The 144,179-nt window shown below is 49.3% G+C and overlaps 1 protein-coding gene across 1 annotated transcript; it reads left to right on the top strand.

The window, feature by feature from the left end:
• The first annotated feature begins 34,955 nt into the window (after positions 1-34,955).
• On the top strand, positions 34,956-136,143 carry LYPLAL1 (lysophospholipase like 1). The gene is made up of 5 exons (XM_075337983.1): positions 34,956-35,065; positions 97,813-97,912; positions 121,718-121,887; positions 132,748-132,863; positions 135,760-136,143. The coding sequence occupies exons 1-5, from the start codon at positions 34,957-34,959 to the stop codon at positions 135,994-135,996; spliced, it is 732 nt and encodes a 243-aa protein (XP_075194098.1). The 5' UTR covers position 34,956; the 3' UTR covers positions 135,997-136,143.
• Positions 136,144-144,179: the final 8,036 nt, after the last annotated feature.

Raw genomic sequence — 144,179 nt, 5'->3', positions numbered from 1 at the left:
TGTGTGTCTCTCCCAGTAATATAGGCTGGATGTGAGGTCTGTGTGTCTCTCCCAGTAATACAGGCTGGATGTGAGTTCTGTGTGTCTCTCCCAGCAATACAGGCTGGATGTGAGGTCTGTGTGTCTCTCCCAGTAATATAGACTGGATGTGAGGTCTGTGTGTCTCTCCCAGTAATATAGGCTGGATGTGATCTCTGTGTGTCTCTCCCAGTAATATAGGCTGGATGTGAGGTCTATGCGTCTCTCCCAGTAATATAGGCTGGACGTGAGGTCTGTATGTCTCTCCCAGTAATATAGGCTGGATGTGAGCTCTGTATGTCTCTCCCAGTAATACAGGCTGGATGTGAGGTCTATGTGTCTCTCCCAGTAATATAGGCTGGATGTGAGGTCTATGTGTCTCTCTCAGTAATATAGGCTGGATGTGAGGTCTGTGTGTCTCTCCCAGTAATATAGGCAGGATGTGAGCTCTGTGTGTCTCTCCCAGTAATATAGGGTGGATGTGAGCTCTGTGTGTCTCTCCCAGTAATATAGGGTGGATGTGAGCTCTGTGTGTCTCTCCCAGTAATATAGGCTGGATGTGAGCTCTATGTGTCTCTCTCAGTAATATAGGGTGGATGTGAGCTCTGTGTGTCTCTCCCAGTAATATAGGCTGGATGTAGGGTCTGTGTGTCTCTCCCAGTAATATAGGCTGGATGTGAGCTCTGTGTGTCTCTCTCAGTCATATAGGAAAAATAAAAATAGAAGGTCAAAAGGAGGCACTGTGTACCAATACAAACCGGGGTTTTATTCCAAAATTGGACAAATAAAACATGTATAAGAACTCAATGCGTTTCTGAGACCCACAATGCAAATGTCCCCTTCCCTGTCCCCTTCCATATATACACATATGCACCAACCAATTATACATTAATTGGATCAGACCATTATATGTAAATATCTATAGACATTATCACAATCAATGGATATGAAACATAAAAGATAAATAAATGAATGGATCAATAAATAACATCCTATAAAATGTAAAATTACAAACCAACTCAAGGAATAAATAAACTGAATAACGTGAGGCAATTAACCAGAGTATTAACTAATGTTCTCAACGCATCCATTAAGACCCTCAGGAATTAAAGTTCCCAACTTAAAAATCCAAAAATATTCCCTCTTAATAAGTTTACCATATCTATCATTAATGTCATCAGGAATTTGTTCTAAAATAATAAGCTTTAGATCCTCTGTTTTGTTTTTTTTTTATCTCTTACAGGAGTGTCTCTCCCAGTAATATAGTCTGGATGTGAGCTCTATGTGTCTCTACCAGTAATATAGTCTGGATGTGAGGTCTGTGTGTCTCCCAGTAATATAGGCTGGATGTGAGGTCTATGTGTCTCTCCCAGTAATATAGGCTGGATGTGAGCTCTGTGTGTCTCTCCCAGTAATATAGGCTGGATGTGAGCTCTGTGTGTCTCTCCCAGTAATATGGGCTGGATGGGAGCTCTCTGTGTCTCTCCCAGTAATATAGGCTGGATGTGGGGTCTGTGTGTCTCTCCCAGTAATATAGACTGGATGTGAGCTCTGTGTGTCTCTCCCAGTAATATAGGCTGGATGTGAGGTCTGTGTGTCTCTACCAGTAATATAGGCTGGATGTGAGGTCTGTGCGTCTCTCCCAGTAATACAGGCTGGATGTGAGGTCTGTGTGTCTCTCCCACTAATATAGTCTGGATGTGAGCTCTATGTGTCTCTCCCAGTAATATAGGCTGGATGTGAGCTCTGTGTGTCTCTTCTAGTAATATAGGTTGGATGTGAGCTCTGTATGTCTCTCCCAGTAATGTAGGCTGGATGTGAGGTATGTGTGTCTCTCCCAGTAATAAAGGCTGGATGTGAGCTCTGTGTGTCTCTCCCAGTAATATAGTCTGGATGTGAGCTCTATGTGTCTCTCCCAGTAATATAGGCTGGATGTGAGGTCTATGTGTCTCTCCCAGTAATATAGGCTGGATGTGAGCTCTGTGTGTCTCTCCCACTAATATAGGCTGGATGTGAGCTCTGTGTGTCTCTCCCAGTAAATATAGGCTGGATGTGAGGTCTGTGTGTCTCCCACTAATATAGTCTGGATGTGAGCTCTATGTGTCTCTCCCAGTAATATAGGCTGGATGTGAGCTCTGTGTGTCTCTTCTAGTAATATAGGTTGGATGTGAGCTCTGTATGTCTCTCCCAGTAATGTAGGCTGGATGTGAGGTATGTGTGTCTCTCCCAGTAATAAAGGCTGGATGTGAGCTCTGTGTGTCTCTCCCAGCAATATGGGCTGGATGGGAGCTCTCTGTGTCTCTCCCAGTAATATAGGCTGGATGTGGGGTCTGTGTGTCTCTCCCAGTAATATAGACTGGATGTGAGCTCTGTGCGTCTCTCCCAGTAATATAGGCTGGATGTGAGGTCTGTGTGTCTCTACCAGTAATATAGGCTGGATGTGAGGTCTGTGCGTCTCTCCCAGTAATACAGGCTGGATGTGAGGTCTGTGTGTCTCTCCCACTAATATAGTCTGGATGTGAGCTCTATGTGTCTCTCCCAGTAATATAGGCTGGATGTGAGCTCTGTGTGTCTCTTCTAGTAATATAGGTTGGATGTGAGCTCTGTATGTCTCTCCCAGTAATGTAGGCTGGATGTGAGGTATGTGTGTCTCTCCCAGTAATAAAGGCTGGATGTGAGCTCTGTGTGTCTCTCCCAGTAATATGGGCTGGATGGGAGCTCTCTGTGTCTCTCCCAGTAATATAGGCTGGATGTGGGGTCTGTGTGTCTCTCCCAGTAATATAGACTGGATGTGAGCTCTGTGCGTCTCTCCCAGTAATATAGGCTGGATGTGAGGTCTGTGTGTCTCTACCAGTAATATAGGCTGGATGTGAGGTCTGTGCGTCTCTCCCAGTAATACAGGCTGGATGTGAGGTCTGTGTGTCTCTCCCAGTAATATAGGCTGGATGTGAGCTCTGTGTGTCTCTTCCAGTAATATAGCCTGGATGTAAGTTCTGTGTGTCTCTCCCAGTAATATAGGTTGGATGTGAGGTCTGTGTGTCTCTCCCAGTAATATAGGCTGGATGTGAGCTCTGTGTGTCTCTCCCAGTAATATAGGCTGGATGTGAGGTCTGTGTGTCTCTCCCAGTAATATAGGCTGGATGTGAGGTCTGTGTGTCTCTCCCAGTAATATAGGCTGGATGTGAGCTGTGTGTGTCTCTCCCAGTAATATAGGCTGGATGTGAGGTCTGTGTGTGTCTCTCCCAGTAATATAGGGTGGATGTGAGCTCTGTGTGTCTCTCCCAGTAATATAGGCTGGATGTGAGGTCTGTGTTTCTCTCCCAGTAATATAGGTTGGATGTGAGCTAGCTGTGTCTCTCCCAGTAATATAGGCTGGATGTGAAGTCTGTGTGTCTCTCCCAGTACTATAGGCTGGATGTGAGGTCTGTGTGTCTCTCCCAGTAATATAGGCTGGATGTGAGCTCTGTGTGTCTCTCCCAGTAATATAGGCTGGATGTGAGGTCTGTGTGTCTTTTCCAGTAAAAGGTAATATACAAAATAAATGAAGGTTTCTTAAAAGAGATGTCACCGGTCAGTTTTGTTGCACCTGTTTCAAAAGATGGGTAGCCACTGTACATTTGCATATGTTGAACCATCAAGCTTGGTGCAGTGCTGGCATCCCTGCATCTCTTGCTCTTCTCCCTACAGGAAGAAGCGCTCCCTCACCGCTGCAGCCGGATTTCTCCATGCTACCCGGCATTTCTGCACCGCTCCACGTGGATGCCTCCTGCTTTCCCATCACGGGGCCTGCGCAAGTGGCACGGGGCTTCTAGGAGTGCTCCTAGGTCATGCACGTGCCCTGCTGTCCTTCCCTTAAAGGAACTGTACTTTGTTCCAGTCATACCTGTACCTGATCCCAGCCCATCCTGCCCTGTTGGCACATGGTTCCAGTCCATCCTGTCCTGCCTGGACTTGGTTCCAGCCCATCCTGCCCTTTTGGCACCTGGTTCTAGTCCATCCTGTCCTGCCTCTACCTGGTTCCAGCCCATCCTGCCCTGTTGGCACCTTGTTCCAGTCCGTCCTGTCTTGCCTGTACCTGGTTCCTGTCCGTCCTTTCCTGTTGATATCTTCTGGGCGGCACGGTGGCTCAGTTGTTAGCACTGCAGCCTTGCAGCGCTGGGGTCCTGGGTTCAAATCCCACCAAGGACAACATCTGCATGGAGTTTGTATGTTCTCCCCGTGTTTGCGTGGGTTTCCTCCGGGTTCTCCGGTTTCCTCCCACACTCCAAAGACATACAGATAGGGACTCTAGATTGTGAGCCCCAATGGGGACAGTGTTGCCAATGTATGTAAAGCGCTGTGGAATTAATAGCGCTATATAAATGAATAAAATTATTATTATTATTATTACCTGTCAGCTCTGACCGGTTGTCTCTAGTGACTCTGCCTGTCTGTCCTGGCCATGCCATCCGCCTCAGTCACTCCGGTGGTCCCAGCCTTGCTAGTGATTCTACCTGTCGGTCCTGGCTGTGCCATCTGCCTCAACCACTCCGGTGGTCCCAGCCTTGCTAATGAGTCTAGATGTCCGTCCTGCCTGTGCTGTCTGCTTCAGCTATCCTGGTGGTCCCAGTCTACACTAGAGATTCGGCTTGTGTGCACCCTTGTCCGTCCCGGCCCTGGTGGTCAGCTGTCAGAGTCCCGCTCTCTTCCTTGAGAGTGGCACCTGGTGTCTGCCTTACGGTGGGCGCTTAGTGAAGCCCCTGCCACTAAAGAATAAGGGGTACTTTACACGCTGTGACATCGCTAGCAATTGCTAACGATGTCGAGCGTGATAGCACCCGCCCCCGTCGCACATGCGATATGTGGTGATTGCTGCCGTAGCAAACATTATCACTACGGCAGCGTCACACGCACATACCTGCTCGGCGACGTTGCTGTGACTGCCGAAATATCCCTCCATCAAGGGGGAAGTGCGTTCGGAGTCACAGCGACGTCACTAAGCGGCCAGCCAATAGAAGCGGAGGGGCGGAGATGAGCGGGACATAACATCCCGCCCACCTTCTCCCTTCCGCATAGCCGGTGGAGGCAGGTAAGGAGATGTTTGTCGCTCCTGCGGCTTCACACACAGCGATGTATGCTGCCGCAGGAACGAGGAACAACATCGTACCTGCGGTCGCATCGACATTATGGAAATAAACGACGTGACACAGATCAGCGAAATTGTACGCTTCTGCGCTCGTTCATCGTCGCACCGAGGATTTACACGTTGCGATGTCACTACCGGCGCCGGATGTGCGTCACTAACGACGTGACCCTGACGATATAGTGGTAGCGATGTCGCAACGTGTAAAGCACCCCTAAGTTCGGGGTCCCCTTGTGGCCCAGTGGGTCATCTTCAGCTCGCCGCTTTACCATCTCCGGCGGCGAGCATTACACTTGGGACGAGACCCCACCTGTAATAGAAGAAGAGTAGTTGATGAATATTTACCACCTACATTCTTTCGGCAGACGTTGGGCCATTATACCCCCGTTACACGTTAGGCATCTGCATCCGTAGAATTCCCTATTGTGACCAGCAGTGTATCCAAACTTATAAAACTTCCCGCATTAAACATATGCTGCTCAGATTGGAAGTCCCTCGCAGTAGAGACAATGAGATCCACATGGTCGCCATCTCCCCGAGTTCCCCAATTACATTTTTGGCTTCAAAGCGGAACTCTATTTAAGAAAGTTTCCCACATGGTTGGATTTTGCTTAGACGTATGGCATGGATATTTGGACACCATAATTATTCAGTTCCTTTATTTGCAAAGAAAAGCATACAAACAGACAAACACTCCGGGTGCTGGCTCACGTCAAGCTTGAAAAGCAGTCGGTTCCCAATTGTGGCTCCCATTGGTAAGACAATGGAAACTTTGGATAATTGGGTGGACTGGGACTCGCTCAGCTACAGGAGGGTCAGGGGTTGATTGCGGCTCTATCCCGGCGATTTGTGATAAATGTCAAAACCCCTGTTTTCTCCTTTATGCTGTATTCACTGGTCGGTATGCACAAAACAGTTGTAAACGCTGTACGGATCTAAAATAATCAATTTAAAGGGAAAGTGACATCAGAAAGTGACCTATTGTTTACATCTGGTTTTTGTGTTAAATGTATATAATCTTTTAGGTTTATTTCATTTTGTGATGGATTAGCGGCCAGTATACATGCAGCTTCAGCTGTTTGAGGAAATTCACATGCACATTAGACACAATGAACAGACTATGACATCATCTTTTGTTCTGAGGCATCTAATGTGTGTGCAAGTCACTGTGAAGAGAGGGGGAGCTGTGACATCGCCTATTGTAATTGGTGGATCCTGTGTTATCAGCTGTGTATATATATATATATATATATATATATATATATATATATATATATATATATATATATATATAAATATATAGATCTGTAACCTGTCATTGTAAGCCTGCCTCTGATGATAATGAGTTTGCAGAAAACTCTTCCAGAGAGGACAGGAAGTCATGGTCTCACTCACCCTTGGCCAAAAGCGTTTGCATCCTTGAAATTGTTCTGGAAAGTGAAGTATTTCTCCCAGAAAGTTATTACAGTTGCACATATTTTGTTATACACAGGTTTATTTCCTTTGTACATATTGGAACAACACAAAAAAAATGCAAAAAAAACCCCCCAGAGGAAAATAGGCAAATAAAACATAAATTCACGCAAAACTCCAAAAAACGGACTGGACAAAATTATTGGCACGCTCAACTTAATATTTGTTTGCGCACCCTTTGGAATCAATCACTTGTTATAACCATGGAAAGACTGATGACACTCCTAAAACTGCAATGTGAACAGGTGCATAACTGAACATGACATAAAATTACATAAAAAAAGAGACAGTCTGCAATCTGAAATGAGATTAGCATACAAAAACGGCCATTTTTATATCTGTCCAGATATGCCGTGATGTGGCGACTGGGCAGATATAAAAATGGCTGTTTTTGCATGCTAAATATCTCATTTTTTCTTAGCTTTCCTTTAGCAGTAATGCGTATCTATATTCTTACATTCATGGTTTTCATGCTTTACCATGTCAGAGTGCAAACTGACTCTTTTTGTCATTTTATGTCATGTTCAATTATGCACCTGTTCACATTGCAGGTTTGGGAGTGCCGTCAGTCTTTTTTTTTGTCTAGCATTGTAAAATTTGAACGGGAGAGGAAGGTGTAAACAGGCTCAAGGGTGAAGGGTAATAAAGGGTATAGAGAAACCGTCGTTTAAACGCATTTATTTGTTTTATAAATCAATAGAACACTTGAAAAGAAGAATCTTTGTAATACATTTTAATAGAGAAATCTGCTTCTCTCTCCTTGTAGACTAATCTTTTATTCAAAAAAATTTGCAATTTACGGGTAAAATGTGTCTTCAGTGAATACAGATTGAAATAGATAACAGTTGGTTCTGATAAGGTTCTATGGAGAGGGAGGAGCTGGAGGCGGATACAGACATTCTGCTGCAAGTTCTCCTGAAACAACAGTTACAATTCTCCATAGAACTTTGAGGGGTACTTTGAACACTACGACATCGCAAGCCGATGCTTGCGATGCCGAGCGCGATAGTCCCCGCCCCCGTCGCAGCAGCGATATCTTGTGATTGCTGCCGTAGCGAACGTTATCGCTACGGCAGCTTCACATGCACTCACCTGCCCTGCGACGTCACTCTGGCCGGCGAACCGCCTCCTTACTAAGGGGGCGGGTCGTGCGGCGTCACAGCGACGTCACACGGCAGGTGGCCAATAGAAGCGGAGGGGCGGAGATGAGTGGGACGTATACATCCCGCACACCTTCTTCCTTTCGCATAGCCGGCGTGAGCCGCAGGACGCAGGTAGGAGATGTTCTTCGCTCCTGCGGCTTCTCACACAGCGATGTGCTGCCGCAGGGGAACGAGGAACAACATCGTACCGTCGCTGCATCGTAATTATAGAAATGTCGGACACTACACCGATGATACGATTACGATGCTTTTGCGCTTGTTAATCGTATCATAAAGTATTTACACATTACGATATCGACAGCGAGGCCGGAGGTGCGTCACTTTCGATTTGACCCCACCGACATCGCACCTGCGATATTGTAGTGTGCAAAGTACCCCTAAAAGTTGGTGCTTATAAAGCTCAATGAAGAGGGAGGAGCTTGAGGTGGATACAGACATTCTGCAGCAAGTTCTCCTGAAACAACAGTTACACTTCTCCATAGAACTTTATCAGAACCAACTGTTAAAGTTCTATGGAGAAGTGTAATGCGAGCGTCACACGATACGATCTATTGTGTGATCACACGAGCGATCGCACCCGCCCCCGTCGTATGTGTGTCACGGGCAATTAGTTGCCCATGGCGCACAAAGTCATTAACCCCCCGTCACACGCACTTACCTGCTGAGCGACCTCGTTGTGGGCGGCGAACATCCTCTTCCTGAAGGGGGAGGGATGTTCGGCGTCACAGCGACGTCACACAGTGGCCGGCCAATAGAAGCGGAGGGGAGGAGATGAGCGGTACGTAACATCCCGCCCACCTCCTTCCTTCCTCGTTGCCGGCGGGACGCAGGTAAGCTGTGTTTATCGTTCCCAGGATGTCACACGGAGCGATGTGTGCTGCCTCGGGTACGATGAACAATTGGCGCAGAGAAGAGGAAACGACTTTTTGAAAATGAGCGTCGTGTCAACGAGCAACGATAAGGTGAGTATTTTTGCTCGTTCACCGTCACTCATTGCTGTCACACACTACGATATATCAAACGATGCCGGATGTGCGTCACTTACGAAGTGACCCCGCCGACATATCGCATGATATATCGTCTCGTGTGTCGCATGCATAACTGTTGTTTCAGGAGAACTTGCAGCAGAATGTCTGTATCCGCCTCCCTCTTCATAGAACTTTATAAGCACCAACTGTTAAAGTTTGTGGAGAAGGGTAACTGTCATTTCAGGAGAACTTGCAGCAGAATGTCTGTATCCGCCTCCAGCTCCTCCCTTTCCATAGAACTTTATAAGCACCAACTGTTCAAGTTTGTGGAGAAGTGTAACTGTCATTTCAGGAGAACTTGCAGCAGAATGTCTGTATCCGCCTCCAGCTCCTCCCTTTCCATAGAACTTTATAAGCACCAACTGTCATCTCCTATCTCAGTAATGTGAACATCTACCTTTACTAAATACAGATTTTACTCATGGATTTTGAGTGAAATGTCAGTTCAGGGGGAGAAAGAAGCGTATTTCTCTGATAAGATATATTATAAAGCTGCCTATTTTCATGTCAACTATTGAATTATGAAATATATTAAAATGACGCTTACTCTATAAACGTTCTGCTTCTAATGTTTTGTGGAAGGTTTTCCTAATAAGAAGTCTATAGATTTTCTTTGGGTCTCGTGTTTATTATTGTATAAGCCATAGAGAACGGTCTTTTCTTCTGTGATCTTTGTTTTACTCTAAACAGACTGCACCTGGGCAGTAAAATCTTTATGTGCTTTATGTTAAAGAGAACTCATGCATATTATATACAATAAACCCGCTTTCAGTGTAATTTCAAAAAGCTAGGTTCTCTGCGGAAAAAAAGCCAAAAAAGTGTGATATACAATGACACAACCGCTCTTAACCCCTTCCCTCATCTTGCCATATTTATGGCGCTGGCACAATGTACTTCCTACACGTTATATAATACATGTATACATCAATCAGTCATAATAGTGCATAACACTGACAACGGCTCCATTCCCGGGGTGATATATATTTGGCAGCAAGCGTACAATCATTTCTCGAAGTTGATGTATTGGAACCAGGGAAAAATGGGCACATGTAAGGAAGAGAGACTGTGATATAGGCTAAATGGCGAAGAATGGGGCAGAGGATCTCCAAGGTGGTATTTCATGTGGGGTGTTTTGGGGTTAGGCAGGTCTTGTGGGGTGATTCTTGTATAAGGGATACGGGAGGTCTTGTAGTTTGTGTGTCGTCCCTGCAACGGTCGAACCACTCGGATCCGGGGGTTGCTGTGGCTCGAGGGACTCCGGACCCGGGGGCTCGCGGCCACTTCAAATGCACAGGGGGTATTTACAGAGGATAGGAGTTTGTGACGCCACCCGTGGTTCGTGGTAAGGGGAGTACCTCCGCTGCCGATGGGAGTACCCGGGGAAGATGGAGTGGGGCAGCCAGATGACGTTCCCTCCACGGGTATGGAAGGCCCCGGGAGTCTGGATGATGGAGGTGTAGGGGAGCATTTTGCAGATTGGAAGCAGGGGGAGGACAGCGTACTCACTCAGGTATTGTTAGTAGTGATGCGACCGCAAAGCAGATTCTAAGGCCGGCGTCACAAGGGACGATCTATCGTGCGATTGCAGGAGCGATCGTACCCGCCCCCATCTTTTGTGCATCACGGGCAATTTGTTGCCCGTGGCACACAAAGTCGTTAACCCCCTGTCACATGCATTTGGCTCCAGGACGACGTCGCTGTGAGCGGCGAACATCCTTTTCCTGAAGGGGGAGGGATGTTCGGCGTCACAGCGACGTCACACAGCGGCCGGCCAATAGAAGCAGAGGGGCGGAGATGAGTGGGACGTAACATCCCGCTCACCTCCTTCCTTCCGCATTGCCGGCGGGACGCAGGTAAACTGCAGGTCATCGTTCCCAGCGTGTCACATGGAGCGATGTGTGCTGCCTCGGGAACGATGAACAACCAGAGCACAGAAGGAGGACCGACTTTTTGAAAATGAACGACGTGTCAACGAGCAACGATAAGGTGAGTATTTTTGCTCGTTCACAGTCGTTCGGAGCTGTCACACGGCACGATATGTTAAACGATGCCGGATGTGCGTCACTAACGACGTGACCCCGACGACATATCGCACGGTATATCATACCGTGTGACGCCGGCATTACACAAAGGTAAACCAAGTCTCTGGGTGCCGCTGCCACTTCAGGGGAGCTCGTCCGGGAGTCCTCTCCCTTTGGTATTGCTGATGGTCTGTACCTTGCCTCCATGCACTGTATTTTAGATGTTCTGAGTGACCCCTCTGCTTGAGGCTGTCAGGGTCCTGCTCCCAACTGTTAAGTAGGGAAGCTGTGTTCTCGATGGCTGACACTTGGGATTTCAGTGGGGCAACATAGGATGGAAAACCCTATCCCCCTCGTTGTGTTGATGCCTTCGATCTCTGAGCTCTTGGGGAAAGTTCATGAAGAGACTATCCTCCACAGGTTAATTATCAGGTTGCATGAAGCTAGGGTCCAGTACTCCGCCGTGCTTGGTACCGGTTCGGTTACTAGGTTCTCCGGTGCCAACCTTTCTCCAAAACTAAGCATGGCACTGTTACGGGGGGACCGGCAGAATAGGACCAGGGGGTATATATCCCAATCGCCAGTCGGGGCCCACCGTGCTCCAGATGGCAATGGAGCTGCTGGCACCCTGTGCGTTAGGCGGAGACTATAGAGCTGATGACTCAGAGATAACCCAGGAGACCTGGGATCCGGTCACGTGTGTAGGGACACGTCAGACCGGACGACAACCCAGTTAGCGTTTCGGAGCGGGCGCTACTCCGACCACGTGTGTAGGGAACACGTCAGGCCGGATGGTAACCAGTTAGCGTTGACCGAGAAGACCGCTTCGACAGCGCCCTGTCGGCCACGTGTGTAAGGTACGTCAGGCCGAGCGGTCCTTCGATTAGCGTTTCTGGTCACCACTCGACTGGCCACGTGTGTGAAGGACACGTCAGACCAGGTAGTCACACCAGTAGCATTTGATTGGGAAGCCGAGGAGAGAAATAGGGTTCACGCACCCAATCCAGGAACACCCTGTTAACTCCACAGTGGTTCTGGAATACGCTGTCTGTGCACGTATAGGGCATTTTCGGACAAGTAACGCAACAGGTATGCTGTCCGTGTGCGTAGGAGGCACAAACGGACAGGTGACACAGCAGCCGCAGTCCAGTTAACGCCACTGGACTGCTATAGCACAACTGGAACGGCAGCAAGGAAGCACGGCGCCTGACCCTGATGTGCTGAGCCACGAATCTTGGCGTGACAGGCACCGTTCACCTAGCCCTACCTACCGCTTCCAACAAAGCTTATGCCACCATGAACTCTAAATGAAGACTGCGCACCTCCATGTTGTCTCCAGCTCCTTTTATAACCTGGGTCCACCCCAAACCTAGGGTGGAACCACCAAGGTCCAATAGCAGAGTGCCATATCATCAGCGACGTCACCAGCGGCCAATCCGGAACCACGTCATTGATGACCTCATGGCAGCCACACCACAAACACTTCACCAGTCATCGTCTGATGACCAATGGTGAGGTGCCAGATCATAGGGGCGGGCCTCTGCGAGCCAGTCCGGAGAGGCCACATCATCAGGACACCTGACACCCTCTGCCCTATCAGGGCCTGCCACCTCACGGACATGCTCAGTGAGGTCCTTACCGGACCTAGCCTCTGATGCACTAAGTGCCTGAGCATACTCAGTAGCCTGAACAACAGACTCAGAAATCAGACTATCTGCCTGAGCATGCTCAGTAGGAACATCCCAGAACTTAGACACAGCACGAAGTCCAAGTACCTGTGCAAAGAGGCTGTTAGGATTAATTGTGGGAGCATGCTCAGTAGCCTGAACTGAGGACTTAAGGCTACTTTACACGCTGCGATATCGGGACCGATATCGCAGCGTGACCATCTGTTGTGCGACACGGGCAAATCGCTGCCCATGCCGCACAACATCGCGCAGACCCGTCACACATACTTACCTGCCCGGCGACGTCGCACTTTCTAAGGGGGCGGTCCGTGCGGCGTCACAGAGACGTCACTGAGCGGCCGCCCAATAGAAGCGGAGGGGCGGAGATGAGTGGCCGGAACATCCCGCCCACCTCCTTCCTTCCTCATAGCGGCCGGGAGGCAGGTAAGGAGAGGTTCCTCGTTCCTGCGGCGTCACACATAGCGATGTGTGCTGCCGCGGGAGCGACGAACTACATCGTTACTGCTGCAGTAACGATAATCGAGAATGGACCCCCATGTCACCGATGAGCGATTTTGCACGTTTTTGCAACGATGCAAAATCGCTCATCGGTGTCACACGCAGCAACATCGCTAATGCGGCCGGATGTGCGTCACAAATTCCGTTACCCCAACGACTCCTCATTAGCGATGTCGCAGCGTGTAAAGCCCCCTTAAGTCTCAGAAATGACACAATCAATAGAAAAAACTGTGGAAAAAAGAAGCGAAATAAGGTCTTACGCCGGTAGAATGAGGGGGTGTCAAGAGGGGTAATGGTACTCACCTATAGGGGTTGTGACAGTCACAACGCCTATAATAGAATGTATGTAACTCCACAGTCACGGCAGCGGTCCCCGTGTATGGCAAATAAAAGAGAGTAGCAGAATCGGGTGTCCAAGCCACGCCAATGACTAGTCGATCATGGAGGTAGGAGATAGTTGTAACTTTAATTATGCATAAGTCAACGCGTTTCAGAAGACATCGCTTCCTTCCTCAGGACAAAGATAGCAAAAGTACAACAAATCACAAGAGATTTGTTGTACTTTTGCTATCTTTGTCCTGAGGAAGGAAGCGGTGTCTTCTGAAACGAGTTGACTTATGCATAATTAAAGTTACAACTATCTCCTACCTCCATGATCGACTAGTCATTGGCGCGGCTTGGACACCCGATTCTACTACTCTCTTTTAAATGACACAATCAGGCTGAGCATGCTCAGTAGGCAAAACACCAGACTTAGACTCTGGCTGGGGTAAATCGGCGCACTGGCCGCCTCTCCACACTTAGATGTGGTGGAAGGGGCAGCCAACTGGACGACCCGAGGCACGGCCAAGAACGGCAGCCGGGCACCTGGGCGCAACAGGAACCGCAGCAGGCTGCTTGTGGCTATGGCGGCGCCGGTTCGTAACAGGTACCTTCTCCAATACCCTGCGACCGGGTCTCTGACTCCTTCGGTCCCAGACTACCGTCCGCGACCTAGCCAACGTCTCCCAGGGAGCTCCAACTCGCTCCAGCTCCTCACTCTCTGAGGGCTACCACTCAACTAACTAAGCTCTGCTCTCCACTTCCTCTCTCTGACTTCCTCCCTCCCACCAGTCTGGCTGACCCCTAGGCAGGTGGCCCTGTTCCAGCTAGACCACCCACTGGTGTGCCTGACAGGGTGTGGTGTGGGGTGGGACTAGGATTTGAATGCTGATGGAGCAAGGAGGACCATGGGGGGTTGAGTCCTGCACCAGAAGGAAACGGGTGCAGTACCCTGTGACACCCTGACTAGTTCAGGGGCGTCACATTTGTGCTAGGTATATGGCAAGTCTTCTTGGATGTTCCCAGTATATGGCTCATCTTGTGGGGTGTTCCAGGTATTTGACAGATCATGTGTTGTGTTCATGGTATGGCAAATTTTGTGCGGTATTCCCAATATAAGGGAGGTCTGGTGGGCTGTTCTAAATAAGCAGAGGGACCTGTGGGGTGTTCCTGGTATGCATCAGGTCTTGTGGGATGTTCTCGGTATACAGCAGGTCTTGTGTGGTGTTCCCAGTATACAGCAGGTCTTGTGGGGTGTTCCCAGTATACAGCAGGTCTTCTGAGATGTGCCTGGTATACAGCAGGTCTTGTATGGTGTTCCCAGTATATAGTAGGTCTTGTGGGGTCTTGTGGAGTCATCCCAATATTCAGCAGATCTTCTGGGATGTCCCCAGTATATGGCAGGTCCTGTGGAGTGATTTATGTACAGTTAGGTCCAGAAATATTTGGACAGTGACACAAGTTTTGTTATTTTAGCTGTTTACAAAAACATGTTCAGAAATACAATTATATATATAATATGGGCTGAAAGTGCACACTCCCAGCTGCAATATGAGAGTTTTCACATCCAAATCGGAGAAAGGGTTTAGGAATCATAGCTCTGTAATGCATAGCCTCCTCTTTTTCAAGGGACCAAAAGTAATTGGACAAGGGACTCTAAGGGCTGCAATTAACTCTGAAGGCGTCTCCCTCGTTAACCTGTAATCAATGAAGTAGTTAAAAGGTCTGGGGTTGATTACAGGTGTGTGGTTTTGCATTTGGAAGCTGTTGCTGTGACCAGACAACATGCGGTCTAAGGAACTCTCAATTGAGGTGAAGCAGAACATCCTGAGGCTGAAAAAAAAGAAAAAATCCATCAGAGAGATAGCAGACATGCTTGGAGTAGCAAAATCAACAGTCGGGTACATTCTGAGAAAAAAGGAATTGACTGGTGAGCTTGGGAACTCAAAAAGGCCTGGGCGTCCACGGATGACAACAGTGGTGGATGATCGCCGCATACTTTCTTTGGTGAAGAAGAACCCGTTCACAACATCAACTGAAGTCCAGAACACTCTCAGTGAAGTAGGTGTATCTGTCTCTAAGTCAACAGTAAAGAGAAGACTCCATGAAAGTAAATACAAAGGGTTCACATCTAGATGCAAACCATTCATCAATTCCAAAAATAGACAGGCCAGAGTTAAATTTGCTGAAAAACACCTCATGAAGCCAGCTCAGTTCTGGAAAAGTGTTCTATGGACAGATGAGACCAAGATCAACCTGTACCAGAATGATGGGAAGAAAAAAGTTTGGAGAAGAAAGGGAACGGCACATGATCCAAGGCACACCACATCCTCTGTAAAACATGGTGGAGGCAACGTGATGGCATGGGCATGCATGGCTTTCAATGGCACTGGGTCACTTGTGTTTATTGATGACATAACAGCAGACAAGAGTAGCCGGATGAATTCTGAAGTGTACCGGGATATACTTTCAGCCCAGATTCAGCCAAATGCCGCAAAGTTGATCGGACGGCGCTTCATAGTACAGATGGACAATGACCCCAAGCATACAGCCAAAGCTACCCAGGAGTTCATGAGTGCAAAAAAGTGGAACATTCTGCAATGGCCAAGTCAATCACCAGATCTTAACCCAATTGAGCATGCATTTCACTTGCTCAAATCCAGACTTAAGACGGAAAGACCCACAAACAAGCAAGACCTGAAGGATGCGGCTGTAAAGGCCTGGCAAAGCATTAAGAAGGAGGAAACCCAGCGTTTGGTGATGTCCATGGGTTCCAGACTTAAGACAGTGATTGCCTCCAAAGGATTCGCAACAAAATATTGAAAATAAAAATATTTTGTTTGGGTTTGGTTTATTTGTCCAATTACTTTTGACCTCCTAAAATGTGGAGCGTTTGTAAAGAAATGTGTACAATTCCTACAATTTCTATCAGATATTTTTGTTCAAACCTTCAAATTAAACGTTACAATCTGCACTTGAATTCTGTTGTAGAGGTTTCATTTCAAATCCAATGTGGTGGCATGCAGAGCCCAACTCGCCAAAATTGTGTCACTGTCCAAATATTTATGGACCTAACTGTATAAAGGAGGTCTTTTAGTGTCTGCTAGGTATATGGCAACTCTTCTTGGGTGTTCCCAGTATATGGCTTATCTTGTGTGGTGTTCCAGATATTTGACAGTTCTTGTGTTGTTTTCCTGGCATAACAAATTTTGTGCGGTGTTCACAATATAAGGCAGGTCTGGTAGACTTTTCCAAATAAACAGAAGGACTTGTGGGGAGTTCCCGGTATACAACAGGTTTTGTTAGATGTTCCCGATATTCAGCAGGTCTTGTGGGGTGTTCCCGGTATACGTCAGGTCTTGTGGGGTACTCCTGGTATACGACAGGTCTTTTGGGATGATCCCGGTTTAAGTCAGGTCGTGTGGGGTGTCCCAGGTCTCCCAGATACCATGACTAAAGTTTCTTGACGCACCAGAAAGGCGTTGGTGTTCTCTAAGCCAATATGGATGTTATTTGGAATTTTATTATGAATAAAGAAGATTTTTATGTCTGTTGAACTGAATTTCTCGGTTTTTAGCAGGTCTTGTTGAATGTTCTCGGAATATGGCAGGTCCTATGTGGTGATCCTGGTGTTTAGCAGGTCTTGTGGAATGTTCACGATATACAGCAAGTCATGTGGGGTGTTCCCAGTATATGGCAGGTCTTGTGGGGTGTTCCTGGTATACGGCAGGTCTTGTGGGGTGATCTCGGTATTCAACAAGACATGTGGTGTATTCCTGGAATACTGCAAGTGTTGAGGTTTAATCCCGGTATTCAGGAGGTCTTTTGAGGTGTTCCTGGTATATGGCAAGTCTTGTAGGGTGTTCCAAAAAAATGGCAGGTCTTGTGTGGGGTTCTCTGTATATGGCAGGTCTTGTTGGATATACTTGGTATACGGCAGGTTTTGTTGGATGTTCTTGCTATAAAGCAAGTACTGTGGGCTGATCCCGGCATTCAGCAAGTCTTGTGGGGTGTTCCAGGTATACAGCAGGTCTTGTGGAATGTTCCTGGTATAGGCAGGTCTTGTAGTGTGTTCCCAGTATACAGCAGGTCTTGGGGATGTATACCCTGTATAGCACAGGCCTGGTGGGCCGTTCCAGATAAACAAGACTTGTGGAATGTTGATCGTAAACAGGAAATCTTGTAGGGTGTTACCAGTGTATGGTTGGTGCTTTGTGGTTTTTCCGGTACACAGCATGTATTTTGGGAAGCTCAATGTATATAGTAGATTTTGTGTGGTGATAATGGTTTAAGGCAGGGGTGTAGTGAGTTGGTCCTTGTTCTTGTATACAATAGGTCTTTTGAGGTAGTCTCAGTATACTGCAGGTCTTGTGTGGTCTTCTGGGTATACAGTAGTTAGTGTTGCGGGCGGAGGGGCCGCGCTCGCTACGCTCGGGTCCGCGGCTGCTGCTCGGTGGCTCGAGCGGTGGGCCGGACCCGGGGACTCGAGCAGCGTTCCTCGCCCACGAGTGAAAAGGGGGTGGTTTGTTTTGGAAGATAGTTCGTGACGCCACCCACGGGTCGTGGTGATTATGGGCACCACCGCTGCTGGTGGCGGGGATCCCGGGAGCGATGGTAGGGAGCAGCTAGGATGTTGTCCCCTCCGTGGGTAGGGGTTGGTGATCCCAGGGCCCGGTGGTGTAACAGGGAGGCGGGATGGCTGAGGTGCATGGTTGCAGGGGCAGCGCGGCACGGTGCCGGATGGCACTGATGTACTCACTCAGGCAGTCAATGACAGAGTCTCTGGTAAACCAAACGGCTGGATGGACGGGTCCCGCAGCCGGCTGCAATGTTTGTGCTCTTTCCCCGGACAGTGTGATGGTGGCTGTCTTTCCCTGCACCTGGTTAGAATGTTCTGACTCCTGTGGTTGCCCACCGGTAGTCCGCTCCCCGGCGTATAGGTACCGAAGGAGCCCGTTTTGCCCGCAGGCGCTGGCCCTTGGATATCTAGCCTATGGTGGTGGCTGTATATCCTCACGGTGTGGACTGTTGCCTTCTGTCGGGTCTTTGTTGTTAGGAAACCCCTGGGGTTACGGTCACACTCGGATTTGACCGTTGTCGGCGGCTCCAAGCCTAGTCGGGGTCCGATGGCCCTGCCTGTGTGCTTAGCTTCACTCCACTCCCCGGTTCGGTACCGGCGGGCGACCGCTCGACCCCGGTCCTACGGTTCTGCAGAAGTCCACTAACTCCTGCAGACGGCCGCCAACCTTGCTGTCAGTGCCTGGGCTCCGACCCAGACACTTGTAGTTTCTACTCCTCACACTTTCACCTCCATAACGAATCTGACACTTTTCCCGCCTCCAGGCCTGTGAACTCCTCGGTGGGTGGAGCCAACCGCCTGTCTCCGCCCCACCTGGTGTGGACATCAGACCCTGGAGGGAGGCAACAAGGGTTTTTGTTTGACTGGTGTTACTGTCCAGGGGAAGGGGTGTGTAAGGTGTAATGTCTGTGACTACCTGGCTAGTCCAGGGCATCACATTCCCCCTTGGTGAAATGCAGACCGTCCGCGGGCTGCCCGTCCATCACCGGTTTTATTTTTCTGTAAAAGATAATTTAACATGTAAAACATTTAACATAAGCATATTTTAGTTCTTCCCTTACGGGAAGCATGGCAGTTTAACGTTTCAAACATATAAAAAACATTTTTAATAATAACGGACGGGTTCATGTTCATCCGTTTCCCCACCCAAGCAACCTAAACCTTGATGCTGCCCCTAAGAAATGGGCAGCACACCTCTTCCCCATCCGGAAGCAGGAACTCGGTTCCAGGTCGCCCAAGCGGGAACGGGTACGGTATCTCGCACCCGGCTGTCACTTCAGGGGACCCCTCGTCCAGGGGGGGCCCCTGACCCCCGGAGGATGGCCACCGGTCCTGGTGGTGGCCGGACTCCAGCCTGCTCTGCTGCCGGTCCTTCCTCCAATCAGCCTCTCCGGAGGCGGTAATGGAAAACAGCCCAACAAACTATTTACAAGGCCACAAGTTCGTAGTTCGCCTGCAAGTTCTCGGCCTTGTCTCTGAAATGGCTTGTGGAAACACATAAAGTCCCTACGGGGACGGGCGCTTCAACAGCCAACGGGCTGCCACAAAACAAAGCAACTGTAGGGTCCCAACGGGGACTTGCTGTACAGTCCCAACGGGGACTGTCCTCTTGGGTCCCAGGGGCTATCCACAACACTTGACTCCGGTACAGCTTCCTCCTGCAGCTTTCCCAAAGTCCACCACTGGACAGCACGAGCCCCCAATGCCACCCTCACTCAGGGGTGACACTGTCCCACAGGACTCCATTTTCAGCCGCCGGCGGTGCGGGTACGACTGCTCCTCCGACCGGACTCTTTAATCTTGAGGGCCAACTGGAACATCAACAGGGTCCCCACGGGGACCGACAGCAAGGTAGCCGGGAACCGCTACCGATTCAACTCTCTTCAGAATAAACGCGGGCATGCACATCCGCTCTCCTGCCCAAGGGCCAGGACCACCTGGGTGCCCACAGCGCCGGCCATGACCGGCCTCTCACACTGCCGTGGGCCCCACCGATCAGTGGCTTGCTCCGGATCAGCCTGCGTGGGGGACGGGCCCAGCTGGAGTCCCTCCGTGCCGGCTACGACCGGCACCTTCAGTAATGAGGGACCCTGCTGTGACTTGGCCTGCTCTGCCGCTTGGCAGCTGCGTCCCCGCCGTGCTTCAGCCGAGGCCGGGTGTCTGGACTTCTGGGCGAGGGTCGCCTCCGTTACAGCCGGGTGGACTGCCGGGGCCGTCGTCATCTCTGTTGCGGCCGGGATGGAAGCCGGGACGGGTGCCAGGGCGGTGACAAAGGTAAGGCCCGGGGGCCCCAGGTCTGGGCCCTCTCCCACAGATGCTGCGGGCTCCGCTACCGGTGGCAGGGGTAACGGGTCGGTCGGGGCGTTGGCCGCGGGCATGGGCAGTGAGGGAGGTAGCGTGGAACATCTTGCGGCTGGATCCAGGAACGTGTTTCAGCAGAGTCCTGGCGTCCCTGCACGCTGCAGCACTAGTTACATGCCGCCATTCTTCACCTGCTCCCCCCTTGGTTCTTTCTAGCACTTCCTCTTTGGGGGCGGGGCTTCACTTTTGCACCTTCCCTGCTCGGGGAAGACGCTCGAGCGGGAAATCTTCGCGCCCAAGATAGCGGAACTTCAAATTTTTCAGCCGGACACCGCCGGCGTGGACTGTAAGGCGCACTTCTACCGGTAGGTAGATCGGTTCTATCCTGTTTGCAGACGCCAAGTTGTCGCGGGCGGAGGGGCCGCGCTCGCTACGCTCGGGTCCGCGGCTGCTGCTGCTCGGTGGCTCGAGCGGTGGGCCGGACCCGGGGACTCGAGCAGCGCTCCTCGCCCACGAGTGAAAAGGGGGTGGTTTGTTTTGGGAGATAGTTCGTGACGCCACCCACGGGTCGTAGTGATTATGGGCACCACCGCTGCTGGTGGCGGGGATCCCGGGAACGATGGTAGGAAGCAGCTAGGATGTTGTCCCCTCCGTGGGTAGGGGTTGGTGATCCCGGGGCCCGGTGGTTTAACGGGGAGGCTGGATGGCTGGGGTGCATGGTTGCAGGGGCAGCGCGGCGCGGTGCCGGATGGCACTGATGTACTCACTCAGGCAGTCAATGACAGAGTCTCTGGTAAACCAAACGGCTGGATGGACGGGTCCCGCAGCCGGCTGCAGTATTTGTGCTCTTTCCCCGGACAGTGTGATGGTGGCTGTCTTTCCCTGCACCTGATTAGAATGTTCTGACTCCTGTGGTTGCCCACCGGTAGTCCGCTCCCCGGCGTATAGGTACCGAAGGAGCCCGTTTTGCCCGCAGGCGCTGGCCCTTGGATCTCTAGCCTATGGCGGTGGCTGTATATCCTCACGGTGTGGACTGTTGCCTTCTGTCGGGTCTTTGTTGTTAGGAAACCCCTGGGGTTCCGGTCACACTCGGATTTGACCGTTGTCGGCGGCTCCAAGTCTAGTTGGGGTCCGATGGCCCTGCCTGTGTGCTTAGCGTCAATCCACTCCCCGGTTCGGTACCGGCGGGCCACTGCCCGACCCCGGTCCTACGGTTCTGCAGAGGTCCACTAACTCCTGCAGATGCCCACCACCGTCTGCCAACCTTGCTGTCAGTGCCTGGGCTCCTACCCAGACACTTGCAGTTTCTACTCCTTACACTTTCACCTCCAAAACGAATCTGACACTTTTCCCGCCTCCAGGCCTGTGAACTCCTCGGTGGGTGGGGCCAACGACCTGGCTCCGCCCCACCTACTGTGGACATTAGACCCTGGAGGGAGGCAACCAGGGTTTTGTTTGACTGGTGTTACTGTCCAGGGGAAGGGGTGTGTAAGGTGTAATGTCTGTGACTACCTGGCTAGTCCAGGGCATCACATTAGCACCTACCAAAACTGGTCTAAGATTGGACATGTAGGGAACTGGTGACACAAAAAGCTCATTGATCTCATTGATGGAGAGCAAAGACTTCACAGTCTAGTCTGATTCCTCAGAAGCGTACAAATTGCTAAAAAGTTCCTGATGACTATTAGAGAATGGGGTCACGACACACAGACTATCGTAGATGATAGATTGCCCACGATCACCCGTTCATTCACTAATCAAAGAATCTCCAATGGACACGTGAGCAGTGTGGCAAAGGAAGAAGGTGGCCTGATCTGATGATGCCAGATGTCCCTCACAAGAAGCGCTCCTTATCAGTAAGCGATAGAGCAGGGAGACAGCTACATAGGGCAATGCTGTGTCTCCAATACTTGGCTTTTCTCTTGGAATTATGTGTGCTCCTCCGTCTCCATACACGTAAACCATTTATGATCCGAAGGACAGAGGATAACTTATTTGGGGCAAAACCCTTCAATTTTTACACTTTCACACTTGCATCTTGGATGGCCTAATAGTCAATTTCTGATGGCGAACCTGAGGGCTTTCATTAGGCCTCTGGCTGCCATTGGCACCATGGGACGCTGATGTGATTCCACAGAGTTTCTCCTCCTTTTTTAAAAAGTTTACAGGCAGTGGTCACAACTGACTATTGCATGTAAGGGATTAAACTCACGGATCGGACACAATTATGATCCTAGTAGCTCAACTCCTTAGATGCCAAGATGTATTGTGACTGCACTCTGGTTGCGATCTCTTGCGTAAAACGGGCTGTTGAGGGGTACCTGTTAAGGGGTTAACTCTGAGATATCTAAAAGGAAAAGTGATATTTTCTGTTGCCTCCTTGAAAAAATTAAAATATAAGAAATGCAATTTAACGCAAAGTCATCATAAAAATGACTGAAGGAACCCGATAAAACTGTTGAGTCAAAACAGTATTCTCCTCGACTTACTTCCATGACCTGGACGGCGTTCTTCTTAGAAGTCTCACACTTTTCCATAAATTGCCTGATTTCGACTCTTTTTTTTCCCTGAAGAATGTTTGTCATTTTGTCAGATGTTCTCCCCTAGACAGGTTTCATTGTGATTTCATAGATTTCCCCGGAGTCGTCTCCGTTATTAAGTTAAGATGAAGTTATTTAAATATGGCTGTCAGAGTTCAAGCGTCAGAATCATTTTGGGCTCTTGACAAATTCCATTGTAACGACATAATTTTGACCTAAGGTAGTAAAATTTCCACTGACTTCCATTAACTTCAGCAGCTAAAGAAGACGTCGTTCCAGTGATTGTAAAAAAAAAAAAAGAGCAGTTCATAGTCAGAGGCGAAAAGTTATTATCAGGGGAATACTCCACAGCAAGGTTCCTTAAAGGGAACCGGTCACCAGAATTTTCCCTATTAAGGCCCCGTCACACGCAGCGATATCGCTTTTTGCCCGTGACAGGTTTGTGCGTCACGGGCAAATCGCTGCCCGTGGCGCACAATATCTTTCGGAGCCGTCACACGGACTTACCTGCCTAGCGACGTCGCTGTTGCCAGCGAACCGCCTCCTTTCTAAGGGGGTGGTTCGTGCGGCTTCACAGCGGCATTACTAAGCGGCCGCCCAATAGAAGCGGAGGGGCGGAGATGAGTGGCCGTAACATCCCGCCCACCTCCTTCCTTCCTCATTGCCGGCGGCCGCAGGTAAGCTGTATTTCGTCATTCCCGAGGTGTCACACGTAGCGAAGTGTGCTGCCTCAGGAACGACTAACAACCTGCGACCTCAACAAACAACGATTTTTGGAAAATGAACGACGTGTCAACGATGGACGATTTGGTGAGTATTTTCCATCGGTAACGGCCGCTCATTGGTGTCACACGCAACGACGTCGCTAACGATGCCGGATGTGCGTCACGGAATCCGTGACCCCGGCGATATATCGTTAGATACGTCGTTGCATGTGACGGGGCCTTTAAACTAAAAGAATCCCCTTCTGCAGCTCCTGGGCTGCATTCTATGAAGGTGCACCTTGGCCCTGACTCTCCTTCCAGACCCCAAAAATAACTTTATAAACTCGGCCGTTAAGTATGTTAATTACCTGTGTTGGCCAGATGGGCATGCCTTTTTTCGGCTCCTGTTCTCCCTCCCGTCGCTGATCACCGTCCTCCTTTCCTGATTGATGTGATGATGTCTCCGTCATCATCCTCGTCGCATTTTCAAAGCTTGCGCCTGTGCAGTTAGGTCGGATCGCGCAGGCGTAGTTGGCTCTACAATATCGCGGGCAGAGCAGAAAACATTGGTGCCCTCGCTCGCGCCGGTGAGCTAAATGCGCAGGCGTTAGATTATGGGCGGGTACGAGCATGGCACTGGTGAGGTCACGCACAGCACCGACCATAATTTCGCGCCTGCGCATTTAGCTCACCGGCACAAGCGAGGGCAGCTATGTTTTCTGCTCTGCTCGTGATCTGGCAGAGCGAACTGCGCCTGTGCGAGCCAACCTAACTGCACCGGTGCGAGATTTGAAAATGAGACGAGGAGGATAACGGCAGCGTCATCACGTCAATCAAGAAAGGAGGACGGCGATCAGCGGCAGGAGGGGGGACAGGAGCCGAAAATGAGCCCGCCCATCTGGCCAACACAGGTAATTAGCATACCTGGCGCCAAGTTTTATAAAGTTATTTTTGAAGACTGGAAGGGGAGTCAGGGCCAAGGTGCACCTCATAGAATGCAGCCCAGGAGCTGCAGAAGGGGATTCTTTTAGTTTAATAGGGAAAAACCTGGTGACAGGTTCCATTTAAAGGGACAGTTGTGTTGTGGCATACATGGCATGTGTGGGTAGAAAGACAATGGTACCGGGCATAGGAGGCTTCTCCGTTCACTTCTATGAAAAGTTCCAAAACTGTGATTATGGGCTTTTCAAATTTTGGAACTATTAGGCTATGTGCCCACGGGAGAAAGTAACCGCGGATTTTGCTGCGGAAAACCCGTGGATTTTCTAGATAAATCCGCGGGTTTACGCAAGTACAGACACTCCCCATGTTATCCTATGGAATTTGGGGAGTGCTGTATCAATGTTGAGGTATTGCTGGCTGTGGAAAATGCTGCGGATTTCCTGGAGCCGCACGTAACTGCATGTCCATTATTCATGCGTAATTATCTGTGGAATTCCCGCTCCTGCACTATGGAGATACAGGGAGGGAATTTCTCAGGTTTACCACAACAGATATAACGCAGCAATGGATAGCTGCGGATTCCGGCAAGCTGCTGCTGCGTGAACCTGCGGAAATACCTGCAGAAAAGTCCACAGGTAAGATCTCTCGTGGACACATGGCTTTAGGGTGGCTTTACACGCTACGACATCGCTAAAGCAATCTCGTTGGGGTCACGGATTTTGTGACGCACATCCGGCCGCGTTAGCGATGCTGTTGCGTGTGACACCTATTAGCGATTTTGAATCGTTGCAAAAACGTGCAAAATCGCTAATCGGTGACATCACCCCCTATTCCCAATTATCGTTGCTGCTGCAGTAACGATGTTGTTCCTTGTTCCTGCGGCAGCACACATCGCTCCGTGTGACACCGCAGGAACGAGGAACCTCACCTTACCTGCGTCCTGTCTGCAATGCAGAAGGAGATGGGCAGGATGTTACGTCCCACTCATCTCCGCCCCTCCTCTTTGATTGGGCGTCCGCTTAGTGACGTCGCTGTGACGCCGAACAAACCGCCCACTTAGAAAGGAGGCGGTTCGCCGGTCACAGCGACGTCGCAGAGCAGGTATGTGCGTGTGACGCTGCTGTAGCGATAATGTTCGCTACGGCAGCGATCACCACATATCGGCCGTACGATGGGGGTCAGTGCAATCATACTCGACATCGCTAGCATCGGTTAGCGATGTCGAAGCGTGTAAAGCCCGCTTTAGGCTATGTGCAGAGTGCAGACAGATTTTGGGGGATTTCAAAAACAGTGATATTTTCAAGCAGAGACCGCTTCAGTTTAGTCCTTCACGAGGACATACCGGTACATCCTAAATCATGAAGGAGTAATCACCGCCAGCTGCGATGCCTGATTTCAACAGCAGACCCGCACCTGTTGACCCCTTAGATCGCGCTGTCAAAATGTGACAGCGCACCTTAAATGGCCGCGGCAGGGAAAGCGCCCGCTGCCATCGGAGGCCCCGTGACGTAATCAGATGGAGCTGATGGTTGCCACGATAGTGACGGGTCTGTGATGACTCCTGTCGCTATCATGACGTAGTTCCTGTTACAGCCGGCAGAGCAGCGGCTGTAACAGAACACAGCATTTCTGCTGATCAGAGCTGTGCGACAGAAATGAATCAGCAATGAGACTGCTGATTATTATTATTTATTATTATAGCGCTATTTATTCCATGGCGCTTTACATGTGAAAGGGGTGTACATAATAGGGACAAGTACAATATTCATAAACAATACAAGACACAGACAAGTACAGGAGGATAGAGGTCCCTACTCGCGAGGGCTCACAGTCTACAGGGGATAGGTGAGGATTCAAGGGAATGGACCCTGCCCGCGAGGGCTCACAGTCTACAAGGGATAGGTGAGGATTCAAGGGAATGGTCCCTGCCCGCAAGGGCTCACAGTCTATAGGAGATAGGTGAGGATTCAAGGGAATGGACCCTGCCCGCGAGGGCTCACAATCTACAAGGGATAGATGAGGATACAGTAGGTGAGGGTAGAGCTGATTGTGCGGCGCTGTATCAGACTGAGGTTTAAGGCAGGTTGTAGGCTTGTCGGAAGAGGTGGCTCTTCAGGTTCCTTTTGAAGCTTGTCAAGGTAGGCGAGAGTCTAATATATTGAGGCAGAGCATTCCAGAGTATGGGGGAGGCACGGGAGAAATCTTGGATGCGATGGTGGGAAGAGGAAATGAGAGGGGAGTAGAGAAGGAGATCTTGTGAGGATCGAAGGTTACGTGCAGGTAAGTACCGGGAGACTAGGTCACAGATGTAAGGAGGAGACAGGTTGTGGATGGCTTTGTAGGTCATGGTTAGGGTTTTGAACTGGAGTCGTTAGGCAATGGGAAGCCAGTGAAGGGATTTACAGAGAGAAGAGGTCGGAGAGTAGCGGGGGGAGAGGTGGATTAGCCGGGCAGCACAGTTGATGCTGATCCTTATAGTCCCCTATGGGAACTAGTAAAATAACAAAAAAAAAAAAAAAGTAAAAAAAAAGTTTTAAAAAATGAAAGAAAAAAAAAAAGTTCAAATCACCCCCCATCTGCTGCACTGAGAATTAAAAGGTTAAAAAAAATAAAAATATATTTTGACATTTGATATCGCAGAGTTCAGGAATGCCCGATCTGTCAAAATATAAATCAATTAATCTGATCGGTAAACGGTATAGTGGCAAAAATATTCCAAACGGCAAAATCACGTTTGTTGCTCATCACAAATTTTGCACAAAATGCAATAACAGGCGATCAAAAAAAAATAGTATCTGCGCAAACCTAATACCATTAAAAACGTCAGCTCGAGACGCAAAAAATAAGGCATAACTGAGCCCTATATACCAAAAAATGAGAACGCGATGAAAAAGGCGCAAAAAGTGCGATAAAAGTAAACCTACACATGTTTGGTGTCTATGAACTCGCACCGACCTCAGGCATCACACCAATACTTCAGTTTTACCATATCGTGAACACGGTGAATTAAAAGCCCCAAAAACATTTTTTTTTGCAATTTTTCTGCACTTGGAATTTTTTTCCAGTTTTCCAGTATAGTGTAAGGAAAAACTAAATGGTTTCATTTAAAAGTACAAATCGTCCCGCACAAAACAAGCCCTCCTATGGCAAGACTGATGGAAGAATAAAAAAGTTAGTTCACTTGGAAGGGGAGCAAAAAACTAAAATGAAAAAAATGGAAGAAAAAAAAAAAAAAAAAAATCGCCAGGGGTGAAGGGGTTAACGCTCCTTTTAGGGGAAGTTATTGGAGTTTTTTCTTTTTGGAAGCGGTTTTGAATTGTATTGGAAGAGTTTTTTTGCACTTTTGATTGGACAGAGCCCAGTTTGTTGAGGTTTCAGTCAGGATTTACTTCAAAGAAGTGATATTTCCTTTCTATTTTCTCCATCAGGTGTCTTTTTTTCATTTTTTTTTACAACCGCTTAGGCTTTTAGACACTGGCACAGGCACAGACTTTTCAAAAGCAAAGCCGCTAAAAGAAAATGCCATCGGTGGTTAAGAATAGAGTGGACGGTTTTAAACAAGTACAGGGATAATACACACAGTGATGTCACAGTATAGGGATAATACACACAGTGATGTCACAGTACAGGGATAATGCACACAGTGATGTCACAGTACAGGGATAATACACACAGTGATGTTACAGTACAGGGATAATACACACAGTGATGTCACAGTACAGGGATAATACACACAGTGATGTCACAGTACAGGGATAATACACACAGTGATGTCACAGTACAGGGGTAATACACACAGTGATGTCACAGTACAGGGATAATACACACAGTGATGTCACAGTACAGGGATAATACACACAGTGATGTCACAGTACAGGGGTAATACACACAGTGATGTCACAGTACAGGGATAATACACACAGTGATGTCACAGTACAGGGATAATACACACAGTGATGTCACAGTACAGGGATAATACACACAGTGATGTCACAGTACAGGGATAATACACACAGTGATGTTACAGTACAGGGATAATACACACAGTGATGTCACAGTACAGGGATAATACACACAGTGATGTTACAGTACAGGGATAATACACACAGTGATGTCACAGTACAGGGATAATACACACAGTGATGTTACAGTACAGGGATAATACACACAGTGATGTCACAGTACAGGGATAATACACACAGTGATGTTACAGTACAGGGATAATACACACAGTGATGTTACAGTACAGGGATAATACACACCGTGATGTCACAGTACAGGGATAATACACACAGTGATGTCACAGTACAGGGATAACGCACACAGCGATGTCACAGTACAGGGATAACACACACAGAGATGTCACAGTACAGGGATAACGCACACAGTGATGTCACAGTACAGGGATAATACACACAGAGATGTCACAGTACAGGGATAATACACACAGAGATGTCACAGTACAGGGATAATACACACAGAGATGTCACAGTACAGGGATAATACACAAAGCGATGTCACAGTACAGGGATAATACACACAGTGATGTCACAGTACAGGGATAATACACACAGTGATGTCACAGTACAGAGATAATACACAGTGATGTCACAGTACATGGATAATACACACAGATGTCACAGTACAGGGATAATGCACACAGTGATGTCACAGTACATGGATAATACACACAGTGATGTCACAGTACATGGATAATACACACAGTGATGTCACAGTACATGGATAATACACACAGTGATGTCACAGTACATGGATAATACACACAGTGATGCCACAGTACATGGATAATACACACAGTGATGTCACAGTACAGGAATAATACACACAGTGATGTCACAGTACAGGGATAATACACACAGTGATGTCACAGTACAGGAATAATACACACAGTGATGTCACAGTACAAGGATAATACACACAGAGATGTCACAGTACAGGGATAATACACACAGTGATGTCACAGTGCAGGGATAATACACACAGTGATGTCACAGTACAGGGATAATACACACAGCGATGTCACAGTACAGGGATAACACACACAGTGATGTCACAGTACAGGGATAATACACACAGTGATGTCACAGTACAGGGATAATACACACAGCGATGTCACAGTACAGGGATAATACACACAGCGATGTCACAGTACAGGGATAATACACACAGTGATGTCACAGCACAGGATAATACACATAGTGATGTCACAGTACAGGGATAATACACACAGTGATGTCACAGCACAGGATAATACACATAGTGATGTCACAGTACAGGGATAATACACACAGCGATATCGCTGTGTGTATTATCCTTGTACTGTGACATCGCTGTGTGTACTATCCCTGTACTGTGACATCACTATGTGTATTATCCTGTGCTGTGACATCACTGTGTGTATTATCCCTGTACTGTGACATCGCTGTGTGTATTATCCCTGTACTGTGACATCACTGTGTGTATTATCCCTGTACTGTGACATCACTGTGTGTATTATCCCTGTACTGTGACATCGCTGTGTGTATTATCCCTGTACTGTGACATCGCTGTGTGTATTATCCATGTACTGTGACATCACTGTGTGTATTATCCCTGTACTGTGACATCACTGTGTGTATTATCCCTGTACTGTGACATCACTGTGTGTATTATCCCTGTACTGTGACATCACTGTGTGTATTATCCCTGTACTGTGACATCACTGTGTGTATTATCCCTGTACTGTGACATCGCTGTGTGTAGTATCCCTGTACTGTGACATCGCTGTGTGTAGTATCCCTGTACTGTGACATCGCTGTGTGTATTATCCCTGTACTGTGACATCACTGTGTGTATTATCCCTGTACTGTGACATCACTGTGTGTATTATCCCTGTACTGTGACATCACTGTGTGTATTATCTCTGTACTGTGACATTGCTGTGTGTATTATCCCTGTACTGTGACATCACTGTGTGTATTATCCCTGTACTGTGACATCACTGTGTGTATTATCTCTGTACTGTGACATTGCTGTGTGTATTATCCCTGTACTGTGACATCACTGTGTGTATTATCTCTGTACTGTGACATTGCTGTGTGTATTATCTCTGTACTGTGACATCGCTGTGTGTATTACCCCTGTACTGTGACATCACTGTGTGTATTATCCCTGTACTGTGACATCGCTGTGTGTATTATCCTTGTACTGTGACATCACAGTACAGGGATAATACACACAGTGATGTCACAGTACAGGGGTAATACACACAGTGATGTCACAGTTCAGGGATAATACACACAGTGATGTCACAGTACAGGGATAATACACACAGTGATGTCACAGTACAGGGGTAATACACACAGTGATGTCACAGTTCAGGGATAATACACATAGTGATGTCACAGTACAGGGATAATACACACAGTGATGTCACAGTACAGGGGTAATACACACAGTGATGTCACAGTACAGGGATAATACACACAGTGATGTCACAGTACAGGGATAATACACACAGTGATGTCACAGTACAGGGATAATACACACGGTGACGTCACAGTACAGGGATAATACACACAGTGATGTCACAGTACAGGATAATACACACAGTGATGTCACAGTACAGGGATAATACACACAGGGATGTCACAGTACAGGGATAATACACACGGTGACGTCACAGTACAGGGATAATACACAGTGATGTCACAGTGCAGGGATAATACACAGTGATGTCACAGTACAGGGGTAATACACACAGCAATGTCACAGTACAGGGATAATACACACAGTGATGTCACATTACAGGGATAATACACACAGTGATGTCACAGTACAGGAATATTACACACAGTGATGTCACAGTACAGGGATAATACACACAGTGATGTCACAGTACAGGGATAATACACACAGTGATGTCACAGTACAGGGATAATACACACAGTGATGTCACAGTACAGGGATAATACACATGGTGATGTCACAGTACAGGGATAATACACACAGTGATGTCACAGTACAGGGATAATACACACGGTGACGTCACAGTACAGGGATAATACACACAGCGATGTCACAGTACAGGGATAATACACACAGTGATGTCACAGTACAGGATAATACACACAGTGATGTCACAGTACAGGGATAATACACACAGGGATGTCACAGTACAGGATAATACACACAGTGATGTCACAGTACAGGATAATACACACAGTGATGTCACAGTACAGGGATAATACACACAGGGATGTCACAGTACAGGGATAATACACACAGTGATGTCACAGTACAGGGATAATATACACAGTGATGTCACAGTACAGGGATAATACACACGGTGACGTCACAGTACAGGGATAATACACACAGTGATGTCACAGTACAGGGATAATACACATGGTGATGTCACAGTACAGGGATAATACACACAGTGATGTCACAGTACAGGGATAATACACACGGTGACGTCACAGTACAGGGATAATACACACAGCGATGTCACAGTACAGGGATAATACACACAGTGATGTCACAGTACAGGATAATACACACAGTGATGTCACAGTACAGGGATAATACACACAGGGATGTCACAGTACAGGATAATACACACAGTGATGTCACAGTACAGGATAATACACACAGTGATGTCACAGTACAGGGATAATACACACAGGGATGTCACAGTACAGGATAATACACACAGTGATGTCACAGTACAGGGATAATACACACAGGGATGTCACAGTACAGGGATAATACACACGGTGACGTCACAGTACAGGGATAATACACACGGTGACGTCACAGTACAGGGATAATACACACAGTGATGTCACAGTACAGGGATAATACACACGGTGACGTCACAGTACAGGGATAATACACACAGCGATGTCACAGTACAGGGATAATACACACAGTGATGTCACAGTACAGGGATAATACACACAGTGATGTCACAGTACAGGGATAATACACACGGTGACGTCACAGTACAGGATAATACACACAGTGATGTCACAGTACAGGGATAATACACACAGTGATGTCACAGTACAGGGATAATACACACAGTGATGTCACAGTACAGGATAATACACACAGTGATGTCACAGTACAGGGATAATACACACAGGGATGTCACAGTACAGGATAATACACACAGTGATGTCACAGTACAGGATAATACACACAGTGATGTCACAGTACAGGATAATACACACAGTGATGTCACAGTACAGGATAATACACACAGTGATGTCACAGTACAGGGATAATACACACAGGGATGTCACAGTACAGGATAATACACACAGTGATGTCACAGTACAGGGATAATACACACAGGGATGTCACAGTACAGGGATAATACACACGGTGACGTCACAGTACAGGGATAATACACACGGTGACGTCACAGTACAGGGATAATACACACAGGGATGTCACAGTACAGGGATAATACACACAGTGATGTCACAGTGCAGGGATAATACACAGTGATGTCACAGTACAGGGATAATACACACAGTGATGTCACAGTGCAGGGATAATACACACATTGATGTCACAGTGCAGGGATAATACACAGTGATGTCACAGTACAGGGGTAATACACACAGTGATGTCACAGTACAGGGATAATACACAGTGATGTCACAGTGCAGGGATAATACACACAGTGATGTCACAGTGCAGGGATAATACACACATTGATGTCACAGTGCAGGGATAATACACAGTGATGTCACAGTACAGGGGTAATACACACATTGATGTCACAGTGCAGGGATAATACACAGTGATGTCACAGTACAGGGGTAATACACACATTGATGTCACAGTACAGGGATAATACACAGTGATGTCACAGTGCAGGGATAATACACACAGTGATGTCACAGTGCAGGGATAATACACACATTGATGTCACAGTGCAGGGATAATACACAGTGATGTCACAGTACAGGGGTAATACACACAGTGATGTCACAGTACAGGGATAATACACACAGTGATGTCACAGTACAGAGATAATACACAGTGATGTCACAGTGCAGGGATAATACACACAGTGATGTCACAGTGCAGGGATAATACACACATTGATGTCACAGTGCAGGGATAATACACAGTGATGTCACAGTACAGGGGTAATACACACAGTGATGTCACAGTACAGGGATAATACACACAGTGATGTCACAGTACAGGGATAATACACACAGTGATGTCACAGTACAGGGATAATACACACAGTGATGTCACAGTACAGGGATAATACACACAGTGATGTCACAGTACAGGGATAATACACACAGTGATGTCACAGTACAGGGATAATACACAGTGATGTCACAGTGCAGGGATAATACACACAGTGATGTCACAGTGCAGGGATAATACACACATTGATGTCACAGTGCAGGGATAATACACAGTGATGTCACAGTACAGGGGTAATACACACAGTGATGTCACAGTACAGGGATAATACACACAGTGATGTCACAGTACAGGGATAATACACACAGTGATGTCACAGTACAGGGATAATGCACACAGGGATGTCACAGTACAGGGATAATACACACAATGATGTCACAGTACAGGGATAATACACACAGTGATGTCACAGTACAGGGATAATACACACAGTGATGTCACAGTACAGAGATAATACACAGTGATGTCACAGTACAGGGGTAATACACACAGTGATGTCACAGTACAGGGATAATACACACAGTGATGTCACAGTACAGGGATAATACACACAATGATGTCACAGTACAGGGATAATACACAGTGATGTCACAGTACAGGGGTAATACACACAGTGATGTCACAGTACAGGGATAATACACACAGTGATGTCACAGTACAGGGATAATACACACAGTGATGTGACAGTACAGGGATAATGCACACAGTGATGTCACAGTACAGGGATAATACACACAGTGATGTCACAGTACAGGGATAATACACACAGTGATGTCACAGTACAGGGATAATACACACAGTGATGTCACAGTACAGGGATAATACACACAGTGATGTCACAGTACAGGGATAATGCACACAGTGATGTCACAGTACAGGGATAATGCACACAGGATGTCACAGTACAGGGATAATACACACAGGGATGTCACAGTACAGGGATAATACACACAGCGATGTCACAGTACAGGGATAATACACACAGTGATGTCACAGTACAGGGATAATACACACAGTGATTTCACAGTACAGGGATAATACACACAGTGATGTCACAGTACAGGGATAATACACACAGTGATGTCACAGTGCAGGGATAATACACACATTGATGTCACAGTGCAGGGATAATACACAGTGATGTCACAGTGCAGGGATAATACACACAATGACGTCACAGTACACGGATAATACAGTTCTCTCCCCTCAGGTGGAGCAGTGTCAGTCTCTGGCTGCAGATTCTCCGTTATATGCGGCTGTAGTTCTATATGACGCCATCTAGGTCCCTCACTATAGTAACTAACATTACGCACTGCGCATGCGCGCTCCCGGCAGTCACGTGGGTGTCATGGCGGCCTCCTTGTCTCGCTGCGTGGTGTCTCCCGCGGGGAAGCACTCGGCCTCCGTCGTCTTCCTGCACGGATCAGGTGCTGTTCTCTCTGCTGTCAGGTTGTCATTTCCTCCAGTGTATGAGGTGCCTGTGCTGCTGCAGGGAGAGGACACACAGGTGTCAGCAGAGCCGGTGCTGCTGGTGCTTGTAGTTCTGCAGTGAAGCGGCGGCGGGTCTATATATAACATATACTGTGTGATACCTCATAGAGAAAGAGGACATACGTCTCCATTGGTCCAGAATAGATGATGTCACGAGCATTGAACCCTGTAGCCAATCGGACTCCTCCATGGCCATGTGACAGGTGGATGCAGCGTCATGTCTTCTGGAGGGCAGTGCTGGGGCTTTTATTTGGGGGTTAACCCTTTATTACATATTATTGTCAGAGGCTGGGTGCAGGGGTGCAGAGCAGGACCCCGTGAGGAAACTAAAACATAAGACAAGTGTTGCAGGGAGGAGCGAAATTCAGAATTTTTTTTTTTAACCCCCTAAAATAATGATAATCAAATCCGTTGGGTTATTCTGACACCCGGGGCCTGCTGACCGGATCCGTTGGGTTATTCTGACACCCGGGGCCTGCTGACCGGATCCGTTGGGTTATTCTGACACCCGGGGCCTGCTGACCGGATCCGTTGGGTTATTCTGACACCCGGGGCCTGCTGACCGGATCCGTTGGGTTATTCTGACACACGGGGCCTGCTGACCGGATCCGTTGGGTTATTCTGACACCCGGGGCCTGCTGACCGGATCCGTTGGGTTATTCTGACACCCGGGGTCTGCTGACCGGATCCGTTGGGTTATTCTGACACCCGGGGCCTGCTGACCGGATCCGTTGGGTTATTCTGACACCCGGGGCCTGCTGACCGGATCCGTTGGGTTATTCTGACACCCGGGGCCTGCTGACCGGATCCGTTGGGTTATTCTGACACCCGGGGTCTGCTGACCGGATCCGTTGGGTTATTCTGACACCCGGGGCCTGCTGACCGGATCCGTTGGGTTATTCTGACACCCGGGGCCTGCTGACCGGATCCGTTGGGTTATTCTGACACCCGGGGCCTGCTGACCGGATCCGTTGGGTTATTCTGACACCCGGGGCCTGCTGACCGGATCCGTTGGGTTATTCTGACACCCGGGGCCTGCTGACCGGATCCGTTGGGTAATTCTGACACCCGGGGCCTGCTGACCGGATCCGTTGGGTTATTCTGACACCCGGGGCCTGCTGACCGGATCCGTTGGGTTATTCTGACACCCGGGGCCTGCTGACCGGATCCATGCGGTTATTCTGACACCCGGGGCCTGCTGACCGGATCCGTTGGGTTATTCTGACACCCGGGGCCTGCTGACCGGATCCGTTGGGTTATTCTGACACCCGGGGCCTGCTGACCGGATCAGTTGGGTTATTCTTACACCCGGGGCCTGCTGACCGGATCCGTTGGGTTATTCTGACACCCGGGGCCTGCTGACCGGATCCGTTGGGTTATTCTGACACCCGGGGCCTGCTGACCGGATCCGTTGGGTTATTCTGACACCCGGGGCCTGCTGACCGGATCCGTTGGGTTATTCTGACACCCGGGGCCTGCTGACCGGATCCGTTGGGTTATTCTGACACCCGGGGCCTGCTGACCGGATCCGTTGGGTTATTCTGACACCCGGGGCCTGCTGACCGGATCCGTTGGGTTATTCTGACACCCGGGGCCTGCTGACCGGATCCGTTGGGTTATTCTGACACCCGGGGCCTGCTGACCGGATCCGTTGGGTAATTCTGACACCCGGGGCCTGCTGACCGGATCCGTTGGGTTATTCTGACACCCGGGGCCTGCTGACCGGATCCGTTGGGTTATTCTGACACCCGGGGCCTGCTGACCGGATCCGTTGGGTTATTCTGACACCCGGGGCCTGCTGACCGGATCCATGCGGTTATTCTGACACCCGGGGCCTGCTGACCGGATCCGTTGGGTTATTCTGACACCCGGGGCCTGCTGACCGGATCCGTTGGGTTATTCTGACACCCGGGGCCTGCTGACCGGATCCGTTGGGTTATTCTGACACCCGGGGCCTGCTGACCGGATCAGTTGGGTTATTCTTACACCCGGGGCCTGCTGACCGGATCCGTTGGGTTATTCTGACACCCGGGGCCTGCTGACCGGATCCGTTGGGTTATTCTGACACCCGGGGCCTGCTGACCGGATCCGTTGGGTTATTCTGACACCCGGGGCCTGCTGACCGGATCCGTTGGGTTATTCTGACACCCGGGGCCTGCTGACCGGATCCGTTGGGTTATTCTGACACCCGGGGCCTGCTGACCGGATCCGTTGGGTTATTCTGACACCCGGGGCCTGCTGACCGGATCCGTTGGGTTATTCTGACACCCGGGGCCTGCTGACCGGATCCGTTGGGTTATTCTGACACCCGGGGCCTGTTAACCGGATCCGTTGGGTTATTCTGACACCCGGGGCCTGCTGACCGGATCCGTTGGGTTATTCTGACACCCGGGGCCTGCTGACCGGATCCGTTGGGTTGTTATGATGCCTTGGGGCTGCTGACCACATCAGTTGCTGATGTCTCGCTTCTCCTCTGTGTTGAGCTTCAGATGACGAGAGCCGCGATTTTCACTATTTATGTCTGATGTACAATAATACAAATGATATTGTGCTGTGTGAGCAGAACAATAGAGGGTGATACTGCTCTGCCCCCAAAAAGAAAAACTGTTCTAAAGGCCACATTCCAACTAGACATGCGCGGCCTCAATACAAGTGACTAGAGCCAGGCCGAGCACGGCTAGTTGGCATGTGACCGTATCTATATAAATCACTTGTGGTGACGTGACCGCTCGCTTTTATCGCCGCCACACAAACAGTGTGTGGTATGTGAGGATAAAGAAGTCTGCAGACTGTCAGCACAACCATGGACAGCACCTTCACCGTCCGGCGATTTTTCGTTTCTTCTTCCAAGAGCCGTAACTTCCTTAGCTTTCCGTCACTATAGCCATAAGAGGGCTTGATTTTTACAGGACGAGTTGTACTTTTGATTGACTTCATTCATTCTGTCACATAGTGTACTGGAACACGAGAAAAAAAATTCCAAGTTCGGTGAAATTGCAAGAAAAAGTGCTTAGTCCACATAGTTTTTTTTTTTTTTTTTTTTTTTTATTATATTCACTATATGGTAAAACGGACCTGGCTTTATGATTCCCCCGGTCAGTACGAGTTTGTAGATACCAAACATGGATAGTTCTGATTTTATTTAAGTGGTGACTTATTTAGTGGTGACCCCCCATAGGCACCCCGTGATCACATGACGGGTGCACCGATGGGCGGCATTAGTGACGCGCTTCCTGTTAGCGTGTGTAAAATGCCACTGTCGGAGATTGGCAGCGGGATTTACCTGGTTTACCGCCACGGTTTTCTCTCCGATCCTCCCACGGATGTTAGGTGCACGTGATGGAATTTCCGGGAAACATGAAACCTCGCCGTGTGAGCCCGCATCAAAGGCAGGGACACGGCCAGTGACATAAATATCAAATGTCATCAGTCGTGAAGGAGTTAAAAGTAGCAGATTTTCTGTAGAAAAGATGCAACATATACGATATGTGTGAATATGGCCTCAAAAATGATTATAGGCGTGAAGGAGATGTCAGCACTCAACACAAGCCCCGCCCATAAATCATTGTTAGCGACAGTCCTAATAATAGTGCCACTGTATGACAGTGCCAGCTATAGCGCGCTAATAAGATAGGAACAGGCCTAATAAACATGCCCCTGTATTAGTGCCCGCTATAGTCCCCTCAGTATAGTGCTAGCCACAGTGCCCCTATATCATTGCCAGATATAGTGCCCTCAGTATAGTGCTAGCCACAGTGCCCCTATATCATTGCCAGATATAGTGCCCTCAGTATAGTGCTAGATATAGTGCCCTCAGTATAGTGCTAGCCACAGTGCCCCTGTATCATTGCCAGATATAGTGCCCTCAGTATAGTGCCAGCCACAGTGCCGCTGTATCAGTGCCAGATATAGTGCCCTTAGTATAGTGCTAGCCACAGTGCCCCTGTATCATTGCCAGATATAGTGCCCTCAGTATAGTGCTAGCCACAGTGCCCCTGTATCATTGCCAGATATAGTGCCCTCAGTATAGTGCTAGCCACAGTGCCGCTGTATCATTGCCAGATATAGTGCCCTCAGTATAGTGCCAGCCACAGTGCCGCTGTATCAGTGCCAGATATAGTGCCCTTAGTATAGTGCCAGCCACAGTGCCGCTGTATCATTGCCAGATATAGTGCCCTCAGTATAGTGCCAGCCACAGTGCCGCTGTATCAGTGGCAGATATAGTGCCCTTAGTATAGTGCCAGCCACAGTGCCCCTGTATCATTGCTAGATATAGTGCCCTCAGTATAGTGCCAGCCACAGTGCCCCTATATCATTGCCAGATATAGTGCCCTCAGTATAGTGCTAGCCACAGTGCCCCTGTATCATTGCCAGATATAGTGCCCTCAGTATAGTGCCAGCCACAGTGCCGCTGTATCAGTGCCAGATATAGTGCCCTTAGTATAGTGCTAGCCACAGTGCCCCTGTATCATTGCCAGATATAGTGCCCTCAGTATAGTGCTAGCCACAGTGCCCCTGTATCATTGCCAGATATAGTGCCCTCAGTATAGTGCTAGCCACAGTGCCGCTGTATCATTGCCAGATATAGTGCCCTCAGTATAGTGCCAGCCACAGTGCCGCTGTATCAGTGCCAGATATAGTGCCCTTAGTATAGTGCCAGCCACAGTGCCGCTGTATCATTGCCAGATATAGTGCCCTCAGTATAGTGCCAGCCACAGTGCCGCTGTATCAGTGGCAGATATAGTGCCCTTAGTATAGTGCCAGCCACAGTGCCCCTGTATCATTGCTAGATATAGTGCCCTCAGTATAGTGCCAGCCACAGTGCCCCTATATCATTGCCAGATATAGTGCCCTCAGTATAGTGCTAGCCACAGTGCCCCTGTATCATTGCCAGATATAGTGCCCTCAGTATAGTGCTAGCCACAGTGCCGCTGTATCAGTGCCAGATATAGTGCCCTCAGTATAGTGCTAGCCACAGTGCCACTGTATCATTGCCAGATATAGTGCCCTCAGTATAGTGCTAGCCACAGTGCCACTGTATCATTGCCAGATATAGTGCCCTCAGTATAGTGCCAGCCACAGTGCCCCTATATCATTGCCAGATATAGTGTCCTCAGTATAGTGCCAGCCACAGTGCCCCTGTATCATTGCCAGATATAGTGTCCTCAGTATAGTGCCAGCCACAGTGCCCCTGTATCATTGCCAGATATAGTGCCCTCAGTATAGTGCCAGCCACAGTGCCGCTGTATCATTTCCAGATATAGTGCCCTCAGTATAGTGCTAGCCACAGTGCCCCTGTATCATTGCCAGATATAGTGCCCTCAGTATAGTGCTAGCCACAGTGCCCCTGTATCATTGCCAGATATAGTGCCCTCAGTATAGTGCCAGCCACAGTGCCCCTGTATCAGTGCCAGATATAGTGCCCTCAGTATAGTGCCAGCCACAGTGCCCCTGTATCATTGCCAGATATAGTGCCCTCAGTATAGTGCCAGCCACAGTGCCCCTGTATCAGTGCCAGATATAGTGCCCTCAGTATAGTGCCAGCCACAGTGCCGCTGTATCATTGCCAGATATAGTGCCCTCAGTATAGTGCCAGCCACAATGCACCTGTATCATTGCCAGATATAGTGCCCTCAGTATAGTGCCAGCCACAGTGCCCCTATATCATTGCCAGATATAGTGCCCTCAGTATAGTGCCAGCCACAGTGCCCCTGTATCATTGCCAGATATAGTGCCCTCAGTATAGTGCTAGCCACAGTGCAGCTGTATCATTGCCAGATATAGTGCCCTCAGTATAGTGCCAGCCACAGTGCCCCTGTATCATTGCCAGATATAGTGCCCTCAGTATAGTGCTAGCCACAGTGCCGCTGTATCATTGCCAGATATAGTGCCCTCAGTATAGTGCTAGCCACAGTGCCGCTGTATCATTGCCAGATATAGTGCCCTCAGTATAGTGCTAGCCACAGTGCCCCTGTATCATTGCCAGATATAGTGCCCTCAGTATAGTGCCAGCCACAGTGCCCCTGTATCATTACCAGATATAGTGCCCTCAGTATAGTGCTAGCCACAGTGCCCCTGTATCATTGCCAGATATAGTGCCCTCAGTATAGTGCCAGCCACAGTGCCCATGTATCAGTGCCAGATATAGTGCCCTCAGTATAGTGCTAGCCACAGTGCCCCTGTATCATTGCCAGATATAGTGCCCTCAGTATAGTGCCAGCCACAGTGCCCCTGTATCAGTGCCAGATATAGTGCCCTCAGTATAGTGCTAGCCACAGTGCCCCTGTATCATTGCCAGATATAGTGCCCTCAGTATAGTGCCAGCCACAGTGCCCCTGTATCATTGCCAGATATAGTGCCCTCAGTATAGTGCTAGCCACAGTGCCCCTGTATCAGTGCCAGATATAGTGCCCTCAGTATAGTGCCAGCCACAGTGCCCCTGTATCAGTGCCAGATATAGTGCCCTCAGTATAGTGCTAGCCACAGTGCCCCTGTATCATTGCCAGATATAGTGCCCTCAGTATAGTGCTAGCCACAGTGCCCCTGTATCAGTGCCAGATATAGTGCCCTCAGTATAGTGCCAGCCACAGTGCCCCTGTATCAGTGCCAGATATAGTGCCCTCAGTATAGTGCTAGCCACAGTGCCCCTGTATCATTGCCAGATATAGTGCCCTCAGTATAGTGCCAGCCACAGTGCCCCTGTATCATTGCCAGATATAGTGCCCTCAGTATAGTGCTAGCCACAGTGCCCCTGTATCATTGCCAGATATAGTGCCCTCAGTATAGTGCCAGCCACAGTGCCCCTGTATCATTGCCAGATATAGTGCCCTCAGTATAGTGCCAGCCACAATGCACCTGTATCATTGCCAGATATAGTGCCCTCAGTATAGTGCTAGCCACAGTGCCGCTGTATCAGTGCCAGATATAGTGCCCTCAGTATAGTGCTAGCCACAGTGCCGCTGTATCATTGCCAGATATAGTGCCCTCAGTATAGTGCTAGCCACAGTGCCGCTGTATCATTGCCAGATATAGTGCCCTCAGTATAGTGGTAGCCACAGTGCCGCTGTATCATTGCCAGATATAGTGCCCTCAGTATAGTGCCAGCCACAGTGCCGCTGTATCATTGCCAGATATAGTGCCCTCAGTATAGTGCTAGCCACAGTGCCCCTGTATCATTGCCAGATATAGTGCCCTCAGTATAGTGCTAGCCACAGTGCTCCTGTATCATTGCCAGATATAGTGCCCTCAGTATAGTGCCAGCCACAGTGCCCCTGTATCATTGCCAGATATAGTGTCCTCAGTATAGTGCCAGCCACAGTGCCCCTGTATCATTGCCAGATATAGTGCCCTCAGTATAGTGCTAGCCACAGTGCCGCTGTATCATTGCCAGATATAGTGCCCTCAGTATAGTGGTAGCCACAGTGCCGCTGTATCATTGCCAGATATAGTGCCCTCAGTATAGTGCCAGCCACAGTGCCGCTGTATCAGTGCCAGATATAGTGCCCTCAGTATAGTGCTAGCCACAGTGCCGCTGTATCATTGCCAGATATAGTGCCCTCAGTATAGTGCCAGCCACAGTGCCCCTGTATCAGTGCCAGATATAGTGCCCTCAGTATAGTGCCAGCCACAGTGCCGCTGTATCATTGCCAGATATAGTGCCCTCAGTATAGTGCCAGCCACAATGCACCTGTATCATTGCCAGATATAGTGCCCTCAGTATAGTGCCAGCCACAGTGCCCCTGTATCAGTGCCAGATATAGTGCCCTCAGTATAGTGCTAGCCACAGTGCCGCTGTATCATTGCCAGATATAGTGCCCTCAGTATAGTGCCAGCCACAGTGCCGCTGTATCATTGCCAGATATAGTGCCCTCAGTATAGTGCCAGCCACAGTGCCCCTGTATCATTGCCAGATATAGTGCCCTCAGTATAGTGCTAGCCACAGTGCCGCTGTATCATTGCCAGATATAGTGCCCTCAGTATAGTGCTAGCCACAGTGCCCCTGTATCATTGCCAGATATAGTGCCCTCAGTATAGTGCCAGCCACAGTGCCGCTGTATCATTGCCAGATATAGTGCCCTCAGTATAGTGCCAGCCACAGTGCCGCTGTATCATTGCCAGATATAGTGCCCTCAGTATAGTGCTAGCCACAGTGCCGCTGTATCATTGCCAGATATAGTGCCCTCAGTATAGTGCCAGCCACAGTGCCCCTGTATCATTGCCAGATATAGTGCCCTCAGTATAGTGCTAGCCACAGTGCCGCTGTATCATTGCCAGATATAGTGCCCTCAGTATAGTGCCAGCCACAGTGCCGCTGTATCATTGCCAGATATAGTGCCCTCAGTATAGTGCCAGCCACAGTGCCCCTGTATCATTGCCAGATATAGTGCCCTCAGTATAGTGCCAGCCACAGTGCCCCTGTATCATTGCCAGATATAGTGCCCTCAGTATAGTGCTAGCCACAGTGCCGCTGTATCATTGCCAGATATAGTGCCCTCAGTATAGTGCCAGCCACAGTGCCGCTGTATCATTGCCAGATATAGTGCCCTCAGTATAGTGCCAGCCACAGTGCCCCTGTATCATTGCCAGATATAGTGCCCTCAGTATAGTGCTAGCCACAGTGCCGCTGTATCATTGCCAGATATAGTGCCCTCAGTACAGTGCCAGCCACAGTGCCCCTGTATCATTGCCAGATATAGTGCCCTCAGTATAGTGCCAGCCACAGTGCCGCTGTATCATTGCCAGATATAGTGCCCTCAGTATAGTGCTAGACACAGTGCCCCTGTATCATTGCCAGATATAGTGCCCTCAGTATAGTGCCAGCCACAGTGCCCCTGTATCATTGCCAGATATAGTGCCCTCAGTATAGTGCCAGCCACAGTGCCCCTGTATTATTACCAGATATAGTGCCCTCAGTATAGTGCTAGCCACAGTGCCCCTGTATCATTGCCAGATATAGTGCCCTCAGTATAGTGCCAGCCACAGTGCCCCTATATCATTGCCAGATATAGTGCCCTCAGTATAGTGCCAGCCACAGTGCCCCTGTATCATTGCCAGATATAGTGCCCTCAGTATAGTGCTAGCCACAGTGCCCCTGTATCATTGCCAGATATAGTGCCCTCAGTATAGTGCTAGCCACAGTGCCCCTGTATCATTGCCAGATATAGTGCCCTCAGTATAGTGCCAGCCACAGTGCCGCTGTATCATTGCCAGATATAGTGCCCTCAGTATAGTGCCAGCCACAGTGCCGCTGTATCAGTGCCAGATATAGTGCCCTCAGTATAGTGCTAGCCACAGTGCCGCTGTATCATTGCCAGATATAGTGCCCTCAGTATAGTGCCAGCCACAGTGCCCCTGTATCATTGCCAGATATAGTGCCCTCAGTACAGTGCTAGCCACAGTGCCCCTGTATCAGTGCCAGATATAGTGCCCTCAGTATAGTGCCAGCCACAGTGCCCCTATATCATTGCCAGATATAGTGCCCTCAGTATAGTGCCAGCCACAGTGCCCCTGTATCAGTGCCAGATATAGTGCCCTCAGTATAGTGCTAGCCACAGTGCCCCTGTATCAGTGCCAGATATAGTGCCCTCAGTATAGTGCTAGCCACAGTGCCCCTGTATCATTGCCAGATATAGTGCCCTCAGTATAGTGCCAGCCACAGTGCCCCTGTATCATTGCCAGATATAGTGCCCTCAGTATAGTGCCAGCCACAGTGCCCCTGTATCATTGCCAGATATAGTGCCCTCAGTATAGTGCCAGCCACAGTGCCCCTGTATCATTGCCAGATATAGTGCCCTCAGTATAGTGCTAGCCACAGTGCCGCTGTATCATTGCCAGATATAGTGCCCTCAGTATAGTGCTAGCCACAGTGCCCCTGTATCATTGCCAGATATAGTGCCCTCAGTATAGTGCCAGCCACAGTGCCCCTGTATCATTACCAGATATAGTGCCCTCAGTATAGTGCTAGCCACAGTGCCCCTGTATCATTGCCAGATATAGTGCCCTCAGTATAGTGCCAGCCACAGTGCCCATGTATCAGTGCCAGATATAGTGCCCTCAGTATAGTGCTAGCCACAGTGCCCCTGTATCATTGCCAGATATAGTGCCCTCAGTATAGTGCCAGCCACAGTGCCCCTGTATCAGTGCCAGATATAGTGCCCTCAGTATAGTGCTAGCCACAGTGCCCCTGTATCATTGCCAGATATAGTGCCCTCAGTATAGTGCCAGCCACAGTGCCCCTGTATCATTGCCAGATATAGTGCCCTCAGTATAGTGCTAGCCACAGTGCCCCTGTATCAGTGCCAGATATAGTGCCCTCAGTATAGTGCCAGCCACAGTGCCCCTGTATCAGTGCCAGATATAGTGCCCTCAGTATAGTGCTAGCCACAGTGCCCCTGTATCATTGCCAGATATAGTGCCCTCAGTATAGTGCTAGCCACAGTGCCCCTGTATCAGTGCCAGATATAGTGCCCTCAGTATAGTGCCAGCCACAGTGCCCCTGTATCAGTGCCAGATATAGTGCCCTCAGTATAGTGCTAGCCACAGTGCCCCTGTATCATTGCCAGATATAGTGCCCTCAGTATAGTGCCAGCCACAGTGCCCCTGTATCATTGCCAGATATAGTGCCCTCAGTATAGTGCTAGCCACAGTGCTCCTGTATCATTGCCAGATATAGTGCCCTCAGTATAGTGCTAACCACAGTGCCCCTGTATCATTGCCAGATATAGTGCCCTCAGTATAGTGCTAGCCACAGTGCCCCTGTATCATTGCCAGATATAGTCCCCTCAGTATAGTGCCAGCCACAGTGCCGCTGTATCATTGCCAGATATAGTGCCCTCAGTATAGTGCTAGCCACAGTGCCGCTGTATCATTGCCAGATATAGTGCCCTCAGTATAGTGCTAGCCACAGTGCCCCTGTATCATTGCCAGATATAGTGCCCTCAGTATAGTGCCAGCCACAGTGCCCCTGTATCATTGCCAGATATAGTGCCCTCAGTATAGTGCCAGCCACAATGCACCTGTATCATTGCCAGATATAGTGCCCTCAGTATAGTGCTAGCCACAGTGCCGCTGTATCAGTGCCAGATATAGTGCCCTCAGTATAGTGCTAGCCACAGTGCCGCTGTATCATTGCCAGATATAGTGCCCTCAGTATAGTGCTAGCCACAGTGCCGCTGTATCATTGCCAGATATAGTGCCCTCAGTATAGTGGTAGCCACAGTGCCGCTGTATCATTGCCAGATATAGTGCCCTCAGTATAGTGCCAGCCACAGTGCCGCTGTATCATTGCCAGATATAGTGCCCTCAGTATAGTGCTAGCCACAGTGCCCCTGTATCATTGCCAGATATAGTGCCCTCAGTATAGTGCTAGCCACAGTGCTCCTGTATCATTGCCAGATATAGTGCCCTCAGTATAGTGCCAGCCACAGTGCCCCTGTATCATTGCCAGATATAGTGTCCTCAGTATAGTGCCAGCCACAGTGCCCCTGTATCATTGCCAGATATAGTGCCCTCAGTATAGTGCCAGCCACAGTGCCCCTGTATCATTGCCAGATATAGTGCCCTCAGTATAGTGCTAGCCACAGTGCCGCTGTATCATTGCCAGATATAGTGCCCTCAGTATAGTGGTAGCCACAGTGCCGCTGTATCATTGCCAGATATAGTGCCCTCAGTATAGTGCCAGCCACAGTGCCGCTGTATCAGTGCCAGATATAGTGCCCTCAGTATAGTGCTAGCCACAGTGCCGCTGTATCATTGCCAGATATAGTGCCCTCAGTATAGTGCCAGCCACAGTGCCCCTGTATCAGTGCCAGATATAGTGCCCTCAGTATAGTGCCAGCCACAGTGCCGCTGTATCATTGCCAGATATAGTGCCCTCAGTATAGTGCTAGCCACAGTGCCGCTGTATCATTGCCAGATATAGTGCCCTCAGTATAGTGCCAGCCACAGTGCCGCTGTATCATTGCCAGATATAGTGCCCTCAGTATAGTGCCAGCCACAGTGCCCCTGTATCATTGCCAGATATAGTGCCCTCAGTATAGTGCTAGCCACAGTGCCGCTGTATCATTGCCAGATATAGTGCCCTCAGTATAGTGCTAGCCACAGTGCCCCTGTATCATTGCCAGATATAGTGCCCTCAGTATAGTGCCAGCCACAGTGCCGCTGTATCATTGCCAGATATAGTGCCCTCAGTATAGTGCCAGCCACAGTGCCGCTGTATCATTGCCAGATATAGTGCCCTCAGTATAGTGCTAGCCACAATGCACCTGTATCATTGCCAGATATAGTGCCCTCAGTATAGTGCTAGCCACAGTGCCGCTGTATCATTGCCAGATATAGTGCCCTCAGTATAGTGCCAGCCACAGTGCCGCTGTATCATTGCCAGATATAGTGCCCTCAGTATAGTGCCAGCCACAGTGCCCCTGTATCATTGCCAGATATAGTGCCCTCAGTATAGTGCTAGCCACAGTGCCGCTGTATCATTGCCAGATATAGTGCCCTCAGTACAGTGCCAGCCACAGTGCCCCTGTATCATTGCCAGATATAGTGCCCTCAGTATAGTGCCAGCCACAGTGCCGCTGTATCATTGCCAGATATAGTGCCCTCAGTATAGTGCTAGACACAGTGCCCCTGTATCATTGCCAGATATAGTGCCCTCAGTATAGTGCCAGCCACAGTGCCCCTGTATCATTGCCAGATATAGTGCCCTCAGTATAGTGCCAGCCACAGTGCCCCTGTATTATTACCAGATATAGTGCCCTCAGTATAGTGCTAGCCACAGTGCCCCTGTATCATTGCCAGATATAGTGCCCTCAGTATAGTGCCAGCCACAGTGCCCCTATATCATTGCCAGATATAGTGCCCTCAGTATAGTGCCAGCCACAGTGCCCCTGTATCATTGCCAGATATAGTGCCCTCAGTATAGTGCTAGCCACAGTGCCCCTGTATCATTGCCAGATATAGTGCCCTCAGTATAGTGCTAGCCACAGTGCCCCTGTATCATTGCCAGATATAGTGCCCTCAGTATAGTGCCAGCCACAGTGCCGCTGTATCATTGCCAGATATAGTGCCCTCAGTATAGTGCCAGCCACAGTGCCGCTGTATCAGTGCCAGATATAGTGCCCTCAGTATAGTGCTAGCCACAGTGCCGCTGTATCATTGCCAGATATAGTGCCCTCAGTATAGTGCCAGCCACAGTGCCCCTGTATCATTGCCAGATATAGTGCCCTCAGTACAGTGCTAGCCACAGTGCCCCTGTATCATTGCCAGATATAGTGCCCTCAGTATAGTGCTAGCCACAGTGCCCCTGTATCAGTGCCAGATATAGTGCCCTCAGTATAGTGCCAGCCACAGTGCCCCTATATCATTGCCAGATATAGTGCCCTCAGTATAGTGCCAGCCACAGTGCCCCTGTATCAGTGCCAGATATAGTGCCCTCAGTATAGTGCTAGCCACAGTGCCCCTGTATCAGTGCCAGATATAGTGCCCTCAGTATAGTGCTAGCCACAGTGCCCCTGTATCATTGCCAGATATAGTGCCCTCAGTATAGTGCCAGCCACAGTGCCCCTGTATCATTGCCAGATATAGTGCCCTCAGTATAGTGCTAGCCACAGTGCCCCTGTATCAGTGCCAGATATAGTGCTCTCAGTATAGTGCCAGCCACAGTGCCGCTGTATCAGTGCCAGATATAGTGCCCTCAGTATAGTGCTAGCCACAGTGCCCCTGTATCAGTGCCAGATATAGTGCCCTCAGTATAGTGCCAGCCACAGAGCCCCTGTATCAGTGCCAGATATAGTGCCCTGAGTATAGTGCTAGCCACAGTGCCGCTGTATCATTGCCAGATATAGTGCCCTCAGTATAGTGCTAGCCACAGTGCCCCTGTATCATTGCCAGATATAGTGCCCTTAGTATAGTGCCAACCACAGTGCCCCTGTATCATTGCCAGATATAGTGCCCTCAGTATAGTGCCAGCCACAGTGCCGCTGTATCATTGCCAGATATAGTGCCCTCAGTATAGTGCCAGCCACAGTGCCCCTGTATCATTGCCAGATATAGTGCCCTCAGTATAGTGCCAACCACAGTGCCGCTGTATCAGTGCCAGATATAGTGCCCTCAGTATAGTGCCAGCCACAGTGCCCCTGTATCATTGCCAGATATAGTGCCCTCAGTATAGTGCCAGCCACAGTGCCCCTGTATCATTGCCAGATATAGTGCCCTCAGTATAGTGCCAGATATAGTGCCCTCAGTATAGTGCCAGCCACAGTGCCCCTGTATCATTGCCAGATATAGTGCCCTCAGTATAGTGCCAGCCACAGTTCCCCTATATCATTGCCAGATGTAGTGCCCTCAGTATAGTGCCAGCCACAGTGCCGCTGTATCATTGCCAGATATAGTGCCCTCAGTATAGTGCTAGCCACAGTGCCGCTGTATCATTGCCAGATATAGTGCCCTCAGTATAGTGCCAGCCACAGTGCCGCTGTATCATTGCCAGATATAGTGCCCTCAGTATAGTGCCAGCCACAGTGCCCCTGTATCATTGCCAGATATAGTGCCCTCAGTATAGTGCCAGCCACAGTGCCCCTGTATCATTGCCAGATATAGTGCCCTCAGTATAGTGCTAGCCACAGTGCCGCTGTATCATTGCCAGATATAGTGCCCTCAGTATAGTGCCAGCCACAGTGCCGCTGTATCATTGCCAGATATAGTGCCCTCAGTATAGTGCCAGCCACAGTGCCCCTGTATCATTGCCAGATATAGTGCCCTCAGTATAGTGCTAGCCACAGTGCCGCTGTATCATTGCCAGATATAGTGCCCTCAGTACAGTGCCAGCCACAGTGCCCCTGTATCATTGCCAGATATAGTGCCCTCAGTATAGTGCCAGCCACAGTGCCGCTGTATCATTGCCAGATATAGTGCCCTCAGTATAGTGCTAGACACAGTGCCCCTGTATCATTGCCAGATATAGTGCCCTCAGTATAGTGCCAGCCACAGTGCCCCTGTATCATTGCCAGATATAGTGCCCTCAGTATAGTGCCAGCCACAGTGCCCCTGTATTATTACCAGATATAGTGCCCTCAGTATAGTGCTAGCCACAGTGCCCCTGTATCATTGCCAGATATAGTGCCCTCAGTATAGTGCCAGCCACAGTGCCCCTATATCATTGCCAGATATAGTGCCCTCAGTATAGTGCCAGCCACAGTGCCCCTGTATCATTGCCAGATATAGTGCCCTCAGTATAGTGCTAGCCACAGTGCCCCTGTATCATTGCCAGATATAGTGCCCTCAGTATAGTGCTAGCCACAGTGCCCCTGTATCATTGCCAGATATAGTGCCCTCAGTATAGTGCCAGCCACAGTGCCGCTGTATCATTGCCAGATATAGTGCCCTCAGTATAGTGCCAGCCACAGTGCCGCTGTATCAGTGCCAGATATAGTGCCCTCAGTATAGTGCTAGCCACAGTGCCGCTGTATCATTGCCAGATATAGTGCCCTCAGTATAGTGCCAGCCACAGTGCCCCTGTATCATTGCCAGATATAGTGCCCTCAGTACAGTGCTAGCCACAGTGCCCCTGTATCATTGCCAGATATAGTGTCCTCAGTATAGTGCTAGCCACAGTGCCCCTGTATCAGTGCCAGATATAGTGCCCTCAGTATAGTGCTAGCCACAGTGCCCCTGTATCATTGCCAGATATAGTGCCCTCAGTATAGTGCTAGCCACAGTGCCCCTGTATCATTGCCAGATATAGTGCCCTCAGTATAGTGCTAGCCACAGTGCCCCTGTATCAGTGCCAGATATAGTGCCCTCAGTATAGTGCCAGCCACAGTGCCCCTATATCATTGCCAGATATAGTGCCCTCAGTATAGTGCCAGCCACAGTGCCCCTGTATCAGTGCCAGATATAGTGCCCTCAGTATAGTGCTAGCCACAGTGCCCCTGTATCAGTGCCAGATATAGTGCCCTCAGTATAGTGCTAGCCACAGTGCCCCTGTATCATTGCCAGATATAGTGCCCTCAGTATAGTGCCAGCCACAGTGCCCCTGTATCATTGCCAGATATAGTGCCCTCAGTATAGTGCCAGCCACAGTGCCCCTGTATCATTGCCAGATATAGTGCCCTCAGTATAGTGCTAACCACAGTGCCCCTGTATCATTGCCAGATATAGTGCCCTCAGTATAGTGCCAGCCACAGTGCCCCTGTATCATTGCCAGATATAGTGCCCTCAGTATAGTGCTAGCCACAGTGCCGCTGTATCATTGCCAGATATAGTGCCCTCAGTATAGTGCTAGCCACAGTGCCCCTGTATCATTGCCAGATATAGTGCCCTTAGTATAGTGCCAACCACAGTGCCCCTGTATCATTGCCAGATATAGTGCCCTCAGTATAGTGCCAGCCACAGTGCCGCTGTATCATTGCCAGATATAGTGCCCTCAGTATAGTGCCAGCCACAGTGCCCCTGTATCATTGCCAGATATAGTGCCCTCAGTATAGTGCCAACCACAGTGCCGCTGTATCAGTGCCAGATATAGTGCCCTCAGTATAGTGCCAGCCACAGTGCCCCTGTATCATTGCCAGATATAGTGCCCTCAGTATAGTGCCAGCCACAGTGCCCCTGTATCATTGCCAGATATAGTGCCCTCAGTATAGTGCCAGATATAGTGCCCTCAGTATAGTGCCAGCCACAGTGCCCCTGTATCATTGCCAGATATAGTGCCCTCAGTATAGTGCCAGCCACAGTTCCCCTATATCATTGCCAGATGTAGTGCCCTCAGTATAGTGCCAGCCACAGTGCCGCTGTATCATTGCCAGATATAGTGCCCTCAGTATAGTGCCAGCCACAGTGCCCCTGTATCATTGCCAGATATAGTGCCCTCAGTATAGTGCTAGCCACAGTGCCCCTGTATCATTGCCAGATATAGTGCCCTCAGTATAGTGCTAGCCACAGTGCCCCTGTATCATTGCCAGATATAGTGCCCTCAGTACAGTGCCAGCCACAGTGCCCCTGTATCATTGCCAGATATAGTGCCCTCAGTATAGTGCCAGCCACAGTGCCCCTGTATCATTGCCAGATATAGTGCCCTCAGTATAGTGCCAGCCACAGTGCCCCTGTATCATTGCCAGATATAGTGCCCTCAGTATAGTGCCAGCCACAGTGCCCCTATATCATTGCCAGATGTAGTGCCCTCAGTATAGTGCCAGCCACAGTGCCGCTGTATCATTGCCAGATATAGTGCCCTCAGTATAGTGCCAGCCACAGTGCCGCTGTATCAGTGCCAGATATAGTGCCCTCAGTATAGTGCTAGCCACAGTGCCCCTGTATCATTGCCAGATATAGTGCCCTCAGTATAGTGCCAGCCACAGTGCCCCTGTATCATTGCCAGATATAGTGCCCTCAGTATAGTGCTAGCCACAGTGCCCCTGTATCATTGCCAGATATAGTGCCCTCAGTATAGTGCCAGCCACAGTGCCCCTGTATCATTGCCAGATATAGTGCCCTCAGTATAGTGCTAGCCACAGTGCCCCTGTATCATTGCCAGATATAGTGCCCTCAGTACAGTGCCAGCCACAGTGCCCCTGTATCATTGCCAGATATAGTGCCCTCAGTATAGTGCTAGCCACAGTGCCCCTGTATCATTGCCAGATATAGTGCCCTCAGTATAGTGCTAGCCACAGTGCCCCTGTATCATTGCCAGATATAGTGCCCTCAGTATAGTGCTAGCCACAGTGCCCCTGTATCATTGCCAGATATAGTGCCCGCAGTATAGTGCTAGCCACAGTGCCCCTGTATCATTGCCAGATATAGTGCCCTCAGTATAGTGCTAGCCACAGTGCCCCTGTATCATTGCCAGATATAGTGCCCTCAGTATAGTGCTAGCCACAGTGCCCCTGTATCATTGCCAGATATAGTGCCCTCAGTACAGTGCCAGCCACAGTGCCCCTGTATCATTGCCAGATATAGTGCCCTCAGTATAGTGCCAGCCACAGTGCCCCTGTATCATTGCCAGATATAGTGCCCTCAGTATAGTGCCAGCCACAGTGCCGCTGTATCATTGCCAGATATAGTGCCCTCAGTATAGTGCCAGATATAGTGCCCTCAGTATAGTGCCAGCCACAGTGCCCCTGTATCATTGCCAGATATAGTGCCCTCAGTATAGTGCCAGCCACAGTGCCCCTGTATCATTGCCAGATATAGTGCCCTCAGTATAGTGCCAGCCACAGTGCCCCTGTATCATTGCCAGATATAGTGCCCTCAGTATAGTGCCAGCCACAGTGCCCCTGTATCATTGCCAGATATAGTGCCCTCAGTATAGTGCTAGCCACAGTGCCCCTGTATCATTGCCAGATATAGTGCCCTCAGTATAGTGCTAGCCACAGTGCCACTGTATCATTGCCAGATATAGTGCCCTCAGTATAGTGCTATCCACAGTGCCCCTGTATCATTGCCAGATATAGTGCCCTCAGTACAGTGCCAGCCACAGTGCCCCTGTATCATTGCCAGATATAGTGCCCTCAGTATAGTGCTAGCCACAGTGCCGCTGTATCATTGCCAGATATAGTGTCCTCAGTATAGTGCTAGCCACAGTGCCCCTGTATCATTGCCAGATATAGTGCCCTCAGTATAGTGCTAGCCACAGTGCCCCTGTATCATTGCCAGATATAGTGCCCTCAGTATAGTGCCAGCCACAGTGCCGCTGTATCATTGCCAGATATAGTGCCCTCAGTATAGTGCCAGCCACAGTGCCCCTGTATCATTGCCAGATATAGTGCCCTCAGTATAGTGCTAGCCACAGTGCCCCTGTATCATTGCCAGATATAGTGCCCTTAGTATAGTGCCAACCACAGTGCCCCTGTATCATTGCCAGATATAGTGCCCTCAGTATAGTGCTAGCCACAGTGCCCCTGTATCATTGCCAGATATAGTGCCCTTAGTATAGTGCCAGCCACAGTGCCGCTGTATCATTGCCAGATATAGTGCCCTCAGTATAGTGCTAGCCACAGTGCCCCTGTATCATTGCCAGATATAGTGCCCTCAGTATAGTGCCAGCCACAGTGCCGCTGTATCATTGCCAGATATAGTGCCCTCAGTATAGTGCTAGCCACAGTGCCCCTGTATCATTGCCAGATATAGTGCCCTCAGTATAGTGCTAGCCACAGTGCCCCTGTATCAGTGCCAGATATAGTGCCCTCAGTATAGTGCCAGCCACAGTGCCCCTGTATCATTGCCAGATATAGTGCCCTCAGTATAGTGCTAGCCACAGTGCCCCTGTATCAGTGCCAGATATAGTGCCCTCAGTATAGTGCTAGCCACAGTGCCGCTGTATCATTGCCAGATATAGTGCCTTCAGTATAGTGCTAGCCACAGTGCCCCTGTATCATTGCCAGATATAGTGCCCTCAGTTTAGTGCTAGCCACAGTGCCCCTGTATCATTGCCAGATATAGTGCCCTCAGTTTAGTGCTAGCCACAGTGCCCCTGTATCATTGCCAGATATAGTGCCCTCAGTATAGTGCCAGCCACAGTGCCCCTGTATCATTGCCAGATATAGTGCCCTCAGTTTAGTGCTAGCCACAGTGCCCCTGTATCATTGCCAGATATAGTGCCCTCAGTATAGTGCCAGCCACAATGCCCCTGTATCATTGCCAGATATAGTGTCCTCAGTATAGTGCTAGCCACAGTGCCCCTGTATCATTGCCAGATATAGTGCCCTCAGTATAGTGCTAGCCACAGTGCCCCTGTATCATTGCCAGATATAGTGCCCTCAGTATAGTGCTAGCCACAGTGCCCCTGTATCATTGCCAGATATAGTGCCCTCAGTATAGTGCTAGCCACAGTGCCCCTGTATCAGTGCCAGATATAGTGCCCTCAGTATAGTGCCAGCCACAGTGCCCCTGTATCATTGCCAGATATAGTGCCCTCAGTATAGTGCTAGCCACAGTGCCCCTGTATCAGTGCCAGATATAGTGCCCTCAGTATAGTGCTAGCCACAGTGCCGCTGTATCATTGCCAGATATAGTGCCTTCAGTATAGTGCTAGCCACAGTGCCCCTGTATCATTGCCAGATATAGTGCCCTCAGTTTAGTGCTAGCCACAGTGCCCCTGTATCATTGCCAGATATAGTGCCCTCAGTTTAGTGCTAGCCACAGTGCCCCTGTATCATTGCCAGATATAGTGCCCTCAGTATAGTGCCAGCCACAGTGCCCCTGTATCATTGCCAGATATAGTGCCCTCAGTTTAGTGCTAGCCACAGTGCCCCTGTATCATTGCCAGATATAGTGCCCTCAGTATAGTGCCAGCCACAATGCCCCTGTATCATTGCCAGATATAGTGCCCTCAGTTTAGTGCTAGCCACAGTGCCCCTGTATCATTGCCAGATATAGTGTCCTCAGTATAGTGCTAGCCACAGTGCCGCTGTATCATTGCCAGATATAGTGCCCTCAGTATAGTGCTAGCCACAGTGCCCCTGTATCATTGCCAGATATAGTGCCCTCAGTATAGTGCCAGCCACAGTGCCCCTGTATCATTGCCAGATATAGTGCCCTCAGTATAGTGCCAGCCACAGTGCCCCTGTATCATTGCCAGATATAGTGCCCTCAGTATAGTGCTAGCCACAGTGCCGCTGTATCATTGCCAGATATAGTGCCCTCAGTATAGTGCCAGCCACAGTGCCCCTGTATCATTGCCAGATATAGTGCCCTCAGTATAGTGCCAGCCACAGTGCCCCTGTATCATTGCCAGATATAGTGCCCTCAGTATAGTGCTAGCCACAGTGCCCCTGTATCATTGCCAGATATAGTGCCCTCAGTATAGTGCTAGCCACAGTGCCCCTGTATCATTGCCAGATATAGTGCCCTCAGTATAGTGCCAGCCACAGTGCCGCTGTATCATTGCCAGATATAGTGCCCTCAGTATAGTGCCAGCCACAGTGCCGCTGTATCATTGCCAGATATAGTGCCCTCAGTATAGTGCCAGCCACAGTGCCCCTGTATCATTGCCAGATATAGTGCCCTCAGTATAGTGCCAGCCACAGTGCCCCTGTATCATTGCCAGATATAGTGCCCTCAGTATAGTGCCAGCCACAGTGCCGCTGTATCATTGCCAGATATAGTGCCCTCAGTATAGTGCTAGCCACAGTGCCGCTGTATCATTGCCAGATATAGTGCCCTCAGTATAGTGCCAGCCACAGTGCCCCTGTATCATTGCCAGATATAGTGCCCTCAGTATAGTGCTAGCCACAGTGCCCCTGTATCATTGCCAGATATAGTGCCCTCAGTATAGTGCCAGCCACAGTGCCGCTGTATCATTGCCAGATATAGTGCCCTCAGTATAGTGCTAGCCACAGTGCCGCTGTATCATTGCCAGATATAGTGCCCTCAGTATAGTGCCAGCCACAGTGCCGCTGTATCATTGCCAGATATAGTGCCCTCAGTATAGTGCTAGCCACAGTGCCCCTGTATCATTGCCAGATATAGTGCCCTCAGTATAGTGCCAGCCACAGTGCCCCTGTATCATTGCCAGATATAGTGCCCTCAGTATAGTGCCAGCCACAGTGCCCCTGTATCATTGCCAGATATAGTGCCCTCAGTATAGTGCCAGCCACAGTGCCCCTGTATCATTGCCAGATATAGTGCCCTCAGTATAGTGCTAGCCACAGTGCCGCTGTATCATTGCCAGATATAGTGCCCTCAGTATAGTGCTAGCCACAGTGCCGCTGTATCATTGCCAGATATAGTGCCCTCAGTATAGTGCCAGCCACAGTGCCCCTGTATCATTGCCAGATATAGTGCCCTCAGTATAGTGCCAGCCACAGTGCCCCTGTATCAGTGCCAGATATAGTGCCCTCAGTATAGTGCCAGCCACAATGCCCCTGTATCATTGCCAGATATAGTGCCCTCAGTATAGTGCTAGCCACAGTGCCCCTGTATCATTGCCAGATATAGTGCCCTCAGTATAGTGCTAGCCACAATGCACCTGTATCATTGCCAGATATAGTGCCCTCAGTATAGTGCTAGCCACAGTGCCCCTGTATCATTGCCAGATATAGTGCCCTCAGTATAGTGCTAGCCACAATGCACCTGTATCATTGCCAGATATAGTGCCCTCAGTATAGTGCTAGCCACAGTGCCCCTGTATCATTGCCAGATATAGTGCCCTCAGTATAGTGCTAGCCACAATGCACCTGTATCATTGCCAGATATAGTGCCCTCAGTATAGTGCTAGCCACAATGCCCCTGTATCATTGCCAGATATAGTGCCCTCAGTATAGTGCCAGCCACAATGCCCCTGTATCATTGCCAGATATAGTGCCCTCAGTATAGTGCTAGCCACAGTGCCGCTGTATCATTGCCAGATATAGTGCCCTCAGTATAGTGCCAGCCACAGTGCCCCTGTATCATTGCCAGATATAGTGCCCTCAGTATAGTGCCAGCCACAGTGCCGCTGTATCATTGCCAGATATAGTGCCCTCAGTATAGTGCCAGCCCAAGTGCCCTTGTATCATTGCCAGATATAGTGCCCTCAGTATAGTGCTAGCCACAGTGCCCCTGTATCATTGCCAGATATAGTGCCCTCAGTATAGTGCCAGCCACAGTGCCCCTGTATCATTGCCAGATATAGTGCCCTCAGTATAGTGCCAGCCACAGTGCCCTTGTATCATTGCCAGATATAGTGCCCTCAGTATAGTGCCAGCCACAGTGCCCCTGTATCATTGCCAGATATAGTGCCCTCAGTATAGTGCTAGCCACAGTGCCCCTGTATCATTGCCAGATATAGTGCCCTCAGTATAGTGCCAGCCACAGTGCCCCTGTATCATTGCCAGATATAGTGCCCTCAGTATAGTGCTAGCCACAGTGCCCCTGTATCATTGCCAGATATAGTGCCCTCAGTATAGTGCTAGCCACAGTGCCCCTGTATCAGTGCCAGATATAGTGCCCTCAGTATAGTGCCAGCCACAGTGCCCCTGTATCATTGCCAGATATAGTGCCCTCAGTATAGTGCCAGCCACAGTGCCCCTGTATCATTGCCAGATATAGTGCCCTCAGTATAGTGCTAGCCACAGTGCTCCTGTATCATTGCCAGATATAGTGCCCTCAGTATAGTGCCAGCCACAGTGCCCCTGTATCATTGCCAGATATAGTGCCCTCAGTATAGTGCCAGCCACAGTGCCGCTGTATCATTGCCAGATATAGTGCCCTCAGTATAGTGCCAGCCACAGTGCCCCTGTATCATTGCCAGATATAGTGCCCTCAGTATAGTGCTAGCCACAGTGCCCCTGTATCATTGCCAGATATAGTGCCCTCAGTATAGTGCCAGCCACAGTGCCGCTGTATCAGTGCCAGATATAGTGCCCTCAGTATAGTGCCAGCCACAGTGCCGCTGTATCAGTGCCAGATATAGTGCCCTCAGTATAGTGCCAGCCACAGTGCCCCTGTATCATTGCCAGATATAGTGCCCTCAGTATAGTGCCAGCCACAGTGCCGCTGTATCATTGCCAGATATAGTGCCCTCAGTATAGTGCTAGCCACAGTGCCCCTGTATCATTGCCAGATATAGCGCCCTCAGTATAGTGCCAGCCACAGTGCCCCTGTATCATTGCCAGATATAGTGCCCTCAGTATAGTGCTAGCCACAGTGCCCCTGTATCATTTCCAGATATAGTGCCCTCAGTATAGTGCCAGCCACAGTGCCCCTGTATCATTGCCAGATATAGTGCCCTCAGTATAGTGCCAGCCACAGTGCCCCTGTATCATTGCCAGATATAGTGCCCTCAGTATAGTGCCAGCCACAGTGCCCCTGTATCATTGCCAGATATAGTGCCCTCAGTATAGTGCCAGCCACAGTGCCCCTGTATCATTGCCAGATATAGTGCCCTCAGTATAGTGCCAGCCACAGTGCCCCTGTATCATTGCCAGATATAGTGCCCTCAGTATAGTGCCAGCCACAGTGCCGCTGTATCATTGCCAGATATAGTGCCCTCAGTATAGTGCTAGCCACAGTGCCGCTGTATCATTGCCAGATATAGTGCCCTCAGTATAGTGCTAGCCACAGTGCCCCTGTATCATTGCCAGATATAGTGCCCTCAGTATAGTGCCAGCCACAGTGCCCCTGTATCATTGCCAGATATAGTGCCCTCAGTATAGTGCTAGCCACAGTGCCCCTGTATCATTGCCAGATATAGTGCCCTCAGTATAGTGCCAGCCACAGTGCCCCTGTATCATTGCCAGATATAGTGCCCTCAGTATAGTGCCAGCCACAGTGCCCCTGTATCATTGCCAGATATAGTGCCCTCAGTATAGTGCTAGCCACAGTGCCCCTGTATCATTGCCAGATATAGTGCCCTCAGTATAGTGCTAGCCACAGTGCCCCTATATCAGTGCCAGATATAGTGCCCTCAGTATAGTGCTAGCCACAGTGCCCCTGTATCATTGCCAGATATAGTGCCCTCAGTATAGTGCCAGCCACAGTGCCCCTGTATCATTGCCAGATATAGTGCCCTCAGTATAGTGCTAGCCACAGTGCCCCTGTATCATTGCCAGATATAGTGCCCTCAGTATAGTGCCAGCCACAGTGCCCCTGTATCATTGCCAGATATAGTGCCCTCAGTATAGTGCCAGCCACAGTGCCCCTGTATCATTGCCAGATATAGTGCCCTCAGTATAGTGCTAGCCACAGTGCCCCTGTATCATTGCCAGATATAGTGCCCTCAGTATAGTGCCAGCCACAGTGCCCCTGTATCATTGCCAGATATAGTGCCCTCAGTATAGTGCCAGCCACAGTGCCCCTGTATCATTGTCAGATATAGTGCCCTCAGTATAGTGCTAGCCACAGTGCCCCTGTATCATTGCCAGATATAGTGCCCTCAGTATAGTGCCAGCCACAGTGCCCCTGTATCATTGCCAGATATAGTGCCCTCAGTATAGTGCCAGCCACAGTGCCGCTGTATCATTGCCAGATATAGTGCGCTCAGTATAGTGCCAGCCACAGTGCCCCTGTATCATTGCCAGATATAGTGCTCTCAGTATAGTGCTAGCCACAGTGCCGCTGTATCATTGCCAGATATAGTGCCCTCAGTATAGTGCTAGCCACAGTGCCCCTGTATCATTGCCAGATATAGTGCCCTCAGTATAGTGCCAGCCACAGTGCCCCTGTATCATTGCCAGATATAGTGCCCTCAGTATAGTGCCAGCCACAGTGCCCCTGTATCATTGCCAGATATAGTGCCCTCAGTATAGTGCCAGCCACAGTGCCCCTGTATCATTGCCAGATATAGTGCCCTCAGTATAGTGCCAGCCACAGTGCCGCTGTATCATTGCCAGATATAGTGCCCTCAGTATAGTGCCAGCCACAGTGCCGCTGTATCATTGCCAGATATAGTGCCCTCAGTATAGTGCTAGCCACAGTGCCCCTGTATCATTGCCAGATATAGTGCCCTCAGTATAGTGCCAGCCACAGTGCCGCTGTATCAGTGCCAGATATAGTGGCCTCAGTATAGTGCCAGCCACAATGCCCCTGTATCATTGCCAGATATAGTGCCCTCAGTATAGTGCCAGCCACAGTGCCGCTGTATCATTGCCAGATATAGTGCCCTCAGTATAGTGCTAGCCACAGTGCCCCTGTATCATTGCCAGATATAGTGCCCTCAGTATAGTGCCAGCCACAATGCCCCTGTATCATTGCCAGATATAGTGCCCTCAGTATAGTGCCAGCCACAGTGCCGCTGTATCATTGCCAGATATAGTGCCCTCAGTATAGTGCTAGCCACAGTGCCCCTGTATCATTGCCAGATATAGTGCCCTCAGTATAGTGCCAGCCACAGTGCCGCTGTATCATTGCCAGATATAGTGCCCTCAGTATAGTGCTAGACACAGTGCCCCTGTATCAGTGCCAGATATAGTGCCCTCAGTATAGTGCCAGCCACAATGCCCCTGTATCATTGCCAGATATAGTGCCCTCAGTATAGTGCCAGCCACAGTGCCGCTGTATCATTGCCAGATATAGTGCCCTCAGTATAGTGCTAGCCACAGTGCCCCTGTATCATTGCCAGATATAGTGCCCTCAGTATAGTGCCAGCCACAGTGCCGCTGTATCAGTGCCAGATATAGTGGCCTCAGTATAGTGCCAGCCACAATGCCCCTGTATCATTGCCAGATATAGTGCCCTCAGTATAGTGCCAGCCACAGTGCCCCTGTATCATTGCCAGATATAGTGGCCTCAGTATAGTGCCAGCCACAATGCCCCTGTATCATTGCCAGATATAGTGCCCTCAGTATAGTGCCAGCCACAATGCCCCTGTATCATTGCCAGATATAGTGCCCTCAGTATAGTGCCAGCCACAGTGCCCCTGTATCATTGCCAGATATAGTGCCCTCAGTATAGTGCTAGCCACAGTGCCCCTGTATCATTGCCAGATATAGTGCCCTCAGTATAGTGCCAGCCACAATGCCCCTGTATCATTGCCAGATATAGTGCCCTCAGTATAGTGCCAGCCACAGTGCCCCTGTATCAGTGCCAGATATAGTGCCCTCAGTATAGTGCTAGCCACAGTGCCCCTGTATCAGTGCCAGATATAGTGCCCTCAGTATAGTGCTAGCCACAGTGCCGCTGTATCATTGCCAGATATAGTGCCCTCAGTATAGTGCCAGCCACAGTGCCGCTGTATCATTGCCAGATATAGTGCCCTCAGTATAGTGCTCGCCACAATGCCCCTGTATCATTGCCAGATATAGTGCCCTCAGTATAGTGCTAGCCACAGTGCCGCTGTATCATTGCCAGATATAGTGCCCTCAGTATAGTGCTAGCCACAGTGCCCCTGTAACATTGCCAGATATAGTGCCCTCAGTATAGTGCTAGCCACAGTGCCCCTGTATCATTGCCAGATATAGTCCCCTCAGTATAGTGCCAGCCACAGTGCCCCTGTATCATTACCAGATATAGTGCCCTCAGTATAGTGCTAGCCACAGTGCCGCTGTATCATTACCAGATATAGTGCCCTCAGTATAGTGCCAGCCACAGTGCCCCTGTATCATTGCCAGATATAGTGCCCTCAGTATAGTGCCAGCCACAGTACCCCTGTATCATTGCCAGATATAGTGCCCTCAGTATAGTGCCAGCCACAGTGCCGCTGTATCATTGCCAGATATAGTGCCCTCAGTATAGTGCCAGCCACAGTGCCGCTGTATCATTGCCAGATATAGTGCCCTCAGTATAGTGCCAGCCACAGTGCCGCTGTATCATTGCCAGATATAGTGCCCTCAGTATAGTGCCAGCCACAGTGCTCCTGTATCATTGCCAGATATAGTGCCCTCAGTATAGTGCCAGCCACAGTGCCCCTGTATCATTGCCAGATATAGTGCCCTCAGTATAGTGCCAGCCACAGTGCCCCTGTATCATTGCCAGATATAGTGCCCTCAGTATAGTGCTAGCCACAGTGCCCCTGTATCATTGCCAGATATAGTGCCCTCAGTATAGTGCTAGCCACAGTGCCGCTGTATCATTGCCAGATATAGTGCCCTCAGTATAGTGCCAGCCACAGTGCCCCTGTATCATTGCCAGATATAGTGCCCTCAGTATAATGCCAGCCACAGTGCCCCTGTATCATTGCCAGATATAGTGCCCTCAGTATAGTGCTAGCCACAGTGCCCCTGTATCATTGCCAGATATAGTGCCCTCAGTATAGTGCCAGCCACAGTGCCCCTGTATCATTGTCAGATATAGTGCCCTCAGTATAGTGCCAGCCACAGTGCCCCTGTATCATTGCCAGATATAGTGCCCTCAGTATAGTGCCAGCCACAGTGCCCCTGTATCATTGCCAGATATAGTGCCCTCAGTATAGTGCTAGCCACAGTGCCCCTGTATCATTGCCAGATATAGTGCCCTCAGTATAGTGCCAGCCACAGTGCCCCTGTATCATTGCCAGATATAGTGCCCTCAGTATAGTGCTAGCCACAGTGCCGCTGTATCATTGCCAGATATAGTGCCCTCAGTATAGTGCCAGCCACAGTGCCGCTGTATCAGTGCCAGATATAGTGCCCTCAGTATAGTGCCAGCCACAGTGCCCCTATATCATTGCCAGATATAGTGCCCTCAGTATAGTGCTAGCCACAGTGCCGCTGTATCATTGCCAGATATAGTGCCCTCAGTATAGTGCTAGCCACAGTGCCCCTGTATCATTGCCAGATATAGTGCCCTCAGTATAGTGCTAGCCACAGTGCCCCTATATCATTGCCAGATATAGTGCCCTCAGTATAGTGCCAGCCACAGTGCCGCTGTATCATTGCCAGATATAGTGCCCTCAGTATAGTGCTAGCCACAGTGCCCCTGTATCATTGCCAGATATAGTGCCCTCAGTATAGTGCCAGCCACAGTGCCCCTGTATCATTGCCAGATATAGTGCCCTCAGTATAGTGCTAGCCACAGTGCCCCTGTATCATTGCCAGATATAGTGCCCTCAGTATAGTGCTAGCCACAGTGCCGCTGTATCAGTGCCAGATATAGTGCCCTCAGTATAGTGCCAGCCACAGTGCCCCTGTATCATTGCCAGATATAGTGCCCTCAGTATAGTGCTAGCCACAGTGCCCCTGTATCATTGCCAGATATAGTGCCCTCAGTATAGTGCTAGCCACAGTGCCGCTGTATCAGTGCCAGATATAGTGCCCTCAGTATAGTGCTAGCCACAGTGCCGCTGTATCATTGCCAGATATAGTGCCCTCAGTATAGTGCTAGCCACAGTGCCCCTATATCATTGCCAGATATAGTGCCCTCAGTATAGTGCCAGCCACAGTGCCCCTGTATCATTGCCAGATATAGTGCCCTCAGTATAGTGCCAGCCACAGTGCCGCTGTATCATTGCCAGATATAGTGCCCTCAGTATAGTGCTAGCCACAGTGCCCCTGTATCATTGCCAGATATAGTGCCCTCAGTATAGTGCCAGCCACAGTGCCGCTGTATCATTGCCAGATATAGTGCCCTCAGTATAGTGCCAGCCACAGTGCCGCTGTATCAGTGCCAGATATAGTGCCCTCAGTATAGTGCCAGCCACAGTGCCCCTATATCATTGCCAGATATAGTGCCCTCAGTATAGTGCTAGCCACAGTGCTCCTGTATCATTGCCAGATATAGTGCCCTCAGTATAGTGCTAACCACAGTGCCCCTGTATCATTGCCAGATATAGTGCCCTCAGTATAGTGCTAGCCACAGTGCCCCTGTATCATTGCCAGATATAGTGCCCTCAGTATAGTGCTAGCCACAGTGCCCCTGTATCATTGCCAGATATAGTGCCCTCAGTATAGTGCCAGCCACAGTGCCCCTGTATCAGTGCCAGATATAGTGCCCTCAGTATAGTGCTAGCCACAGTGCCCCTGTATCATTGCCAGATATAGTGCCCTCAGTATAGTGCTAGCCACAGTGCCCCTGTATCATTGCCAGATATAGTGCCCTCAGTATAGTGCTAGCCACAGTGCCGCTGTATCATTGCCAGATATAGTGCCCTCAGTATAGTGCTAGCCACAGTGCCCCTGTAACATTGCCAGATATAGTGCCCTCAGTATAGTGCTAGCCACAGTGCCCCTGTATCATTGCCAGATATAGTCCCCTCAGTATAGTGCCAGCCACAGTGCCCCTGTATCATTACCAGATATAGTGCCCTCAGTATAGTGCTAGCCACAGTGCCGCTGTATCATTGCCAGATATAGTGCCCTCAGTATAGTGCCAGCCACAGTACCCCTGTATCATTGCCAGATATAGTGCCCTCAGTATAGTGCCAGCCACAGTGCCGCTGTATCATTGCCAGATATAGTGCCCTCAGTATAGTGCCAGCCACAGTGCCGCTGTATCATTGCCAGATATAGTGCCCTCAGTATAGTGCCAGCCACAGTGCCGCTGTATCATTGCCAGATATAGTGCCCTCAGTATAGTGCCAGCCACAGTGCTCCTGTATCATTGCCAGATATAGTGCCCTCAGTATAGTGCCAGCCACAGTGCCCCTGTATCATTGCCAGATATAGTGCCCTCAGTATAGTGCCAGCCACAGTGCCCCTGTATCATTGCCAGATATAGTGCCCTCAGTATAGTGCTAGCCACAGTGCCCCTGTATCATTGCCAGATATAGTGCCCTCAGTATAGTGCTAGCCACAGTGCCGCTGTATCATTGCCAGATATAGTGCCCTCAGTATAGTGCCAGCCACAGTGCCCCTGTATCATTGCCAGATATAGTGCCCTCAGTATAATGCCAGCCACAGTGCCCCTGTATCATTGCCAGATATAGTGCCCTCAGTATAGTGCTAGCCACAGTGCCCCTGTATCATTGCCAGATATAGTGCCCTCAGTATAGTGCCAGCCACAGTGCCCCTGTATCATTGTCAGATATAGTGCCCTCAGTATAGTGCCAGCCACAGTGCCCCTGTATCATTGCCAGATATAGTGCCCTCAGTATAGTGCCAGCCACAGTGCCCCTGTATCATTGCCAGATATAGTGCCCTCAGTATAGTGCTAGCCACAGTGCCCCTGTATCATTGCCAGATATAGTGCCCTCAGTATAGTGCCAGCCACAGTGCCCCTGTATCATTGCCAGATATAGTGCCCTCAGTATAGTGCTAGCCACAGTGCCGCTGTATCATTGCCAGATATAGTGCCCTCAGTATAGTGCCAGCCACAGTGCCGCTGTATCAGTGCCAGATATAGTGCCCTCAGTATAGTGCCAGCCACAGTGCCCCTATATCATTGCCAGATATAGTGCCCTCAGTATAGTGCTAGCCACAGTGCCGCTGTATCATTGCCAGATATAGTGCCCTCAGTATAGTGCTAGCCACAGTGCCCCTGTATCATTGCCAGATATAGTGCCCTCAGTATAGTGCTAGCCACAGTGCCCCTATATCATTGCCAGATATAGTGCCCTCAGTATAGTGCCAGCCACAGTGCCGCTGTATCATTGCCAGATATAGTGCCCTCAGTATAGTGCTAGCCACAGTGCCCCTGTATCATTGCCAGATATAGTGCCCTCAGTATAGTGCCAGCCACAGTGCCCCTGTATCATTGCCAGATATAGTGCCCTCAGTATAGTGCTAGCCACAGTGCCCCTGTATCATTGCCAGATATAGTGCCCTCAGTATAGTGCTAGCCACAGTGCCGCTGTATCAGTGCCAGATATAGTGCCCTCAGTATAGTGCCAGCCACAGTGCCCCTGTATCATTGCCAGATATAGTGCCCTCAGTATAGTGCTAGCCACAGTGCCCCTGTATCATTGCCAGATATAGTGCCCTCAGTATAGTGCTAGCCACAGTGCCGCTGTATCAGTGCCAGATATAGTGCCCTCAGTATAGTGCTAGCCACAGTGCCGCTGTATCATTGCCAGATATAGTGCCCTCAGTATAGTGCTAGCCACAGTGCCCCTATATCATTGCCAGATATAGTGCCCTCAGTATAGTGCCAGCCACAGTGCCCCTGTATCATTGCCAGATATAGTGCCCTCAGTATAGTGCCAGCCACAGTGCCGCTGTATCATTGCCAGATATAGTGCCCTCAGTATAGTGCTAGCCACAGTGCCCCTGTATCATTGCCAGATATAGTGCCCTCAGTATAGTGCCAGCCACAGTGCCGCTGTATCATTGCCAGATATAGTGCCCTCAGTATAGTGCCAGCCACAGTGCCGCTGTATCAGTGCCAGATATAGTGCCCTCAGTATAGTGCCAGCCACAGTGCCCCTATATCATTGCCAGATATAGTGCCCTCAGTATAGTGCTAGCCACAGTGCTCCTGTATCATTGCCAGATATAGTGCCCTCAGTATAGTGCTAACCACAGTGCCCCTGTATCATTGCCAGATATAGTGCCCTCAGTATAGTGCTAGCCACAGTGCCCCTGTATCATTGCCAGATATAGTGCCCTCAGTATAGTGCTAGCCACAGTGCCCCTGTATCATTGCCAGATATAGTGCCCTCAGTATAGTGCCAGCCACAGTGCCCCTGTATCAGTGCCAGATATAGTGCCCTCAGTATAGTGCTAGCCACAGTGCCCCCTGTATCATTGCCAGATATAGTGCCCTCAGTATAGTGCTAGCCACAGTGCCCCTGTATCATTGCCAGATATAGTGCCCTCAGTATAGTGCTAGCCACAGTGCCCCTGTATCAGTGCCAGATATAGTGCCCTCAGTATAGTGCCAGCCACAGTGCCCCTGTATCATTGCCAGATATAGTGCCCTCGTATAGTGCAGCCACAGTGCCCCGTGTATCATGTGCCAGATATAGTGCCCTCAGTATAGTGCTAGCCACAGTGCCCCTGTATCAGTGCCAGATATAGTGCCCTCAGTATAGTGCTAGCCACAGTGCCCCTGTATCAGTGCCAGATATAGTGCCCTCAGTATGAGTGCCAGCCACAGTGCCCCTGTATCATTGCCAGATATAGTGCCCTCAGTATAGTGCTAGCCACAGTGCCCCTGTATCATTGCCAGATATAGTGCCCTCAGTATAGTGCCAGCCACAGTGCCCCTGTATCATTGCAGATATAGTGCCCTCAGTATAGTGCCAGCCACAGTGCCGCTGTATCATTGCCAGATATAGTGCCCTCAGTATAGTGCCAGCCACAGTGCCGCTGTATCAGTGCCAGATATAGTGCCCTCAGTATAGTGCCAGCCACAGTGCCGCTGTATCAGTGCCAGATATAGTGCCCTCAGTATAGTGCCAGCCACAGTGCCGCTGTATCTATTGCCAGATATAGTGCCCTCAGTATAGTGCCAGCCACAGTGCCGCTGTATCATTGCCAGATATAGTGCCCTCAGTATAGTGCCAGCCACAGTGCCCCTGTATCATTGCCAGATATAGTGCCCTCAGTATAGTGCCAGCCACAGTGCCGCTGTATCATTGCCAGATATAGTGCCCTCAGTATAGTGCCAGCCACAGTGCCGCTGTATCAGTGCCAGATATAGTGCCCTCAGTATAGTGCCAGCCACAGTGCCGCTGTATCAGTGCCAGATATAGTGCCCTCAGTATAGTGCCAGCCACAGTGCCGCTGTATCAGTGCCAGATATAGTGCCCTCAGTATAGTGCCAGCCACAGTGCCGCTGTATCAGTGCCAGATATAGTGCCCTCAGTATAGTGCCAGCCACAGTGCCCTGTATCCATTGCCAGATATAGTGCCCTCAGTATAGTGCCAGCCACAGTGCCGCTGTATCATTGCCAGATATAGTGCCCTCAGTATAGTGCTAGCCACAGTGCCCCTGTATCATTGCCAGATATAGTGCCCTCAGTATAGTGCTAGCCACAGTGCCCCTGTATCATTGCCAGATATAGTGCCCTCAGTATAGTGCCAGCCACAGTGCCCCTGTATCATTGCCAGATATAGTGCCCTCAGTATAGTGCCAGCCACAGTGCCCCTGTATCATTGCCAGATATAGTGCCCTCAGTATAGTGCTAGCCACAGTGCCCCTGTATCATTGCCAGATATAGTGCCCTCAGTATAGTGCTAGCCACAGTGCCCCTGTATCATTGCCAGATATAGTGCCCTCAGTATAGTGCCAGCCACAGTGCCGCTGTATCATTGCCAGATATAGTGCCCTCAGTATAGTGCTAGCCACAGTGCCGCTGTATCATTGCCAGATATAGTGCCCTCAGTATAGTGCTAGCCACAGTGCCCCTGTATCATTGCCAGATATAGTGCCCTCAGTATAGTGCTAGCCACAGTGCCCCTGTATTATTGCCAGATATAGTGCCCTCAGTATAGTGCTAGCCACAGTGCCCCTGTATCATTGCCAGATATAGTGCCCTCAGTATAGTGCTAGCCACAGTGCCCCTGTATCATTGCCAGATATAGTGCCCTCAGTATAGTGCCAGCCACAGTGCCCCTGTATCAGTGCCAGATATAGTGCCCTCAGTATAGTGCCAGCCACAGTGCCCCTGTATCATTGCCAGATATAGTGCCCTCAGTATAGTGCCAGCCACAGTGCCGCTGTATCATTGCCAGATATAGTGCCCTCAGTATAGTGCCAGCCACAGTGCCCCTGTATCATTGCCAGATATAGTGCCCTCAGTATAGTGCCAGCCACAGTGCCGCTGTATCAGTGCCAGATATAGTGCCCTCAGTATAGTGCCAGCCACAATGCCCCTGTATCATTGCCAGATATAGTGCCCTCAGTATAGTGCCAGCCACAGTGCCGCTGTATCATTGCCAGATATAGTGCCCTCAGTATAGTGCTAGCCACAGTGCCGCTGTATCAGTGCCAGATATAGTGCCCTCAGTATAGTGCTAGCCACAGTGCCGCTGTATCATTGCCAGATATAGTGCCCTCAGTATAGTGCCAGCCACAGTGCCGCTGTATCATTGCCAGATATAGTGCCCTCAGTATAGTGCTAGCCACAGTGCCGCTGTATCATTGCCAGATATAGTGCCCTCAGTATAGTGCTAGCCACAGTGCCCCTGTAACATTGCCAGATATAGTGCCCTCAGTATAGTGCTAGCCACAGTGCCCCTGTATCATTGCCAGATATAGTCCCCTCAGTATAGTGCTAGCCACAGTGCCCCTGTATCATTGCCAGATATAGTGCCCTCAGTATAGTGCTAGCCACAGTGCCGCTGTATCATTGCCAGATATAGTGCCCTCAGTATAGTGCCAGCCACAGTGCCGCTGTATCATTGCCAGATATAGTGCCCTCAGTATAGTGCTAGCCACAGTGCCCCTGTATCATTGCCAGATATAGTGCCCTCAGTATAGTGCCAGCCACAGTGCTCCTGTATCATTGCCAGATATAGTGCCCTCAGTATAGTGCCAGCCACAATGCCGCTGTATCATTGCCAGATATAGTGCCCTCAGTATAGTGCTAGCCACAGTGCCGCTGTATCATTGCCAGATATAGTGCCCTCAGTATAGTGCCAGCCACAGTGCTCCTGTATCATTGCCAGATATAGTGCCCTCAGTATAGTGCTAGCCACAGTGCCGCTGTATCATTGCCAGATATAGTGCCCTCAGTATAGTGCCAGCCACAGTACCCCTGTATCATTGCCAGATATAGTGCCCTCAGTATAGTGCCAGCCACAGTGCCGCTGTATCATTGCCAGATATAGTGCCCTCAGTATAGTGCTAGCCACAGTGCCCCTGTATCATTGCCAGATATAGTGCCCTCAGTATAGTGCCAGCCACAGTGCTCCTGTATCATTGCCAGATATAGTGCCCTCAGTATAGTGCCAGCCACAATGCCGCTGTATCATTGCCAGATATAGTGCCCTCAGTATAGTGCTAGCCACAGTGCCGCTGTATCATTGCCAGATATAGTGCCCTCAGTATAGTGCCAGCCACAGTGCTCCTGTATCATTGCCAGATATAGTGCCCTCAGTATAGTGCTAGCCACAGTGCCGCTGTATCATTGCCAGATATAGTGCCCTCAGTATAGTGCCAGCCACAGTGCCCCTGTATCATTGCCAGATATAGTGCCCTCAGTATAGTGCTAGCCACAGTGCCCCTGTATCATTGCCAGATATAGTGCCCTCAGTATAGTGCTAGCCACAGTGCCCCTGTATCATTGCCAGATATAGTGCCCTCAGTATAGTGCCAGCCACAGTGCCCCTGTATCATTCCCAGATATAGTGCCCTCAGTATAGTGCTAGCCACAGTGCCCCTGTATCATTGCCAGATATAGTGCCCTCAGTATAGTGCTAGCCACAGTGCCGCTGTATCATTGCCAGATATAGTGCCCTCAGTATAGTGCCAGCCACAGTGCCCCTGTATCATTGCCAGATATAGTGCCCTCAGTATAGTGCTAGCCACAGTGCCCCTGTATCATTGCCAGATATAGTGCCCTCAGTATAGTGCCAGCCACAGTGCCCCTGTATCATTGCCAGATATAGTGCCCTCAGTATAGTGCCAGCCACAGTGCCGCTGTATCATTGCCAGATATAGTCCCCTCAGTATAGTGATAGCCACAGTGCCCCTGTATCATTGCCAGATATAGTGCCCTCAGTATAGTGCCAGCCACAGTGCCCCTGTATCATTCCCAGATATAGTGCCCTCAGTATAGTGCTAGCCACAGTGCCCCTGTATCATTGCCAGATATAGTGCCCTCAGTATAGTGCTAGCCACAGTGCCCCTGTATCATTGCCAGATATAGTGCCCTCAGTATAGTGCCAGCCACAGTGCCCCTGTATCATTCCCAGATATAGTGCCCTCAGTATAGTGCTAGCCACAGTGCCCCTGTATCATTGCCAGATATAGTGCCCTCAGTATAGTGCTAGCCACAGTGCCCCTGTATCATTGCCAGATATAGTGCCCTCAGTATAGTGCCAGCCACAGTGCCCCTGTATCATTGCCAGATATAGTGCCCTCAGTATAGTGCTAGCCACAGTGCCGCTGTATCATTGCCAGATATAGTGCCCTCAGTATAGTGCCAGCCACAGTGCCCCTGTATCATTGCCAGATATAGTGCCCTCAGTATAGTGCTAGCCACAGTGCCCCTGTATCATTGCCAGATATAGTGCCCTCAGTATAGTGCCAGCCACAGTGCCGCTGTATCATTGCCAGATATAGTGCCCTCAGTATAGTGCCAGCCACAGTGCCCCTGTATCATTGCCAGATATAGTGCCCTCAGTATAGTGCTAGCCACAGTGCCGCTGTATCATTGCCAGATATAGTGCCCTCAGTATAGTGCCAGCCACAGTGCCCCTGTATCATTGCCAGATATAGTGCCCTCAGTATAGTGCCAGCCACAGTGCCCCTGTATCATTGCCAGATATAGTGCCCTCAGTATAGTGCCAGCCACAGTGCCGCTGTATCATTGCCAGATATAGTGCCCTCAGTATAGTGCTAGCCACAGTGCCCCTGTATCATTGCCAGATATAGTGCCCTCAGTATAGTGCTAGCCACAGTGCCGCTGTATCATTGCCAGATATAGTGCCCTCAGTATAGTGCCAGCCACAGTGCCCCTGTATCATTGCCAGATATAGTGCCCTCAGTATAGTGCCAGCCACAGTGCCCCTGTATCATTGCCAGATATAGTGCCCTCAGTATAGTGCCAGCCACAGTGCCGCTGTATCATTGCCAGATATAGTGCCCTCAGTATAGTGCCAGCCACAGTGCCGCTGTATCAGTGCCAGATATAGTGCCCTCAGTATAGTGCCAGCCACAGTGCCCCTATATCATTGCCAGATATAGTGCCCTCAGTATAGTGCTAGCCACAGTGCCCCTGTATCATTGCCAGATATAGTGCCCTCAGTATAGTGCTAGCCACAGTGCCCCTGTATCATTGCCAGATATAGTGCCCTCAGTATAGTGCTAGCCACAGTGCCCCTATATCATTGCCAGATATAGTGCCCTCAGTATAGTGCTAGCCACAGTGCCGCTGTATCATTGCCAGATATAGTGCCCTCAGTATAGTGCCAGCCACAGTGCCCCTGTATCATTGCCAGATATAGTGCCCTCAGTATAGTGCTAGCCACAGTGCCCCTGTATCATTGCCAGATATAGTGCCCTCAGTATAGTGCTAGCCACAGTGCCCCTGTATCATTGCCAGATATAGTGCCCTCAGTATAGTGCTAGCCACAATGCACCTGTATCATTGCCAGATATAGTGCCCTCAGTATAGTGCCAGCCACAGTGCCCCTGTATCATTGCCAGATATAGTGCCCTCAGTATAGTGCCAGCCACAGTGCCCCTGTATCATTGCCAGATATAGTGCCCTCAGTATAGTGCCAGCCACAGTGCCCCTGTATCATTGCCAGATATAGTGCCCTCAGTATAGTGCCAGCCACAGTGCCGCTGTATCATTGCCAGATATAGTCCCCTCAGTATAGTGCCAGCCACAGTGCCCCTGTATCATTGCCAGATATAGTGCCCTCAGTATAGTGCTAGCCACAGTGCCCCTGTATCATTGCCAGATATAGTGCCCTCAGTATAGTGCCAGCCACAGTGCCCCTGTATCATTGCCAGATATAGTGCCCTCAGTATAGTGCTAGCCACAGTGCCGCTGTATCATTGCCAGATATAGTGCCCTCAGTATAGTGCCAGCCACAGTGCCGCTGTATCAGTGCCAGATATAGTGCCCTCAGTATAGTGCCAGCCACAGTGCCCCTATATCATTGCCAGATATAGTGCCCTCAGTATAGTGCTAGCCACAGTGCCCCTGTATCATTGCCAGATATAGTGCCCTCAGTATAGTGCTAGCCACAGTGCCCCTATATCATTGCCAGATATAGTGCCCTCAGTATAGTGCTAGCCACAGTGCCCCTGTATCATTGCCAGATATAGTGCCCTCAGTATAGTGCTAGCCACAGTGCCCCTGTATCATTGCCAGATATAGTGCCCTCAGTATAGTGCCAGCCACAGTGCCGCTGTATCATTGCCAGATATAGTGCCCTCAGTATAGTGCTAGCCACAGTGCCCCTGTATCATTGCCAGATATAGTGCCCTCAGTATAGTGCTAGCCACAGTGCCGCTGTATCAGTGCCAGATATAGTGCCCTCAGTATAGTGCTAGCCACAGTGCCCCTGTATCATTGCCAGATATAGTGCCCTCAGTATAGTGCTAGCCACAGTGCCCCTGTATCATTGCCAGATATAGTGCCCTCAGTATAGTGCCAGCCACAGTGCCGCTGTATCAGTGCCAGATATAGTGCCCTCAGTATAGTGCCAGCCACAGTGCCGCTGTATCATTGCCAGATATAGTGCCCTCAGTATAGTGCTAGCCACAGTGCCCCTGTATCATTGCCAGATATAGTGTCCTCAGTATAGTGCTAGCCACAGTGCCCCTGTATCATTGCCAGATATAGTGCCCTCAGTATAGTGCCAGCCACAGTGCCCCTGTATCATTGCCAGATATAGTGCCCTCAGTATAGTGCCAGCCACAGTGCCCCTGTATCATTGCCAGATATAGTGCCCTCAGTATAGTGCCAGCCACAGTGCCCCTGTATCATTGCCAGATATAGTGCCCTCAGTATAGTGCCAGCCACAGTGCCGCTGTATCATTGCCAGATATAGTCCCCTCAGTATAGTGCCAGCCACAGTGCCCCTGTATCATTGCCAGATATAGTGCCCTCAGTATAGTGCTAGCCACAGTGCCCCTGTATCATTGCCAGATATAGTGCCCTCAGTATAGTGCCAGCCACAGTGCCCCTGTATCATTGCCAGATATAGTGCCCTCAGTATAGTGCTAGCCACAGTGCCGCTGTATCATTGCCAGATATAGTGCCCTCAGTATAGTGCCAGCCACAGTGCCGCTGTATCAGTGCCAGATATAGTGCCCTCAGTATAGTGCCAGCCACAGTGCCCCTATATCATTGCCAGATATAGTGCCCTCAGTATAGTGCTAGCCACAGTGCCCCTGTATCATTGCCAGATATAGTGCCCTCAGTATAGTGCTAGCCACAGTGCCCCTATATCATTGCCAGATATAGTGCCCTCAGTATAGTGCTAGCCACAGTGCCCCTGTATCATTGCCAGATATAGTGCCCTCAGTATAGTGCTAGCCACAGTGCCCCTGTATCATTGCCAGATATAGTGCCCTCAGTATAGTGCCAGCCACAGTGCCGCTGTATCATTGCCAGATATAGTGCCCTCAGTATAGTGCTAGCCACAGTGCCCCTGTATCATTGCCAGATATAGTGCCCTCAGTATAGTGCTAGCCACAGTGCCCCTATATCATTGCCAGATATAGTGCCCTCAGTATAGTGCTAGCCACAGTGCCGCTGTATCAGTGCCAGATATAGTGCCCTCAGTATAGTGCTAGCCACAGTGCCCCTGTATCATTGCCAGATATAGTGCCCTCAGTATAGTGCTAGCCACAGTGCCCCTGTATCATTGCCAGATATAGTGCCCTCAGTATAGTGCCAGCCACAGTGCCGCTGTATCAGTGCCAGATATAGTGCCCTCAGTATAGTGCCAGCCACAGTGCCGCTGTATCATTGCCAGATATAGTGCCCTCAGTATAGTGCTAGCCACAGTGCCCCTGTATCATTGCCAGATATAGTGTCCTCAGTATAGTGCTAGCCACAGTGCCCCTGTATCATTGCCAGATATAGTGCCCTCAGTATAGTGCCAGCCACAGTGCCCCTGTATCATTGCCAGATATAGTGCCCTCAGTATAGTGCCAGCCACAGTGCCGCTGTATCATTGCCAGATATAGTGCCCTCAGTATAGTGCCAGCCACAGTGCTCCTGTATCATTGCCAGATATAGTGCCCTCAGTATAGTGCTAGCCACAGTGCCGCTGTATCATTGCCAGATATAGTGCGCTCAGTATAGTGCCAGCCACAGTGCCCCTGTATCATTGCCAGATATAGTGCGCTCAGTATAGTGCCAGCCACAGTGCCCCTGTATCATTGCCAGATATAGTGCCCTCAGTATAGTGCTAGCCACAGTGCCCCTGTATCATTGCCAGATATAGTGCCCTCAGTATAGTGCTAGCCACAGTGCCCCTGTATCATTGCCAGATATAGTGCCCTCAGTATAGTGCCAGCCACAGTGCCCCTGTATCATTGCCAGATATAGTGCCCTCAGTATAGTGCCAGCCACAGTGCCCCTGTATCATTGCCAGATATAGTGCCCTCAGTATAGTGCTAGCCACAGTGCCCCTGTATCATTGCCAGATATAGTGCCCTCAGTATAGTGCCAGCCACAGTGCCCCTGTATCATTGCCAGATATAGTGCCCTCAGTATAGTGCTAGCCACAGTGCCGCTGTATCATTGCCAGATATAGTGCCCTCAGTATAGTGCCAGCCACAGTGCCGCTGTATCAGTGCCAGATATAGTGCCCTCAGTATAGTGCCAGCCACAGTGCCCCTATATCATTGCCAGATATAGTGCCCTCAGTATAGTGCTAGCCACAGTGCCCCTGTATCATTGCCAGATATAGTGCCCTCAGTATAGTGCTAGCCACAGTGCCGCTGTATCAGTGCCAGATATAGTGCCCTCAGTATAGTGCTAGCCACAGTGCCCCTGTATCATTGCCAGATATAGTGCCCTCAGTATAGTGCTAGCCACAGTGCCCCTGTATCATTGCCAGATATAGTGCCCTCAGTATAGTGCCAGCCACAGTGCCCCTGTATCATTGCCAGATATAGTGCCCTCAGTATAGTGCTAGCCACAGTGCCGCTGTATCATTGCCAGATATAGTGCCCTCAGTATAGTGCCAGCCACAGTGCCGCTGTATCAGTGCCAGATATAGTGCCCTCAGTATAGTGCCAGCCACAGTGCCCCTATATCATTGCCAGATATAGTGCCCTCAGTATAGTGCTAGCCACAGTGCCCCTGTATCATTGCCAGATATAGTGCCCTCAGTATAGTGCTAGCCACAGTGCCGCTGTATCAGTGCCAGATATAGTGCCCTCAGTATAGTGCTAGCCACAGTGCCCCTGTATCATTGCCAGATATAGTGCCCTCAGTATAGTGCTAGCCCCAGTGCCCCTGTATCATTGCCAGATATAGTGCCCTCAGTATAGTGCTAGCCACAGTGCCCCTGTATCATTGCCAGATATAGTGCCCTCAGTATAGTGCTAGCCACAGTGCCGCTGTATCAGTGCCAGATATAGTGCCCTCAGTATAGTGCTAGCCACAGTGCCCCTGTATCATTGCCAGATATAGTGCCCTCAGTATAGTGCTAGCCACAGTGCCCCTGTATCATTGCCAGATATAGTGCCCTCAGTATAGTGCCAGCCACAGTGCCGCTGTATCAGTGCCAGATATAGTGCCCTCAGTATAGTGCTAGCCACAGTGCCCCTGTATCATTGCCAGATATAGTGCCCTCAGTATAGTGCTAGCCACAGTGCCGCTGTATCAGTGCCAGATATAGTGCCCTCAGTATAGTGCTAGCCACAGTGCCCCTGTATCATTGCCAGATATAGTGCCCTCAGTATAGTGCCAGCCACAGTGCCGCTGTATCAGTGCCAGATATAGTGCCCTCAGTATAGTGCCAGCCACAGTGCCCCTGTATCATTGCCAGATATAGTGCCCTCAGTATAGTGCTAGCCACAGTGCCGCTGTATCATTGCCAGATATAGTGCCCTCAGTATAGTGCCAGCCACAGTGCCCCTGTATCAGTGCCAGATATAGTGCCCTCAGTATAGTGCCAGCCACAGTGCCCCTGTATCATTGCCAGATATAGTGCCCTCAGTATAGTGCCAGCCACAGTGCCCCTGTATCATTGCCAGATATAGTGCCCTCAGTATAGTGCCAGCCACAGTGCCCCTGTATCATTGCCAGATATAGTCCCCTCAGTATAGTGCCAGCCACAGTGCCGCTGTATCATTGCCAGATATAGTGCCCTCAGTATAGTGCCAGCCACAGTGCCGCTGTATCAGTGCCAGATATAGTGCCCTCAGTATAGTGCTAGCCACAATGCACCTGTATCATTGCCAGATATAGTGTCCTCAGTATAGTGCTAGCCACAGTGCCCCTGTATCATTGCCAGATATAGTGCCCTCAGTATAGTGCTAGCCACAGTGCCCCTGTATCATTTTCAGATATAGTGCCCTCAGTATAGTGCTAGCCACAGTGCCCCTGTATCATTGTCAGATATAGTGCCCTCAGTATAGTGCCAGCCACAGTGCCGCTGTATCAGTGCCAGATATAGTGCCCTCAGTATAGTGCTAGCCACAGTGCCCCTGTATCATTGCCAGATATAGTGCCCTCAGTATAGTGCCAGCCACAGTGCCCCTGTATCATTGCCAGATATAGTGCCCTCAGTATAGTGCCAGCCACAGTGCCCCTGTATCATTGTCAGATATAGTGCCCTCAGTATAGTGCCAGCCACAGTGCCCCTGTATCATTGCCAGATATAGTGCCCTCAGTATAGTGCTAGCCACAGTGCCCCTGTATCATTGCCAGATATAGTGCCCTCAGTATAGTGCTAGCCACAGTGCCCCTGTATCATTTTCAGATATAGTGCCCTCAGTATAGTGCTAGCCACAGTGCCCCTGTATCATTGTCAGATATAGTGCCCTCAGTATAGTGCTAGCCACAGTGCCCCTGTATCATTGCCAGATATAGTGCCCTCAGTATAGTGCTAGCCACAGTGCCCCTGTATCATTGCCAGATATAGTGCCCTCAGTATAGTGCTAGCCACAGTGCCCCTGTATCATTGTCAGATATAGTGCCCTCAGTATAGTGCTAGCCACAGTGCCCCTGTATCATTGTCAGATATAGTGCCCTCAGTATAGTGCTAACCACAGTGCCCCTATATCATTGCCAGATATAGTGCCCTCAGTATAGTGCCAGCCACAGTGCCCCTGTATCATTGCCAGATATAGTGCCCTCAGTATAGTGCCAGCCACAGTGCCCCTGTATCATTGCCAGATATAGTGCCCTCAGTATAGTGCCAGCCACAGTGCCGCTGTATCATTGCCAGATATAGTGCCCTCAGTATAGTGCTAGCCACAGTGCCCCTGTATCATTGCCAGATATAGTGCCCTCAGTATAGTGCCAGCCACAGTGCCCCTGTATCATTGCCAGATATAGTGCCCTCAGTATAGTGCCAGCCACAGTGCCCCTGTATCATTGCCAGATATAGTGCCCTCAGTATAGTGCCAGCCACAGTGCCCCTGTATCATTGCCAGATATTGTGCCCTCAGTATAGTGCCAGCCACAGTGCCGCTGTATCATTGCCAGATATAGTGCCCTCAGTATAGTGCCAGCCACAGTGCCCCTGTATCATTGCCAGATATAGTGCCCTCAGTATAGTGCCAGCCACAGTGCCCCTGTATCATTGCCAGATATAGTGCCCTCAGTATAGTGCCAGCCACAGTGCCCCTGTATCATTGCCAGATATAGTGCCCTCAGTATAGTGCCAGCCACAGTGCCGCTGTATCAGTGCCAGATATAGTGCCCTCAGTATAGTGCCAGCCACAGTGCCCCTGTATCATTGCCAGATATAGTGCCCTCAGTATAGTGCCAGCCACAGTGCCCCTGTATCATTGCCAGATATAGTGCCCTCAGTATAGTGCCAGCCACAGTGCCCCTGTATCATTGCCAGATATAGTGCCCTCAGTATAGTGCTAGCCACAGTGCCCCTGCATCATTGCCAGATATAGTGCCCTCAGTATAGTGCCAGCCACAGTGCCCCTGTATCATTGCCAGATATAGTGCCCTCAGTATAGTGCCAGCCACAGTGCCCCTGTATCATTGCCAGATATAGTGCCCTCAGTATAGTGCCAGCCACAGTGCCGCTGTATCATTGCCAGATATAGTGCCCGCAGTATAGTGCTAGCCACAGTGCCGCTGTATCATTGCCAGATATAGTGCCCTCAGTATAGTGCCAGCCACACTGCCGCTGTATCATTGCCAGATATAGTGCCCTCAGTATAGTGCCAGCCACAGTGCCCCTGTATCATTGCCAGATATAGTGCCCTCAGTATAGTGCCAGCCACAATGCCCCTGTATCATTGCCAGATATAGTGCCCTCAGTATAGTGCCAGCCACAGTGCCGCTGTATCATTTCCAGATATAGTGCCCTCAGTATAGTGCTAGCCACAGTGCCGCTGTATCATTGCCAGATATAGTGCCCTCAGTATAGTGCCAGCCACAGTGCCGCTGTATCATTGCCAGATATAGTGCCCTCAGTATAGTGCCAGCCACAGTGCCCCTGTATCATTGCCAGATATAGTGCCCTCAGTATAGTGCTAGCCACAGTGCACCTGTATCATTGCCAGATATAGCGCCCTCAGTATAGTACTAGCCACAGTGCCCATGTGTCAGTGCCCGCTATAGTGCCCTCAGTATAGTGCCAGCCACAGTGCCCCTGTATCAGTGCCCGCTATAGTGCCCTCAATATAGTTCCGGAAACAGTGCCCCTGTATCAGTGCCCGCTATAGTGCCCTCAGTATAGTACCAGCCACAGTGCCCCTGTATCATTGCCAGATATAGTGCCCTCAGTATAGTACCAGCCACAGTGCCCCTGTATCATTGCCAGATATAGTGCCCTCAATACAGTGCCAGCCACAGTGCCCATGTATCAGTCCCTGCTATAGTGTCCTCAGTATAGTGCTAGCCACAGTGCCCCTGTATCAGTGCCCGCTATAGTGCCCTCAATATAGTGCCAGAAACAATGCCCCTGTATCAGTGTCCACTATAGTGCCCTCAATATAATACCAGTCACAGTGCCCCTGTATCAGTGCCCGTTATAGTGCCCTCAATACAGTGCTAGTCACAGTGCCCCTGTATCAGTGCCCGCTATAGTGCCAGGTTTAGTCTCCTCTGTATGGTGCCAGCCACAGTGCCCCTGTATCAATGTCTGCTATAGTGCCCTCAGTATAGTGCCAGCCACAGTGCCCCTGTGTCAGTGTCCGCTATAGTGCCCTCAGTATAGTGCCAGCCACAGTGCCCCTGTGTCAGTGTCCGCTATAGTGCCCTTAGTATAGTGCCAGCCACAGTGCCCCTGTATCATTGTCTGCTATAGTGCCCTCAGTATAGTGCCAGGTTTCGTCCCCTCAGTATAGTGCCAGCCACAGTGCCCCTTTATCAGTGCCCTCTATAGTGCCCTCAGTATAGTGCCAGGTTTAGTCTCCTCTGTATGGTGCCAGCCACAGTGCCCCTTTATCAGTGCCCGCTATAGTGCCCTCAGTATAGTGCCAGGTTTCGTCCCCTCAGTATAGTGCCAGCCACAGTGCCCCTTTATCAGTGCCCGCTATAGTGCCCTCAGTATAGTGCCAGGTTTAGTCTCCTCTGTATGGTGCCAGCCACAGTGCCTCTGTGTCACTTCTTCCTTGGAGGCAATATCCTAAATTGCAGGAAGACCCCTCTATTGTGTAACAATATTGGCCCCCCTCATCTCTCTTTGCAGAATTAATCCAGGGGCTTTATAGCCCCATAACTCATTTTGGTGGTCAGTGTAAGAGCCTCTTCTCGACCTTGTTTTTCCATGTGTCACGTCCCACGGTATTCGCTGCCCCCATAAACCGAAAATTACCCTTCGCCTCTTGCAGTCATGCACTTGAAGACTTGTTAGTGCTCTTTGTACCTCGCGCTGTCGACAATCATAACGTGCAGTAATTCCGATGTTAACGAGCTCGGCGCCACTAATGGGCATGAGGTCATCTGCTTGTTTGTGAGTCAGCGGCCGGCGCGCTCTCCACAGCTTTGTATTCTTATTGAGCATGAAGACTTTGGGTTCGGGCGCCGTGTCCCATCTGCGCTGCTCTCTGACACATGATTAATCTGGAATCAAGCAATTAAATAAAAGCCGAGGAGCTTCTGAGCGGTGGAGGGGAGAGCCGAGACTCATAGCCATCGCACAGGGACTTCTTGTCAGGAGGAACCCATTGTTGTGTTATGATCGGTTACATCTATCCTGTGCCCAAATGTGTGGTACGTGCAATTACCGCCGTCCATTCATGGATTTTGTAGATCATTACAGAGCAGGAGTGATACAATTTTGGAACAGGGGGGACAAATTCACTACATGGTGTGAAACGAGCTGACCCTTTGTGGATGTTATCGAGGGACTCCTGTCCTTGTGGTCCGGAACGTCCATGCCTTACACAGTTGGCCATTGGTGTAACTTTCCAAATGTGCAGCTGCGTGTTGAAGTAGACGTCAAGAGACTGTTCCTTGGTCGCGGCGCTCGCTTGCTGTAGGCAGAACGTCAACGCCGCGGCCCCTTAAAAAAACACCCAACAAAGGAGCAGAGAGCAGAGGGTCTTGATGACTTATCCAATGCTGTAAAGGTCCAGGCTATGAATCAGTTGTCCAAAATAATAAGATAATCTGTCCTCCTCCTCCGAGACCCTGAGAGACCCCCTTAGAGGTCTCCCCCAACAGTGCAACCTTGTCCAACTTTTTGGACAACCAATTTAAGATTCAAGGACCCTGTAGAGCATTTGTACCCTATGGATTTTCGAGACAGGCGTAGGCATTTTCCATAAACTCCGTTGGAAACATAGTTACATACAGTGCCTACAAGTAGTATTCAACCCCCTGCAGATTTAGCAGGTTTACACATTCGGAATTAACTTGGCATTGTGACATTTGGACTGTAGATCAGCCTGGAAGTGTGAAATGCAGCAAAAAAGAATGTGATTTCTTTTTTTTTTTTTTTTAAATTGTGAAAAGTTTATTCAGAGGGTCATTTATTATTCGACCCCTCAAACCACCAGAATTCTGTTTGGTTCCCCTAAAGTATTAAGAAGTATTTCAGGCACAAAGAACAATGAGCTTCACATGTTTGGATTAATTATCTCTTTTTCCAGCCTTTTCTGACTAATTAAGACCCTCCCCAAACTTGTGAACAGCACTCATACTTGGTCAACATGGGAAAGACAAAGAAGCATTCCAAGGCCATCAGAGACAAGATCGTGGAGGGTCACAAGGCTGGCAAGGGGTACAAAACCCTTTCCAAGGAGTTGGGCCTACCTGTCTCCACTGTTGGGAGCATCATCCGGAAGTGGAAGGCTTATGGAACTACTGTTAGCCTTCCACGGCCTGGACAGCCTTTGAAAGTTTCCTCCCGTGCCGAGGCCAGGCTTGTCCGAAGAGTCAAGGCTAACCCAAGGACAACAAGGAAGGAGCTCCGGGAAGATCTCATGGCAGTGAGGACATTGGTTTCAGTCAATACCATAAGTAACGAACTCCACCGCAATGGTCTCCGTTCCAGACGAGCCCGTAAGGTACCTTTACTTTCAAAGCGTCATGTCAAGGCTCGTCTACAGTTTGCTCATGATCACTTGGAGGACTCTGAGACAGACTGGTTCAAGGTTCTCTGGTCTGATGAGACCAAGATCGAGATCTTTGGTGCCAACCACACACGTGATGTTTGGAGACTGGATGGCACTGCATACGACCCCAAGAATACCATCCCTACAGTCAAGCATGGTGGTGGCAGCATCATGCTGTGGGGCTGTTTCTCAGCCAAGGGGCCTGGCCATCTGGTCCGCATCCATGGGAAGATGGATAGCACGGGCTACCTGGAGATTTTGGCCAAGAACCTCCGCTCCTCCATCAAGGATCTTAAGATGGGTCGTCATTTCATCTTCCAACAAGACAACGACCCAAAGCAAACAGCCAAGAAAACCAAGGCCTGGTTCAAGAGGGAAAAAATCAAGGTGTTGCAGTGGCCTAGTCAGTCTCCTGACCTTAACCCAATTGAAAACTTGTGGAAGGAGCTCAAGATTAAAGTCCACATGAGACACCCAAAGAACCTAGATAACTTGGAGAAGATCTGCATGGAGGAGTGGGCCAAGATAACTCCAGAGACCTGTGCCGGCCGGATCAGGTCTTATAAAAGACGATTATTAGCTGTAATTGCAAACAAGGGTTATTCCACAAAATATTAAACCTAGGGGTTGAATAATAATTGACCCACACTTTTATGTTGAAAATTTATTAAAATTTAACTGAGCAACATAACTTGTTGGTTTGTAAGATTTATGCATCTGTTAATAAATCCTGCTCTTGTTTGAAGTTTGCAGGCTCTAACTTATTTGCATCTTATCAAACCTGCTAAATCTGCAGGGGGTTGAATACTACTTGTAGGCACTGTAGGTTGAAAGAAGACCTAGATCCATCTATTTCACCGTTCCTCCACCAATTATATACCGTTCTTTTCTTTTTATAAGATGCACCCCAAATTTAAAGAAAAATAAAAGGGGGGGACCTTTGGGGTCCATTTTCTATTTAGGTGGTGTCTTACCGGATGGGGGCAGCAGCAATGGTAGAGTGAGAAGGCAGGGGCGGCCGTGGAATAGGGCAGTGCAGCAGGTGTCCCAGATCCTTGCTGCGGGCGCTGTGAGGCAGAAGGAGCATCCTGAAACTGTTGGTGGTGCGGGCTTCAAAGAAATGGCGTCCAGAGTCAGCGCGTGCGCATATGAATCTCTCGACTCAATGATGAGCTAAGATCTCAAGATCTCATCTGTGTACTCGCCACTTCCGGGTGCCATTTTCCTTAAGTCCGCTGCAGGGAGATCATTGGGCAGGATGCGACACGTGCGCAGATGAGATCTAGAGCAGAGAGCCCTTTCTGCGCATGCGCCGACTCGGAGTGCCATTATTTGAAACCCGCATCGCCAATATTTTCAGAATGGCGGTCCCTGCCTCACACCACACCGCCTGCAGCATCTCTGTGACCCCTCTCCACCTCCCCCAGTAAGCTATATTCGGATTATAAGACGCAGCCCTCATTTTCATCCGAAATTTTTGTGAGGAAAACTACGTCTTGTAATCCGAAAAATACGGTATTTCGTCACTAAATCATTTGTAGCCAACAATGTTGTGTAGTGAGGAAATCCTCCAGCCTTGATATAAAAGCTGTTCTAGTGTCTGCCATTACTACCTCTTGTGGTCGGCATTCCACAGTCTGACTGCTCTAACTGTAAAGAACCCTTTACTATTTAGCTGCCGGGATCGCTTTTCTTACACTCGCAGTGAGTGCCCCCTGGTCCTTAGTATTGTCTTACGGTCGTATGAACATAGCCTTCCAGTGATGGACGTCACGGGTCTTCCCACTGATTGATTGCAGCGGTCAAATGCCTTTCAAGTAGAAAAGACAGTCTGTAGCTCTGCCTTTCAGCTCAAAAGGAACGTAGCGACTGATTTGCAATGTTCAGAATGAGAAATAGCCTTTAATGCTATTATTTTTTATTTTATTTACAATATTTATCACTTACCATAATTGTGTAATTTCTCATTTGCTGTAAATGCCGCTGTTCTCCTGAACCTGGTGATATTTTTCTTTGGTTCCTGCGCCTTTCCGTTCCTGAGATACGGCCTTTTCTTCCCTATGTCTTGTTAGCCAAGTGAGCGTGTCCCTCAGCTGTTCCTTTCACCACGCCCAGTTGGCACAGTTCTAGAGGTATATTCAAGGAGAAGGGGACGATATCTCAGCAACGGAGAGGCGTAAAAACAAAAGAAAAACAACGCCGGATTCGAGAGAACAGCGGCAATTACATCAGGTAAACAAATTTGGTATTTATAACAAGTCGCAATTCCCTTTTAAATATTTTTGTATTAGTGATTTGCAAATTCTGAGGTTTTATGGGTCTAAAAGTTGTGCCCAAAAATGAAGTGTCCGCCTCCTTTATACTGTCGTATTTTTCTAGTTATTTGTTTCATGTCTTTGTCATTTCGCTCTCTGATTAGTTGAAGAACTTTATATTCTCCGGTAATCTTCTTGTATATGTATGAAATGATCTGCAGGGGTATAACTTTCCAGAAAAGAGCATGGGCCCTGATCATTAGCTAATCCCTTAAACCAAAAACACTCCTTTCATTTGCTTTATTTAGGCTGCGCTTATTTGAGGATTGCTCCTCGGTTCGCTGGTTGCCGTATTTGGCATCGTTATTACTTCTTGTTGGTTTTATGGTCTTTTTTTTCTGTGATTTCTAGCAATGTTTTTGCAATTTTGACTAAATGTACAATAAACAAAAGTTTATTAAATCTGAAATCCTTTCTTGGTGGAGGTCCAGTCTGCAGAAAAATTACGGTACGTCTTGAAGACATTTCATTGATTTTCCTTTTTTTTTTATTTTTTTTTTAAAAAAAAAAGATTCACTTTATATAAAACTAGCTGTAGTACCTGGGCATTTTCCCCATCTGTCTCTTTCTTCGTCTGTCTGTCTCTTTCCCTGTCTCTATCGCTTTCCCTGTCTCTTTCCTTGTCTCTGTCTTTCTCTCTGTTTTTGTCTCTTTCCCTCTCTCTTTCCTTGTCTCTGTCTTTTTCTCTGTTTTTGTCTCTTTCCCTGTCTCTTTCCCTGTCTCTTTCCCTGTCTCTTTCCCTGTCTCTTTCCCTGTCTCTTTCCCTGTCTCTTTCCCTGTCTCTTTCCCTGTCTCTTTCCCTGTCTCTTTCCCTGTCTCTTTCCCTGTCTCTTTCCCTGTCTCTTTCCCTGTCTCTCTCTCTATTTGTCTCTTTCCCTGTCTCTTTCCCTGTCTCTCTCTCTATTTGTCTCTTTCCCTGTCTCTTTCCCTGTCTGCCTGTCTTTTACTCTGCCTGTCTTTTACTCTGCCTGTCTTTTACTCTGCCTGTCTTTTACTCTGCCTGTCTTTTACTCTGCCTGTCTTTTACTCTGCCTGTCTTTTACTCTGCCTGTCTTTTACTCTGCCTGTCTTTTACTCTGCCTGTCTTTTACTCTGCCTGTGTCTCTGTCTCTGTCTATCCGTCTCCCCACCGACATCTTATTACCTCACACATAAGTTTCTTATACTAACAATTTATTTTGTTCTTATAGCAACCACTCACATCTGCTATTAATAACCTGTAGGTCGCAGCTCCATTGACTTTAATAAAGGTTGTTTTTTTGGAGAGTAACTGTAAAGCGCAGGGTTACATTTTCCGGTTAAAACATAGTCAATGATGTTCCCTGAGTCACATGAGGCGTCTGGGCAAAAATGTCGTGATTGTAAATGCGACGGTGCGAATTTCTTTAGCAGACATACATACATACATACATACATACATACACACACACACACTCACACTCATACACATACATACATACATACATACATACATACATACATACACACACACACATACACTCTTATATATTAGATGGATACTGGAGGACGAAAGGGGTGAAACGTAACGCATGGAACACCAGTAAAATATAGATAATACCACTAGAAGGAGTGTATTTGGGGATGCTAAAACAAGGGAGAAGACTGAATATTCTCTGGTGGAAATACGCGCCATCATGAAAGGTTGTTGAGAATCAGTTCTTTTTTTAAATCAGATCTTTTTTTATTAAATCATTCGGGATCAATACAGAGAGTATTTCACTTTTCATATAACTGATAACAATAAACAGATAAACACACGTGATTTATAAATCAGGTTCTTTCTCTGCATATATGTAAATATAATAATAGAGTTCTCAAATGATAATTATATTATATAACTTGAGCCTACAAACCTCGTGGCTCTACAAATAAACAAAACTTAAATTATGCAATAATGCCTCAGACTAACAGAACACCTCCTCCATCAGCCGTGTCGCTCCACATCATATTGCTATACTCTCCTGCTCCTCCCTCTCCGTGCAGACATCCATGAAACCGGTCCAGTCCTCTCTCACCTCTTCATTCAAAGTCCATTTCGCCACAGAAAAAACTAGTTTTAATTCCCTTCCTCACACATGCCATCACTGCAGGCACAACAGTAACCGGTCCAGCATTGCATCCCGAACCAGTGCACTAGAGGGGAGGCCCGGCAACTCCATCCATGGCCGCCAAATGTTGTAAAACTTTTTCAATCTTTTTCTTTTTAAATAAACTCCCCTTTCCAATCTTATGACGTTATTTAATTTGTTTTTGAGCTCTGGTAATGTTGGTGGTAGAGGGTCTAACCAGTGATATGCAAGTAGCTTTCTTGCTTGGTACAAGATACGTGCTATTCCCAGGGCTGTTGGAGAATCCGGATCCACTTCTCCTTCCCATAGGCTCAACAGGCACAGGCGGGGCGACGGTTGTATTGTGATATGATATATTTGACCTATAAGTCCCAGGGTTTGGTTCCAGAAATCACCAATGTGTCCACACTCCCACATAACATGCATCAAATGGGCATCATCCTGTCCACACCTAACACACTGTGTGTTTGGTCTGAGTCCCATCTTAAATAGTAGACTGGGAGTTTTATATACCCTGTGGATGAGATATATTTGAGACAGCTTTTGGCACTCCGATACCGCCAGTTTAGGAACTTGTTCCAATATATCAGACCACTGGCCTTCCGTCAGGGGACCGACGTCTCGTTCCCATTTGCTTTTAACAAGCAATGGATGTGTTTCCAGATGGGCAGGTAGTAATTTTTTATATAGTTCCGAAATAAGACCCTTAGAGGACTCAGATGTAAGCAGCCTATGTAATGTTTGATTATGTGTCACTGTGACCGGGTTTGTCCTCCCCTGTCTTTCCAGTGCGTGTCTCAGCTGCAAATACTGATAAAAAAAGACATGCGGAAGGTGAAACTCCGTTCTCAATTGTTCAAAGCTTTTAAGAGTATTATTTTGTAGTACTTGTGACACTAAATGGATCCCTTTATCCTCCCATCCTCTGAACCCTACTAATTTTTTAATTTCTGGCAAGTCGGGGTTCTGCCACAGTGGCCAGAGCTCTGTAGGTCCGCTTATCCCCAAAAGAGACTTACCCCTGTCCCACACCCGGAATATCATAGCCAGTGTGGGATATCGTGCCCCATTTATCTGTCTTTGTCCCACATCCAACCGGCAACCTGGGTACTTCCATACTGATCCCTCTCTCACTATATCACCACTGGTATCATACCCTCCTTCTTTGCCCCAACCCCTCAGATGTTGCATCTGGGAGGCTATATAGTATATATATGGGTTTGGTACCGCCAGTCCTCCCTCCTCCTTTCCCCGCTGTAGCACTTCCAGTCGAATCCTAGCTTGCTTTTTCTTCCAAATAAGTTCCCGGAATATTGTAAAAAAATTGTTTAAAAGAACAGAGAGTCCTCAGTGGTTGATACCTTTTAATGGCTAACTGAAAAGATGGTAATAATTGCAAGCTTTCGAGACTACTCAGGTCTCTTCATCAGGCATGGTATAACACAAAATCTGAAGAGTCACGTATTTATACACAACAGGACTTAGAATAGTGCAGTAAAAAAAAAAAAAAAAAAAAAAAGGAACAAGTTATATGAAACAGAACTATCTCTATGGCAGGGGGACAAGCTGTTCTAGCCATAAATACTGCTGCAGTTCAGTGTGAAAGTTTTATTGTCCTTTGATAAGGGTCTGGTAAAAAAAAAACCCAGCAGCAACCATCGTCCCTGGGTGGGCTTGAACCACCAACCTTTCGGTTAACAGCCGAACGCGCTAACCGATTGCGCCACAGAGACATCGGAATATTGTATTAATTTTTACAAAAAATTCCCTACATATCCACACTGGAGAATTATGCATAAGGTATAGTAATTGTGGCATCATTACCATTTTAATTAAATTGGATCTGCCGACATTTGATAGCGGCAAACGGCACCAGGTATGCACTTTTGCTCTGAATCGCTGTAACAGGGGTTCCAGATTTAGGGCCTGGAAATCCTTCGGGATTGGGCTGACAATTACTCCCAGATATTTAAACTCCCGGACCACAGGAACTGGAATCTGTAAGTCCGAAAAGTCCCCCGGAAGGGGGTCCAACGGCATTAAAGCCGACTTGGACCAGTTGATTAGTAGACCAGACCTCTGTCCAAATTCCCGAATGATATTCATTGCCGGCAAAATCGAGGAACGTACCCTGTCTAAATATAAGAGTAGATCGTCTGCGTATAATGATATCTTTTGTTCCACGGCTCCACACCGAAATCCCTCTACCTCCCTGGATTTCCGTATTGCCACTGCCAACGGCTCCACTGCAGTTGCGAATAGCAAGGGTGAAAGCGGGCACCCCTGTCTAGTACCTCTTCCAAGAGGAAAAGACTCGGAGACCCTGCCATTAACCCTAACCTTTGCCACCGGTGAGTCATATAGCAGTTTTACCCAATTTATGAATCTATGTCCAAAGCCCATTTTCCGAAGTACAGCCCACATATATTCCCATTCAAGGCTATCGAACGCCTTAGCGGCGTCTAATGACAAAATTGCCCTTTCCCCCGGTACCTCAGAACTATGTTGAATTCCCAAATATAATTTCCTGAGATTCATAGATGTGGCTCTGCATGGAATGAAGCCCGTCTGATCACTCTGCACTATAGATGAGATGACTCGGGACATCCTATTGGCGAGCACCTTGGCCAGCAATTTAATGTCTGTTTGTAGGAGAGAGATTGGGCGATACGAATCCGGGATCTCTGGATCTTTTCCAGGTTTTAATATTAAGACTATTAATGCTTCCCTCATAGAGGGTGGGAGGACCCTCTGCCTTTCAGCCTCTTCAAATACCTTAAGTAGTTTGGGTAGCAGTAAGGGTGCATACGCTTTATAAAACTCTCCAGGCAGGCCATCCGTTCCCGGAGCTTTTTCATTTTGTGTCTGGCCGAGCGCTTCCTCCAGTTCTTCCAATGAGATGTCCCGGTCCAGCAATTCCCTGTTTACATCACTCAGTGTAGGAGGAGAGAGAGCATCCAAATACTGCTCAATCTCAGTCCCCGTGAGGTCACAGTCTGATGTGTATAGCCGCATATAATAGCTCTTTATTTCTCTTATTATATCCTCGCTTTCTGTTACAAAGTCACCTGATTCCGTCTTTAACCTATTTATATAAGAAGATCCTTCCTGTGCTCTAATGACTGTGGCCAGTAGGTGCCCCACGCCCTCCCCTGCCATAAAATAATTTTGTTTAAGGAAATAGCGTTTATTTTCTGCCACCGACATGAGATTTTCTTTGAGTGACATCTGTGCCTTCTCTAGAGTGTTTTTAGTTTCTACTGTCGGGTTGAGCACCACCGCAGCCTCCGCATCAGATACCTCCTGAATCAGACTCTGGGTGTAACATTTGGTTTGATTTTTGCGTATGCATATTTCTCTAATATATATGCCCCTTACCACAGCTTTCATAGAGTCCCAAACTATGTGTGGCGGTGCAGAGCACTCATTAACATGGAAGTATTCCAGAATGTTATCATATAAAGATCCCCCAATAAGCTGGATCCAGAAGGGATTAAGTTTCCAGATAGGCCTGGGCAGAGCGAGGGGGTTTCCCCATGCAAGCGTAACATGTAATGGTGAGTGATCAGATACACTTCTAGGTAGGTAGGCCACCTTTTGTGTATATGAGGCCATAAGTGCGTTTCCAATAGCCAGGTCTATCCGTGACATGGTGTGGTGGGAGCTAGAGTAACAGGAGAATTGTTTGGTTGTGGGGTGTTGGGCACGCCAAAGATCTACAAAACCCAGCTCCGTTAGCATTCTAGCAAATGAAGTCGGGGCGGCGTTCTCCGATATGTTTCCCGAGTGTAATTTATCTAGATAGGGATGTAAGTAATTATTAAAATCCCCTATCAAAAGCGTCGGCACAGATGGAAGGGAATCTAAAATAGACAATATCCTTTTTACCGGTTCGACTGAATATGGTGGAGGGATATATATCGCAACCAGAATAAATTGTATACCATACAGCGTGCAAAGCAAACATACAAATCTGCCCCCCGGGTCAATCACTGATTTGGTACATGAGAACGGGATGGATTGGTGCACCAACACACTCACACCCCGTGCATGGGTGTGGAATGATATTCATGCGCGATCCATCCCTTCCTCAGCCAATGAACATTATCCCTGACCATGTGGGTCTCGGAGAGACATAAAATAGCCGGTAAAAGTTTCTGTAGGTGAGTAAATATAGCACATCTTTTGTTCGCATCTCCGAGCCCTCTAACATTCCACGCTACAATATTTAAAGATGTCGCCATAAGCGTAGACTAAGATATGATCCGGACAGATACTTCATACCTGGAGGAGAGAGGCGTTCTCCACCGATTCTCAAAAACATTAGGTTGAGCGACACGACTGAGGCACACCACACTTCCCAAACAGATTGCATTATACAACAATAAACAAGAAAAACAAGGAGAGAGATAGGGCTCCGCACACCAGTGCGCAGTGCCCCTGCCCTCAAAATCAAGTGTATCTTACACATTTCTCCCAAATAGAGAGAATCAGGGCTAAAAATACGCCCCAAGTCCATGCAGGGAGGGGGGTCCACAACTCGCTAGTGCAGCGTGTGTCCACAATGAACCGGCCGTCTCCCAACCTGGATCCTAGATGAATTTAACTGTAATGAGCTCACCAGCATAGCGTCCCAAACAAAAACAACGCCTGGCGGCAGAAAGGGAAATCTCAGGTATTCTTCCTCCTCAGGGATCTCTCATTGATATCCAGCCAAGACAATGCCGCCCCAGCCGTATCAAAAAAATGAGTCTCTCCGTTCGCAGCAATCCGCAGCTTAGCAGGGTACATCATGGAGTATGGCACTTGCAGGTTGCGCAGTCGTTTTTTTATCTCAATAAATTGCACTCTTTTACGTTGCACTTCCATGGAGAAATCAGGAAATATTGATATCTTCCTCCCATCAATTGCAAGTTCTTTGATATCTCTGGCTCTGCGCAGGATAGTGTTCTATCTTTATAGTGCAGTAGTTTAATCAGAATAGGACGTGGGGGTGCTCCCGGCTGTGGGGCACGTGCAGGGACCCTGTGCGCCCTTTCAATGGTGAAAAAAGAGGATAGTATGTCTTTTCCCATGGTGTCTTTAAGCCATTTTTCAAAGAAATTCAGTGGGTCATTGTCCTCCATCCTCTCTGGGACCCCCACCAGTCGCAAATTACTTCTGCGGGAGCGATTTTCTAAATCATCCACTTTGTTTAGCAGTGTGGAGATATTTTGCGTGGCCTTTCCCAGCTCTCGTGACATTGGGGGCAATTTATCCTCTGTTGTACTCACTCTTTCCTCCAGCTCCCCCATTCTGACAGTCACCCCTTGCAGCTCACGTTTAATACAGGCCATATCTGAGGTGACAGTTCCCATCTGGCTGCTTAGAGTGGCCAATGTGGTATTGCAAGAGTTAATTGCTGCCAGAATGTCTCTCAGTATGGCCTCAGTGAAAACAGGTGTTGTTTGCTCCACATCTCCCCCTCCTCCCTCTGCCAGCACAGGCCTGTGTGTCTGCATACCTTGTGCTGCTGAACATGCAGGGCCCAGGGTACTCACAGTCTCACTGTCGGGTATGTTTTCTCCCTGCTCCAGGGCCCGTTCAGCGCTGCCATCGGGTGCCTCGTTGCAGGTAGGCTCTGTGCCAGGGGCCACTCTGGCAAACCGCTCCAACCTGCTTGCTACTCCCACTGCTCCAGCTTGGGATGGTGTGGATGCCGGCGGCGCCATATTGGATTCTTCAGAGGCACGCTCCTGCGCGTCTCTGTCCCTTTTATTGCTACTGCGGGTCGGCATATCCTGGCTGTGCTCGCTTCCCTGGGTGTTATAAGTTGTGTTTCAGCCCTCCAGGGTCGGTAGTGCCTGTCAGCAAGGCCGGTGTGCAGGATAATTCAGGATCCAGGCAGGAGATCACCCACGCTGCTTCCTCTCTACATGAGGTCCAGGCCACACCCCCGAGAATCAGTTCTTGACATATAGGGACCTGTACCTTCAACAAACTTTGCATAAATCAATAGTCCAGGTGAATATGAGAAACATTGTAATATATCTTATCAGAGATATATAGCTAACACAAAGATTTGTTTCTGAGTTACACAGGCAGGTTTCGGCATTGACCGCTGTGTGCTCTTTAATGGTCAAGCTAGCAAGAGTTAACCTATTCTTGCCAGCTGGTTATCTCTGGGATCACATGGTGGAAAACCTATCACATTTACTCCCCACCTTTTTAAGATGGTGGAACCTGACTTGCCATGCCGACTATAGTTTATTGCTGTGTTGGTCTATGTGCTGTTGTGTCCCAGTCCTGCTGGTGATTATTTTGTGTGGTGCTTGAAGTTGTGGAATTCTCTCATCGTCTTGTTGTTTCCTCCCTGCTCTTATTTTCCTTTTTACCTCTTATTGTCTTATACCTCTGTGTGAACGTGCTGTGAGATAGAGTTTTGGTTTCCCATAGTTGTCTATGTCTGTTGGTTTTATCACACTACTGTCCCAGCCCTCCTCTGGGGTAGGGGAGGAGAGGGTATAAGATTAGGGCTGGTCATGTGCAGGCTCAGGAAGGCGGCTCAGACATCCTCACCATCAGACGTAACTCTGGGATTAGGGATAACTATGGTCCCCCTAGCCTGAGGGCCAAACTAGGAGCCCCTGTACCCTGCTCTCCACCTTCACCGTGAGGTCGGGGTCACACGGGGATTACTGCGATCCCCTCGCATGACACTCTGCTCACGCTGGCAGTACAGCAGAGCCAAGTGTCATGCGCGTGTCCTTGCGACTGAGGTCCGATCGTGCGAGCGGACCTCAGCTGCGGGGGACAGGCCGGCTCTGAGGAGGGGCGGGCCTGTGCTGCGGAGGGGAGAGAAGGATTTATCGCCCTCTCTCCTCCGTAGCCGGCTATTGCCATTCTCGCCCTGCACTTACGGTAAACCGGTGTACCGCGAGTGCAGTGCGATTTTTCTCTTGCCCCATAGACTTGAATGGGTGCGAGAGAAACAAGGATCGCATTGCACCCGCAGCATGCTGCGATTGTTTTCTCAGTCCGATTTAGGGCTGAGAAAATAATCGCTCATGTGTGCTGACACATAGGTTAATATTGGTCCAAGTGGAATGCAAATTTTTTATCGCACTCCACTCGCACTGATTTTCATGCCGTGTCTCTTAGGCCTAACAGTGTTGCTACTACATTGCCATGAAATACAAGTAAATGGGGTCACATTGTAACCTCGCGGGTGCTGGTAGGTTTGGATTTAGGGTGCAGGGTCAGGAAGGTGGCTCAGACATCCTCACCTTCAGAGGTAACTCTGAGATAAGGGATAGGTATGGTCCACCTTGTCTGAGGGCCAGACTAGGTGCCACGGTACCCTGCTGTTCCTGATCATCGTTACAATCTGCTTCTTTCTCCACTTACAAGTCACTTCTCTTCTTACCTCCTGATCTCATCATCCACACTGAAAAAAAAAATAGCCTAACTTTGTATTGACTAAGCAGACTGTCAAACCATTGCGGAGTCTGGTTACACAACCTGTTGTACTCTATGGAGAGGGGACAGGATTTGAGTGAGGAGCAGAGTGAGAAAATAACCAGAGGCAGAGACAGATTGGGCTGAGCTTTCTAACAAGTCTTTTATCTCAACCCTAGAACTGCATTCACATATACACAGCTCAACACTGCTGTGCAATGTCCTCCATGCTGCTGCTTCTGTCTGTGTGATAAAAAAAGGATGAAGGCCAGGCGTCCCTATCCATGTGCTAGGTGGTATATAGAAGACATCATAGCAAGAAGTCTGCACCCACCAGCTCAGAGTCAACTGCAAGTTTAGAAATAGAGTATAATAGTGGAAAATGGAGGTTACACTTCATATAATGGCCAGAAAATGTGTTTTTCCTCAGCTACACACAGGACAGCATATTCTGAAAAGTTACAAAAAAGTACAGTTATTCTTTATTTAGTCCTATATAGCGAGTGGCTGGTCTTGTATTGCGCTTTACGACTTGAAGGTTCCTCCTCGGTCCCTGAGTCATAACAGGTGGGTTTGATTGCTGGGAGTGGTCCATTGATTATCTGCTGGAGGTATCTGCGTGAAAAGCTCGGCAACCTCCAACCATCCCATTGAGAATGGTCATACCTCATATTTGATCCAGCAGCCTCCTGCTGTGGTCCGTTTCTCTCTCCATTCAGCCAATGTCCAGTTTGGTCACTGTCCTAGTTCTGAACCCTTTGTCTCTGTGTCGACGCTTTGTGTGTTCATTGCCTTTCTGCCAACAAGTGTTTCCAGTGCTGTAATTCAGGCTGCCCTTTCACCAGGTGGCTGTAACTATTTAAGGCTTCCCCAGGCTGGTGATATTCTTGAACTGGACCCTGTTCAGAACTTAGCCTGTTTGTTTTCCGTTTCTTCTGGAAGATTATAACTTTTGGTTTACTTTATTTTACTCTGCACCTTCCCCCGATTTCGTAAGGAGGTACGTGGAAACCTCAATGGCCGCTTAGGAAGCGAAGGGCTGAGTGGTCATCGGAGTCATCCAGTTAGACAGGTGTTGTGAATGTCAGTTATGCTTTGGCTGCTGGGAGGCTCCCTCTTGTAGCCAGGAATGGTTTGGACATAGACCAGGTGTGTTGAGCTATGGGCATTTCCATTGCTAACTCTCTGCCTATTTAAATCCTGGTCTGATAGCAGGCTATGCCGGATGTCAGTTGTTCTTTGTTCACCAGCCTGCTTCATTTTGTTCCACACCACATCTACCCCAGATGAGTGCTTTGCTCTTTATTTGTTGTTTGGTTCTTTTACTCTTATCTGAGTTTGTCATTTGCTGTGGTTGTTTTCAGTTTATTTGCATGCAGGGATTTTCCTCTCGGTTGCTTAGCTGGGAAACTCCCTGCAGCTATGTTTGGAGTATTGCTCCTATAAGTCCATGTGTTTGTGGCTTTTTGAATTTGTAATGATTCTTGTTTTCTGTTCATTGGTATGACAAGAGCGCCTGGTATAGGACGGAGTGCAGATCGTGCGATCTGAGGGCCTTTTTGTACTATCAGGAATTTGGAATTTTGCAGGGTTTTTCTTTGGCCACCATCAGCCCCTTTCCTGTCCTTTCCTATTTTAGTCAGCGGGGGCCTCACCTTTTGCTAATCCTATCATCTATCTGTGTTTTGTGTTTTCCTATATCACCGCAGTCTTTGAATGTGGGGGGCTTGCTATTCTTTATCTATTTTCTGAGGCAGAGAGTTATTCATCTTTCCTTTCTTTAGGATAGTTAGTTCTCCGGCTGGGTTTGCGGTGCATAGGATGATAGTTCACCCCTCGGCTACTTCTAGTGTTGATGGTTAGTAAGGGGATGGCGGCCAGATTAGTTGCCAATGCTCTTGTCACCTTTTACCAATGATTTGTGGTGGTCTTCCATGGTTCCGGATCATAACAGACAGGGGCAACACGGGGACTAATGTGATCCTCACATGACACTCGGCTCGCGCTGGCAGCACAGCGGGAGCCTAGTGTCATGCGAGTGTCCCTGCAACTGAGGTCCGATCATGCGATTGGACCTCAGCTGCGGGGGATGGAGCGGCGGGACAGCACTAAGGAGGGGCGGGCTGGCGCTGCGCAGGGGAGGGCCGACGCTGAGGAGGGGAGGGAGGGATTTAGGGGGGAGGGATCCCTCTCTCCTCTGTAGCTGGCTATTGACATTCTCGCCATGCACTGGTGTACTGCGAGTGCAGTGCGAACTTTCTCGCCCCATAGACTTGAATGGGTGCGAGAGAAAGAGTCTTCTGCGATTGTTTTCTCGGTCCAACTGGGGCTGAGAAAATAATCGCTCATGGGTGCTGACACAGGCTAATATTGGTCCAAGTGGAATGCGATGTTTTATCACATTCCACTCGCTCCGATTTTCATGCCGTGTGTCTTAGGCCTTAAGCGGGGTTTACACGCCACGATATCGTTAATGAATTATCGTCGGGGTCACGTCGTTAGTGATGCACATCCGGCTTCATTAACGAGATCGCAGCGTGTGACACTTTTGATCGACCTTAGACGATCGCAAAAGTGGTCAAAATCGTTTGCCGCGGAGAGGTTGTCCTGAAACAAAAAATCGTTTTCTGCTTATTAGCGATGTTGTTCCTCGTTCCTGCGGCAGCATAAATCGCTATGTGTGACACCGCAGGAGCGACGAACAACTCCTTACCTGCCTCCACCGGCTATGCGGAAGGAAGTAGGTGGGTGGGATGTTACATCCCGCTCATCTCCGCCCCTCCGCTTCTATTGGACACCTGCCGTGTGACGTTGCTGTGATGCCGCACGAACCGCCCCCTTAGAAAGGAGGCGGATTGCCGGCCAGAGCGACGTCGCAGGACAGGTAAGTCCGTGTGATGCTGCCGTAGCGATAATGTTCGCTACGGCAGCGATCACACAATATCGCACGTACGACGGGGGCGGGTGCTATCGCGCTCAACATCGCTAGCCGATGCTAGCAATGTTGCAGAGTGTAAACCCTGCTTTAGGGTTCTTTCAGTGTGCACAGGGGCCTATAAGGACTGTGCTGCTGAGAAACCTAGTCTGTACAGGAACTGGGTGGGTCAGGTGTAGTAGTTTTACGTAAGACCTTATTTTACGTGATTTACCGTGTGCATTACAAGAATGAATAGATCCGTCATGTTGGCAATTTAGAGCACCGTACCAAATGCTGTAACTGGTGAATATTCCTGTCTTCTGTAGGTGACACTGGACCGGGAATTAAGTCATGGATACGGGAAGTCTTGAAGAACGACTTAGCATTTAGCCATATAAAAGTCATATTCCCTACTGCTCCGGCCCGGTAAGGTTTTGTTTTTATCATTGTAGATTTTAAGGACATGTCCAGGGGTTAAAGAGGACCTGTCACCTCTCCTTTAATAAATACTTAACTTTATTTTAATTAATACCTTAGAAGTCAGTGTTGTGCCGTTCCTCTGTTATTCCTCCTAGAAATTTTTGAATTGATTGACCGCTAGTCGTTACATGGGGGCGTGTCGCTACATGCTCTGATGTTGTCCAATCAGTATTGCTAATGTCCGCCTATGTAAGGACACGCCTCTTCAAAAAGAGAATGGAACCACCCATTTTCTAATTTATTGTCTTAGAGGAATAACAGAGAAATGACACCATGCAGAAGATGCTTCAGGATTGCTTTACAGACTGGACTGATGTTGTATCTCAGCCTCAGGCTCTTAAATGGAAATGAGATCCATTACAATACCCAGGAAATAGATAAGTAAACCCTTTTTTCTGGAAAAAATAAGCTTGCTTACCGTCACAAAAAAAAAATCATTTTTGTAATTTAATTTTTTTTCTCCCCTATATCCAAGAGGCGTATCTCTTAGGCTGTGGCTACATGGTGACCCTGATAGTGCCATATGTCGCCCGGGCAAAGATTTCCAGATATCTGTCACACGGTGATTGGCTCTAAACTCACTAAGTGTCATGGCGGCATCTGATATTGTTCACACTGCAGAATCTGACACTCCACACTATGCCTCCATTGGTGTGTCTGAGTTGTACAGACAAACTCTGGCGTCAACCAGCTGTGTGCTCATTAATGATCGGGCTTGGAGGACTTACTCTGCTAGCCTGCTAGTTACCTTTTGGATCACATGTTGTGGGAGAACTATCAAAGTAACTTGCCACCTTTTTAAGATTGTGGAGCCCGTCTTCCCATGCCAACTATAGCTTTTGCTAAACCATGTGCTTTTGTATCCAGGTTTTGCTGATGATTGTATTACTATGTGCGTGGAGTTCTCCCGTTGTCTTGTTGTTTCCTCCCTGCTCTTATTTTCCTCCTGAGCTCTTTTTGTTTTATACCTCTGTGTGTGTGTGTGCCGTGAGATATAGATTTGGTTTCCTCTGTTTGTCTATCTGTTCGCTTTATCACTGCTGCCCCAGACCTCCCCAGCGGTAGGGAGGGGGTATAAGATGAGGGCTGGTCAGGAGCAGGGCAAGGAAGGTGGTCCAGATATCCTCACCATCAGAGGTAACTCTCCGATTAGGGATAGCTAGGGTCCCCTATCCTGAGGGTCAGTCTAGGAGCTCCTGTCCCCTGACCTTCACCATGACATGGGGTCACATTGTAACCCCAAGGGTGCTGGTGGGTGGTGTGAAAAAAATGCAATTCCGTCCTTTTTTTGGGTAGTGGTAGTTCGGGTTTATGGCGTCCAGTTACGGTGATTCTCCGGGTCAGTACGAATGCGGCAATATCAAACTTTTTACAGTATTTTTTGTGGTCTAAAAAAATTCAGAAATTGGTCAAAACAAAAAAAACATTGCTTTGTGTCACAATTTTCCGAGAGCCGAAACTTTTTTTTTCACTTCTCTGTTGATGAGGGCTTGTTTTTTTTTCCGTGTGGCGAGTTGTAGGTTGTTTTATGGCTTCTTCTCCGGCGCTTTCTTTCCTCACCAGTCTGTATGTTTTCCCATTCATTCCAGGAAAATGTCTAAAAGATGAATCACGTATTGGAATCCCGAGATCCTATTCTCCTTTTCTCGGGCTGATGTGTTACCGTTCAGGCTTGGATCACACTGTGGGTGATTCACGGACCTAGTTCCCATAAATGAGGAAGCACAAAGCATTTACATGGGTGTCCTCCCGGCAGTGGGGCGTGCCGCGGCGTCTGCTGGTATTATCTGCCGGCGTCCCCGAGAGGGTCAAGGGCAGAATCAGTGTTCATTGGATCTTGGCCATGGGTTTCCCCCTCTGCCTTTTATTACTGGTAAAAAGTCAGAAAGGCCATAAAAAGTGAGACGAGTCGTCCAAAACCTGCCCGTAACTCACAAACATCCCCAATGTCAAATTCCTAGAGGCAATTACCAGCAAGGATTTACTATAAAGCACTCGCCATGGTGTCAGGAAGCCATTCTGCCACTCCCTGACCCATCATGTGCGGGATTAAAAAACAGAACGTTTGGACTGAAAATTCATCATTTATTTTATGGATTTATTACATGGTGATTTTTTGGGGGGGGATTTTCTGATTTTTGGGTCATGTGAAGTTTCTAAAAAAAATATACAAAAATTCAGGTTCCCTTTTACTGAACTCGAGCTCAGGCCATTGGGAAAGTTATTAAAGGGCGTGTCCGGAAAAAAGATATTTAATGAGGAAAAGCGTCCAGTTTTTTCGTTTGTTTGTTTTTGTCCTATCATACATTTCCAGTGATACAAACCTTTTTATTTACTGCTGCTATTTATGGTGGAAAGTGGAGAGGGAGGAGAGTGTGGCTCACAGGATCCTCGGGGGTGTGTCTTTAAAATGCTGTGAGCCACATCCCCCCCCCTTGTAAAGACCATAAAAAGTAGCAGAGATGAGTGTATCGCTTGGCAGGACATTGGTCCAGGTCTGTGGTGCTTGGCAGCTTGACGGGAGGAGGTTACGGCTCACAGGATCCTCTGGGGCGTGTCTTTAGGCCGCTGTGAGCCACGATTCCCCTCCTTGTAAAGACCATAAAAAGCAATTAATCGATTTGCAGGACTCTGGTCCAGGTCAGTCGTGCATGGCAGCTAGACGGGAGGAGGGTGTGGCTCATAGGATCCTCTAGGGCGTGTCTTTATGCTACTAAGCGTCACGCCCTTTTGTCAAGAAAATAAAAAGCCGCATAGCTGAGCATAACAATTTGCTAACTTTGGTCCAGCGTCCACATCAGTGGTGCATGGCTGCTAGATGGGAGGAGGGTGTGGCTCACAGGATCCTCTGGGGCATGTCTTTAGGCTGATATAAGCCACGCCCCCTTGCAAAGATCATAAAGAGTAGCGGAGATGAGCGTATTGATTTGTAGGACTCTAGTTCCACATCCAGGTCCATGGTGCTTGACGGCTAGAAGGGAGGAGGGTGTGGCTCCAAGGGTCCTCTCAAGGCCGTGTCTTTAGGTGCCTATGCGTTACGCTCCCGTGTTAAGGAAATAAAAAGTAGCAGAGATGAGCATATCAATGTGCAAGACTTTGGTCCAGCATCCACATCAGTTGTACATGGCTGCTAGGTGGGAGGAGGATGTGGCTCACGGGATCCTTTGGGGCGTGTCTTTAGGCTGCTATGAGCGCCACACCCCATTATAAGGACCATAAAAAGTAGACTAGCATATTGATTTGAGGACTTGGGTCTTGCATCCAGGTCAGTGGTGCATGGCAGCTGGATGGCAGGAAAGTGTGGCTCACAGGATCCTCTAGGACCTGTCTTTAGGCCGCTGTGAGCCACGATTCCCCTCCTTGTAAAGACCATAAAAAGCAATGAATCGATTTGCAGTATTCTGGTCCAGGTCAGTCGTGCATGGCAGCTAGACGGGAGGAGGGTGTGGCTCATAGGATCCTCTAGGGCGTGTCTTTAGGCTACTATGCGTCACGCCCCCTTGTCAAGAAAATAAAAAGCAGCATAGATGAGCATAACAATTTGCCAACTTTGGTCCAGCGTCCATATCAGTGGTGCAAGGCTGCTAGATGGGAGGAGGGTGTGGCTCACAGGATCCTCTGGGGCATGTCTTTAGGCTGTTATGAGCTATGACCCCTCATAAAGAGTAGCGGAGATGAGCGCATCAATTTGTAGGACTCTAGTTCCAGGTCTGTGGTGCTTGACAGCTCGACAAGAGGAGGGTGTGGCTCCTAGGATCCTCTAGGGCGTGTCTTTAGGCTGCTATGCATCAAGGCCCCTTGACAAGAAAATAAAAAGAAGTAGAGATGGGCGTATCCATTTGCAAGACTTTGGTCCAGCGTCCACATCAGTGGTGCATGGCTGCTAGATGGGAGAAGGGTGTGAATAACAGGATCCTCTGGGGCGTGTCTTTAGGCTGCTATGAGCCATACCCCATTATAAAGACCATAAAAAGTAGATGCGTGTATTGATTTGCAAGACTCAGGTCTTGTATCAAGGTCAGTGGTGCATGGTAGCGCGATGGCAGGAGGGTGTGGCTCACAGGATCCTCTAGGACGTGTCTTTAGGCCGCTTGTGAGCCACGATCCCCCTCCTTGTAAAGACCATAAAAAGCAGTGAATCAATTTGCAGGACTCTGGTCCAGATCAGTGGTGCATGGCAGCCTCGACGGGAGGAGGGTGTGGCTCACTGGATCCTCTGGGGCGTGGCTTTAGGCTGCTTGACCAACACCCCCTTGTCAAGACCATAAAAAGTAGCAGAGATGAGCGTATAGATTTGCAGGACTCTGGTTCAGCGTCCAGGTCAGTGGTGCGTGGCGGCTAGACAGGAGTCTCGCAGATTTCTTGCCTTCCAGCAGCCCCAGCTTAGCCAGATCTGGTTGTGATGTCATCTGTGCACACAGATGATGTCACTCCAGTGCTGACGCATCAAATGCCATTCTTGGTACGCTAGAGACCCCAGTTGATTAGTGCAATGGTCACACATGTGCGTCACAGCTCCTTTTATTGTCTATGGGGCCGTCGGAAATATCGAAATACTCATAGTGAATGGAGGGGTGGAGCACACTGATGACGATCAGTCGGACCCCCAGTGATTTGCAGCATACCCCCTATCCTATGAAAATCCCTGTAGAGTGCATATCCAGCTCTGCTTCATCTGTATGTGTGATATCCACTTGTGACTGCTCTACATCCATCACTCATGACCTGGATTAATTCCGACCACCTCCGACTTTTTCCCCAGCCGCCTGGACTGTTTTCTCCGTCGCACGCTGACCCATCATCCTTCAATTTTAGTTTACATTTTCCGTTCTGTAGAGGAATTTTTGGCATTTTACCCCCTGGCCCATACACAGATCTCTTATTTCATTATTTTTCTGCTTTTTGATGAGCGTCGTAGAATGGACAGCGCTCGTCGTCTCCCATCGTCTTGCTTGTGACCGGCGGTATATAACTTTATTGATGCTTGTCACAAACCACCGGGGGGGTCACTCAGAAATCCCCCGCGCTGGCTACCAGTACGTCACAATCGGGGGGTAACAAGTGGGGGTCACCCCTCCTTTATACCTCCCGACCGACAGACAGAGCACGTGACGCGCTCTCTAGCGCCCCTCTTATAGTCAGGCCAATTATGGAATTGCCCGACCATAAGCAAGGAGGCCGCTATACTACTTATGCCGATTATTGAAGGGTCCCCGGTGAGAGTAAGGTATATATTCCCCCGACCTCCGCGGGCGGAATATATAAAATCTCCCCGAATCTCACTGGCCTCCCCACAATAATCCTTGGCACAATTCGCTGCCACCAACCGATTTACGGTAACTATTAGCCGAACACACAGACGTGGGATTCAAGATCGAGATAACAGAACAGCCCAAGATTAATTATATAATTTAATCAGCCTAAAGCACACTAGAAACTACAATATATACAATAGGGAATCTACAGAATATACATATGTCAGAGTACAGTTACAATCAAAGCATGGGTTACAAACAGGCATACACAGTTCCAGCAGTTACCTTGTTGCGTCTGGCCACAGGGGGGCGCTGTACCCAGGTTTCTAGGATCCTTCCCACAGATGTTTCCTACACGTGCCCCCAGCGAAAAGAACACTGGAAAATGGCCGAAGTAGGGTTATCAACCTGGGCAAATCCAGGTCCCCTCCTACCTTAGTGACCTCAGAGGGAGCACTGCTCCACCCCTGGCTTGAGTTATGGACAATCCACAACATGGAATATGGGCCATAACTTTGCCTGGGAGCGTCGTAGGCGGACGCCAATGCTCTCATTGTGACAGTTATGAATTTAGCTACAGAACGAGGGGACTCATGACCTGTCTGCCAGTTCCCCATTGGCTGATATCACGCCTGGGGCATTTCCCAATGTCCTGCTCCCATAAAAAGGGTGTGCCAGCATCGTCCGCATGCGGAGACACCATTTTTATGGTTGCCATATTTATCGGAAATATGGCTTGCGAGATATGAACCATTTTTTACTGGAGTCGTTCTGTCTGGCTATTTCCATAGCCTTGCTAACTAGCTAGCAGCCCCCACTACAGGGTCACGGCAGGGAGTCATCCTGTGTCCATTGTCCCCAAGCCACCTAATTTCCATATCACAGGACATGGCCATGGAGGTGTAAGTGGAACACTGAGAACAAGAAGGGAGGGGGCACTGCCAGGGAGTGATGAGGGATTATGACTGGAGTCATAATTCATCTTCATATCCCGGGATTTGCCTCACACCTCCCCCCTTTTGAGGGCGCTAGGGGGCAGCACACTCCGGTGTTCCCCCGTGCGCCCGTCCGCGACCTCTCCTTGTCGGGACAGCCCGTCTGCGTTACCGTGGTCACGGCCCCTTTTGTGGCGAATGGTGAAGTTGTATTGCTGGAGCGCAAGGCTCCATCGCAACAATCGCCCATTCGTCCCAGAGACGGTGTGCAACCAGCTGAGGGGATTGTGGTCCGTCTCCACGATGAAGTGGCGCCCGTATAGATAGGGTTGCAGACGCTGCAGGGCCCACACTATGGCCAGGCACTCCTTCTCCATCGTGGAATAGGCAACTTCCCTTGGTAACAGCTTCCTGCTCAGGTACAAGACTGGGTGCTCTTGGCTCGCAGAGTCCACCTGGCTGAGCACCGCACCGAGGCCGAAGTCACTGGCGTCGGTCTGTACTACAAACGGCCGCGTGAAGTCGGCTGCCTGTAGCACGGGCGGGCTGGACAGGGCGTCCTTTAGGGCCCGGAAGGCTGTCTCGCAGTCCATTGTCCAATCGACTGCAGAGGGCAGCTTCTTCTTGGTGAGGTCCGTCAAGGGCTTTGCCAGGCTACTATAGCATGGAACAAACCTCCTATAGTACCCAGCGGTCCCCAAGAAGGACATCACCTGCTTCTTGGTCCTGGGGGTGGGCCAGGATGCGATGGCTTCCACTTTCTCAGGCTCGGGCTTCAGTGTTCTCCCACCTACCCGGTGACCGAGGTACTGGACCTCGCTCATGGCCAGCTGACACTTTCCCGGCTTGATGGTCAAACCTGCCCGGTGGATCCGCCTGAGCACCTGTGCTAGATGCTCTAGGTGGTCCTCCCAGGTGGGACTGAAGACGGCAATGTCATCCAGGTACGCGGCCGCGTACCCTTCAAGTCCCTTGAGCAGGGTGTTGACCATCCGCTGGAAAGTGGCAGGGGCATTCCTCATCCCGAATGGCATCACCGTGGACTCGTACAGTCCAAATGGGGTAATAAAGGCAGAGCGTTCCCTGGCCTTGCGAGTCAGGGGGATCTGCCAATATCCCCGGCTCAGATCCATGATGGTCAGGTACTGAGCCCCGGCCAACTGATCGAGCAGGTCATCGATGCGTGGCATTGGGTACGCATCGGCGACCGTGACCGCATTGAGCCCCCTGTAGTCCACGCAGAACCGAGTGGTTCGGTCCTTCTTAGGGACGAGGACTACAGGCGAGGCCCAAGCGCTGTTGGATGCCTGGATCACCCCCAGCTTCAGCATCTCGTCAATCTCCTGGCGCATGTGTTGCTGCACCTCCAGGGAGACCCGATATGCTGAACGCCGGATCGGGGGATGATCCCCAGTGTCCACGTGATGGACAGCCAAGTCAGTCCTTCCGGGCTGGTTGGTAAACAACCCCCGGAAGGGGTGTAGGGTGGCCCACAGCTGGGACCGTTGGTCCTCCAAGAGCTGGTGGCCAACCTCCACATCCTCAATGGATCCGCCTGCCCTAACCTGGGCTAGCATATCCAAGAGGGTTTCCGCTTCTCCCTCCTCGGGCAGGTTGCACACGGGGAGCGCACATGCCTCCCGCTCATGATGTGCCTTCATCATGTTCACATGGAAGGGCTTCCGCCTTCCACGGGCAGGGTCCAGGGTGACCAGGTACGTCACAGGGTTGAGCTGCTGGTACACGAGGTATGGGCCTTCCCAGGCTGCCTGAAGCTTGTCCTGTGGTACGGGGACCAGTACCCACACCTTTTGACCCACTTGGTAGGTCCTCTCACAAGCGTTCTGGTCGTACCAACGCTTCTGATCGGCCTGGGCTTGAGCCATATTGTCGTGTACCAGTTGCGTCAAGGCCTGCATTTTGTCCCGGAAGCGCATGACATACTCGATAACCGACACTCCAGGGGTGGCCAAATCCCCTTCCCAAGCCTCTTTCACCAGAGCCAGGGGGCCCCGCACACGTCGCCCGTACAGGAGCTCAAACGGTGAGAATCCTGTTGAGGCCTGTGGAACCTCCCGGTAAGCAAATAACAGGTGTGGGAGATACCGCTCCCAGTCACGCCCATGGGAGTCGACCAACATCTTAAGCATCTGCTTTAAGGTGCCATTGAACCGCTCGCACAGGCCATTAGTCTGTGGATGGTACGGGCTGGCCACCAGATGTCGCACCTGGACTTGCTTACAGAGGGCCTCCATCAGCTGGGACATGAATTGGGTCCCCCGGTCAGTGAGCATTTCCTGGGGAAAACCCACTCGGGAGAAAATCTCCAGCAATGCGGTGGCCACCTTGTCAGCCCGAATGGACGACAAGGCCACTGCTTCTGGGTACCGGGTGGCATAGTCCACTACCGTCAGTAGGAAGCGTTTCCCGGAGCTGCTGGGGATGGCCAGCGGGCCGACCAGATCCACAGCCACCCTCCTGAAAGGCTCATCGATGATTGGCAGAGATACTAGTGGGGCTTTGGGGCGTGGCCCCGCCTTCCCCACTCTCTGACAGGTTTCACACGAACGGCAGTAGGCAGCCACATCGGCCCCCATTTTTGGCCAGTAGAAATGCTGGTTTAACCTGGCCTTGGTCTTAGCGATCCCTAGGTGTCCGGCCATCGGAATCTCATGTGCGATCCGCAACAACTCCGTCCGGAACGGATAGGGTACCACCAACTGTCGGTCCCTGGGCCACGCCTCCGGTGAACCCTGCTGGACCGTGGCCCGGTACAGCCGTCCTTGGTCCCAGACCACTCGCTCCGGGTCCGAGTCCGAGGGAGGCTGTGCCGCCTGCTCCTTAAGAGCTTTCAGGCTGTCGTCAGCTTCTAACGCTGCCTGAAACCCCTGACTAGATGTGGCCAGAATCGACGAGACTGTCACATCTTCAGTCAGTACCCCGGGACCTGTGTCCTGGCCTCCACCTGACTCGGCTGCCACTTGGTCAGAAGGGGAAGAGCTATCGGACCTCCGGGAGGCCCCTTGGCTTCCAGCACTCCCACTGCGGGTGACAGCGGCCACAGCCGCTGCGACCGTGGGTCGTGCCTGCTCCTCCTCCGTTCCTGACCAAGTCGCCGGTTCAGGCAGACCTACCTGGCTTCCTGACACCCCGGTTGTGGGGGAACCATGCACCGAGATCTTACCTGGGAGCACTTCCGCTCCTGGACCGGCCCCAATCTCACCTGCCTGTTCCCCTCCTGCAGCAACAGAACCCCGCTGTGAAATCTCTGGGGACCCCACATTTGCTGTGGTAGCCCCCACCCCACACACTGGTCCTCCCCCTGCAGCACCCTGCTCTCTGCTTATCCCTGCAGAGGGCAACAGATCCCAGCTCACAGGCTGGTTACTTGTAGAGGCATTGTCACACCTTTCTCTGACCCCCTCCCCTGTCACAGCTGCAGCTGAGTGTGTGTCTATGGTGTCTATGCAAGCAGAAATATCAGAGTTCACTCCCTCCTCCCTTACATCATTCATAGATAACACATTAACATTGTTAGGAGTCATGTCAGTACGGGCTGAAGGTTCAGCCCTTGGGGGGGGCCCAAACTGGGAGGTTATCTGCCCCAAATCTGTCCCAAGTAGCACGTTTGCAGGGATCCGATCAGTTACCCCCACCTCCCTCACCCCCCGCCCTGCGCCCCAGTCCACATAAATGTCAGCAACAGGCAGCGCCGGGTCAGTGCCTCCAATCCCGGAGACAGCGAGGGTTTTTCCAGGGATCAAGTCTTGGGTGAACTGGCGGAGATCCTCAGGGCAGTTCCACAAGAGTTGCTCCGTGATGAACAAGTCCAGGATCTCCGGTCCGGTGGAAAGCTGCAGGCCTTGGGTCCAGTGGTCGGCAGCTCGGGCAAGTGCCCGCCGGTGGTCAGCCCAGGAGTCCTTTGGTCCCTTCTGTAGGCTCCGGAACTTCTTGCGGTAGGACTCTGGAGTGAGGTTGTACTGTTGGATCAGGGCCCGCTTGATGGTGTCGTAGCCCTGATCTGCCTCAGCAGGCAAGTCCCCAAGGATATCCAGGGCCTTACCCCTTAAACGGGGGGTCAGGTATTTGGCCCACTGGTCCTTGTCCAGATGGTGCTGCAAGCAAGTCCGTTCAAAAGCAGTCAAGAAAGAGTCCAAGTCTCCATCCTTCTCCAGCACTGGGAAGTCCTCAACACGGACCTTTGGAAGTTTGGTGTCTCGAAGGTCACATGTGGCTGATGAGGGCCGGAGCTGAGCTAGCTGCAGCTGGTAGTCACGGTCTGCCTGTCGCTCTCGCTCTTCACGCGCTGCCTGCCGCTCTCGCTCCGCAGCCTCACGCTCTGCGTGCCGCTCCGCAGCCTCAGCGTCACGCGCTGCCTGCCGCTCTGCCCTGCGCTCTGCCAGGAGTTCCTTGTAGCCCTTCTGGTCTCCAGCCTGGAGAAGGGCCATAGCCATTTGAAGAAGGCTATCCGAGCCTCCCAGGCTCGGTGGAATGGCACGTGGTGATCTGCGGCACGCTGCAGAGCTAGGCGATTCACTGTCCCTTTCAGAGCGGAGGGCTGGCATCTGGCTCGTTGAGGAACCTTGGGTGAGCTCCTCCTCATCTTGTCCAGCAGTGCCAGGTTGCGCAATGTCCTCGGCAGAACGGTTTTCTGGCGTCGAGCTCCTGGAGGACTCGTGGGCAACCTCCTCATTGCTGTCCACAGCACCGTCCTCCCTCTCTTCGGCTCCTGCCTTAGCATTGGCCAGTTGCATAGCTCTGCTCCTGGTGCCATCAGCCATTCTTGCAGACTTTTGGTCACTGACACAGAACTGACACCTGATGCCTCCACACACCTTACAGTATCTGCACTCTGACACTCTAGTGTTGAGCTAGTCTGAAGACCCCAGCAGCCACAGCTGCTGCAGGCAGTCTTTAGTGTCTGGGAGTATGGGTCTCACACTCACACACACTATTATCTCGATCCCACCGCTTGCCACCAATATGTCACAAACCACCGGGGGGGTCACTCAGAAATCCCCCGCGCTGGCTACCAGTACGTCACAATCGGGGGGTAACAAGTGGGGGTCACCCCTCCTTTATACCTCCCGACCGACAGACAGAGCACGTGACGCGCTCTCTAGCGCCCCTCTTATAGTCAGGCCAATTATGGAATTGCCCGACCATAAGCAAGGAGGCCGCTATACTACTTATGCCGATTATTGAAGGGTCCCCGGTGAGAGTAAGGTATATATTCCCCCGACCTCCGCGGGCGGAATATATAAAATCTCCCCGAATCTCACTGGCCTCCCCACAATAATCCTTGGCACAATTCGCTGCCACCAACCGATTTACGGTAACTATTAGCCGAACACACAGACGTGGGATTCAAGATCGAGATAACAGAACAGCCCAAGATTAATTATATAATTTAATCAGCCTAAAGCACACTAGAAACTACAATATATACAATAGGGAATCTACAGAATATACATATGTCAGAGTACAGTTACAGATAAAGCATGGTTTACAACAGGTATGCAATTCAATCAGTTACCTTGTTGCGTCTGGCCACAGGGGGGCGCTGTAGACCAGGTTTCTAGGAACTCCCACAGATGTTTCCTGCACGTGACCCCCAGCGAAAGAACACTGGAAAATGGCCGAAGTAGGGTTATCAACCTGGACAAATCCAGGTCCCCCCCTACCTTCGTGACCTCAGAGGGAGCACTGCTCCACCCCTGGCTGGAGTTATGGACAAAATCCACAACATGGAATATGGCCATAACTTGGCCTGGGAGCGTCGTAGGCGGACGCCAATGCTCTCATTGTGACAGTTATGAATTTAGCTACAGAACGAGGGGACTCATGACCTGTCTGCCAGTTCCCCATTGGCTGATATCACGCCTGGGGCATTTCCCAATGTCCTGCTCCCATAAAAAGGGTGTGCCAGCATCGTCCGAATGCAGAGACACCATTTTTATGGTTGCCATATTTATCGGAAATATGGCTTGCGAGATATGAACCATTTTTTACTGGAGTCGTTCTGTCTGGCTATTTCCATAGCCTTGCTAACTAGCTAGCAGCCCCCACTACAGGGTCACGGCAGGGAGTCATCCTGTGTCCATTGTCCCCAAGCCACCTAATTTCCATATCACAGGACATGGCCATGGAGGTGTAAGTGGAACACTGAGAACAAGAAGGGAGGGGGCACTGCCAGGGAGTGATGAGGGATTATGACTGGAGTCATAATTCATCTTCATATCCCGGGATTTGCCTCACAATGCTTCTTGTCTATTACTACTTTTTTATATACCTTTTTAAAATTATTTTTAAATGCTAAGTTTTGGGGTTAGTGAGTATTTCTTGCGAAACATTGAGAAGGAACCACTTGTCCTCATAGTCCGGTCAAAGTAATGTAATAAGGCAGTAAACACGGCCTCCGGAGCTGGAATCACAGGCTTCATTCTGTAAATCAGCAATACCATCTAGTGGCTACTGCAGATCTTCACTTGTGCAGGAATTGATTTTGCAAGGTACGCACCTTGAATTTTGCTTTTTAGGGGGGTTGTCTCATGAGTACTCATTTTTATATACCCTATTAGGAAATTCTGGTGCAGGGTCGCTCTTTCTGGATCCATATGTACTAGAAAGAGTAGAAAGTAGCTCCAAAGTGGGTTTCTAATTTCACTGAGAATGGTGCAATACTCCTTTTCACCTGTGGGAGTGCTGTGGGGAAATTATACACTTACTGATTCCCCCATGGTGCACTAGCCACGCCTCTGCACTACTGCTCCATTCACATAGTGTCATAATTCATGCATGGCTCTGCTGTTCCTGAGGCGGTGCATGTATCCTGCCTCCGGGAGGGACCTGTTTGTTCTGGCTTCGTTCCGGGAGTCATGCTGCCATATATTGGTCCTGCTGCCTCTGGGACGCTGCCAGTGATATCTCCGGCTCTGCTGTGTGCTCTGTTCCTTTGAGACGTTCTCTGCTTCTTGTCCTACTACCTGATACTCTTTGTCCTGTCCTCCGCTTGCCCGACCTGACTTCCATCCCTCTTGCCTAACCTAACCTCTTTTTCCCCGGCTTGTCCTTATCTCCGTTTCTTCTACCTGTCCGTACCGCCGTACCTCCTACTCGTCCTTTTGTCCATACCTCCCTGTCCTCTGTTATCCTGTCCTGTGTTCTTCCCCATGTCCTCCGTTGTGCTTACTTGCTCTCCCGGTATCCAACCTCGGCTTTGTTCTTTGACTTTGGATAATTTTCTCCTCGGTACAGACGTGACATCCTGGCATAGACCCTGAGTAATCAACTATTCCTGTTCTTGCTAGCGACCTCTAGTGGGCTTCTGTCTAACTACACTCAGGAATTCTTTTCCTACTTGAGTCCCTGCGCCCCCTAGTGGTAGCTTGACACATTAGATATTTTGGGACCCTTATTCCTTCCCAGGATCATGGGGATTGACTGTCACTAATGAGCAATGTAAAAACCTTTTTGGTTTGTGGCTTCTTCACTAAAATACCTGACTGACCGCCACTCATCCCTGTGGTTGTACCTGGTACTGCAGCCCAGCCCCAGTAACTTTCATACCAGTTTTCCTAGAGTGGTACATTGTCTTCTAGAACATTCAAATATATCTTTTTGAATATGTTTTTGTACGTACCCATGGCAACACGAATGGAATCCTCAGATCTTTACACTGCATACTGCATTTCGAAACCTTTCGGAGTAAATTCCATTCTTTATATTGACCACTCTGCCTGATATTTTGAGAAAGACCTCCTTTCCAATTTAAAGCGCACCAATCACCAGGATTTTCATCTATAACCTTAAGCCAGTGCTATACTGGCACTATGAGGCCGATTCTATACATTCCTTTGTCAGCTCGGATGTATAGGTTTTGAAACACAAGCAAGTAAAGTTTGTAAAATGAGCAGCTTTTTGATTGGTAGCAGCTGCCGATCAGCTGATAGCTGGGGTGGGTATTCATAGTTATCTCCTCCCCCTGTTGTTTATTCTAATTCTATTATAGAATCGTCTTACTAAGTGACTAGAGGGATCTGTGCTGATGTCATACCCATGTGACCAGAAGGGGGCGGGTTCTGGTCACATGGGTATGATATCAGCACAGATCCTTCTAGGCACTTAGTAAAACGATTCTATAATAGAATTAGCATAAATAACAGGGGGAGGGGATAACTATGAATACCCACCCCAGCTATCAGCTGATCGGCAGCTGCTACCAATCAAACAGCTGCTCATTTTACAAACTTTACTTGCTTGTGTTTCAAAACCTATACCTCCTAAAGGTATGTATAGAATCAGCCTGATAGTGCCAGTATAGCACTGGCTTTATGTTATATAGGAAAATCCTGGTGATTGGTGCGCTTTAATAATCTCGCGGGCTTTTGATCAGTCTCTATAGATCTTATATACCTTGTTTGTAACAATCTAGAGTCCAAATCTGAATGCCATATTTAAGATGTGGTCTTTGGAAAGTGACAAATATTATCTTGCATCAAAGGTTTGTATCACTTTTATGCACCCTACTTGCTTTCCTACAATTATGCTTGCTTTTGCAGCCGCTGCTTGACATTGAGTATCACTATTTACCCGACATACTTCTTTTCTTCTGTAATACGTTGTTTTTTTTTTTTAATTAATATTGATAAATTCCTACAGATACCACATGCCCTGTATATAATCCAGCCCCAGACAGTGGGGTGGGGGTAGCATTAACCCTTTCTGTCTCTGAGTGAACAATTGCTGTCCTTTATCTGCGGTGTGAGGTTTTCCACCTGATAAGGACTGATGGAAAGCAGATGCCGGCGCCCGCTGCCTGCTACAGTTTGGTACCATGATAAACCAAAGCCAACGTATGAAGCTGTTTCCTGAAATGCAAATCGCCTGACACGGAGATGTCTATACCGAGTCCATTTAGTTGATTTTTCCATACTATTGGATACAAATTTGTCCACCATTATTGGAACATGCAAGCGAAATAGTCAACTGGCTGCAATTCACATCGCAACCACAAGGCGGCTACATACACTCATGGCCGAAAGTGTTGGCACCCTTGAAATTGTTCTAGAAAATGAAGTATTTCTCCCAGAAGGTTACACATTTTGTCAAACACAGGTTTATTTCCTTTGTGTGTATTGGAACAAAAAAAAACCCAGCAAAAAATATACATTATTCCACACAAAACCCCCAAATTGGGCCATTGTGTGTTGCCAACTTTGTTTCACGCATGTGATGCTCATACAAACTCAGCTGTGGCAAGTAACAGGTGTGGGCAATAAGAAAATGACACCCGAAATCAGATAAAAAAGGGAGAAGTTGACAAAATCTTTGCATTGTGTGTCTGCATGTGTCACACCAAACATGGAAAACTGAAAGAGGAGAAGAGAACGGTCTGAGCACCTGAGAACCAAAATTGTTTTAAAATATCAACAATCACAAGGTTACGAGTCCATCTCGAGAGAGCTTGATGTTCCTTTGTCCATGGTGCGCACCATAGTCAAGACGTTTATAAACCATGACATTGTAGCTACTCTCCCTGGACGTGGACGGCAGAGAAAAATTGATGAAAGGTTGTAATGCAAGATAGTCCAGTCGGTGGATAACAAGCCCCAATCAAGTGCCAGAGTAATTCCAGGTGCCCTGCAGCTTACGGGTATCAATGTCAGCGAGAACCATCCACATTTGAACGAAATGAAACACTACAGAGGAGACCCAGAAGGACCCCACTGCTGACACCGACACATAAACAGCAGTTTGTCAAAATGTAAGTTATTAACCAATTTCCTTCTGGGAAAGCATCTTGTGGACAGATGAGACCAACATATGAACTTGTTGGTAAAGCGCATCATTCAACTGTTTACCGAAAATGGAACGAGGCCTACAAAGAAAAGATCATCAGACCTACTGTCACATATGGTGGAGGCTCAGAGATACTTAGGGTTGTTTTGCTACCTCTGGCACTTGGGACATTGACTGTGCGCAAGACATCATGAAATCTGAAGATTACCATTGGATTTTTGGGTCACAATGTAGTACCCAATGTCAGAAAGCTGGGTTTGTTTCCTACCGTAGGTCATGGGTCTTCCAGCAGGACAATGACCCCAAACATACTTCAGGAAACCCCCGAAAATGGATGGAAACAAAGAGCTGGAGAGTTCTGAAGTGGCAGCAATGAGTCCGGATCTAAATCCCATTGACACCTGTGGAGAGATTGTAAAATTACTCTTGGGAGAAGAGAAGACGCCTTCATATATCAGAGACCTGGAGACGTTTATAAAGAAGAGTCCAAGATTCCAGGTGAGAGGAGGAAGAAGCTTGTGGACGGTTATAGGAAGCAGCTGATTGCAGTTATTTATTCCAAAAGGCGTGCAACCAAATATTAAGTTGAGGGGACAACAATTTTGTCCAGCCCATTTTTGGGGCTTTGTGTGAAATTATCTCCAATTTGCCTTTTTTTTCTGTTTTTTTTTGTTGTTTTCTTCCAATACACACAAAAGAAATAACATTGTGCTTGGTGATGTACGGCTCGGCATTGTGCTTGGTGGTGTATGGCTCGGCATTGTGCTTGGTGATGTACGGCTCGGCACTGTGCTTGGTGATGTACGGCTCGGCATTGTGCTTGGTGATGTACGGCTCGGCATTGTGCTTGGTGATGTACGGCTCGGTATTGTGCTTGGTGATGTATGGCTCGGCATTGTGCTTGGTGATGTACGGCTCGGTATTGTGCTTGGTGATGTACGGCTCAGCATTGTGCTTGGTGATGTACGGCTCGGTATTGTGCTTGGTGATGTATGGCTCGGCATTGTGCTTGGTGATGTACGGCTCGGCATTGTGCTTGGTGATGTATGGCTCGGCATTGTGCTTGGTGATGTATGGCTCGGCATTGTGCTTGGTGATGTACGGCTCGGCATTGTGCTTGGTGATGCACGGCGCGGCATTGTGCTTGGTGATGTATGGCTCGGTATTGTGCTTGGCGATGTATGGCTCGGTATTGTGCTTGATGTACAGCTCGGCATTGTGCTTGGTGATGTATGGCTCGGCATTGTGCTTGGTGATGTACGGCTCGGCATTGTGCTTGGGGATGTACGGCTCGGCATTGTGCTTGGTGATGTACGGCTCGGCATTGTGCTTGGTGATGTACGGCTCGGCATTGTGCTTGGTGATGTATGGCTCAGCATTGTGCTTGGTGATGTACGGCTCAGCATTGTGCCTTGGTGATGTATGGATCAGCATTGTGCTTGGTGATGTACGGCTCAGCATTGTGCTTGGTGATGTATGGCTCAGCATTGTGCTTGGTGATGTACGGCTGCAGCTGCTCAATCATGACGCTCCCGGCGGGCGCAGTGTTTGTGCTGATGTCACCAGAGGAGGTCTGGACTCTGCAGTTATGGGGTCAGCAGAGCGGTGGTGACTTTTCTGCCCTCTGCTCTTCAGCACTTGGCCCCCCACTTGGTAACGTTACGGGGGTCTCCATTTCGTATGGTCATCAGTACAATAGACTTTGACTTGAGCGGCAGGGCACATCCGCCACCGCATCCAACGTTTCCTCGCCGCGTCTGTCATAATTTTCCAGTATCTCAAATCTAGATGTGATCAAAGCCCGTCTTGTGCTAAACCTAAACTGTAATCTGATGAAACGGTTTGTGAGATTAGAGCGCCGCAGACGGCCGGCCCCGCGGTTTAACGCCATGGTTATAGATTTAGTAAGACGTTTATTTGCAACCCAAGAAAAATAGAAAAAATTGCCAAAATCTCCATCGTCTGTGAAGGCACAATTGCTCAAATAAACATTTAAACAACTGTTCAGACTCAAAGGGGTTTTTTTTTCCCCAACTCTTCACGGTTCGGATCATATCAAAGGTAAGTGTGTACACAAGATACTAATCCTTCATCTGATTGTCAGAAGACGTATCGCCCGGGGTTATTGTGTTCCCTTTGCTTTTGTTTTACATTTTTGTATTACGTTTGTGGTTTGTCATAGACAAACAGTGAATAATAGGTAAAAAAAAAACAAAAAAAAAAACCCTGAGTTTTCCCGATGCATATGCCGAATGTACGATCAAAGCAAGATGTGAACAGGCCCTTAAAGGAAAACTCTGATGAGCAATAAAACAGTCACATATATAGTATATACAATGCTGTGCAAAGGGTTTAAGCAGCGGTGGGAAAAATGCTGCACAGTAAGAAGCTTCCATGAGAGAAGTGTTAATAGTTTATTTTTCTAAATTACCAAAATGCAAAGTGAATGGATAAAAAAGAAATCTAAATCCCATGAATATTTGGTAGCTGTCTGTCATCCCTTTCACTTCTTCTCGGTCACTTATATAAGGGACTTGGCAGGAGGTTGTTCCAAACATCTTGGAGAACTGACCCCAGATCTTCTGTGTATGAGGCTTGTGCAGATCCTTCTGTATCTTGATCCTAGATAGACATGATGATGTGAGATCAGGGCTCTGTGGGGGCCGGATTATCACCTCAGGACTCTGTGAGGGCTGGATCATCACCTCAGGGCTCTGCAGGGGCCACATTTTCCATTCAGGGCACTGTGAGTACCAGATCATCACTACAGGGCACTGCGGGTACCAGATCATCACCTCAGGGCTCTGCAGGGGCAAGATCACCACCTCAGGGCTCTGTGGAGGCCGGATCATCGATTCAGGACTCTGTGAGGAGACGAATCATCACCTCAGGGCACTGCGGGAGATGGATCATCAACTCAGGGCTCTGCAGGGGCCAGATTATTACCTCAGGGCTTTGTGAGGGAACGGATCATCACCTCAGGGCTAACTGAGGGGCCGGATCATCACCTCAGGGCTCTGTGGGGGCCGGATCATCACCTCAGGGCTCTGTGGGGGCCGGATCATCACCTCAGGGCTCTGTGGGGGCCAGATCATCACCTCAGGGCTCTGTGGGGGCCGGATCATCGATTTAGGACTCTGTGAGGAGACGAATCATCACCTCAGGGCTCTGCGAGGGCTGGATCATCACCTCAGGGCACTGCGGGAGATGGATCATCAACTCAGGGCTCTGCAGGGGCCAGATTATTACCTCAGGGCTTTGTGAGGGAACGGCTCATCACCTCAGGTCTCTGTGGGGGCCGGATCATCACCTCAGGTCTCTGTGGGGGCCGGATCATCACCTCAGGGCTCTGTGGGGGCCGGATCATCACCTCAGGGCTCTGTGGCGGCCGGATCATCACCTCAGGTCTCTGTGAGGGCCGGATCATCACCTCAGGGCTTTAGGGAACGGATCATGACCTCAGGGCTCTGTGGGGGCCAGATCATGACCTCAGAGCTCTGTGGGGGCCAGATCATGACCTCAGGGCTCTGTGAGGGGACATATCATCACTTCAGGGCACTGCGGGGGCTGGATCATCACCTCAGGGCTCTGCATGGGCCAGATCACCACCTCAGGGCTTTAGGGAACGGATCATGACCTCAGGGCTCTGTGAGGGGACATATCATCACTTCAGGGCACTGCGGGGGCTGGATCATCACCTCAGGGCTCTGCATGGGCCAGATCACCACCTCAGGACTCTTTGGGGGCCAGCTCATCACCTCAGGGCTCTGTGAGGGAACAGATAATCACCTCAGGGCTCTATGGGGGCCGGATCATCACCTCCAGGAATCCTCACTCTAATTACATTGGCTGGATGTTAGTGGTCATTGTCCAGGTGCAGTATAAATTTGGAACCAATCAGATGCCTCTCTGATGATATTATATGATGGATAAGTATCTATCTGGATTTCTCTAGATGACACCAAGAAATGAACAACGTTGAGGACCATAGACGCAGTGGTCACCCAAGGAAACTTAGTGCAGTAGATGAAAGACACGTCATGTTAGCTTCTATTCAAAATTGGGCAATGTCTAGCAGTGCCATCAGCTCAGATCTGCAGCAACCACTAGGATCAGCTGCACCCATCAAAGTCTGACCAGAAGTGGAAGAATTGCAGCAAAAAAACCTGTAGACCTTCTACATGGATACAAGGCAGAGTGGCTCAACAAAAATTGGGGAGCAGGTGGTAGAAAAATGCCAACGGGGTTCTCTGGACTAGTGAGCCAAAATCTGAAATATTTAGCTGGGGGATCGGCACGATAATGAGTGTTCGCAGGACGTGGAGGTTCTTGTAAGGTTGTTGCTGGAATTCAGCAAATGAAGTTGGGAATTTGGTCAGGATTAATGGTGGCCTCCATGCTGACCAACACAAGCAGATACTTATCCATCATATAATTATAATACTAACAGGGAGGCGTCTGATTGGCTACAAATTTATTCTCCCCCTGGGCAACGACCCTAAACAACCAGCCAATGTCAATAAGAGCTATCTTCAGTGTACAGAAGAACAAGGATTCCTAGAAGTGAAGAGCCGGCCCCCGCGGTGCCCTGACCTCACATCATCCAGTTCCTTTAAAATTGTGTGCTAGTGACAAAAGAACTGATGAAGGCTTCTTACCGCACACCTGCCTCAAAGTGTTACCCAGTACCATGTGTATATCTATATATGTGTGTATACATAGTGTTCTTTTACCCTTCACGTGTATTCACCAGTTACAGGTAGTGCCCGCTCATCATTAGTTACTTATCATCTGAGCATGGTAGTGCCCGCTCATCACTAGTTACCAGTACCGAGCATCTGAGCATGGTAGTGCCCCCTCATCACTAGTTACGAGTACAGAGCACCCGAGCATGGTAGTGCCCGCTCATCACTAGTTACCAGTACCGAGCATCTGAGCATGGTAGTGCCCCCTCATCACTAGTTACGATTACAGAGCACCCGAGCATGGTAGAGCCCGCTCATCACTAGTTACGAGTACTGAGCACCTGAGCATGGTAGTGCCCGCTCATCACTAGTTACGAGTACTGAGCACCCGAGCATGGTAGTGCCCGCTCATCACTAGTTACGAGTACTGAGCACCTGAGCATGGTAGTGCCCGCTCATCACTAGTTACCAGTACTGAGCACCTGAGCATGGTAGTGCCCGCTCATCACTAGTTATGAGTACAGAGCACCCGAGCATGGTAGTGCCCGCTTATCACTAGTTACGAGTACAGAGCACCCGAGCATGGTAGAGCCCGCTCATCACTAGTTACGAGTACTGAGCACCCGAGCATGGTAGTGCTCACTCATCACTAGTTACCAGTACTGAGCACCCGAGCATGGTAGTGCCCGCTCATCACTAGTTACCAGTACTGAGCACCCGAGCATGGTAGTGCCCGCTCATCACTAGTTATGAGTACAGAGCACCCGAGCATGGTAGTGCCCGCTCATCACTAGTTACCAGTGCTGAGCACCTGAGCATGGTAGTGCCCGCTCATCACTAGTTATGAGTACAGAGCACCCGAGCATGGTAGTGCCCGCTCATCGCTAGTTACGAGTACTGAGCACCCGAGAATGGTAGTGCCCACTCATCACTAGTTACGAGTACTGAGCACCCGAGCATGGTAGTGCCCACTCATCGCTAGTTACGAGTACTGAGCACCCGAGCATGGTAGTGCCCGCTCATCACTAGTTACGAGTACTGAGCACCCGAGCATGGTAGTGCTCACTCATCACTAGTTACCAGTACTGAGCACCTGAGCATGGTAGTGCCCGCTCATCACTAGTTACGAGTACTGAGCTCCCGAGCATGGTAGTGCTCACTCATCACTAGTTACCAGTACTGAGCACCTGAGCATGGTAGTGCCCGCTCATCACTAGTTACAAGTACTGAGCACCTGAGCATGGTAGTGCCCGCTCATCACTAGTTACCAGTACTGAGCACCCGAGCATGGTAGTGCCCGCTCATCACTAGTTACCAGTACTGAGCACCCGAGCATGGTAGTGCCCGCTCATCACTAGTTACGAGTACTGAGCACCTGAGCATGGTAGTGCCCGCTCATCACTAGTTACCAGTACTGAGCACCTGAGCATGGTAGTGCCCGCTCATCACTAGTTACCAGTACTGAGCACCCGAGCATGGTAGTGCCCGCTCATCACTAGTTACGAGTACTGAGCACCTGAGCATGGTAGTGCCCGCTCATCACTAATTACCAGTACTGAGCACCTGAGCATGGTAGTACCGGCTCATCACTAGTTACCAGTACCGAGCACCCGAGCATGGTAGTGCCCGCTCATCACTAGTTACCAGTACCGAGCACCCGAGCATGGTAGTGCGCACTCATCATTAATCAACACCCATCCAATTTGCTGCTACCATGTACCTCAGCAGCCAGAAGCAACTATGCACTGACAACACAGCTCTGTATACCTTACAATGGCCTCTCTCAAGTTCTGCAACTTGGCGCTCAGTGAATAAGAGAACCAGAACGACCACTTGTACAAAGTGTTGAGAGCTGCAGGATTTCAGCTCTGCTCACTGTGAACTTGCTGCAGCTGTAGGACATGGCGGTAGCGAACTGTCGGGGTGTCAGGTGTTTGCCCTGTTTGTTTTGTTATTTGTTTATTAATGTTTATTTGTTTATTATATATTTGTGTATTTATTAATTATTTGTTGTTTATTATTCCCAATATATTATATTTTTATATACCGTATTTTATGGCGTATAAGACGACGCCCCAACTTTTCCAGTTTGGGATATTCTCGCTGTATAAGACTACCCCTCTTTCAACAAAGGAAGGCGATGCTGTGGGCTCAGGGGTGTAGCGGCGGGCTCAATTGAATCTCCCATTTGTGGCTTACCAGGGTGACGGTGGACGAGTGGCGTCATAGAAGGCAGGGTCACAGGACGCTCTTGAGAGTGTCGCGGCGGGCACCATTGAATCCCCTGGATATGGCTTACCAGGGCGACGATGGTGGAGCCAGGTCATAGAAGGCAGGATCTCAGGACACACTCGGGGGTGTCGCGGTGGTCACCATTCATGTGCAGGCAGGCAGTTTTCGGAGCTGTCACAGGATGCGTTGTCTCGGTGGCAGGTGCACTGAGCTGACTGCCGGCTCCATTGAATTGCCCACGGTTGACGAGATGGACTTCAAGAAAATGGCCATGGAGACCGCATGTGCGCAGATAGGACTCCGCGGCCATTTTCTTTAAGTCCACTGCATTAACCTGCGCATGCGCCGCCTCCAGTGCCATTTTCTTGAAGTTCATTGCGTTAACCGCGGGAGATTCAATGAAGGTGGCAGTCAGCTTAATAGACCCGAGACACCCTCGCAGCCCATCCGCCCACCGATCAATGCACCCGCCGCCGAGACACCATCGCAGCCCGCAGATCAATGCCGCCCGCCGTGACACCCCCTAGCGCGTCCTGTGAGCCTGTTTGCTAAGACGGTAATTATGCACTCTGTAAGACAAGACCTGGCGTATAAAACGACCCCCAACTTTTGAGAAGATTTTCAGGGGTTAAAAAGTCGTCTTATACGCTGGAAAATACGGTACTATTATTTTATGTTCGGTGCAGGTCTAAACCCAACTCTTCAGCAGTCAGCCGGTGGCCTGGACCACACCGTGCTAGCTCTGGGTCCCAGAATTCTGATTACCATTGTTGATTACTTATGGAAGCCCCCAGTATTGTGTATACAGTATTTCTGAAGTCTCCCGTGTTTCCTTTGTTTTAGACCCTATACCCCTATGAATGGAGGCATCTCCAATGTCTGGTTCGATAGACATAAAATCTCCATCGACAGCCCCGAACATCTGGACTCCGTCAATTCAATGTGCCATGTACTAACAGATCTAATCAAAGAAGAAGTGGCATCGGGTATCTCCAAAAACAGAATATTGCTGGGTAAGAGCCGCAACCTGTTACTGTCACATTGTACTAAGGAGATGCTGAAGCTACAAGCAGTGTAGCTTCAGAGTGCAGTTAGCAGGTAAACCACCAGAGGGCAGTAGAGTAGTCAGAAAGCCAGGTCAGCAGCAGGAGGTCTCGACAATACAGGGATAGTAAAATCGAGGCAGGTGATAACCGAAGGTTAGAAACCGAGAAGTCACGGATATAGCAGAAGGGCGAGACGGAGTCAGGAACGTTTATACAGATCAGATGCTGGAAAGTCCAAGTACAAACAAGGGAGAAGGATTAACGGGTCGGGACCGGGATAAGACAGACAGGAAAAGGTAGTTGGGGCCAGGGATGGACGGATGAACGGAGAAGTGTACAGATCAGAACAAGGTAGCTGGGAGGCAGGACAGTTCAGGTATCTCACCAGAGCCAGTAACACACGCTGTAGAGCATAAACTATCACTGGCACTGAACCGGAGGTGCAGCACCAGGATATAGTGTCCCGGAAACCAAAACAAGGCAGGGAGGAGTTAACCGGTACTGAGTGAAATAATCAAACCACAGCGGCCAATACAGGCCTGGATCATGACAGTTACTCTTTATAGCATTGAGGTCATTAGCGCCACACTTATCACAAAATGTAGCATCAATGCTGAAAGATGGGACTACACCTTTAAGAGAAACAATATAAAGTTATAATAATAAAAACTCTAATATACAACCAAAGTAAGGAAAATAATCATCACACAAGTCTTTACTAATTCCTGTGACTTTCCCACAACCCACACAGATTGTTAGTAGATCAGGGGCTGCAGGACTCGGCTGATAGACGATACGCTGATCCAGGCCGATCGGAATGAGCTCCTGGAACTTCTCGGCCGCTGCGGCGCTGGTGTCGTGAGCCGGAGACGCACAACTCCGGGCTTCTGACAGGAAATTACCTTTTTTACTCTTGTGAAGACTTTTATGAAATGCCGAACGGGTTCCTCCACGTAGAGGGCAAGTCATTGACTCGCCCACCCCAGGGCTATGGGACACCCGGTGCCGGGCCGGACTAGTCCGGTGGTAGTCAGTGGTGGCTGGGCCCGGCTCCGTGGCCCTGGTGGGTGTCAGTTGAATATGTGGCTGATGACTTTAATGTTTGTGTTCGTGACGCCACCTGTGGTATGCGGCTATTAAGCCGCCGCTGCTGTGTGAGGCCACCGGGATGATGTTATGGCAGCAATGTTAGTACTGCTCCCCACAGGTGGAGCAATGCCCGGGGCACAGTTGGTGCTTGTGGAAGTCTATGGTGCTGCGTGACTAACACGGTGCAGGGCCGACAAGCAATGAAAGAAACAGGCACAAACAGTAGTCTCTTTACCTTCTCCTCTTTTACTCGGCAGAAACTTAGTCCAGGGAGACCGTCACAGATGGTATAGATGATCCGGCCGGCCTGGAAGTGCCTGGGGTGATCTTTGGCCAGTTGAGTATGAGGCCTACTCCTTAATCTTTCTCTGCTGTTTTAGGACACTGCACTTTAGGTTTGCAATTGCCCTCTTGCTGCTGGGACTTGTTGTTCGTCCCCTTTTCTGTGTGGTAGACTGCGCAGGCCCTCTCTGGTGCTTCTCTGCTGGAGCCCACACCAGGCCCTTGGGATGCAGTTGTACCTTCAGATTGCTTCTGGGACAGGGGGCTTGCAGCTCTCCTGCCCTCCGGATTCAGCCACCAGGGATGGATTTTATGCCCTGGCAACTACAGACTCCGATGTCCGAGTCTCTGCTGTGCCTCTCTGCTCCCCTTGCTTCACTGGGCCAAGCTATCCAAGCTCTAGGCCCCAGTTTACAAGGCAGCACTACTCTGCGTCTGCACTCTTTCACTCCTGTCTCCAAACTCACTAACACTTCCTCCTTCCAGCCAGACTTAAGGAATGCTCCCTGAAGTTCCAGGTTCAGAGCTCCCCCTGCTGGCCGGAGGGAGAACTGTGTTGAGTGTTAACTTACTGGCCAATAGATCTCCCAATTACCTCCAGGCTCAGCATTAACCCTTTTGGGAGGGCAATGCTGTTGTGGCGACCAGGTCCTGGGGCGCCACACTCCCCCTTAGTTAAATTCAGTACTCCCGGACTGTAGAGACAAACATGACATGTTAGAACATTTCATCCCATTATGGGAGGCGCAATTACTTTAACGTTACAACCTTAAACATTACTATAAGAGTCCAGTGTGGCTCCCTGCCGGGTGTCCATTACACTGCTCCATGGGGGACCCGCCGCGTTCAAACCCCCAACGTAGGCTCTGGGCGTGCGTCAGAGCATTGATGACCCCACTCTATGCACGCCGGACGGGTTTTTCTTCAGGGGTGTTGAGCACACTGGTGCTAACTATGAACAATTTAGGTGTTGGCCACCCATAGTCCAGTGGCCCAATTGTCCATTTTCACAATCAAAGAAAACGAAAACATTTTGTACACAACATGGCAGACATTTTGCATAACTATTTACATCCTAATAAGTACTCTTTCCCTTATACAGTTGACTCCCTATACCTTAGAGGGGGTTGTCCCCGAGTGCTGCGCTGGGACCTACGTAGCTCTGGTGTTTGCCCCTGACTACGTGGTGCGTCTTCTATCTCAGCACTACAGGTGGGCCTAACCCCCATAGGTAAGCGTGATGGTTGCCTTTGTGATCTAGGAGTCGCCAAGGGTATGACAGGTTCACCACTGACAGGGGGTTGATCCTCCTGCTCCACTGCTGGCGTGTCATCTCGTGCCGGAGCGGACGATTCTTTAGGTGGATCCGGAACCTTTTCTGTTTCTGGCTCGACCAACTGCGGAAACGTCAAAACTGGTACCACTATGGCATTGTTTATTCGGGTCCAAGTTTTGGGGAACTTTCCAAGGATGGTTTGAATCATCTCCCCTCCTTTCTCTTGACTTTGGGGACTTCCTTGTACTCCTTCCATTTCTCTTTGGATTCTGCACCGTTCAGGGCACGCTTTCAGGCGGTCTCGGGAAATTGCTTGATAGGTCTTGCCTTCATCTTTGCTTATGAGGCATACCTTACTATTGTCAAAGTTGGAGGGGATAATGGTGTAGGGCTCGTTTTCCCACTGATCATCCAATTTATGCGTCTTCCGCTTCTTCTTGAGGACTTGTTCTCCAGGTGCTAAGGGAGTTGCTGGGGCTGTTTGATTGTAATGCTGTTCTTGCCTCGTTCTTGCTTGAGACAGGCTCCTCTCTACGCACTCCTGGACCTTACGGTACCGCTGCTGCCGTTCTGTATCCCAATCCTCTATTTCTTGAACCGCCTCAGGCGACACAGTCCCCATCTCAAAGTCTACAGGCAACTTGCCTGGTCTGGCTCGCATCAGGTAAGCGGGGCTGCAGTTGGTCGAATTCACTGGGATGTGGTTGTACAGGTCTACCAGATCTGGCAACTTTTCTGGCCATTGGTTCCTTTCCTCCAGCGGCAGGGTCTTCAGCATATCAATAACCACATGGTTCATTTTCTCGCACAGTCCATTGGTTTGGGGGTGGTACGGTGTGGTTCGGATTTTCTTACAACCGTACATGTTACAGAACTCTTGGAACACTTCAGCCTCGAATGCAGGACCCTGATCAGTCAGTACCCTTTCCGGATAGCCGTGAGGTCGGCAAAAGGATGCCTGGAACGCTCTAGCTGCTGTCCTGGCTGTCTGGTCCTTCACAGGCACTACTACCAGGAAACGAGAGTAATGGTCCACAATGGTGAGGGCGTACACATAGCCTGACCGGCTTGGTGTTAACTTCACGTGGTCCAGGGCCACCAACTCCAGGGGCTGCTTTGTGACAATTGGCTGTAGGGGAGACCTTTGGCTGGCATAGTCTTTCCGCCTCAGGTTACACGGGCCACAGTCTCGGCACCACTTCTCGATCATCTTTCTCATGTGCACCCAATAGAACCGATCACGGAGTAGGGCTTCCAACTTCTTCCACCCGAAGTGTCCTGCGTTATCATGATACGCTGCTAGGACCATTGGAGCATCTCTCTGCGGAACCACTATCTGCCAGACAAGTTCATTTGTTCGATAGTTGACATATCTCTTGCAGAGCTTGCCTTGGTAGGTGAACAGTCGTCCCCTCTCCTTCCACAGCTGCTGGGCTTCCTCTGGAGCGTCTGGGCCAAGATGGGTCTCAGCTTGCGCTAGCTTCTCTTTGACCAATCGCACGGCCGGGTCACCGTTCTGTGTTTCTTCCCAATTATGGTGGAGTAAGGGGTTGACCGAGACCCCGTGCTGGCTTGAGCGCTTCACTCCTACAGCATGCTCACACTGGGACACACCTTGGTGATGGAAAGCCGGTAACTCTATCTCTTCGAGTTCATCCATGTCTTCTCCAGACTCGGGCAAGTGAGGCATTCTGGACAGCGCATCAGCATTGTTATTCTTCTTGCCAGCCCGATACTTGATGGTAAAGTCAAAGTTAGACAGCCGGGCCATCCATCGCTGTTCCATCGCACCTAACTTGGCTGTTGCCAGGTGTGTCAACGGATTGTTGTCCGTGAAGATGGTGAACTTGGCCGATGCCAGATAGTGCTTGAAGCGTTCAGTCACTGCCCAAACAATAGCGAGGAACTCCAGCTTGAAGGAACTGTAGTTTTCTGGATTCCTTTCTGTGGGCCGAAGCTTCCTACTGGCGTACGCTATCACCCTCTCTCTGCCTCCCTGTACCTGGGACAGAACTGCTCCCAGTCCCACGTTGCTGGCGTCTGTATACAGTACAAACGGTTGGCTGTAGTCAGGGTAGGCCAGAATTTCTTCTCCCGTGAGAGCCCCTTTCAGCCGGACAAAGGATGTTTCCAGTTGGCTGCTCCATTCAAATGGAGGGCTCTGCTTCTTAGCCTGCTTTGGCTGGCCCACCAGGAGATCTTGAAGGGGCGCTGCTATCTTGGTGAAACCATCAATGAACCTTCGGTAGTAGCCCACCAGTCCAAGGAACTGCCGCACCTCCTTCACTGTGGTGGGTCTTGGCCAGTCCTTGATTACAGTGACTTTCTCCGGATCAGGTGCCACACCTTCTGCGCTGACCACATGACCCAGGTACTGTACCTTTGGCTTCAAGAGGTGACATTTGGACGGCTTGATCTTCAGGCCATATTTCGACAAGGATTCAAACACTTCTGCTAAGTGCTTCAGGTGGTCCTCATAAGTCTTGGAGTAGACTATTACGTCATCCAGGTACAACAGCACGGTTTCAAAGTTGTGATGGCCCAAGCAGCACTCCATCAACCTTTGGAATGTCCCTGGGGCGTTGCAGAGCCCGAATGGCATACAGTTGAACTCACAGAGACCCATTGGTGTCGTGAATGCAGTCTTCTCTTTGTCCGCCTCTGCCACGGGAACCTGCCAATACCCACTGGTGAGATCCAAGGTGGAGAAATAGTTAGCTGACTTTAAGGCTGTTAGTGACTCCTCTATTCTGGGCAGTGGATAAGCATCTTTATGTGTAATGCGGTTAATTTGCCTGTAATCTACACACATTCTCATCGTACCATCTTTTTTCTTTACGAGCACTAGTGGAGCTGCCCAGGGGCTACAACTATCTCTGATAACCCCAGCCTCCTTCATTTCCCGTAACATTTCCTTGGCACACTGATACTGTGCGGGGGGTACAGGGCGGTATCTCTCTTTAATGGGATGATGATCACCCGTGGGGATTTGATGTTTAACCCCTTTCACCTGCCCAAAATCTAGGGGGTGTTTGCTGAAGACCCGCTCGTACTCCTGTACCACCCGGTAAACCCCATGCTTTTGGTGCGAGGGGGTGGAGTCGGTGCCTACATGTAATTTTTGGCACCAGTCTTCCGGCTGCCCCTTGGAGCCATTGTCTTCCGCCTGGTCGGACGGGATCAAGGGTTCCACTGCTTTAATGGTATTGTTACTGACAGTGTACAGTTTTGCTACAGTGGCGTACCGGGGCAATTTGGCCTCCTCCTCCCCACAATTCAGGACACGGACGGGCACTCTCCCCTTGCGGACGTCCGCTACCCCTCTGGCTATCAGGACTCCAGGCCTACTGTCTGAATACACTGGTTCTACCAAGGCATGGTAATCCTGACCCTTGAGGCCTATTGCTGCCCGACACCATATCAACATTTCACTTCTTGGGGGTATTACAATGGGGAGGGGGTCACTTACCCTCACACTGCCAATTTCTCCTCCGGCCAGCTCTACTTGCTGCCTCCTCATCAGGGCTCTGATCTCCCTCTGTAGGACACGCTGCTGCCCGGAGCTGGCAGTTTCAGACGCCTGCTGCAACAAAATTATCACTTCGGCAATACAATTTTCTATCACATTTGTACCAAGGGTTAGCAGTGGGTCAGATTCTTTGCGATCAATATCTACAATTATCATCCCCTGACATGGCAATTCCACCCGCCCCACTTTAATGGTTACTTCTTTGTACCCAATTTGAGGTAAGGGCTGACCATTACTGGCCACAATCGTTAAATCATCATCTGGGCCATGGTCAATGTCTGAATCAGCCCAATATCTTTTGTACAGTTTGTGGGGGATGGTTGTTACCTGGGACCCCGTATCCAGGAGGGCATTCAAAGGGATCCCATCCAGCACAATGGGAAGGACCGGTCGTCCTCCCACATACTTGCTGCGGCTGGGGTTTGAGCCGGGCTTCCTCACACCTGGGGGTTGGCTCCTGGCCCCAGGCTCAGCCCGTTTAAAGGACAGCGTCGTGCAATGTGGCCCGCCTGGTTGCAGTGGCGGCAGATCGGTTGTCCTGTTGAATCATACCGGTCTGTGTCTCTGCCTCGGGTCGGCGGAATCCTCCTCTGTCGCATCCATGGGACGTCTTCTGGGCTGGAGGCCAACTCGATTTTCGCAGGCGAGGGGGTCATTTGTAGAGACTGCACGGTCTTGGCAAGGGCAGCCACAGTCTTGGTCAGCTCCTGGAACTGCTGTCTGAGCTCTGCCGTGGGATCCTTATCCAGGGACTGCGCCTCAGCCCCTGCAGTGGCTCGTGTTGCAGGCACCACCCCGGGGTACGTGATAGCAAGAGGCCGGAGGGGTACTGGGTCATTCGGTGTAGATTCTCTCAGTACCCTGATGGCCTGGTCCTTAAACTTTGCAAAGTCCAGAGCAGGGTTCTGCAGGACCATGATACGCAGCTGGGTCCTGTGGGCATCTGACAGGAGCCCCTCTATGAACTGCTCAGTTAGGAGTTTGTCTTCTTCACGTACACTCTCTGGGTCCACCTGTTTAACTGCTTTCAGGGCCTCCTGCAAGTTTAAGGCATAGTCCCTTATGCTGTCTGTGGCCCGTTGCTTGCACCCAAAGAATCTCATCTTTATCTCTGCTGCGGTGCGGGTGTCAAAAGTGCTCTTTAGTTTGGCCAGTATCTGGGCTGCTGTCCCTTTATCTGTATCAGGCCAGGACTTCGCTTCACGCTGGGCTGCGCCGGCTAGCTGTCCCATTAATATGCCCACCTTCTGGCTCTCAGTCAGAGGATACACCCGGAACAAGCTGTGCAGGCTTTCTCTGAAGTCACTCAAGGTATGGGACTCCCCGGAGTACTGCGGCAGCCATTCTGCTCCTGGTATGTACGGCATGGTGATCGGCATTACCGGCGCTATAGTGGGGGCTGGGGCGACGGCGACTGGGACTACTTCGGCCGGTGCTGCGGCGCCCTGGGCGATGGCAGCCACCTGCTCTCCCTCGGATTCGGACATCTTCCTCCCCCTTAGTGAACCTTACCAGGCTCCGTTCACTTTTCAAATTTTCTTCCGGGTCGCGCGGGGTTAACAGCGCTCTGCTCTGATGGCGCGCTCCCTTCGCGCTCTTTGTCAGGCACGCCCCCCTTCTTCCTGCGCTCGGCGCGGCTAATGGCGGCGGCAATTTACAACCAGTACACAGTCTTTTACACAGTTCTTCAGGCGCACAGTACCCGGTGTGACCGGGCACGAAATCCTGTTCGTGACGCCAAAAGTTGACTCGCCCACCCCAGGGCTATGGGACACCCGGTGCCGGGCCGGACTAGTCCGGTGGTAGTCAGTGGTGGCTGGGCCCGGCTCCGTGGCCCTGGTGGGTGTCAGTTGAATATGTGGCTGATGACTTTAATGTTTGTGTTCGTGACGCCACCTGTGGTATGCGGCTATTAAGCCGCCGCTGCTGTGTGAGGCCACCGGGATGATGTTATGGCAGCAATGTTAGTACTGCTCCCCACAGGTGGAGCAATGCCCGGGGCACAGTTGGTGCTTGTGGAAGTCTATGGTGCTGCGTGACTAACACGGTGCAGGGCCGACAAGCAATGAAAGAAACAGGCACAAACAGTAGTCTCTTTACCTTCTCCTCTTTTACTCGGCAGAAACTTAGTCCAGGGAGACCGTCACAGATGGTATAGATGATCCGGCCGGCCTGGAAGTGCCTGGGGTGATCTTTGGCCAGTTGAGTATGAGGCCTACTCCTTAATCTTTCTCTGCTGTTTTAGGACACTGCACTTTAGGTTTGCAATTGCCCTCTTGCTGCTGGGACTTGTTGTTCGTCCCCTTTTCTGTGTGGTAGACTGCGCAGGCCCTCTCTGGTGCTTCTCTGCTGGAGCCCACACCAGGCCCTTGGGATGCAGTTGTACCTTCAGATTGCTTCTGGGACAGGGGGCTTGCAGCTCTCCTGCCCTCCGGATTCAGCCACCAGGGATGGATTTTATGCCCTGGCAACTACAGACTCCGATGTCCGAGTCTCTGCTGTGCCTCTCTGCTCCCCTTGCTTCACTGGGCCAAGCTATCCAAGCTCTAGGCCCCAGTTTACAAGGCAGCACTACTCTGCGTCTGCACTCTTTCACTCCTGTCTCCAAACTCACTAACACTTCCTCCTTCCAGCCAGACTTAAGGAATGCTCCCTGAAGTTCCAGGTTCAGAGCTCCCCCTGCTGGCCGGAGGGAGAACTGTGTTGAGTGTTAACTTACTGGCCAATAGATCTCCCAATTACCTCCAGGCTCAGCATTAACCCTTTTGGGAGGGCAATGCTGTTGTGGCGACCAGGTCCTGGGGCGCCACATCATTATGTCAACATTTTTTGGAGGCGATGTCAAGAAAGACGCACATTATTCTTGCCGACCTCAAGCATGTGTTTTATGCATCATGCGGATCTCGGCGCTGAAATACTATCTCTCCGAATCATAAAAGTTTGCCACAAACTATAAATATTTATTGAAATCACTGTCTGCGAAGAATTTACTACACTCCATACCTTGGGAATACTGGGTTATTGAGTGGTTTGTTTTTTGTTTGTTTTTTTATTTATTTTTTGTATTTTTTTTTTCCCATGGAAAATTCAATTTAAAGAATTTTTTGTATTTTATTTTTTGGCTAAGGGGGGATAATTGGGCCTGTGCATACATTTAGCCTCCTTTTTTTTGTAGTGTTCACCACATGAAAGTATCATTACTTAATATTCATCGCTGGAGGTGACTGCTTCATCGAGGATTGTACGTGAGTCATCACCCCTCTGTATCTGCCAGGCTGTGACTAACTGGGTGTAAAGTGTAACTTGGGCTTTCTCAGAAGTAAATGCGATTTCAATGGGTTTATTCCACGGAGCGACTTATGCAACAGCGCCCATAAAATGTGAGGGCTTAGTAAGTGTGAGAGCAGAGATGAAATCACTGGCAGTAAACTCTTAATGCCCCCCTGACCAGCGGGAAAGGGGAGAAACCGGCTTGGAATAAAATATTTTAGGTATATAGTTTTGTTGCCTACTTAGAGGAGTGTGATCATACCTCTAGTGGTGTATTTAACAGCAAAACCGCAGAACAGTGAGTGCAGCTCTGGAGTATAATACAGGCAGTAACTCAGGATCAGTAATGTATGTACACAGTGACTGCACCAGCAGAATAGTGAGTGCAGCTCTGGAGTATAATACAGGAGGTAACTCAGGATCAGTAATGTAATGTATGTGCACAGTGACTGCACCAGCAGAATAGTGAGTGCAGCTCTGGAGTATAATACAGGAGGTAACTCAGGATCAGTACAGGATCAGTAATGTAATGTATGTGCACAGTGACTGCACCAGCAGAATAGTGAGTGCAGCTCTGGAGTATAATACAGGATGTAGCTCAGGATCAGTACAGGATTAGTAATGTAATGTATGTACACAGTGACTGCACCAGCAGAATAGTGAGTGCAGCTCTGGAGTATAATACAGGAGGTAACTCAGGATCAGTAATGTAATGTATGTACACAGTGACTACACCAGGAGAATAGTGAGTGCAGCTCTGGAGTATAATACAGGATGTAACTCAGGATCAGTACAGGATCAGTAATGTAATGTATGTGCACAGTGACTGCACCAGCAGAATAGTGAGTGCAGCTCTGGAGTATAATACAGGATGTAGCTCAGGATCAGTACAGGATCAGTAATGTAATGTATGTAGACAGTGACTGCACCAGCAGAATAGTGAGTGCAGCTCTGGAGTATAATACAGGAGGTAACTCAGGATCAGTACAGGATCAGTAATGTATGTACACAGTGACTGCACCAGCAGAATAGTGAGTGCAGCTCTGGAGTATAATACAGGATATAATTGCGCATCAGCGTAAGACCAGCATCTACTATTTAGCACTTCTATTTAGTAGTAACCTTTTTCCAGAGTTACTGAACTTTAAGATTGAATTTAGCTCTAATTTATAAAGTATTGCTTCACAGTTAAAGGAGTTCTCCACTGTCCAGACAATCCTTTCATAAAGAAGATCTCCACTAGTAATACTTAGTTTAGGATGGTAAATAAGGAGGATGTTCTAATTTGGTTAATGATTAATTTTCATATTTATCTGTGCAATGATTTGTCTAGGGTGTAGCACACGCCAGCAAATATTTCTATTTTTTGTCTTTTCTTCAGGTGGATTTTCCATGGGTGGCGCCATGGCCATGCACTTGGCTTATCGGTACCATAGAGATGTTGCCGGGGTGTTTGCTTTATCGAGCTTCCTCAATGAAAACTCAGTGGTCTATAAGGTAATATATCTTACCAGAGATACAGTCATGGCCGAAAATGTTTGCACCCTTGACATTGTTCCACAAAATTAAGTATTTCTCCTAGAAAATGATTGCAATTACCCATTTTTTTTATACACGTCTATTTTCTTTGTGTGTAATTGAACAAAGTACATAAAGGTAAAGGCAAAGTGGTCATACAGAAACCCAAAGATGAGTGGGACACAATTGTTGGCAGCTTTCCAAAACTTTGTTTCCAGCATTTGATGTATGTTTAACCTCACCTGTGGCAAATAACAGATGTGGGCAATATGAAAATCACACCTTAAATCAGATAAAAAGGGGAGAAGTTGACTCAATCTTTCCATTGTGTGTGCGCCACACTAAGCATGGAGACAAAAAGAAGAGAAGAGAACTGTCTAAGGACTTGAGAACCAAACTTGATGAAAAATATCAATAATCTCAAGGTTAAAAGTCCATCTCCAGAGATCTTGATGTTCCTTTGTCCACGGTGCACAACATAATAAAAAGTTTACAATCCATGGTTCTGTAGCTCCATTCATTTTCTATGAGGATGCTGAGCTCTGCATTGGCTTTTTCCGGCAGACCCATAAAGAATGAATGGAGCAGCGGTCGGGCGTTCAACCAGCCTTCCTACTTTGTTACTTGGATAATATATGTCCCATCGGGGTTAAACACCCCAGCATTTGGATTATCACCAAACTATATGTTATCATATACAGTTGAAACCAGAAGTTTCCATCCACTCTCTATCTGCAGGTTTTTCCCTCCGCTCTCTATGAAGACACATCTGCAGGTTTTTCCCTCCGCTCTCTATGAAGACACATCTGCAGGTTTTTCCTCCGCTCTCTATAAAGACACATCTGCAGGTTTTTCCTCCCCTCTCTATACAGACAAATCTGCAGGTTTTTGTCTCCGCTCTCTATACAGACACATCTGCAGGTTTTCCCACCGCTCTCTATAAAGACACATCTGCAGGTTTTTCCTCCCCTCTTTATACAGACAAATCTGCAGGTTTTTGCCTCCGCTCTCTATACAGACACATCTGTAGGTTTTTCCTCCGCTCTCTATAAAGACACATCTGCAGGTTTTTCCCTCCGCTCTCTATTAAGACACATCTGCAGGTTTTTCCCTCTGCTCTCTATAAAGACACATCTGTAGGTTTTTCCTCCGCTCTCTATAAAGACACATCTGCAGGTTTTTCCTCCGCTCTCTATACAGACAAATCTGCAGGTTTTTCCCTCCGCTCTCTATACAGACACATCTGCAGGTTTTCCCTCCGCGCTCTATACAGACACATCTGCAGGTTTTTCCTCCGCTCTCTATAAAGACACATCTGCAGGTTTTTCCCTCTGCTTTCTATACAGACACATCTGCAGGTTTTTCCCTCCGCTCTCTATAAAGACACATCTGCAGGTTTTTCTCACTATTTGACATGAAATCAGAATAAACCTTTCCCGTTTTCAGTCAATGAGGGACAAAAATTATTTATATTTGCCAAATGCCAGAATAATGAGAGCGAGAGATAATGTTTTCAGGCATTTTTATAACTTTCTGCAAAGTTAAAAGTTTGCATAAACTAAAGGGTGCTTTACACGCTGTGATGATACACAAAGAAGCCGTGTGTTTCAGGTGTGCATTAAACTACATCCACAGGTGTGTCTCTAATTAACTCAGATGTTGCCAACAAACCTATCAGAAGCTTCCAAAGACGTGACATCATCATATGGGTTGTCCCATATTGTTTAAAGGCATAGTACTCTTAAGGGTGCTTTACACGCTGCAACATCGCTAGCGATCTTGTTAGCGATGTGACACGCCAGATCGCAGATGCGATCTGCCGAGATCGCACATAGGTCATTTTTATATCGCCGGTCACATGTGCGATCTTGGCAGATCGCATCTGCGATCTGGCGTGTCACATCGCTAACGAGATCGCTAGCGATGTCGCAGCGTGTAAAGCACCCTTAAGAGTACTATGCCTTTAAGTAATATGGGACAACTCATATGATGATGTCATGTCTTTGGAAGCTTCTGATAGGTTTATTGGCAACATCTGAGTTAATTAGAGACGCACCTGTGGATGTAGTTTAATGCACACCTGAAACACACGGCTTCTTTGTGTATCATCATGGGAAACTGAAAAGAAATCAGAAAAGATCTCAGGAAGAGAATTGTGGACTTGCATTAAGTCTGGTTCATCCTTGGGTGCAATTTCCAGATACCTGAAGGAGCCTCATTCATCTGTACAAACAATTATATGCAAGTACAAACAAGATGGGAATGTCCAGCCATCATACCGCTCAGGAAGGAGACGGGTTCTGTGTGCCAGAGATGAACATGCTTTGGTCAGACATGTGCATATTAACCCAAGAACAAAAGCAAAAGACCTTGTGAAGATACTGGAGGAAGCTGGTAAGATTGTGTCATTATCCACAGTGAAACGAGTACTGCATCAACATGGGCTGAAAGGCCGCTCTGCCAAGAAGAAGCCATTACTCCAAAAGAAACATGAAAAAGCCAGATTAATGTTTGCAAATGTGGTATCTCCTCACCTTTCCCTGCCTCCACAAATCTCAAAAACTTTAATTATGCACTAAAATGTGATGGAGGAGAGGAGGGGGATGCAGCTGCAGTTTTGGTGAATAGGAGGCTTAGCTATTGAATTGAGTGATGATCAGATCCAATCTGTGTCGATCATGTGTTCAAAACAGATTTTTCACCCAGTTCATTGACAGCAAGCAGAGATCTTAAAAATACTGCTAAGAATAATGCGGAAAATAGAGGAAAATTGTCCAACTTTCCATTATGAATTATCTACTAAAACCGGAATGTTTCTTTAAATATCTATATATTTTTTTTTTACATTATTCCCTCTTTCTCCTATATTCTTCAGGACCTTGAGGCGACGCCGCAGAATCTCCCCGAATTATTCCAGAGCCACGGACAGGCTGACGAGCTGGTCTCTCACCAGTGGGGAGAAAGAACGTGCTCACGACTGAGCGGTCTCGGTGTGACTTCATCTTTCCACAGTTTCCCAAATCTTCTTCATGAACTCAGTCTGCAGGAATTAGAGCAGTTACGGTCCTGGATTTTAGAGAAATTGCCCGAGGTCACAGCAAACGCGCAGTAAAGCAGAAGACGGAGCGGAATGAATGTTTGTAATCAGAGATAATCGCATTTTGGGTCTGACTCGGGGTTTATGGGAAGCTTTTCCACGTTCTGAATTTCTTGATTTGTTTATGACTTTTACGTCTTATAAAAATTATTTTTTGTCGTATTTTGGTTTATTTTTATCACTGAGAAAACATTCAAGATGTTCCAGCAAAAAAAAAGGTAATTCCCGTATCTTACTGTGTAGGCAGTAGGTGGCTCAGTGGTTAGCACTGTTGTATTGCAGCACTTTGGTTCTGTGTTGGTGACTCAGTGGTTAGCACTGTTGTATTGCAGCACTATGCTAACCACTGAGTCACCAACACAGAAACAGTGCTGCAATACAACAGTGCTAACCACTGAGTCACCAACACAGAACCATAGTGCTGCAATACAACAGTGCTAACCCCTGAGTCACCAACACAGAACCACTGTTGTATTGCAGCACTATGGTTCTGTGTTGGTGACTCAGTGGTTAGCACTGTTGTATTGCAGCACTATGGTTCTGTGATGGTGACTCAGTGGTTAACACTGTTGCTATCTTGCACTTGGGGTTCTGTGTTGATAGCTCAATGGTTAACACTGTTGGCTTTCAGCACTTAGAGCTCCTTGTGGCTCAGTGGTTAGCACGGTTGCATTGCAGCACTGGTGTTTTAAGTGGGTGGCTCAGTGGCTAACACTGTTTGCCTTTTTGCACTTGGGGTTCTGGGTTTGGTACCTTACTGCACTAAGGATCTGTGTTTGTGACTGAGTGGTTACTACTGTTGCCTTCCAGCACTGGGGTTTGTATGTTGTGTCTCAGTGGTTTATGCTTTTGCCTTACAGCACTATGGTTCTATGTCTGTGGCTCAGTGGATGACATTGTTGCCTTGCAGCACCGAGGTTCTATATTTGTGACTCAATGGTTAGCACTGTTGCCTTATAACAGTGGAGTTCTGCATTTGTGGCTCAGTGGTTAGCACTTTGCCTTGCAGTACTGTGTTTCTGTGTTGGTGACTCAGTGGATAGCATTGTTTTCACTCACTAATGTTCTATATTTGTTTCTCATTGGTCAGCACTTTGCCTTGCAGTACTGTGTTTCTATGTTGGTGACTCAGTGGTTAGCACTGTTTCTTTCCCTGACTTGTGTTTTATATTTCTGGCTCAGTGGTTAGCATTGTTGCCTTGCAGCACTGGTGTTTTTATATTTGTGACTTAACAATTAGCGCTGTTGACTTCCAGAACTGTAGTTCTACGTATGTGGCTCAGTGGTCACCACTGTTGCCTTGCAGCCCTGGTATTCTATGGTTGGGGCTCGGTGGTTAGCACTGTTGCCTTGCAGCCGTGGTATTCTATGTTTGGGGCTCGGTGGTTAGCACTGTTGCCTTGCAGCCCTGATATTCTATGTTTGTGGCTCAGTGGTTAGCACTGTTGCCTTGCAGCCCTGGTATTCTATGTTTTTGGCTCAGAGGATAGCACTATAGCATTCCAAAACTGTGGTTCTACGATTATGGCTCGGTGGTTAGCACTGTTTCCTCGCAACACTGTGGTTCTATCTTGGTGACTCAGTGGTTAGCACTGTTGCCTTCTCGCACTGGTGTTCCCTATTCCTATGGGGATTAAAAATAAGTAAATAGTTTTTTTTTGGTTTTTTTTTTAAATATTTTTTCTGTCAGAGACTACATAGACCTAAAAAGCCTCTTACCTACAGTATATAATATCACAGAAGTGAGTGCACCCCTCACATGTTTGTAAATATTTAATTGTATGTTTTCGTGGGACATCACTGAGGATCGGACATTTTGATACAATGTGCAGTGTCAGTGCGCAGCTTGTATAACAGTGTAAATAACTCATCACACAGCCATTAATATCTAAACCACTGGCAACAAAAGTGAGTACACCCCTTAGTGAAAATGGCTAAATTGTGCCTAAAGTATGAATATTTTGTGTGGCCACCATTATTTTCTAGCTCTGCCTTAACTCTCTTGGGCATGGACGTCACTAGAGCTTCACAGGAGCCTCTGGATCCTCATCCATCCTCCATGGCGACATCTCAGAGCTGGTGGATGTTACAGACCTTGCTCTCCTCCACCTTCCGTTTGAGGATGACCCACAGATGCTCCATAGGGTTTAGGTCTGGAGACGCTCGGCTGGTCCACCTTTACCCTCAGTTTCTTTAGTAAGGCAGTGGTCGTCTTAGAGGTGTTTGGGGTCGTTATGTTGTAATATGAAGGGAGGGAATCATACTCTGCTTCAGTATGTCACAGGACATGTTGGCATTCATGGTTCCCTCAATGAACTGTACCTGCCCACAGCCAACCGCGCTTATGCAGCCCCAAACCATGACCCTCCACCACTATGCCTGACTGTAGGCAGGACACACTTGTCTTTATCCTCCTCACCTGGTTGCTGCCACACACTCTTAACACCTTCTGAACCAAATAAGTTTATCTTGGTCTCATCAGACCACAGGACGGCTCCAGTAATCCATGCCCTTAGTTTGTTTGTCTTCAGCAAACTGTTTGTGGGCTTTCTTGTGCATCATCTTTAGAATAGGCTTCCTTCTGGGGCAACAGCCATGTAGAGCATGTGATGCAGCGTGTGGTGTGGTCAGGGCACTGACAGGCGGACCCCCCACTCCTGTAACCTCTGCAGTGTGTGGCGTATGGTGTGAGCACTGACAGGCGGACCCCCCCACCCCTGTAACCTCTGCAGTGTGTGGCGTATGGTGTGAACACTGACAGGCGGACCCCCCCACTACTATAACCTCTGCCGTGTGTGGCGTATGGTGTGAGCACTGACAGGCGGACCCCCCCACTACTATAACCTCTGCCATGTGTGGCGTATGGTGTGAACACTGACAGGCGGACCCCCCCCACTACTATAACCTCTGCAGTGTGTGGCGTATGGTGTGTCACTGACAGGCGGACCCCCCACCCCTGTAACCTCTGCAGTGTGCGGCGTATGGTCTGAGCACTGACAGGCGGACCCACACCCCTGTAACCTCTGCAGTGTGTGGCGTATGGTCCGAGCACTGACAGGTGGACCCCCACCCCTGTAACCTCTGCAGTGTGTGGTGTATGGTGTGGGCACTGACAGGCGAACCCCCCACCCCTGTAACCTCTGCAGTGTGTGGCGTATGGTCCGAGCACTGACAGGCGGACCCCCCACCCCTGTAACCTCTGCAGTGTGCGGTGTATGGTGTGAGCACTGACAGGCGGACCCCCCCACCCCTGTAACCTCTGCAGTGTGTGGCGTATGGTCAGGGCACTGACAGGCGGACCCCCCACTCCTGTAACCTCTGCAGTGTGTGGCGTATGGTGTGAACACTGACAGGCGGACCCCCCCACTACTATAACCTCTGCAGTGTGCGGCGTATGGTCAAGCACTGACAGGCGGGCCCCCCCCACTCCTGTATCCTCTGCAGTGTGTGGCGTATGGTGTGGGCACTGACAGGCGGACCCCCCACCCCTGTAACCTCTGCAGTGTGGGGTGTATGGTGTGAGCACTGACAGGTGGACCCCCACCCCTGTAACCTCTGCAGTGTGTGGCGTATGGTGTGGGCACTGACAGGCGGACCCCCCACCCCTGTAACCTCTGCAGTGTGTGGCGTATGGTCCGAGCACTGACAGGCGGACCCCCCACCCCTGTAACCTCTGCAGTGTGCGGCGTATGGTCCGAGCACTGACAGGCGGACCCACACCCCTGTAACCTCTGCAGTGTGCGGCGTATGGTCCGAGCACTGACAGGCGGACCCCCCACCCCTGTAACCTCTGCAGTGTGGTGTGTATGGTTTGAGCACTGACAGGCGGACCCCCCACCCCTGTAACCTCTGCAGTGTGCGGCGTATGGTGTGAGCACTGACAGGCGGATACCCCACCCCTGTAACCTCTGCAGTGTGCGGCGTATGGTGTGAGCACTGACAGGCGGATACCCCACCCCTGTAACCTCTGCAGTGTGCGGCGTATGGTGTGAGCACTGACAGGCGGATACCCCACCCCTGTAACCTCTGCAGTGTGCGGCGTATGGTGTGAGCACTGACAGGCGGACCCCCCACCCCTGTAACCTCTGCAGTGTGGGGTGTATGGTCCTAGCACTGACAGGCGGACCCCCCACCCCTGTAACCTCTGCAGTGTGGGGTGTATGGTCCGAGCACTGACAGGCGGACCCCCCACCCCTGTAACCTCTGCAGTGTGGGGTGTATGGTCCGAGCACTGACAGGCGGACCCCCCACCCCTGTAACCTCTGCAGTGTGCGGTGTATGGTCTGAGCACTGACAGGCGGACCCCCCACCCCTGTAACCTCTGCAGTGTGGGGTGTATGGTCCGAGCACTGACAGGCGGACCCCCCACCCCTGTAACCTCTGCAGTGTGGGGTGTATGGTCCGAGCACTGACAGGCGGACCCCCCACCCCTGTAACCTCTGCAGTGTGCGGTGTATGGTCTGAGCACTGACAGGCGGACCCCCCACCCCTGTAACCTCACATTATCAAATCGCCTTGAGGTGAATTCAATTCCCCAAAAACTTAGAATCGTCAGGATTTGAATTTTTTGCAATTCGATTCATGTGACTCTATCAAAATGGCTAAATTTAAAAGGACCACAGATAGGTTAGAAAAAAAATTACACCTCTGCTTTAGCCTCACCTTTTCTTCACAGCTTCCCTCTTGACTGTTCCAGTGCGGTCTTCATTCACAAGCTGCTGATCTTCTGGCTGATGAGACCGGGGCATGAAGATCGGTGACCTGTGGACGAACTGGAACCAAGTGTGGAACTTCACAGACAAAATGAGGCCTGAGAAAATGTGAGCATTTTTTCAAATTTCCTGGCAAAGTTTAAGGAATTGTCATATTTGAATTTTAGCACATTCGCTCATTGCTAATATCCACTTGTGTAAACCGTCCTCTTTCTGAAAGAGCATGCGGGGGTGGTCCAAGAAATGATCTCACAACCGATCTCTAATGTGAAGGTAAGTACAATTGTCCATGTAAAGGCAATTCTTGAGATTGTTCAAGACACGCTTTTATCAGCGATTGTTATAAGTATGGTCTGAGAAACAATACCCTATAAATGTGCGTCTAGGGTGTGTAACACCCTACTGTATCACCACTGTGTCATGTACGGACCATCTAAGTGTTGGCTGGATATGGCATCACACCCGTACTTACTAACATTGGTGGGAAGTAATTATATAGATTCTATTAATATTTTCTTCAGAGAAGCTGGTCTAATCTTCACCAGGCCGTGTTCAGCATCCATTGACTGATTGATAGAACTTACTGTCTGGTCGTCTTTGTAGACTAAGGGGTACTTTGTACGTTGTGACATCGCTACTGTGATATCGTCGGGGTCAAATCGAAAGTGACGCACATCCGGCGCCGGTAACGACGTCACTACGTGTAAAGCCTAGCTGCGCCGATAAACGATCGCAAAAATGCGGTAAATCGGTGATCTGTGTAGTGTCGAACATTTTCAGAATGTCGCGCCAGTAGGAGATACGATGTTGTTCCTCGTCCCTGCGGCAGCACACATCGCTGTGTGTGAAGCCGCAGGATTGAGGAACATCTCCTTACCTGTCCCCACCGGCTATGCGGAAGGAAGGAGGAGGGCGGGATGTTTACGTCCCGCTCATCTTCGACCCTCCGCTTCTATTGGCCACTTGCCGTGTGACGCCGCACGACCTGCCCCCTTAGGATTCTAACATGCTGTATATAAGAGCCCGGTGGTGCTGGCCGCAGCCTATGGGGCAAAAAAGTGATGACAGGTTCCCTTTAAAGGCATCTGCACACACTAAAGCAAAAATGGTGACTCAGATGACTACTCAGACCTTTGCTTCCTAAGCGGCCATCGAGTGTTCCACTTACCTCCCAAAGAATCCGTGGGAACGTACAGATTAAAAATGAGGTAAACCAAAAGTAATCATCTGCCAGGAAAAACATTAGACAGACAGGCTGTAGTTCTAAGCAGGGTCCACTTCAGAAATATCACCAGTAGGAAATGGAAGCCCGGTGAAGCTTTAAAGAGTTACCCCAGCTGGGTGATGGGGCAGACTGAATTACATAATTGGAAACACTTGTTGGCAGAAAGGCAATGAACACACAAACAAAGTGTTCAGAACCATAAACCAGGGACCCAAAACAGATCTCATAACACGTATAGAGGCAACAACTCCCAAGAATATAATAAAAACCAAGAAATGAAGTCTTTAACTTTGCCAATAAGCAAAAAAGAAACAATATCCAAAGAAGCAAGACTGAATTACATATTTGGAAACACTTGTTGGCAGAAAGGCAATGAACACACAAACAAAGTGTTCAGGACACCGACCGATCCTGACTATGGCTCAGTGGAGAGGGAAGCGGACGATAGCACAGGAGGTGGCCGGATCAAATCTGAGGCATAATACTGAGCACTAGCGTGGAGCACTGGTGGAGGGTGACCAACAAAATTGATACTTCTATAAATCCGAAGAAAGGAATTTATTTTCCTTCTGTTTTGCAATATTAGATAAGACTAGACAAAAGTAGCGATGCAACTAACTCTCCAGTTTTGGACAATATTTTTTGATACAAAGAATCAGACAATATTTTACTAGGGATTTATCTTGAGCCTCAGAACTTCCAGTACTCAGGTTATTCAGTGGAACATATAAAAAAATAAGGTCCTCCTCAAGGAGACCAAAGAAGAAAGAATTTAAGACTATAGGCCCAGTTCATCAAAGCTTTTATGCTGGCATTAAAACTCTGAAAAGTTGCAAAATTTTTGTTCCACTGGAAATTGTGCCGAAATTCTGCAACTGTATTGTGTTTTCCTGCCACATTGAATCCGCTCCACCCAAATGCGTGAAGCTGGAGAGGAGATGGGAGCATGGTCAAGCCGGCCTGTCAGATTCATAAAAAGTGACGGCATTTTGTACTCCACAAATGCTACTCGGGTCCCTGATTGAAGTAGTATTTCTGTTGTGGCACATGGAGGTGCACGGCACTTGGAAGAAGTGCCAAATTCATTAAGTACCTCTTAATGAATTCAGTGCCTTCCACTCCAGGAAGGCTAACATAATGTGAACATTCGCTACGCCGGCCATGTTGAATCGACAGCTATGTTTATGCAGAATATTTGTAGCTCAGTATCACAAAGCTCCTATTCCCACATTAATATACAGTGTGTCCACTCATATCCTGTCCTCCGCCATTAACTTGAGAACAGCGGCAGCTATAGGCATAGAAGTGGTGTCTAGGTATAGTAAAGTAGCCATGCGCTTCGCAATGAAACCACCTATAGCGCCACCTGGTAGAAAACAACGGAGTTAGCATTTTTATCTCGAAAACGGAACGAGATAGGGAAAAAAAGTGAATTACAAAGTTGTCGGGCATCATCAATTCAATATGAATCGACACCTTGCATACAGAAATGCTATGATTAGAACGTGTAAAACTCACAAGGCTGCGGACGTGAAGCGATACCTCATGGAGACCTTCCTACAAGTCATTGGGTATGGTGCCTGCGTGCATTGGCCTCCACGCTCACGTGACCTGACCCCATTGGACTTCTTTTTGTGAGGTCACATCAAACAGCAGGTGTATGTGACCCCTCCACCAACATTGCAGGACCTACGAAGACGTATCACAGATACTTGTGCAAACGTGTCACCTACCATATTGCACAACGTGCAGCAAGATACAGTATGCTGTCCAGAGTCCAGATGTGCATTGCAGCTGACGGGGGCCACTTTGAGCATCAAAGTTAAATGAGTGTCATATGCGTGACCAGCATTCAATGTTTTGGGGGGGTCATGGGTTTCATACCATAGCATTTCTGTATGCAAGGTGTCGATTCGTATTGAATTGATGATGCCCTGCAACTTTGTAATTCACGTTTTTTCTCTATCTCGTACCGTTTTCGAGATAAAAATGCTAACTCCATTGTTTTCCACCAGGTGGCGCCATAGGTGGTTTCATTGCGTAGCGCATGGCTATTTTACTATACCTAGACACCACTTCTATGCCTATAGCTGCCGCCGTTCTCAAGGTAATGGCGGTGGACAGGATATGGGTGGACACTGTATAACATTAAGGAGTACAGACGTTTTGATGGAAATGTAAAAACAAAATGATGGTCAATAGCGCATCTTCACGGGGTGGGGGTTCAAAGTCCCATGAGAATGGAGTGGTAGTGCATGCTA

Source organism: Anomaloglossus baeobatrachus, chromosome 3 (assembly GCF_048569485.1).
Source record: "Anomaloglossus baeobatrachus isolate aAnoBae1 chromosome 3, aAnoBae1.hap1, whole genome shotgun sequence".
Lineage (NCBI taxonomy): Eukaryota > Metazoa > Chordata > Amphibia > Anura > Aromobatidae > Anomaloglossus > Anomaloglossus baeobatrachus.
This window is presented reverse-complemented; position numbering and strand designations above follow the sequence as displayed.

Excerpts from the sequence above, each read along its gene's own strand:
- LYPLAL1 (XM_075337983.1), top strand. The coding sequence starts at position 34,957 with ATGCGCGCTCCCGGCAGTCACGTGGGTGTCATGGCGGCCTCCTTGTCT. Across the intron at positions 35,066-97,812 it reads CGTCTTCCTGCACGGATCAG|GTGACACTGGACCGGGAATT; the intron begins GTGCTGTTCTCT and ends TGTCTTCTGTAG. Across the intron at positions 121,888-132,747 it reads CAAAAACAGAATATTGCTGG|GTGGATTTTCCATGGGTGGC; the intron begins GTAAGAGCCGCA and ends TCTTTTCTTCAG.